The sequence below is a fragment of the Furipterus horrens genome, unplaced genomic scaffold (assembly GCF_987537825.1).
Source record: "Furipterus horrens unplaced genomic scaffold, mFurHor1.1.pri manual_scaffold_2, whole genome shotgun sequence".
Lineage (NCBI taxonomy): Eukaryota > Metazoa > Chordata > Mammalia > Chiroptera > Furipteridae > Furipterus > Furipterus horrens.
In genome coordinates, this window is record NW_028327172.1 from 6,955,187 (window position 1) to 7,077,082 (window position 121,896).

Below are 121,896 nucleotides of genomic sequence, written 5' to 3' on the forward strand. Positions count from 1 at the left end.
GACCCCAGTAGCCATGAAACACTGGTCTCCCCTTACACTGGACTCAAAGGTGAGGGCAACCAGCAGTCCCTCTGCAGCACCCTTGAGGTGCCCACTTGGGGCTTGGCGCCTGCCCGTGTTCTGCAGAGCCATGGAGAAGCACACGTGTGTTTCATTATGATGACATAATCAGAGAAGACTTTGAAAACGGGAGGTACAAGTAGGAGCGGAATATGAGCACCGCTCCTCCGCTCACATTGTCTACCTTCCGTAATGGGCTGGGTGATCATGGAGGTCAGCCCTCCGCAGGGACCCAGCCTGCTACCCTGCCAGCAGTGGTGGGGACCCATTCAGTGTGTCCTGACCCCAATATAGTGGCTGCCCCCTTTTCCTCCCTGGCACTTAAATGGGACTTTGGGTCCTTGGAACCTCTTCTACAAAAGGACTCCCTGCCTGTTTTCCCAGCTTCCAGCACAGGGACAAAGCAAAGCCGCTGGGTAATGGCGGAGACCCCTTCTGCCCAGTGTCCCTCTCGGCCACCGGGCAAGGCCAGGACTGGGAGCTGGATGTCACTCCCCAGAGTGGGAACCCTGCGCAGGCCACCCCTTAGTGCAGCCTCTGCCCCCACTTCCCTTCCTTCTCTTCACCTCCCCCCCCTCCCTCTTCTCCTGCATCCTCCATTCCCTTCCCCTCCTCCTGCTAACCTCTCCTTTTTCTTTTTCCTAGTTCCTGCAGTTTAGATCTTTTAAGTTGCTTAACGTTTTGCATAGGAAATAGATTAACGTAATTTAGCTATTTTTTGACTATTGAAAGGTATACAGTGAAAAGTCTTCATCCCAGAAAAATAGCAAATTCCCAGATTGAGCACAGTCTATAAAATGCCTGACCAGTCCTCAAAACAGTCCAGATCATCCAAACAAGGAAAGCCTTAGAAACTGTCACAGCAGAGGGAGCCCAGGGAGACGTGGCCGCCCCGTGTGACGTGGACCCTGGAGCACGAAAAGGGCATCTGGGGAACACTAAGGAAATCTGAATCAAGACGGACTTCAGGCAATAACCTATCAAAGCCGGTTCATTACCTGTAACAGGTTCGGGACTCACCTGAGATGTGGATAATAAGGGGAACGGGGGGAGGGCTTTGTGGGAACTCTATCTCTGCCATTTCTCTATAACTCTGTTAAGATAATAAAGATTATTTTAAAAATTCAGAAAAACCCATGTCTTTACTGTGCCCTGGAAGTGCTCGGGAGAACACCCGCGATGACCTCCTGTCACCAGTCTGAAGGCTGGCTGGGCTGCTCTGCTCTGTCTGACACTGACCTGGCCTCTTCCTCCGCTGGCCCGGCACCCATCCCTCACTCCCAACCCCAGGATTCCGTTCTCTTCTGCTCTTCCTTCCTTGAGGGTCCCTCTCCCACTGTCTGTCCTGTAAAGGTTGCCAGTCCTCAGGCTCCAGGATTCTCACCCCGCACTGTCACCAAGACATCATTCACACTCACAGCGGCAGCCCCACCTCCACCCCCAGGGGTCTGAGGTCCCCCCACTCCCGGGCTGGCTTCCTCACCCTCAGGCACAAGAGCCCCTAACCCCAGCTCATGTGCATGGAGCCCATTGCCTGCCTTACCGCCCACAGCTGCTTCTCCTCCTGCCCCCCACTCAGCTCGATGGCCCCAGCCTGCTCCCCACTCACCCACTAGAGACTCAGGTCACCACACACCTCCCTGTCCCTCCCACAGTCCATCCCTCATGGGTCACCATGAAATCCAGGAGCTGCTTCCCTTGAACCATCGCACCAAGCAGACCCTCCTCTCCAACCCCACAGCCTCTGAGATCCCTGGGCTCTTGCAAAGGCTCCCTGCCCCAGTCCCGGCCACCCTGAGCTCTTCCTGCGCAGCAGCAGGGCCCCACGGAGCTCTCTGGCACTCAGCCCGGACCCTGTCCCTCCCTCCCAAGCCCCTCTCGGGCGGTTCCCCACCAGCGACAGCAGGGTCCCTTTCTCATCCTCATCTGACCCCTCATATAGATTCGGGTGTCCTGTCCCAAGCTTCTGATACACAACAGCCAGGAGAAAAATCAGTTCTCTAAACGTTGTCCTCTGGCACAACAAAGCAAGTTCGGGATACACTGATGGATGAGTCCCCAAATGCTGTGAGACTCATTTTGCAAAGCTGGTTAAATAAGACTCCCAGGCTCAGCCCTTTGGAGGTTCCGATCCAGTGCATGTTGGATGGGGGAGACTTTCTCAGGCAATCTGAACAGGAAGCTCGGGAACCACACAGGAGCCAAGGGGGGCCAACCTGAGCCTGCTGTCATCGGCCTTTGCCCTTGGGCATCTGCTTGGCTCTCCACACTCCCACACTGTCCCCAGTGTGCTTCATGGTCCCTCACACTCATCGTGATTCCCAGCTGAGCGGCTGGCTCTACATAGTGTCCCTCTCCCCGGAGGCCCTGTCCTCTCAGTGCATCACAAAAATGCCTGCTGGTGCCCCAGTGAAGTTGCAGTCACAAGCTACCCGGATCTCTCCCGCTTTGAACTCTCCTCTGTCCCCCAGGGCCGGGCTCCCAGTTGCCCACACCCTTGAGCTCACACCTGCTACCACTCCCAGTCAGTGAAGCCCGCAACTGCAGGGCAGGGGCAGCATTTTAGTCCCTTTTGTCCCCCACAGGGTAGCACACTGCCTGGCACTGGAAGGATGATTCACGCCCAATGTCAGTCCCTTCCTGGACCCATAGGCAGGCAAGTGGCCAGGGGCCCTGGGGAAAGACCGAGTCCAGTGGCACTGGGAGCTTGACCACCGGCCTAAGCCCTCTGTCCCCAGTGGCAGCCCCACTGGTGTCCGGGAGGGTCCCTTGACTACTCTGGGCCTCAGCCTCCTCCTGGACCACTTACAGGAGAAACAAAAGTGAAAGTCTCATTAAGCCAGTTTTCCACGGTGGCCTTCAGCTTAAAATGCCAAGCTCTTGGTCCCTTAGAGACTGGAAACTATGAGAGGGGAGCGTCCGGACCCCAGAATGCAGACAGAGAACAGCCCCAGGAACGGAGCAGGCGCTCAGAAACCGTGGAGGAGCCACAGCGCTCTGCCCCCACCTGCTGCGGGGGCCCCGGCTCTCAGCTCAGGCTGCCCTGGGGAGCGGCACTCTGGCCAATCACCTTCCTCCTCTTAACATTGGGGTCAGAATTCTCCCTTCACAGGGAAGTAGGGGGCCAAGGACTCAGCTTCTGTGACTGCAGGCGGCCTGGTCCCCTTCCGTCTTTGCGAGGGAGGGAGGGCCCTGCACGGAGCAGCCCTTACGCGTTTCAGAGGCCTTGCGGGCGGGTGCCCCACGTGTCCCCCCAGCACGAGGGCCAGGCCCCACCTGGAGCCCACCTGCCTTCCCGGAACATTGGAGGAGCTTCATTTAATTTTTCCTTTTTTCCTCTTCTATTTTAAACACAAACATGCGGGAACGGTTCCTGTTCAATGTGCACCGTCTCCGTTCGGCTCTGCAGAAAAGCTCTGGAGGTCGGTGGTGATGGCTGGACAACAGTGTCATGTGCTTAATGCCGCCGTCCGTGCAGCTGAAGGTGCTTAAAGGGGTAAATTTCCTTACGTATTTCACACTGGTTTCTCTTTTAGGTAAAAGCCCACGGTTCATGGCAATGCTCACGTCATGACAACACCGTGACACACGCACGGGTCGGAGGGGAGGCCAGGAGGCAGAGGAGAGAGGGCGGGCTGGAGCTGGGGCCCTGGGACAGACCTCGAGGGGAGAAGAATGTGGGAGCCTCGGGAAGAGGGGCCTGGATTGGACAGAGGCCTGAAGGGGGAGGACAAGGGAGTTCCTGGCAGCGGGGAGCTGAGGCCAGCCGGCCGCCGCGCGTCCTCGGGGTCTGCGCCGGAGCGCCCACATCACAGGCTGACGGCCCTGGGGCGCAGAGGCAGGGCCCGGCAGACCAGACAGCAAACGCGGCCTGGGCCTCAGTGGGATTTCCTCCTCATGCAGGACACCCTCAGAGGCCCCGGCCCAGCCCACGGAACTAGTGCTCTCTTCCCTGAGAAACCTGGGAGGGCCGCCCGGCGAGCCCAGGCCTCATGGTGTCAGAGGGTCCCACGGCTCCCCGGGCATCGCCCAGAGAAACACATGCGCCAACCCCGCCGCTGCCACGCTAGGGAGTCTCCTGGGCAGCAGGGCGGCAGGGGCAGCCATCCTCATCCCCCTCCCTGCCGGACAGACAGCCAGGGAGCCTGTCCCAGTGCGCCACTACTCAGAACCTCCAACTGCCACCCCGTTCCCTCTGCCCCCGTGTGCAGTGAGAGCGTCCTCTCTGCGGAAGTCTGGCTTTGACCCTCAACCAATGGGAGGTGCTCTCCAGGACCCTGGAATGTCCTGAGCTGTAGGGGTGCCTTTGTCAGTATGGGCACTTCAGACGTCAGTCTAACAATGTGGTCTATGATGATGGCCCTGGGGTGTGCCATCTCTGGGGAAAGGTTACTAAAGGTCAGCCATGGGCCCATATGTGATTAAGCCCAAGACACGCTCTGCACACCAAAGGCTGGGGGAGCTTCCCTGCTGGGCCACAGTCCTATACACCAGGAGGCTGGTGTTCAGAACCCCACGGGGACCGGGTCGTCTGTCAGAGGCTTCGTGTTTGGATTCCGCCCTTGTCATCCCATCCTTCCTTCAGTTCACACGCGTATCCTTTCGCTGTAAGAAAACTAATGTCAGTGATTTCCTGAGTCGTTCGAGCAGTGACCCACGGAGGACAGTCATGAGCTGGTGTCTGAGTGAGGGCAGTCAGGGGGGCACCACGCCCGCACTGTGCAGGGTATCACTCTGTGCACCTGCTGTGACATTTACTATGCTCCTCACCACCTGCCACCCCTTGCCAACCACACCCCATGCCTTGCCGCTGTCCACCTCCTGCCTCAGGGTCACAGTCCCACCCCGGACACTGCAGAGCTCCTCCTCCTCCCTCCGCCTAGTTAACGCCCTCCCCTATTTCCAGGCTTTTGCTCAAAGGCCTCCTAGGTGAGGCCTCTGCTAGCCCCCACCCCAAAATCCCTTCACCCCCAAACACCCACCTCTTCTGCTTTACTTTTCCCTCTTTGACTGCTATCACCGTGTCCACCACACTCTCAAGTTTATTCCTCTCATTCCTAATCCATCTCCAACCAGAATATAAAAGCCCCAACAAGATAGGGATTTAAAATGTTTTTTTTTAGATTATCCATTTTATTGACAGGGAAAAGTTTTAGTACAAAACTAGGCACATGGATTTTCATGTGCTAAACACTATCAGCTGGTGTGTAATAATACTTACACAGGGCGAATACTAGGGAAAAGCAAGAAAGAAAACCAAGAGGCTGACAGATGCCTTATTTCCATAGTTAGGGCCTGAGCAGGGTTGATCCTGAGAACAGCGGGGAGCCATAGAGGGTTACTGAACAGGAGAGGGTCATTGTCACTTTGGTGGCTAGTGTCACAGAAGAAAAATTGTGCAACTCCTGGTTAACCCTTAAACCCCAGCCCCTCGGTCCCTGAGGTTCATGGCCCCCGGGCAGTGTTCGCTATCCTTAGGCTGTCAGGCCAGAGGGGGCACCGGGTATCCAAAGATAGAAGCTCAGAGGGAGAAGAGGTCCTGCCCCCTTCCGTCCCCAGCCCGCATCATCCTCATCTTCACCCATCTCTGGACAGATCCCCTTCCTAGTCTCTGGCAGCAGGCAGTAACGTAGCTCATGAGGTATTTGTGCCACAGGTGGCATTTCACAGCAAGTGCAACGAGGAGAGAAAGGACCACAGAGCTGAGCACAACCCCCGCCAGCACAGGCCATGCCTGGGCCCTGGTGCCCGGCCCAGGGGACATGGCTGATGCTCTGGGGGGCTCCGAGGCCCCACAGTGGTTTGGTTTGTCCCACCCATGGAGTGGCTAGAAGATACCTGAGAGCCTCGGCCTTCACCAGAAGGGCCCTGGCTCCAAGGAGATTCCCAGGCACCAGGCAGCCCTGGGGCACAGATCCTGTTGGAGGACCAGCTACAGCTGCAGAGTATCTGCAGGAGCAGTACCTGAATCGGAGGAGTATCTGGTGAGGACTATCCAGGGTAAGAGAGAAGCTGGGGGCGCAGCCAGTGGGGCTGAAGCTGCAGGTCATGGGCAGAGGGCTGGGCAGCAGGCAACATCGCCAAAGGCAGAATTAACTCTACACTTTGCCCCGGGATTTAACTTTGATCCCTTCTCTAAAACCAGCACCGTGATGGCTGTGGGGAAGCTCCAGGTGGGAAGAGAAAACAGGGAGAGAAATTCCTGCCAGAACAGAGGGCTGGAGGGAGACAAGACCTCACCAGACGGTGTTGACTTTTAAGCAAGAAATCACCCCCATGGGGGTTCCTCTGTAACCTGCTACAGTAAAAAAAAACGAGAGAGAGAGAAAGCAGTCCCCAAAAGCCTGGGGAGTGGAGGGGAAGCCCTGGGGGTCCCGCTCAGGCCACGCAGGGGAAGTGCAGCAGCAGCCCCTCGTGGGGCTTCAGGCTCAGATGCCCCAGCTCCACAGGGGCGCCCGCCTCCCTGCCTGGCTGAGTGCTGAGCAGCAGGTGCGCCCTGGCAGGCAGGCCGATGCTGCCAGGCAGGCCGGAGGCCCCCAACCTGGCGGGCTGGCCCACGTCACCGAAGTTGAGCACGACCAGGAAACGCTTGTTCTGGTCCCACTGGCGCACGTAGGAGAAGAGGTCAGGCCCCGAGAACAGGACGTGGAAGTCTCCGTGCAGCAGGGCGCGCTCCTTACCCCGATGATCACTCAGCAGCCGGAACAGGGTGAGGAGGGAGTCAGGATCTGCACTCTGGCCCTGCCAACGATGAAGTCCCAGCAGGAAGGGATGAGAACTCCCCAGGGTGCAAACACCCACAACCCACCTGGCCACAATCCGCTGGTCACGCCGCCTTGTAAAACCCGTACCTTCACGGTCATGTCGGGGCTCACAGGTCCTGAGGTGTTCGTGGAGCTGGATTCATCCCACAGCATGACCGGCGCCTCCATCGGCTGAAGAGCAGGGAACACAGGACGTGGGAAAGGTCTGCCCGCCCCGCACACCCCTCCTCCTGTGGCCTCGCCCACGGATGCACACCCTCTGCACTCACACCCAACCTCCACGGGACAGGCAGCAGGGTGCCCGGGGCCTCGCACACACTGTCCCCTAGCCTAGAGGGCTCCTCTCCCAGACAGCCACGGCCACCCTCCTCCCTTCCCTCCCGTCCTGCTCGGTGGTCTCATAGGGCTTTCTGTGCCCACACATACAGTGTAACCCCAGCCCCTATTACCTAGGCCCTCACCGCACTGCCTTTGCATAGTGCTCATCAGCACCTGGCATCTAGATGACACCTGCTGATTCTCTAGTGTCACCACGTCCAGTCTGTCAGGGCATTGCTCTATCCTCCGCGTGTGACACATAGCAATTTATTCAGTAAAACTCGGTGGGATCAATGAGTGACTGGTTCAATAAGTATCAGCTCGGGTGTGACCTCCACCCTGTGACTACGGCCCAGTGAGTGCCCCAGGGCCCTCCTCCCGTCACAGCACCACTGACACCTCCTTTTCTCACCATGGGGACGCCCACGAAACTAGGAGCTCCTGCAGGGCTCAGAGTCCCCGCCGTGCAATGAATGATGAACGAATGAGAGAGAGAGTGGGTGACGGGCCCCATACTGCACCCCTACCAGGGACCACACACTGTCATGTAAAGTAAGCCACCAGGTAACCCTAACTGCCCTACAGGAAATGCAGTATCACGGAGAGATGACAGGCCATGTGAAATGGCTCACAAGGCCACACAGCTACCAACTAGGTGAGTGACTAGGAAGCAAACGTAGTCCCACCCCAAGGTCCGTGCCTGTCCGCCTTCACCCACACAGCCATCCTGTCGGGTAAACGCAACCCCCCCCCCACCCCCCGCAGGACGGGAAGGCAGCACCAAATACCTGCCCAGGAAGCACCGCTGCCTTCAGGCCGATCTCATCCCCGGAGCTGAACACCGGGGTCCCCGGCAGGGTGAACAGCAGCAGATGGTAGAGTCGGAGGAGGTGAGCAGGCACAAAGGACCCCAGCAGCCCCGCCTGAGACAACTGTAGGAAGGAGCGCACTCGTGAGCCCCAAAGCCCACGCTGTCCCTGCCTCCCAACACCCCTTTCCTCCAAACACAACCTGCCCCCTCCCCACCACTGTGGTACTCACACCCCAGCTGCACCAGCGATTCTCAGTGACATTCAGATACTCGGTGACCAGGAATTTCATCTCATTCCCAGTGAAACTGGAGGCTGACAGGTATGAGCTGGTCAACAACAGGTCCCCGCTCGGACTGAGCAGGCTCAGGATCTCATGAAGGCTGGAGGACTCGGTCCCTGCAATCAGGAGCCTGCAGAGAGCACAGCAGGGGTCAAGGTTGGTACCCAACAAAATCGGAAGAATGGACAAGGGAGTCCTCCCTTCTCAAGGACTAGCACTCCACTGAGGGGTTCCCATAATGGAGCAAAGTTGGGGACAACAGGTCTGGCACTCACCTGTCTTTGCCGCAGGTCTCAGTGACGTTGTGCCACTCAGCCAAGTATGAACGCGCATCCTAGAAGACAAAAAGCAGAGTCACGACCACCACGCCAGGCGGTTCTCATCCAGGCTCTGCCTCGCACAGGCAAAGGGAACTTACCGCCAGCCTCTCCACGTCCCGAATCTGGAACCCATCCACACCAGCCTCCAGCCAGAACTTCAGAGCATCCTAGAGCGAGGAGGGGACAAAGAACAGAGGGAAGATATAAGCACTGTGATGCAGGGGCTCTGAAAATTCCAGCCCACACTAAGCCGTGCCCGCCATGCTCTCCCCCTTGACCTTGGGAGGGTCACTTACGAGAGAGCCTTGAGTGGTCTCATTTTCCCACCTGCATTATAAAGGCTGAGCCCTTGGTCCGCAGCCACTCTAACCATCACCCATCCTTAGTGATACAGCGTTTCTCTCTCTACACCTCCCCATTACAGATTATAAGGCTTTGCCTTTGACAACCACAGAACAGCCCAAGAGAGAAAGTATATAAGTAAACATCAATTCATTTAACACTCGGCATGTGTGAAATGCTGGTATACCCATTTTTGTGATGGCTGAACAGTCTCACACAAGCAGGGAGGCCTGCCCACGGCACAAACAGAGAGCAGCAGAAAGGACTCAATTGCTAGTCAAGATCCCAAGACTAACGTACTGCCTCCTCTCCCAATGTACTGACGCCTGGGGCTGCGGTAAAAACAAGTCGGGGCAAAGCCAAGAAGAAAGAGTGAAATTTAAAGCAGTTAAATGAAGATTTGAAGAGCCAGCTCTGCAGAACCAGCCCAGGCCTGAGCCCTGGCGTTTGTAGGGCAGACCCAGCCCCGTTCCCACGGCCCGTTTTCCCTTTTCTTTCGGCTCCACATGCTCTTCTCTCCTCTCGTCTCCATTTTCATCCATCAGCGGCCACCATTCTTCATTCATATCATTACATCTAAAAACGTCCCTTATCAATAACTCTCAAAAGGTCTTCTAGCAATGAGCTAACTCATAAAATGGATGACCCAGGGGCCCTACGGAAATGCTGGGAGTGCAGAATTCTTCCCCAGAAACGGGGCAGCCCGCAATATGTCCATTTGCCTCCGCTTTGTTCCACCCGCTCTGATCCGGTCAGCGTTCTAGAAGCCAGGATTCAGGAGCCTGGCGACTCCCAGCCTGCAGGATAGAGAGCTGGAGCCTCTGCCCTCAGGGAAGTCGGATTGCAGCAATAAGGCTGCTTGGACCTCAATTCCCACACACACGGAGCCCTCTGAACCTCATTTACAGTTTGGGGTAATGATAGGGCCCTTGTTAGGTAAACAGCGGGTAAGGAACATACAAATACTTGGCATAGTCTCAGACACACAGGAAGACCCCAGTGCTTACAATTTCAGACTGGGCTACACCCCAGAAACCACATCCCACAGAAACTGGGAAACAAGCAGGACAGATTCCCACTGAGCAAGGGGTCCTCTCCCAAACGGAAGAAAAATCAAATCCAGGTTAACATCTCAGTCGCTCCCATCCTGCCACGGTCACCATCAGAGTCAAAGAAGGGGAAAAATGAGCGGTCAAAAAAAAACAAGCAAAAGCAGGGGTGCGCTGCGGGAGCGCGCCTGCTGGGCTCCAAGAAGCAACGCCCCGGCAGAGGGGGCGGGGCCGGGTATACAGGGCTCGCTGTGCAAGGACACACACGGCCCCAGCACCCCCTTCCACCTGCCATCAGCACCGGCACACTCACCTTCATCTTGGTGGCCACAGCGCTACTCTCAGTGCGGAGGAACCACGAGCTCTGGCCCCTGTAGTTGGGAGTGAGGTCCAGAATGACCTTAATGCCTAGAACAGTGGAGGCAGAGGAAGCTGTGAGAAAGACTTTGAGGTGCGGAGAAAGCAGGAAATCACATACAAGTCAAGACCACTTCCTTTGCATTACTTGGTACAAAAGCTTAGGTTTAAACCCTGTCGAAGATCATTCCTTTGAAATGGAACAAGGAAGGGCCTTCATCTATAGGCAGAAGGTTAACAGTGTTTATAAAGAAGGCTGAGCTATGGATCTGTGGGCACCGCACCCCCAAAGTGAATCCTTTTAAAGTAAGACAAGATTTTATCTCAACTTTTCCCCTCAAAGGATCCACTCTTTTCCAGTTTGAAAACCGCCGATTTAGTACAGCCTACATTTTTAAAATAAGGGCGCTGAAGCTCACAGTGAAATGACTGCACAACCGAGTAGAAAGTCCCTGAACCACGGGACAAATGTGTTTCAGTCTGAAGCCTAACCGACCTCCTTTGCGCCTGCCCTTGGGAAACTCAGAGCCAGGCAGGCGCCACCAGACAATAGCCCTGTCCTGCCTTCCTCGGTCCACAAGGCCAAGCCCTTCCTAGGGGCTTCCTGCCCGGCTACAGGACACCCACCCTTTTTCTTGGCCGATTGCAGGAGGCTGTCAAAATCGTCCTTGGAGCCAAAAGTGGGGTCGATCTCTTCCAAGTTGGTCCGATCCACGTCATCTTTCTGGTTCTTGTGAATTGGGCCCAGCACAACGCCCTTCACCTTGAGGCTGCTCAGGTAATGGAGATGCTCCTTCAGGCCTGAAATGGGGAAGAAGGTTCGAGTGAGTAGGTCCGAGAGGCGCTGATCTCCTCGCCCCCGGACTGCGTGTGGAGGATGAGGCTGGATCAGGGGACTCAGAGGAGCTGTTGAAAGGAGCTTAGCAGGAAGAAGGCGAGGGAGGGAGAAATTATTCAAAAAACAGGACAAGGATTTACGTCCTGGCCTGGCGGCCACCGCTACTACACATAAATGGAGACCTGTCCAAGTCTATCAGAAACAGGGTCGGAGTCGGTGACCAGTTAAACCAGGGACGCAGGGGATCCGGGATGGGATGCACAGCGCTCACCCGCTAGGTCGCCGTTGTCGCAGCCCTGGAATGACTTCAGGTTGTTGATGCGGTAAAGGGGGCCCATGTGCCACCAGCTCTGGCTCGGTAGAGGGCGACAGCAAGGCGCGCGCACGATGATGACCACCGCGGCCACCAGCATGCCGAGCCAGCCCACCCAGAAGAGCAGATGCAGTGTCCAGCGGGTGCGCACCCAGCCGGGGCTGCCCGCCACCTTCAGCAGCTCTTCCTTAGACAGGCCCGTGAACTTGGCCCTCGCAGCCTTCGCTTCGTTCTGAGCCCCCTTGATCTTCACGAGACCGTTCTTCTCGGGGCCGCCCGCCATGACCGCTGACACGGCCGCCCCCGACGCCGCGTTTATCGGCTGCTCCTCGGGTTACGTTCGTTCTGCTCCACTTCCTTGACGTCCACCGCGGCGTCCTAGCTACTCAGGACTGCGGATGCCGTGACGTGCGCCCTCTGATCGGGTGGGTGCTGGACGCCCGTCTGCTTCTCGCCGCCCAGAACGGTCTCCCAGATGTTTTTAGTTCCCAGTCCTCGGGACAGCGCGCTTGAAATTGAACCGAAAGCCCCGCCCAGCCCGGCCCCCTCCTCCGCCTTCCCCCGCGGGCGCTGTAAAGTGGAACCTTCGTGATTGTTCCTTCGGAAACCCAATGAAGTGGCTGAAGATTAACAGTCAGGAACAGACCTCCGGCTGTTGCGGGGTCCATTTCCTCATCTTGACCCCGTCTACCCCTAAGGTGCCTTCGAGCCCGACACTAAGAAGCAGCCTTAGCGCGGAGCCACCTTTAGGTGGGCAGAGTCCGTGATTCCCCACCACCACCATCAGGGTCCCCGCAGGTCACTCCAGCCCATTGAAGATTGACTTAGAAATGGGACATTCAGCTCCACGGGGATCCCGAGGCCCCTCTTCACAGCCTCGCACCGAAGGCTGACGACCACCGGGACACTATCACCATATTTCCCCCTGTTCCGGTCTCAGCGCCCCGCCTGCCAGGTCCTCCCAACTGCGCGAGGCCAGGTGTGCCTCGGACCCAGGCAAACTCAGCTTCTGCGCTGGCCCCACAAGCCTTGTCTCCTTAGGCCTCTGAGACGGGCCAGGCCTCCACTTCCCCACGGGGCTGACTCCACTCCTTCGAGACTCATCTTGAACTTAGTTCAGTTAATTCATTAGGCAGCAGTTATTTATGGGACGCCCACTACAATACTTTGGTTTATTAACTGTATTGAATTAACTCTAAGGGAATGCTGGAGGGACAGAGCTTAAGGGGACTACATGGTAATGAAAAAAATACAATAAAGGTTTGTTTTTTTTTTTAAGAATTAACTCGAACCCAGTCTTCTCCAAGATGTTTCATGATGACCGTGTTTGCTTGGAAAGTTGCTGACACTCCCATTCTTACCCTACCCGCTCCCCCAGTTTCTGGCGCCAGCATGTCAGGGCAGCTAGCAATTCGACATCCAGAAGAGACTGATAGGCAGCCTCCGGGTATAGCAAACATTCCAGGCCTGGGGCTCACTCAAAGGCATCCACATTTTTCCTACAACAGATAAGATGCCATGGTCAGTCTTCCCCACCTGGCCGGTCCTTCCACATTTTATCCCAGTCTCCCTGGGGTGCTGGAATTCCTCCCTCCCCATCAACTCACCATGTTTGGAGGCCGCTGGTTCTGCAGAGGCCTTGAAGACCACCCAACGTTCTTCCATGGAGGTCCTTGAATTGAGGGCAAGTGGGGTAAAGTCAAGGGTCACATCAACACCATGAGGTGTCAGCCCTCTCAGGAACTTGTTGCCCTGAGCAGTGCCAGCTGGGTTATTGTCAGAGAGGAGCTGAAGGAACGAAGTCTTTCTCCCTCTGTCCTGGGCTGGGAGCCAAGACGGCTGTGCACTGGGAGGAAAGCAGAAGCCGCGATCTAAAGAAACAGCACGCACACTGTCGTCAGTCCCCACCGGCACCAGGCTCCCGCACCTCTGCCAGGCCCTGTCCTTTTGTCTCCATCTTTCAGCCCCTCCTCTGCCATGGCTCTTCCTTCCCTGAGAAGCCAGACTAGGCAATCCTTCGTCCTCACCACACACGCCCACAGCCCCCTGGCCCCTTGCATTCACTGCACAGTCACTGCCCTGGATCAACCATCCATCCCCCTCCCTGGTCCTACTCATGGGTGGTCAAGCGCTGCGGAGGCGAGGGGACCCCGGCTACCTCGTAGACCGGCTCCGGAACAGACGCAGGGTCCCTGACCTCAGCCAACAGGTCTCAAGCTACCCACGTCACTCTGCTTGTACCCGTGCTCCATCACCTCCCTGCCTCTTTCCCAATGGGATTCTCAACTATCACCTCTGCCCTCATGCCCCCTACCCTCCACCTCACAACAGCTGCCCTTGCTCCTGTGGGTTCATTTAAGTGAGACAGGACTCTCAAGCTCTTTGTTTTAGAAAGCTTGCCCTCCTGAGCTCAGTTTACCTCCCGCTCTGGGAGAAGAGAGATGTGCCAAAGCTTACCTTCTGGCATAATAAAGAAGCACAGGTATTTTACCTTCTAGAAAACAGAGATGTGAATTTATATAGTACTGCTAGGGCAAGGCATTATGAAGGAAGAGAAGCATTAAAATCACAAGCATTTTTAAATTTAAAGGTTACTTTCACAGGTCAAAGTGTTATCAGAGAAACCCTGGTTCTTTTTATAGACGCAGTAAAGAATTACAGATCAGCGAGCCTATTAGGGTGCACGCCACATTTATTAGTGACTGGGAGAGCAATGGCAGGGGTGGCAGCTTGCCCTAGGGAGGCCAGAGGCCTAATGGCCAGAAGGCCAAGAGCCAAGAGAGAGAGTCCTTTGCTCTGAGGACTTACGTAGCTGGTGGATGGGGGTGAAGAAGTTACATATTGACTGATGGATAAAGCTGGAACCAGGTTTTCTCTGGGGAAACCTGACTACCTTACCTTAGATTTGTGCAGGAGGGGGAGGGGTCTGTTAGCCCGATTCCTCATCTTGGTTGAGACTCTATTTGTTCATCTTGATGTAAAACACATAAGTGTCGGAGGCAGTTAATTAAAGTCTGGGCAGTTATCCAAAGTCATTTATGGCTCTTTCACTAAGCTTAGGGACACCCTCCTAAAACAGATAGCCATAGCGACCAGAGGTAGGCAACTAACCAAAGTTGGTTTATGGGCTTTTTCTTTGGGCACCGTGGACCCTCTCCCGTCTTTCTGGCCTTGAGAGGCCAGCACACCGTCACAGGCCTTCCTCGCAGATAGTGGGGACTGATACATAGACTTTCAGAGCTGCCCTCCCCTGGGCTGGCATGGTTTTCCTGCGATGTGGGAACACCTGGCAGTATTACCGGACCGGGCTCAGGGCTGCTGAGTCAGTGGGGGAGACGTGCCTTCCCTGCTGCTCATTCTACTGTAACAAAAGCAACAGCCTCTTCAATGTAACTGTCTTGACAAGACACCTTTGTTTGAAATAACATTTGCAATGATGACTTTGTCATGCAGAAAAGAATCTGTTTTTGTTGTGTTTTTTTTTTTAATGTGGCTTCTGGAAATGAAGAAACACTTTCCCCTTATCACACTGAGATTTGTGGGGGATGGAGGTCCAACCCTAGTTATAGGAATCTATAGTTATCAGGGTCAAGCACTGAAATTCCATTACTTCCCTCCAGGAGAAGCAAAAGCAGATCTGGCGCCGGCTGGTCATACTGCCTGTCAATCAATCTACCTTTCCCTCCACCAGTGTGGCTCCACTGCTCTCCCCCATCAGGGCTGGGCCCGCGTGAGTGTGCACAGGAGTCACCTGGGATCTAACATCAGACTCAGGTCCTGGCTGGGTGGCTCAGTTGGTTGCAGTGTCATCTCATGCACCAAAAGGATGCGGGTGCGACTCCCAGTCAGGACACAGACCTCGGTTACGGATTGGATCCCTGGATTGGGTGTGCATAACAGGAAACCAATCGAAGTTTCTTCCTCTCTCTCCCTCCCTCCCTCTCTCTAAAATAAATACATTTTTTTAATTAAAAACTAAAATTACGTAGCAGTATTTTCACTGATACATCTCCTAAGGCAAGGGAAATAAAGGAAAGAATAAACAAATGGGACTACATCAAACTAAAGAGTTTCTTCTCAGCCTAAGAAAACATCAGCAAGATGGAAAGGGAACTAACCGTTTGGGAAAATATATTTGCCATTGATACCTCAGACAGGGATTGATCTCCAAAATAGATAAAGAACTTACATGTCTCAACACCAAGAAGACAGACAACCCAATTAAAAAATGGACAAAGGACCTGAACAAACACTTCTCCAAGGAGGACGTAAAGAGGGCCCATAGGCATATGAAAGGATGCTCAACTGAATCATTAGCCATCAGAGAGATGCAAATAAAAACCACAATGAGATACCACCTCACACCGGTCAGAATGCCCATCATCAACAAATCAACAGACAAGTGCTGGCGAGAATGTAGAGAAATGGGAACCCTACTGCACTGTTGGTGGGAACGCAGACTGGTGCAGCCTCTATGGAAAACAATATGGAATTTCCTCAAAAAACTAAAAATGGAACTGCCTTTTGAACCAGGATTTCCACTGCTAGGATTATACCCAAAGAATCCTGAAACCCCAATTCAAAAGAACTTATGCACCCCTATGTTCATAGCAGCGCTGTTTACAATATCCAAGTGCTGGAAAGAGCCTAAGTGCCCATCTGTGGATAAGTGGATTAAGAAACTGTGGTACATTTACACAATGGAATACTATGCAGCAGGGAGAAAGGAGGAACTCCCACAATATGAATGGAACCAGAGAGAATTATGCTTAGCGAAATAAGCCAGGTGTTGAAAGACAAATACCATATGCTATCACCTAATACAGGAGACTAAGGAACAACACAAACAAATGAACAAAATTGAACAAGAGGCATGTAAAGAAGGAGCAGAGTAACAGTTACGGGGGAGGGGGTGAGAAGGGGGATAAGTAGGGGAAGGGTTTAGTAAAGGAACTGGTATAAATGACCCATGGACATGGACAATGAGGTGGGGGGTGCCTGTGGGAGAAGGGGTGGGCTGGGTGCAGGGGGGGGCAATGGGGGCAAAACAGGGACAACTGCAATAAAAAAAACAATTAAAATAATAATTAAAAAAAAAGCACTAAAATCAGACTCAGGTTCTGATTCAATAGGTTGGGGCAGGCCTCAGCTTCTAATAAGCAGGGGTCTGCCTACTACTTGCTTCCAAAGAGACACTGTGGAGAGGAAGGTCCCGGCTGTTCCTTCACATACCTTCCCCCTTCTCTAAGATCCAACACTTTTGAGACCCCAGTCCTCACTCTCAGATGATGACCTTGCTTCCTGTCCCACCCAGAAAATAAAATCTCTCAGTGGGCGGAATTCCTCAAACTCCCACCAGGTCTGAGCACCCCCTCTCTGCTAACAAACTGCACCTTCTCAGTGACCAGCTCCCAGGAAGGTCCGACCTCCACCGCCGACCAACACCCACCACCCTAGATCCCACCCCCTCTCCCTACCTCAAAGGAATCTTGCCCGGCAAGTCTCCTTTCTTCAGCATTTTCCCCACAATTGGAGCAAATATGCTGTTATCGGGGCCATCTCAAAACAAGAACAGGCCTTGAACTGCATTTTTGAAAGGGGCTGAGAGCGTAGATCTTACAAGCTCTCATCTCAGAAACATAAATTCTGTACTTAGTATGATGATCACATTGTATAATATATAAATGTCAAATCACTATATTGTTCACCTGAAAGTAATATAATACTGTACACCAACTACGCTTCAATTAAACAATTAAATTACATGGAGAGTTGGGGAATGTCGGCAGCCGTCCGTCTCGAGAGACGATGGTGTAGCTTCTTAAGAGTCTATCTGCACCGCCGAGAATGGCTGTGCAGTCCGACTCGGGAGTGACATGGTATCTGTCTCCTCCCATGTTGAATCGACATCTTGTGATGACGCTGAAGCTACAGAGCCTGGGCAGGGTAAACAATTAAAATAATGTTTTTTAAACATCCTGTAAACTGTACGGTGATGGATGTGAACGAGACTTACTGGGGCGATTACTCAGCAATACACACAAACATCAAATCACTAAGCTGTACACCTGAAACAGATACGACGTATGTAAGTAACACCGCAATTAAAAATATACTTAAAAGTAAATAGTGGACACAAGAATAATAGCCTTTCACTCCATTTGTCCCCCAACGATTGGCTCATTTCTCCTCTCCCTTCCTTAACAGCAACGCTGTGTGTGGTCCCTGACTCCAGACTCTCTGCTCTGACCTCCTGAACCCCTTCAGTTGGCTCTGTCCCCAGCCTCAACCAACACTGCTCGTGTCCCGGTCCCCAAAGACCTCCATGCTGATGGTCCCCCAGCCCAGCCTGTGTCCTCCTGCTCGGCCACCAGCAGCAGCATGTGACGCAATGGACCCTTTTCACTCTGCTTGACTCCAGGGCACCCCCTACTGACCCCTCTGTCCCTCTTTCCCAGGCTCTGTTGCTGGCTCCTCATCGCTCCCACCACTGAAGGGCAAGGCGTCCACGATCCTTGGGCCTCTCCTCTTCCTTGGCCACACTGACCCCTGTGCTCCTCTCCGGGCATCTCACGCTCATACCTGCCAGCTGTCTGCATGACGCCCAGATCCGCAGCTCCAGCCCAGGGCTCCTCACCAATGCCAACCAATATGCCAGGCGTCATCCTGACAGTTCCACCTGGGGCCTCCTGGTTCTCTAAGGTACCAGCCCCAAACTCGGCTGCTCACTTCTGCTTGTAAAGCCCGCCCCCCCCCGCTGTCTTCCCCACATCAGTAAATGGCGAAACCAATCGTTCAGCTCCCTGGCCGAAACCCTTAAAAACATCCTCGACTCTGCTCTGTGGCACCACCTCCGACAACTGGCCCGGTTGTGTGAAGTAGATAGGGCACCCCACAGTGAGGGCCACAGGGCTTGGACGGGAAACCGGACTCGGTCCATCGGGGCCCTTGCACGGGGTCAGGTTTCAGCATCACTCACGCCCACCCCAGCAACCAAAGGTTTTGTGCCCAAACAAACACGCGCATTGGCCCTGTGTCCCCAGGACACCTCCCAGGCTGTTCCAGGGAAAAGACAATTCCACTTCCTGCTGCTCGGTGTTTGCTTCCTAAATATTTCTGCAAATACAGCCACCCTGGGCCTGATGGAGGACACACGTATTAGAAAAAGTTTAGTTTCAGTACTTGCTAAAAAGCTTAGTAATCAAGGTACGTAAAAAGCTGTTGTTCCATAAACTGAAGGTATGACCCACCAGGACTCCAGGAGGCCATAAGCTGTCCCCCCTCTGTGCCTCAGGAGGACTGCAAGCAATCAGGATAGTATCTGAGCCCCTTAACACCACCACCCAAGAGACAAAGATCACTGCCCAGGACACAGATGAAAGAATGCTGCAGCTTTTATCTGATTAACCTTTTCCCTGGATTCCAAACCCTTTACACACACTTTTATTGTCCTTATAAAAAGAGTCAGTTTTAAATGGAATTTAAAACCATCTATCAGGGTAGAAACCCGCTGTCTTCTCAGGTCGCCCACCATCTGAACCAAGCGCCCATAAAGATTCAATCCCTGTCTCTGCTCATTGGGTCTGGGAGGTGACAGGCAGCACGAACAACGAATACCATCTTTTCCAGTTTCACTCCTGGAAGTTCCTGATGACCAACCAATGAATTCTTTGGCTGCTTCAGAAAGCCAAGCACTCCAACTCATGCTATCTAGAAACTTCTACAAATCCCTCCCACTCTTAAAATCAGAAAAAGCCTCTTTGACCCGGCACAGGAAGTCAGGGAAGAGATTCCGGTCACCAAACCCGAGCCTGGCTCCCTCACCCATATCAACGCTCTACGGAAACTACCATGGAACAACCTTCGTTCAGAACCACCTGAAATCTAGCTGCATGGAAATCCAGCAACTAGAGATTTAAAGAAGAAGCCACATCGAGACAGGTAGGGGGGGCAGAGATGAGGACCAGCTGGTCCCACACCCCCGTGAGGTTGATAAAAATTGGCGTGGGGGATATCCCGGCAACAGCGGTCCCGCAGCAGGAGCAAGCGGTCCCATCCCCCACCAGGACCCCATAACTTGCAGCCATAGGATCCAGCGGGACCTGAGGCTGCGTGAGACCGAAAGGAAAGGCGGCTGGAGTCTCAGGCAGTCCCTCGAAAGGGCCGGCGCTCGGACCCCATTGGACTCACCTGCTCTGGGTAGCCGCACTGAGACCGCAGCTCACAGGGCACCTGGGACGTAAGGGGAGGAACTGAGGTGTCCCGCAGCAGCACGAGAGCGGGGGCCGGTTGGCTTTCTCCCAGATAAAACTGCGGCAGGAGCCACTGTCTTTGATGGGCCCTTCCTCCACAGCGCTGCCTGGTGGGCGCCACACTTGAGTCACGGCCCCACCCAATTTCAGCCCCTCCAAGCTGCTACCGGTGGCTTTTCCATAATACTGGCCCCGGTTAACTCCCACTTCTGACTTTCCTAAACTCTCCCCAACAGGCAGCATCTGGCCTCCTCGGGCCTCCTACCTCCTGCTAAGCGGCTCCCGCTGTGGTTCCCAGCTTGATGTCTCCCGGCGCCTCCCAGCCCAGCACAGACAGCAGCCACCTGCACGCTGCTCTGTGGCTCTAGCCCGGTGCCCTGGAGCAGAACACAGGCAGCGACTGACCTTGGCCTACACCTCCCGGAGGCCCCACAGCCAGTGCACCCAGTGGGCAGCTTCGGACCACGTCAGAGCACCACGCAACCCCCTCCACAGGGGACGCGCTCAACGGGTGAACTCAGTGGGAAACAAAGAAACATGGCCGAAAAGAAAGAACTGAACAAAACTCCGGAAGAACAGCTCAACGAAATGGAGGCAAGCAATCTACAGGATGCAGCCGACTGGAAAATGCTGCTTATAAATATGCTCAGTGAACTTAGGGGAAGAATAGATGAACTTACAGAGAAATTCAACACCTTAATAAAGAAAATGGAAACCATGCAAAAGACTCAGAACATGGTGGCCGATGGGCGGGGCCTCGCCCCCCCTGTGCAGCCTGGGGCACAGCCCACAAAGGACACAGTGGCCCAAGAAGGGGCGAGTGGCCCTTCTCCAGCCCAGCAAGGGGCCTCGGCCCTGGCTGAGCAGCCATCCACCTCCAGCAAAGTCGTGGCCTGGAACGGGGCCCTCGAGTGGCACAAGAACAGCAATCCTGCCTTGTCGAATGCCAGCGCCCCGCAGCTGCAGTCACTGCCATGCCAGGTCTACATGAGGCACGGCGACAGCTTGAAAATAGACCAATGGCCCCAGAAGCTACACGTGGATCTCTTCCCCCAGCACCTGCTGACCACGCTGGTCCCTCTGTTCCGGCAGGCAAGGATGATTCAGTTCCATTTCACCGAGGAGGACCTGGAGTCCCACGGAGACCTCAACCGCGCCCTGCGCAGCTGCTTCGTGGGCTGCGTGCAGTTCCCCCGCACGGCCCCCTGGGAATTGCGTGTGCTTATTCTTCACTACTTGTCCAGGGAGCAGATCTTCGTGGGCTTCATCCCCTGCGACCAGATGGTTTTCATCGCTGCTCTCTCTCGGGTCATGCTCCGCTACCAGCAGGAGCAGCAGCAGAAGCTGGAGCAGCAGAGCAACATGGGGGCATAGCCGGCTCCCCTCCCCTTTGGACCCTTCTGGGCCCCTGCCTTGGGTCGGTCCATTCTAGAAGACCAGACCAGGACCTCCCAGAATCTTCTCCAGCTCTGCCCGAAGCAGCCTGAGCCTCGGGACGCGGTGCGGGCCTCTGGGGCGGCAGGGCAGCCTCAGCCCCCGGGTCCCGCTCAGGCACTGCCCAAGGGCCTCCTGTACCACCTCCCAAACCGTCCCCTCCTGAACCTATCCCTCCTCCCCACAACCCTGGGGCCTACCACCAACTGCAGCGCCTCCTCTTTAACCCGCTGCTGCCCCCACCCACGGTGCCCCCATGCAGGCTTCCCCGCACCATCTCCAGCCACCAGGGCCTCTGCACCGCGGCCCTCACCGCACCACGGCCTGCTGCACCCGGAGGAAGTCAGCCTGAGTGGGCCCCAGACCACCGACTGCAGTCGCATCTGTCAGATCTGGTGAGAGTGAGAGGAGAAACGACAGAAAAACAGGCAATGGAAGTCCAGGATTTATTGGACCACCTGCGACATGCAGGCTGAAACCCTAAGATGTCAGCAAAAAAAAAAAAAAAAAAAGAAAGGCAGTTTTTAAAGGAGATAAGCGGGGAGGGAGTTGAAGGGACTCTCTGTTGATGGCTTTGGGGGGGTTGGCTCTGAGAACACAGAGGCTTATCAAAACAGAAAAGTTACTAAATTCTTGCCGGGAGGCTAAGATATGTAGGAAGGACACAGGCAGTTACTGTGGGGGCAGCGGATTTAATGGGGCAGCTACAGTTACACCACATTCCCGTAACCCGGGTCTTATGCCTAAAGCCTCTGACCTTGCAGGGGAGTCCGTGCGGGACGCTGTGAAGGCCAGGACTGGGTGCGCGGCGGGTGCAGGAGGAGGAACCCAGCTACCCAGCTGGCTGGTTATCCTCTGTTTCTCAAAACTCACAGCACTGAAAACCATAGAAGGTAAAATGTACTGGGTATAAATTTTAAAAGAAACATCTATAAAATACTTTTTTAGAAAAAGAGTAGCCAATGGTGGGAAAGTATTGTCAGGTAGAGAGAAGAGCCCTTGCAAAGACATAGGGTGGGAGGTGATTATTTGGGGGGCTCCCCAAACTCCCACCAGCCTTGGGCCACCATCATTCCCTACTGGCCGGGTGTAGGGGTCATGCACTGCAGGAGCCTCTACCCCTGGGACCCTGAGGGCCATGCATCACTGATCTCACCTTACTCTGGACTTAGTGGAGGGTGCAACCAGCAATCCCTCCACAGCACCCTACGGGTGCCAATTGCGACTCTGCACCTGCCCGACTTCCGCAGAGCCATGGAGAAGCACACGTGTGTTTCAATTTATACTGGTGGGATCAGAAAAGCCTTTGGAAAAGGGGCACAAGGAGTAGGAAAACATGAGCACCGCTCCTCCGCTCACATTGTCTACCTTCTGTAACAGTCTGGGTGATCATGGAGGTCACCCCTGGGTTGGGACTCAGCTGGTGCCCTGCCAGCAGTGGTGGGGACCATTCAGTGTTTGCGGACCCGGACTAAGTGTCTGCCCCTTTAACTCCGTGGAACCTGTCCCAGGACTTCAAGCCCATGGAACCTCTTCTACCCAAAGGACTCCCTGCCTCTGTTTTCCCAGCTTCCAGCACAGGGACAAAGCAAAGCCGCTGGGTAATGGTGGAGACCCCTTCCACCCAGTGTCTCTCTCGGCCGCCGGGCAAGGCCAGGACTGGGAGCTGGATGTCACTCCCCAGAGTGGGAGCCCTGCGCAGGGCCACCCCTTAGTGCAGCCTCCGCCCCCACTTCCCTTCCTTCTCTGACCCCCCCCTCCCTCTTCTCCTCCTGCATCTTCCATTCCCTTCCCCTCCTCCTGCTAACCTCTCCTTTTTCTTTTTCCTAATTCCTGCAGTTTAGATCTTTTAAATTGCTTAACATTTTGCGTAGGAAATAGATTAGTGTACTTTAGCTTTTTTTTTTTTTTTTGACTATTGAAAGGTATACAGTGAAAAGTCTTCATCCCAGAAAAATAGCAAATTCCCAGATTGAGCACAGTCTATAAAATGCCTGACCAGTCCTCAAAACAGTCCAGATCATCCAAACAAGGAAAGCCTTAGAAACTGTCACAGCAGAGGGAGCCCAGGGAGACGTGGCCGCCCCGTGTGGCGTGGATCCTGGAGCACGAAAAGGGCATCTGGGGAACACTAAGGAAATCTGAATCAAGACGGACTTCAGGCAATAACCTATCAAAGCTGGTTCATTACTTGTAACGGGTTCGGGACTCACCTGAGATGTGGATAATAAGGGGAACTGGGGGAGGGCGTTGTGGGAACTCTATCTCTGCCATTTCTCTGTAACTCTGTTAAGATAATAAAGTTTATTTTAAAAATTCAGAAAAATCCATGTCTTTACTGTGCCCTGGAAGTGCTCGGGAGAACACCCGCGATGACCTCCTGTCACCAGTCTGAAGGCTGGCTGGGCTGCTCTGCTCTGTCTGACACTGACCTGGCCTCTTCCTCTGCCAGCCCTGCATCCCCCCTCACCCCCAACCCCAGGATTCTGTTCTCTTCTGCTCTTCCTTCCTTGAGGGTCCCTCTCCCACTGTCTGTCCTGTAAAGGTTGCCAGTCCTCAGGCTCCAGGATTCTCACCCCATACTGTCACCAAGACATCATTCACACTCACAGCGGCAGCCCCACCTCCACCCCCAGGGGTCTGAGGTCCCCCCACTCCCGGGCTGGCTTCCTCACCCTCAGGCACAAGAGCCCCTAACCCCAGCTCATGTGCATGGAGCCCATCGCCTGCCTTACCGCCCACAGCTGTTTCTCCTCCTGCCCCCAACTCAGCTCGATGGCCCCAGCCTGCTCCCCACTCACCCACTACAGACTCAGGTCACCACACACCTCCCTGTCCCTCCCACAGTCCATCCCTCATGGGTCACCATGAAATCCAGGAGCTGCTTCCCTTGAACCATCGCACCAAGCAGACCCTCCTCTCCAACCCCACAGCCTCTGAGATCCCTGGGCTCTTGCAAAGGCTCCCTGCCCCAGTCCCGGCCACCCTGAGCTCTTCCTGCGCAGCAGCAGGGCCCCACGGAGCTCTCTGGCACTCAGCCCGGACCCTGTCCCTCCCTCCCAAGCCCCTCTCGGGCGGTTCCCCACCAGCGACAGCAGGGTCCCTTTCTCATCCTCATCTGACCCCTCATATAGATTCGGGTGTCCTGTCCCAAGCTTCTGATACACAACAGCCAGGAGAAAAATCAGTTCTCTAAACGTTGTCCTCTGGCACAACAAAGCAAGTTCGGGACACACTGATGGATGAGTCCCCAAATGCTGTGAGACTCATTTTGCAAAGCTGGTTAAATAAGACTCCCAGGCTCAGCCCTTTGGAGGTTCCGATCCAGTGCATGTTGGATGGGGGAGACTTTCTCAGGCAATCTGCACATGAAGCTCGGGAACCACACAGGAGCCAAGGGGGGCCAACCTGAGCCTGCTGTCGTCGGCCTTTGCCCTTGGGCATCTGCTTGGCTCTCCACACTCCCACACTGTCCCCAGTGTGCTTCATGGTCCCTCACACTCATCGTGATTCCCAGCTGAGCGGCTGGCTCTACATAGTGTCCCTCTCCCCAGAGGCCCTGTCCTCTCAGTGCATCACAAAAATGCCTGCTGGTGCCCCAGTGAAGTTGCAGTCACAAGCTACCCGGATCTCTCCCGCTTTGAACTCTCCTCTGTCCCCCAGGGCCGGGCTCCCAGCTGCCCACACCCTTGAGCTCACACCTGCTACCACTCCCAATCAGTGAAGCCCGCAACTGCAGGGCAGGGGCAGCATTTTAGTCCCTTTTGTCCCCCACAGGGTAGCACACTGCCTGGCACTGGAAGGATGATTCACGACCAATGTCAGTCCCTTCCTGGACCCACGGGCAGGCAAGTGGCCAGGGGCCCTGGGGAAAGAGCGAGTCCAGTGGCACTGGGAGCTTGACCACCGACCTAAGCCCTCTGTCCCCAGTGGCAGCCCCACTGGTGTCCGGGAAGGTCCCTTGACTACTCTGGGCCTCAGCCTCCTCCTGGACCACTTACAGGAGAAACAAAAGTGAAAGTCTCATTAAGCCAGTTTTCCACGGTGGCCTTCAGCTTAAAATGCCAAGCTCTTGGTCCCTTAGAGACTGGAAACTATGAGAGGGGAGGGTCCGGACCCCAGAATGCAGAGAGAGAACAGCCCCAGGAACGGAGCAGGCGCTCAGAAACCGTGGAGGAGCCACAGCGCTCTGCCCCCACCTGCTGCGGGGGCCCCGGCTCTCAGCTCAGGCTGCCCTGGGGAGCGGCACTCTGGCCAATCACCTTCCTCCTCTTAACGTTGGGGTCAGAATTCTCCCTTCACAGGGAAGTAGGGGGCCAAGGACTCAGCTTCTGTGACTGCAGGCGGCCTGGTCCCCTTCCGTCTTTGCGAGGGAGGGAGGGCGCTGCACGGAGCAGCCCTTACGCGTTTCAGAGGCCTTGCGGGTGGGTGCCCCACGTGTCCTCCCAGCACGAGGGCCAGGCCCCACCTGGAGCCCACCTGCCTTCCCGGAACATTGGAGGAGCTTCATTTAATTTTTGCGTTATTCCTCTTCTATTTTAAACACAAATATGCGGGAACGGTTCCTGTTCAATGTGCACCGTCTCCGTTCGGCTCTGCAGAAAAGCTCTGGAGGTCGGTGGTGATGGCTGGACAACAGTGTCATGTGCTTAATGCCGCCGTCCGTGCAGCTGAAGGTGCTTAAAGGGGTAAATTTCCTTACGTATTTCACACTGGTTTCTCTTTTAGGTAAAAGCCCACGGTTCATGGCAATGCTGACGCCATGACAACACCGTGACACACACGCGGGTCGGAGGGGAGGCCAGGAGGCAGAGGAGAGAGGGCGGGCTGGAGCTGGGGCCCTGGGACAGGCCCCGAGGGGAGAAGAACGTGGGAGCCTCGGGAAGAGGGGCCTGGATTAGACAGAGGCCCGAAGGGGGAGGACAAGGGAGTTCCTGGCACCGGGGAGCTGAGGCCAGCCGGCCGCCGCGCGTCCTCGGGGGCTGCGCTGGAGCGCCCACATCACAGGCTGACGGCCCTCGGGCGCAGAGGCAGCGCCCGGCAGACCAGACAGCAAACACGGCCTGGGCCTCAGTGCGATTTCCTCCTCACGCAGGACACCCTCAGAGGCCCCGGCCCAGCCCGCGGAACTAGTGCTCCCTTCCCTGAGAAACCTGGGAGGGCCGCCCGGCGAGCCCAGGCCTCATGGTGTCAGAGGGTCCCACGGCTCCCCAGGCATCGCCCTGCGAAACACATGCGCCAACCCCGCCGCTGCCACACTAGGGAGTCTCCTGGGCAGCAGGGCGGCAGGGGCAGCCATCCTCATCCCCCTCCCTGCCGGACAGACAGCCAGGGAGCCTGTCCCAGTGCGCCACTGCTCAGACCTCCAACTGCCACCCGGTTCCCTCTGCCCCCGGGTGCAGTGAGAGCGTCCTCTCTGCGGAAGTCTGGCTTTGACCCTCAGCCAATGGGAGGTGCTCTCCAGGACCCTGGAGTGTCCTGAGCTGCAGGGGTGCCTTTGTCAGTATGGGCACTTCAGACGTCAGTCTGACAATGTGATCTATGATGATGGCCCTGGGGTGTGCCATCTCTGGGGAAAGATTACTAAAGGTCAGCCATGGGCCCGTATGTGATTAAGCCCAAGACATGCTCTGCACACCAAAGGCTGGGGGAGCTTCCCTGCTGGGCCACAGTGCTATACACCAGGAGGCTGGTGTTCAGAACCCCACGGGGACCGGGTCGTCTGTCAGAGGCTTCATGTTTGGATTCCACCCTTTGCACCCCGTCCTTTGGGCAGTTCAAATGTGTATCCTTTCACTATAATAAAACTAATGTTAGTGATATCCTGAGTTGTTTTTTTTTTAATTCCACATTTTTATTTACCATTTTTCTATTACAGTTGTCCCACTTTTTCCCCCATTACTCACATCCACTGCTCCTACCCCTTCTCCCAGGAAATCCCCACCCTATTGTCCATGTCCATGGGTCATTTATACTAGTTCCTTGACTATACTCTTCCTCTTCTTTCTCCCCAGTTTCCTGAGTTCTTGAGTCGTTCGAGCAGTGACCCACGGAGGACAGTCATGAGCTGGAAGCTGGTGTCTGAGTGAGGGCAGTCAGGGGGGCACCACGCCGGCACTGTGCAGGGTGTCACTCTGTGCACCTGCTGTGACATTTACTACGCTCCTCACCATCTGCCACCCCTTGCCAACCACATCCCATCCCTTGCCTCTGCCCACCTCCTGCCTCAGGGTCACAGTCCCACCCCGGACACTGCAGAGCTCCTCCTCCTCCCTCCGCCTAGTTAACGCCCTCCCCTATTCCCAGGCTTTTGCTCAAAGGCCTCCTAGGAGAGGCCTCCACTAGCCCCCACCACAAAATCCCTTCACCCCCAAACACCCACCTCTTCTGCTTTACTTTTCCCTCTTTGACTGCTATCACCGTGTCCACCACACTCTCAAGTTTATTCCTCTCATTCCTAATCCATCTCCAACCAGAATATAAACCCCATGGAGAGAAGGATTTTGAACTTTAATCCCTCCTCTCAGCTCAGGGCCTAGAGCAATTCCTGGCCAAAATTCCTATCGGGTGAAGGACCTCTCATCTCCTTTGGAAGTACCTCTTCGAAAACTCTCTCCCTGAAAGGCTAACTCTGCAAAAACAGGAACACTGAGCACAGTTGGCTGGAGACCATCGCTGAGGGAGGGAAGCGCAGTCAGACCCGAGACCCTAGGAGAGCACTCGCCCGCCTGGGGGAGGAGGCATGGGTGCTAGCCCTAGCCCTGACACCTCCTGCTTGGAGCTTGCAGGCCCCTTGCTCTCTGGGCTGGAGGAGATGTACGTATGAAACACCCGGGCCCTGATGACTGTGCGGAAGGTCCAGGCAGGAAGAGAAAACGGGGAGAGAAATTCCTGCCAGAACAGAGGGGTGGAAGGAAGACAAGACCTCACCAGGCATCACAGACCTTTATTTGAAGCAAGAAAACACCCTACTCGGGGTTCCTCTGTAACCTGTTATAATAAAAAATAAACGAGAGAGAGAGAGAAACCAGTCCCCAAAAGCCTGGGGAGTGGAGGGGAAGCCCTGGGGGTCCCGCTCAGGCCACGTAGGGGAAGTGCAGCAGCAGGCCCTCGTGGGGCTTCAGGCTCAGATGCCCCAGCTCCACAGGGGCGCCCGCCTCCCGGCCTGGCTGAGTGCTGAGCAGCAGGTGCGCCGTGGTGGGCAGGCCGATGCTGCCGGGCAGGCCGGAGGCCCCCAACCTGGCGGGCTGGCCCACGTCACCGAAGTTGAGCACGACCAGGAAACGCTTGTTCTGGTCCCACTGGCGCACGTAGGAGAAGAGGTCAGGCCCCGAGGACAGGACGTGGAAGTCTCCGTGCAGCAGGGCGCGCTCCTTACCCCGATGATCACTCAGCAGCCGGAACAGGGTGAGGAGGGAGTCAGGATCTGCACTCTGGCCCTGCCAATGATGAAGTCCCAGCAGGAAGGGATGAGAACTCCCCGGGGTGCAAACTCCCACAACCCACCTGGCCACCCTCCGCTGGTCACGCCGCCTTGTAAAACCCGTACCTTCACGGTCATGTCGGGGCTCACAGGTCCTGAGGTGTTCGCGGAGCTGGATTCATCCCACAGCATGACCGGCGCCTCCATCGGCTGAAGAGCAGGGAACACAGGACGTGGGAAAGGCCTGCCCGCCCCGCACACCCCTCCTCCTGTGGCCTCGCCCACGGATGCACACCCTCTGCACTCACACCCAACCTCCACGGGACAGGCAGCAGGGCGCCGCCCACCTCGGGACCTCGCACACACTGTCCCCTAGCCTAGAGGGCTCCTCTCCCAGACAGCCACGGCCACCCTCCTCCCTTACCTCCCGTCCTGCTCGGTGGTCTCATAGGGCTTTCTGTGCCCACACATACAGTGTAATCCCAGTCCCTATTACCTAGGCCCTCGCCGCGCTGCCTTTGCATAGTGCTCATCAGCACCTGGCATCTAGATGACACCTGCTGATTCTCTAGTGTCACCACGTCCAGTCTGTCAGGGCATTGCTCTATCCTCCGCGTGTGACACATAGCAATTTATTCAGTAAAAGTGGAATTAACTCTGGAGGGTGTGGCTCAGTGGACTGAATGCTGGCCGGGGAACCAAAGGGTTGCCAGATCCATTCCCGGTCAGGGCACATGCCTGGGTTTGGGGCCAGGGTCCCGGTTGGGGACATGTGAGAGGCAACCACACATGGATGTTTCTCTCCCTGTCTTTCTCCCTTCTTCCCCCTCTTAAAAAACATAAAAATAAAATCTTAAAACAAAAAACTTAGTGGAATCAATGAATGACCGGTTCAGTAAGTATCAGCCCGGGTGTGACCTCCACCCTGTGACTACGGCCCAGCGAGTGCCCCAGGGTCCTCCTCCCATCACAGCAACACTGACACCTCCCTCTCTCACCACGGGGCTCCCCCACAGAACTAGGAGCTCTTGCAGGGCTCAGAGATCCCGCCATGCAGTGAATGATGAACGAATGAGAGAGAGAGTGGGTGACGGGCCCCATACTGCACCCCTACCAGGGACCACACACTGTCGTGTAAAGTAAGCCACCAGGTGACCCTAACTGCCCTATAGGAAATGCGGTATCAAGGAGAGATGACAGGCCATGTGAAATGGCTCACAAGGCCACACAGCTACCAACTAGGTGAGTGACTAGGAAGCAAATGTAGTCCCACCCCAAGGTCCATGCCTGTCCGCCTTCACCCACACAGCCATCCTGTCGGGTAAACGCAACCCCCCCCCGCCCCCCGCAGGACGGGAAGGCAGCACCAAATACCTGCCCAGGAAGCACCGCTGCCTTCAGGCCGATCTCATCCCCAGAGCTGAACACCGGGGTCCCTGGCAGGGTGAACAGCAGCAGATGGTAGAGTCGGAGGAGGTGAGCAGGCACGAAGGACCCCAGCAGCCCCGCCTGAGACAACTGTAGGAAGGAGCGCACTCGTGAGCCCCAAAGCCCACGCTGTCCCTGCCTCCCAACACCCCTTTCCTCCAAACACAACCTGCCCCCTCCCCCACCACTGTGGTACTCACACTCCAGCTGCACCAGCGATTCTCAGTGACATTCAGATACTCGGTGACCAGGAATTTAATCTCATTCCCAGTGAAATTGGAGGCTGACAGGTATGAGCTGGTCAACAACAGGTCACTGCTGGGACTGAGCAGGCTCAGGATCTCTTGAAGGCTGGAAGACTTAGTCCCTGCAATCAGGAGCCTGCAGAGAGCACAGCAGGGGTCAAGGTTGGTACCCAACAAAATCAGAAAAATGGACAAGGGATTCCTCCCTTCTCAAGGACTAGCACTCCACTGAGGGGTTCCCGTAATGGAGCAAAGTTGGGGACAACAGGTCTGGCACTCACGTGTCTTTGCTCAAGGTCTCGGTGAAGTTGTGCCACTCAGCCAAGTATGAACGCGCATCCTAGAAGACAAAAAGCAGAGTCACGACCACCACGCCAGGCGGTTCTCATCCAGGCTCTGCCTCGCACAGGCAAAGGGAACTTACCGCCAGCCTCTCCACGTCCCGAATCTGGAACCCATCCACGCCAGCCTCCAGCCAGAACTTCAGAGCATCCTAGAGCGAGGAGGGGACAAAGAACAGAGGGAAGATATAAGCACTGTGATGCAGGGGCTCTGAAAATTCCAGCCCACACTAAGCCGTGCCCGCCATGCTCTCCCCCTTGACCTTGGGAGGGTCACTTACGAGAGAGCCTTGAATGGTCTCATTTTCCCACCTGCATTATAAAGGCTGAGCCCTTGGTCCGCAGCCACTCTAACCATCACCCATCCTTAGTGATACGGTGTTTCTCTCTCTACACCTCCCCATTACAGATTATAAGGCTTTGCCTTTGACAACCACAGAACAGCCCAAGAGAGAAAGAATGTAAGTAAACATAACTTCATTTAATAGTTACTGTGTGTGGAAGGATGCTATACCCATTTTTGTGATGGATATGCAGTCTCAGAGAAGCAGGGAGGCCTGCCCACGGCACAAACAGAGAGCAGCAGAGAGGACTCAATTGCTAGTCAAGATCCCAAGACTAACGTACTGCTTGCTCTCCCAATGTACTGACACCTGGGGCTGCGGTAAAAACCATCGGGGCAAAGCCAAGAAGAAAGAGTGAAATTTAAAGCAGTTAAATGAAGATTTGAAGAGCCAGCTCTGCAGAACCAGCCCGGGCCTGAACCCTGGCGTTTGTAGGGCAGACCCAGCCCCGTTCCCACGGCCCGTTTTCCCTTTTCTTTCGGTTCCACATGCTCTTCTCTCCTCTCGTCTCCATTTTCATCCATCAGCGGCCACCATTCTTCATTCATATCATTACATCTAAAAACGTCCCTTATCAATAACTCTCAAAAGGTCTTCTAGCAATGAGCTAACTCTTGAAATGGATGACCCAGGGGCCCTACGGAAATGCTGGGAGTGCAGAATTCTTCCCCAGAAACGGGGCAGCCCGCAATGTGTCCATTTGCCTCCGCTTTGTTCCACCCGCTCTGATCCGGTCAGCGTTCTAGAAGCCAGGATTCAGGAGCCTGGCGACTCCCAGCCTGCAGGATAGAGAGCTGGAGCCTCTGCCCTCAGGGAAGTCGGATTGCAGCAATAAGGCTGCTTGGACCTCAATTCCCACACACACGGAGCCCTCTGAACCTCATTTACAGTTTGGGGTAATGATAGGGTCCTTGTTAGGTAAACAGCGGGTAAGGAACATACAAATACTTGGCATAGTCTCAGACACACAGGAAGACCCCAGTGCTTACAATTTCATACTGGGCTACACTCCAGAAATCACATCCCACAGGAACTGGGAAACAAGCAAGACAGATCCCCACTGGGCAAGGGGTCCTCTCCCAAACAGAAGAAAAACCAAATCCAGATCAACATCTGAGACGCTCCCTTCCTGCCACAGTCACCATCAGAGTCAAAGAAACAGGAAAATTGAGCAGCCAGAAAAGGAACAAGCAAAAACAGGGGTGCGCTGCGGGAGCGCGCCTGCTGGGCTCCAAGAAGCAAGGCCCCGGCAGGGGGGGCGGGGCCGGGTATACAGGGCTCGCTGTGCAAGGACACACACGGCCCCAGCACCCCCTTCCACCTGCCATCAGCACCGGCACACTCACCTTCATCTTGGTGGCCACAGCACTACTATCAGTGCGGAGGAACCACGAGTTCTGGCCCCTGTAGTTGGGAGTGAGATCCAGAATGACCTTAATGCCTAGAACAGTGGAGGCAGAGGAAGCTGTGAGAAAGACTTTGAGGTGCAGAGAAAACAGGAAATCAACACATATAAGTCAGACTATTTCTTTGTATTTCTTGGTACAAAAACTTAGGTTTGAACCCTGGCAAATCTCACTCCTTTGAAACAGAACAAGGAGGGGCCTTAATCTAATAGGCAGAAGGTTAACAGTGCTTATAAAGAAGGCTGAGTTATGGAGCAGTGGGCTCCCCACCCGCAAGGTGAATCCTTCTAAAGTAAGACACGATTTTTTCTAAAAATTTTTCCCAAAAAGAATCGACTCTTTTCAACTTTAAAAGCCACTGTTGGTCCGGCATTCGAACTCAAAGGTTAGATTGGGGTTAGGCCCAGTTGGGGGAAATGCCTGGGTTATGGGCGATGTCACCAGTGGGTGGTGGTGCCTCCAAGATGTAAGAAATGGATATTTCTCACACTGATGTTTCTCTCCCTTTCCTTCTCCCTCCCTTCCCCTCTCTCAAAAAATAAAATCTTAAAAAAAAGAAAAGAAAAAGAAAACCACCGATTCAGTAAAAGCCTACATTTTAAAACTAAGGAGTAGGTGGGGGTATAAAGGTACTAAATGGTAATGTAAAAAAAAAAAAAAAAGAATTAAATCTAATAAATAAAAGTAAAAAAATAAAATAAGGGCGCTGAAGCCCACTGTGAAATACTGCACAGCCAAGTGGAATCTCTGAACCACAGGACAAACGTGTTTCAGTCTGAAGCCTAACCGACCTCCTTTGCGCCTGCCCTTGGGAAACTCAGGGCCAGGCAGGCGCCACCAGACAATAAGCCTGTCCTGCCTTCCTCGGTCCACAAGGCCAAGCCCTTCCTAGGGGCTTCCTGCCCGGCTACAGGACACCCACTCTTTTTCTTGGCCGATTGCAGGAGACTGTCAAAATCGTCCTTGGAGCCAAAAGTGGGGTCGATCTCTTCCAAGTTGGTCCGATCCACGTCATCTTTCTGGTTCTTGTGAATTGGGCCCAGCACAAAGCCCTTCACCTTGAGGCTGCTCAGGTAATGGAGATGCTCCTTCAGGCCTGAAATGGGGAAGAAGGTTCGAGTGAGTAGGTCCGAGAGGCGCTGATCTCCTCGCCCCCGGACTACGTGTGGAGGATGAGGCTGGATCAGGGGACTCAGAGGAGCTGATGCAAGGAATTTAGCACGTTGCTTCAGAAACAGGCTGTGACTGGCTGCGGGAGCCACAAGAGGAAGGGCAGATGCTGAGTCAACTAGCCGCGGGAAGGAGGCGGGGGAGGGAGAAATTTTTCTAAGAAAGGAACGAGGAGCTACATCCCGGCACGGGGCCGCCGCTACTGGGTGGGTGGAGACCTGTCCGAGTCTAACGCGGGCAGGATTGGAGTCGGTGACCAGTTAAACCAGGGACGCGGGGGGTCGGGGCTGGGGGTGCTGCGCGCTCACCCGCTAGGTCTCCCGCCTCGCGGCCCTGGAATGCCTTCAGGTCGCCGATGCGGTAGAGGGCGCCCGTGTGCCACCAGCTCTGGGTCGGCAACGGGCGGCAGCGCGGCGCGCGCACGATGATGACCACCGCGCCCGCCAGCATGCCGAGCCAGCCCACCCAGAAGAGCAGCAGCAGCGCCCAGCGGGTGCGCACCCAGCCGGGGCTGCCCGCCACCTTCAGCAGCTCTTCCTTAGACAGGCCCGTGAACTTGGCCGTCGCCGCCTCCGCTTCGTCCTGGGCCACCTTGATCTTCACGAGACCGTTCTTCTCGGGGCCGCCCGCCATGACCGCTGACACGGCCGCCCCGGACGCCGCGTTCATCGGCTGCTTCTCGGGGTCCAGCTCATTCAGCTCCATTTCCTTCATGTCCACCTCGGTGTCCTGGCTCATGGTGCCTGCGGAACCGGCGACAGGACGCAGTCTGTGATCAGGTGTTGGCTGGTCACTTGTGCCGATCTCGCGGCCACAGAACGGCCTCCTATCTCTGTAGCTCCTAGACCTGGTCTGCCGCGGGGCGGTGCGACTTGGAGTAATTGGACCAGGAGCCCCGCCCCAGCCCGCCCCCGTCTTCCCCTTAAAGTGAAACCTATAGGATTGCTCTCTCTGGGACCGTTGGGGTGAGGCGGTGGGAGGTTAACAGTCAGGAACCGACCTCCACCTGCTGCGGGGTCCAATTCCTCATCTCGACCCCGTCTACCCCCAAGGTGCCTTCGAGCCCGACGCTAAGAAGCAGCCTTAGCGCGGAGCCACCTTTAGGTGGGCAGAGTCCGTGATTCTCTCCCCCCGCCCCCAGCTCTGGGTCCTCACCGGTCACTCCAGCCCCTGGAAGGTAGGCTTGGAAAGAGGACATCCGGCACCTCCTGGGTCCCGAGGCCCCTCCTCAAAACCCGCACCGAAGGCTGACGACCACCGGGACACTATCACCATATTTCCCCCTGTTCCGGTCTCAGCCCCGCGCCTGCCAGGTCCTCCCAACTGCGCGAGGCCAGGTGTGCCTCGGACCCAGGCAAACTCAGCTTCTGCGCTGGCCCCACGGGCCTTGTCTTCTTAGGCCTCTGAGACGGGCCAGGCCTCCGCTTCCCCACGGGGCTGACTCCACTCCTTCGAGACTCATCTTGAACTTAGTTCAGTTAATTCATTAGGCAGCAGTTATTTATGGGACGCCCACTACAATACTTTGGTTTATTAACTATTGAATTAACTCTAAGGGAATGCTGGAGGGACAGAGCTTAAGGGGACTACATGGTAATGAAAAAAATACAATAAAGGTTTGTTTTTTTTTAAAGAATTAACTCGAACCCAGTCTTTTCCAAGATGTTTCATGATGACCGTGTTTGCTTGGAAAGTTGCTGACACTCCCATTCTTACCCTACCCGCTCCCCCAGTTTCTGGCGCCAGCATGTCAGGGCAGCTAGCAATTCAACATCCAGAAGAGACTGATAGGCAGCCTCCGGGTATAGCAAACATTCCAGGCCTGGGGTTCACTCAAAGGCATCCACATTTTTCCTACAACAGATAAGATGCCATGGTCAGTCTTCCCCACCTGGCCGGTCCTTCCACATTTTATCCAAGTCTCCCTGGGGTGCTGGAATTCCTCTCTCCCCATCCCCTCACCATGTTTGGAGGCCGCTGGTTCTGCAGAGGCCTTGAAGACCACCCAACGTTCTTCCATGGAGGTCCTTGAATTGAGGGCAAGTGGGGTAATCAAGGGTCACATCAACACCATGAGGTGCCAGCCCTCTCAGGAACTTGTTGCCCTGAGCAGTGCCAGCTGGGTTATTGTCAGAGAGGAGCTGAAGGAACGAAGTCTTTCTCCCTCTGTCCTGGGCTGGGAGCCAAGACGGCTGTGCATTGGGAGGAAAGCAGAAGCCCTGGTCTGAAGAAACAGCACGCAAATGGGCTGCCAAAAGGTGTGAAGGGCTCATCCTCTGCCATCCCCTTCTTTGTCCCAAAGCCCTTACCCCACACCCACCCTGGGAAAGCTGGAATGACTTCCTAAAAGGAGGCAGGCAAGTGGGTAGAGGTCAGAGTTCAGGCCAGTGTTCAATGATGATAAGAAGTCCAAGGTGCCCGGAACATGCAGTGTAAGTGCCAACCAGGTGATCTGCACAGACTTTATCCCCGGCATGAAAGCTCAAGGTTGAAAGGTGTGGGGTTAGAAACTCTCCTTCAGACAGTCCAGCGTAACAGCCCAGGAGCACAGTATCTCACGCCCAGTCCCAGTGGCTCCAGACAGACAAAGCCGATCCCTTTTGCACGGGATAAAGAAGCGAACAACTTATGTCCCCGTTTTGCCACCCACCACACCAGCCACATCAGCCTTCAAACACCTGCCAGCCTCACAACTCCCTTGACTTTTTCAGGCCTCCGCATGCTTGTTCATGCCATTTCTTCTGTGTGTTTGCCCTTCCTCTTCTCCACTCTGCTGCACAAGACTTAGCTCAAATGACAGCTTTTCTCAACTCTCCCAAAAGAATCACTTTCCATCCACTGTGTACCTACCTCTGCTACAATTTATGTCCCACTTATTACATTTCCTTGTCTGTTTGCACTTTAAGACAAGTAGCAGGGACCTGGTGCTCTTTGTCAACAGACCCGCCTGTTCAGAGGCAGCATAGAGCAGACACTTGTTTGATAAGTGAGTGGATGACCTATGTCTATCAAACCCAAATAATTCCCTTTTTAAACTCAATTTAACAAAAGTAGCATTGAAGATAAAGAGGTAAAAGTGACAAGAAATTTAAACAACACTGTACCTTATATAGATGAAGCTGCATGCAGGAAACAACAAGATTTGTAACTGTTCACCAAAATAAAACATATGACTAAATCTGGGGGCCGGGAAAGACAGAAAAGCAACTCTGTAGAAAGAGGGCAGAAGGCAACTAGGGAGCCTCAGATCCCACAATGTATTTTGATAGATATAAATTTTAATATTTAACAGAGGAATGCAAAGTATATAATTGGTCAAAAAGAATGGAGTCTTCAAGAGAAGCTGAGACAAAGCAAAGAAAAAAAGCAGTTCAAGGACCACAGGCGGTCACAGGCCCTCAATCCTTCACCCGCAGGCTGGCAGGCGGGGGTGGGGCCCTGAAATGCAGAGGGGGCCCATTGTACAGAGAAAGTTCTTTCTGATCCCGTGTTGCAAAAATTCATGTCACATGTTTCCCCAACAGATAAGGATTATCTTGGCCAAAAGATAAGGACATTATTTTTCCCCCCAAAGGGTAAAAAAAGATTTCCAAAGAGAGAGCAAAGATGGGAAGGATAGCTAGAAACCTGGGAAACTGTCTCTGTCCGACAGACTCTGCAACTCTGCCAAAGCCCAGGGCATTATTCCAAAGATCCAGAAAAAAAGCATTCAGGCTCTGCCTCTAAAATACCCATTAGCCTTGAGCCGGTTAGCCATTTGAATCTTTTTTATGTTGGCTACATAAAAGAGTGGCCAGTGAATTCTTGAAAGATTACATAACCACATTAGTACTCAGGAAAATGTAAATTAAAATAATAAGAAAATATAATTTCATGTCCATCACATTGGCAATATTAAAACACCTGACTGACCCTGACCAGCTAGCTCAGTTGATTAGAGCATTGTCCCTATATGCCAAGGCTGACAGGTTCAATCCCGGGTCAAGACACATACACGAAGCAACTGGTAAATGCGTAAATAAGTGGAACAACAAATCGATGTCTTTCTCTCACTCAAAATCAATTTTTAAAAATCTGGGGAGGCAAAGGGAGGAAAATCAGGACAACTGTACTGTAATAACATAATCAATAAACTATAATTTTAACTGTTTTTTATTTTTTAATCTGACTAAACCAAGTGATGACAAGGGTATGAAAATGTATAACTAGCAACATTAATTGAAACAACCACTCCAGGTGAGCTACATGCAGTAGCCGGTAGCATTGAAAATACAGCCCTGGCTGGTGTGGCTCAGTGGATTGAGCGCCAGCCTGCGAACTGAAGGGTCATTGGTTCGATTCCTAGTCAGGGCACAGGCCTGGGTTGCAGGCCAGGTCTCCAGTTGGGGGGATGTGAGAGGCAACCAAATGATGTCCCCCTCCCTTTCTCTCTCTTCCTCGCTCTAAAATTAAATAAAAATAAAATCTTTTTAAAAAGAAAAGAAAATACAGCCATTACCCAGCAATGTCACTCCTAGATTCCTACTCTCCTACTCCAGAGAAACTCTCACACAGAGGCACAAAGCAACAGTCAAAAGATTTCACTGCAGCACTGCTTATGGTAGTAAAAATGGAAGTCTGAAAAAGGGCCTGTCACTAGAGGACAAAATAATCTGTAGAAAATGTCTAGCCCTGGCTGGGGTGGCTCAGTGGATTGAATGTTGGCCTGCAAACCAAAAGGTCACCAGTTCCAGTCCCCATCAGGGCACAGGCCTGGGTTGCGGGCCAGGTTCCCAGTTGGGGGCACACGAGAGGCAACCACACACTGATGTTTCTCTCCCTTTCTTTCTCCCTCCCTTACCCTCTCTTTAAAAATAAATAAATAAAATCTTTTAAAAAAAGAAAATTTCTAAAGAGAACACTGTAAATGACTAAATCTTAAAGACAAGCAAAACATGTCAAAAATATAGCGCTAATGAAAAGGGGGAAACAGCAGGTTCCTCTTACAAATTTTCCCCCAAAACTGAAGGGTACAGTGGAATGCCAACCGTCTGCACTTTAACTGGCTTCCATCCCAAAGGGGAGACCCGCTCCTGGAGGTCTTGCAATATCAGGTTGATTTGTAGAATGGAGGGAGAAGTCTCTTTTTAATCTCCCTGTGCCAAAAACCCACTTGGTAAAGGATAATGTATTAGATGTTAAACTGTAAGAACAGATACCATTCTTGATCTTGGGCCAAAAACCAAAGAGACAACCTACAATTAAGATTCGTAGTAGGTCTTGCTTCCATAAATTGTACTCAAGGCTACAAAAGCAGCCTGAAAGCGGTGCCTTTATAAAATTCCATTTTCAGTTCCCCCCTCCCCCAGTCACCTAATCCTTCCCTTGGAGAGCTTCCCCATGGCATATTCTGTTCTGAAATTTAACTTTTGCTACCTTTTAATGTTCGCCGCAGAGGTGAACGGCCCGCTCCCAGCCCCCAGCACGGCACCGACCATCGGCATATTCGCCTCCTGTCCCAATGCACGCACTGCTTCTTGCTGCCAGGAGGGGGCAGAGGATTCCCTGAGGAAAATGCCTGAAAGCAGCTGGCATCCCGAAGACAGCCATTTTCAAACTTTTTCATCTCATGGTGCACATAAATTAATCTCTAAAATTGTGCGACACACACAGAGATATTTTGTTGCTGATTTGACCAAAAAAAAAAAAGCAGCTTTAATTTTGACTTAGTCACGCCGGATGGCTATTGTGTTGACTGTTGTCATTTTCTTATTTGACAATCCAAGGGAAAAGAGGTCAGTGCCCCTGACTACATAGTCAGGTATTGCATGTTTTATTTATTTTTATTTTGTCAAAGATTTTATTTATTTATTTTTAGAGAGAGGGGAAGGGAGGGAGAGGAACATCAATGCATGCATGAGAGACACATCAACTGGTTACCTCTTGCACGCCCCAAACTGGGCACCTGGCCCAAAACCCAGGCATGTGCCCTGAAAGGACATGAACTGGTGACCTTTTGGTTCGCAGGATGGCACTCAATCCACTGAGCCACAGGTATTGCATGTTTTAAAAATTCTTGCAGCACACCAGTTGACAATCGCTGTTACGGAGGTATAAAATACCCAGATCAACAGTAAATACAGCCCTGACGAGTGTGGCTCAGTGGTTTGAGCCTCACCCACAAACAGAAAGTTAGTTGCCAGTATGATTCCCAGTCAGGATACATGCCTGGATTGCGGGTCAGGTCCCTGGTTGGGGGCGCGCAGGAAGCAGCTGATTGATGTTTCTCGCACATTGACGTTTCTCTCCCTCTCTCCTCCCTCCCTTTCCCTCTCTAAAAATAAATAAATCTTTTTAACAAATGTACATAGGAGTCAAACAAAGATATGCACCCCTAAAAAATCAGATAATCCCCAGCTTGGGTGCGCCTGCTTTACAGCAAAAGGACACCTTGTAATCACTTGTGCCTACCTCCAAATTTTTTGTATAATTTTTCTTAACAAGATCAAAAGTAGAGACTGAATTTATAAAGCTCTTCCACACTGGTTATGTGTCCTTGGGTAAGTAACTTAATCTGATACTCAGTTTTCTCATCTGTAAAATGAGGATAGTAACAATAAAAACCACTATTTTTTAAAACTGAGGTAATACAGCAGTCCCTCTCTATATCGTGGTTCACTTATCGTGGCCTCACTGTATCGCGGGATTTTTAAAAATATTATATTTAATTATTTATCGCAGGTTTTTCTCTATATCGCGGGATTTTGTGGTACTGTTTATGTATGTTGTTAAAGTAACGTAGGTTTAAGAGTGTAGAATATGTTTAAGAACATAAGTAGTGTTTATAAAAGTGGGGAAAAGGTTAATAAGGGAGTGGGAAAGGTTAATAAGGGGCTGGGAGCGGTATATAAGTGTGGGAAGGGTTTATAAAGGCTTAAAATATATATAAATACTAAAATAAATGTAAGGCTCCTACCTCGCGGATTTTCACCCACCGCGGGGGGTCTAGAACGCAATGCCCGCGATAGGTGAGGGAAGACTGTACATATAAAGCACTTAGTACAGCGCCTGGAACGCGCCATGGAAAACACTTAACAGATGTTAATATATTAACATTCAACACCCTCCGCCCACTGTTTCACCTTGTTTTTCTCATTGCTCATTACTTGACACCCCAGCCTTTTTGTACCAATCAAGCAAATATATTTACACACACATACAGACACTTCACTTTACTTGACTCTAGTCATGCGCCATTTAACAACGGGAATACGTGCTAAGTAATGCGTTCTTAGGCAATCTGGTCCTGGTGCGCACATCGCTGAGAGCGCTTCCGCGGACTCAGATGGTACAGCCTACTACACTCCTAGCCTGCATGGTCTAGCCTATTCCTCGACAGGGGAAGAAAAATAATTTTCCCTCTCCTCTTCTTGGCTCTTGACTGAGACATTCCTGTAATCAAAGACAGATTAACAGGAGAAAAAGAAAAAGTTTTATGACGTGTATACATAAATGGGAGAAACCCAGGAAAACTGAGTAACTCACTAAAATGGCTGAAGACACCACCTTAAATAGCATTTCAGCTCAAGACAAAAAAAAAAAAGACTTTGGGGTGGGAGAAGTCTGTCATGGGAAGTTACCAGGAAGAGCACAGTGAACACGGGTGAGGTTGTTACACCGATTTCAGTCCTTGTCTTCTGCATTGGTAAGAGTATCTAAAAGTCGTCCCCACCCTCCTGGTTCAGTGATGGAGACACACTTACAAATGGAAATGTCTTACAAAGAGTAATTTCTACCTGGTTTTCAGAGCATGTCCCATGTGTGCTGTTTCTTAAACATCCTAAATAATCGTTATGCCAAATACACATATTTGGGGATGACAAATTCTGTTCCCCTACAGCTCCTAGGCTACAAACCTGTCCAGCATGTTACTGTACTCAATACCGCAGGCAACTGTAACACAAGGCTGCTACGATGTTCTTAGGCCATAGGAATTTTTTAGATCCATTATAATCTTCAAGGACTGGTATATATACTCGTATACGTGATTTATCATTGACCAAAACGTCAGTTATGCAGCACAGGACTGTATTACATTCTTCATTTGTGGAGCATGCCCTTTCTATCTTATTCATATTTAAAGATTTTATTTTTTATTATTTAGTTTTAGAGAGAGGGGAAGGGAAGGAGGAAGAGAGGGAGAGAAACATCAGTGTGCTACATCCGTTAGTGGCCTCTCGCACACCCACAATCGAGGACCTGGCCTGAAACCCAGGCATGTGCCCTGAACGCCATTGGAACCAGCGACCTTTTGGCTCGCAGGCCAGCGCTGAATCCACTGAGCCACACCAGCCAGGGCTCCCTCTATCTTATACAAAGAAGAAAATGTTCCACATTTACTTATTGGATGGATAATGAAACTCGCCTTTCAGCCAAACTTAAATCTCTCCTTGACATGTATAAAATGTCCTCAGGTTTGTTTTAAAAATCCTAACCACAACCTGTGCCTTTACCTGCAACTCAGCAAGCACAGAACACTCGCGTCCTTGCACCTGAAGCACTCTCCCCCACAGGGCTCATCCTTATCAGAGAAGCCCTCTCCATCCGAGTGAAATAAGTACTGCCTTCTGCCGCAGCACTCCCTCTCCCTACCTGCTTAGTTTTTACCATAGCATTTAATTCCACTTGACATGTTATTTGTTTGTTTCTCTATCCACCAGAATATAAACTCCATGGTGGGAATGCAAACTGGTGCAGCCACTATGGAAAACAGTATGGAATTTACTCAAAAAACTAAAAATAGAACTGCCTTTTGATCCAACAATTCTATTGCTAAGATTATACCCAAAGAATCCTGAAACCCCAATTCAAAAGAACCTATGCACCCCTATGCTCATAGCAGCGCTGTTTACAATAGCCAAGTGCTGGAAACAGCCTAAGTGCCATCTGTGGATGAGCGGATCGAAAACTGTGGTACATTTACACAATGGAGTACTAGGCAGCAGAAAGAAAGAAGGAACTCCTACCATTTGCAACAACATGGATGGAACTAGAGAGAATTATGCTTAGTGAAGTAAGCCAGGCAAAGAAAGAAAAATACCATATGATATCGCCTGATACAGGAGACTAAGGAACAACACAAACAAATTAGCAAAATTGAAACAGAGGTACGTAAACAAGGAGCAGAGTAACAGTTATGGGGGGTGGGGGGGGCAAGTAGGGGAAGGGTTTAGTAAAGGAACTGGTATAAATGACCCACGGACATGGACAACGAGGTGGGGATGGACTGTGGGAGAGGGGTGGGCTGGGTTGGGGGGAGAAATAGGGGGAAAAGTGGGACAACTGTAATAGAAAAACAATAAATAAATCAAAAATTAAAAATAAATAAATAAACTCCAAGAGAGCATAAAGGGACTGTCTGCTCTGTTCCCTGGTGTATCTCCTGTGCTTAGCAGGTGCTCCACAAATAAATATTGGTAGAAAAAATTTTAATGAAAGTCACCTATAATCTCCAACTGCCAAGAACACATTTTTGTTTTTGTTTCATTTTGTTTTTGGCACTTATCAACCCTTCAACTCCTTTATAGCTTCCAAAAGGAGCATCCCGTTTTTGACATTCCCCTTTTCTCGTGGATTCTATGTCACTACACAAGAGGTCACGACCACCTTTGGCATTTTTTTGATTGGCTCACAGAATATGCTTAAAATTTGAAGTTGTTAGAAGCCAACACTTAAAATGGACAAATTAATGTACAATTTTGGACTTCTGGAATATCTTGGTCAGATCTTCTTACAGAGACAATATTCTAGCAAGGCGACAATCAGCTGGAGCTGAGAAAGCGCTGCCTGGGTTCTCCAGAGTCCTGTCCGCCCCACACCCCCAGTTCACATCACTTATTGGCATAACTCTACATTTTTGTAGGTATGTGAGGGGAGGGAGACCCCTGACTTAAATCCTCTCCTTTCCATTTCCACTTGTTAGTACAGAAGCCACTTACCTGTAGCCTAAACTGCAACAATCTAACTAAGGTCCTGTCTCCATCTTATTCCTCGATTTCTTATCATCATCCTGCTCAAAAACTTTCACTGGCTTTTTTCCCCCTACCTGCAAGTCCAGGCTCTCCTCCTCTGGCCCTCCCCAGGAAATCCTTCCCAGTTGCCTATTCTACTATTCCCTTCAGCCCACCTTTCATGAATTATATTCATACACTTCCTTCCTTTTCCAGCTCCAAGCCTGTGTTCAAATGGTTTCTTTAACTGAAATTTCCTGCCCGGATCTGTTTATCTACCCTTCAAGGCTTGACGTTCCATCAAGAGGTCCCAATTCCTATCCCCACAGACAACCTCCCCAGCCCTGTCTGCCTGCGCTGGGTCTTCTGGATTTTCCATAGTTTATCTGCTCTGTTTCCTATACATTTTGTCACAGCCTTTCAATCGTGTACTTGAACAAACACTTAATAGTTACTGAGCCAATGAATGCATTCCAATCCGTAATAACTTAGTTCAAACTGAAATTCTCTCAATATTTATCACTTGTCAGGCTACCCTGGGACGCATGGGGACCACACTGCCCCCAAAGGAGTGAAAACTGGTTCTTGGTAGAGGAAGGGGAGGCAGGAAAATCTTATTTTTGAAAAAGATTTCTGGTCAGTACATGCGCAGATAATATCAGTGATGTTAACATTTCATGGTGGGGGGGAAATTCAAGAGAAATGTCTTTCTTTTTTTTTTTTCCTTTGGGGAAATTTTTTTTTGAGGCTTCTGTGGAGAGACAATAGTGAAAAAATATTGGGCAACAGTAGCAGGGGATCGTTTCATTTGCTCCCGGTGCATGTGATTGCTCCGCGACTACCTGAGGACAGGGTGTGACTGCGGCAGGAAAGCAGAGCGGTCAAAGGGCAGGCTCCGCAATCACCCTGCCGGGATTTGCGCCTTGGCTCTTCTATTTCTTAGCTGGGTAACACCAAGCAAGTTACCTAACCCCTCTAGGTCTCAGGTTCCTCACCTGTAACATGACCTTAATGCCTTCCTCCTAGGGTTGTATATTACGTGAGGGCGTACAGAACAGCACAAAGAGCTTTGTGAATGTTTATAGGACGAGCATGCACGTTAGGTTGTTTACTACAAACGACTGATGATCTCCCGCTGGTAGGTCTCGGTACGGAGAGTCCAGGTGACTGGAACCATCTTGGTGATCAGGCGGGAACTGCAGGCAGCTGTGCAAAAGCTCGCGCCTACGGCTCCCTCCGCTAGAAAAGGGGCGCAGGTATTGCACCTAGTTCTCGGGATTTGGGAGGACTAATCAGTGCATGCAGAGTGCTTAAAACGGTGTTCCTAATGTCAGCCCTACTGCAAGCCGAGATCTTGGCAAAATCGGAGCAGACAGGAGGACGCTGGGGGCCAATCAGGAAAAACCAAAACCTTGTCATTAAGACTCAAGTGGAGCGCCTACGGCCCCTTCCCCAAATGGCTCCATGCACGGGTCCGCCACCTGAGCCTGGCCCAGCCCGGGGCTAAGTACCTGAGGCGCCTCCCGCGCTGGCACCCTGAGCCGCAGGCCCGGATTGCGCGCCGGGCGGCTGGTGCGAAACCGAGATGACACCGGTCGAGAGTTCAGGAGGTTCGGGATCCATGGAGGCGGGTGCTGCCCACGAGTTTAGGGTGTGTGGGGGCAAGGGGAGCTCAGGGAAGGGTGAAGGGGTAGGCGGCTGTGAGCCAGACATAGCACCAGTCCAGCCTGCGGAAGCTGCCCTAGGCCTCAGTGCTCCAGTCCCACAGGGCGCCGATGGTGGGCACCTCCCCGCAGCGCCAAAGGCTTGCCTGCGCACTGCCCTAAGGCGCATGCGCGCCTTTTTCGCGCCGCTGGAGACGCGCACTCACCCGCCTCCTCTGGAAATCTCTACCCACAATTCCCCAGGATTGCACGCGGTCTCCTCTTGCGCGTGCGCCCGCCATAGCCCCGCCCTCAGGTCCCGTGGGCCTCTGCGAGACGGTATTTAAGTGTCTCGCTGGGCAGTTTTGGTCTCGTTTTTCTGCGGTTCTCGGTAGGTGTGCTCTGTGTCCGCGAAGCCGTTGGCCGCGTGCTCGTGGCCGTCCTCTATGTTGCACATGAGTGCTGGGAAGTGGGGCGACTTGAACATGGCTTCCAGGCCTCTAGCGGTTCCTGGGCTTTGTGAAGGACAAAATGGCGGTGCCGGCAGCCCTCTCTGTGATGAGCCCTTTTTCACAGACCTGTACTGAAATCCGTGAGGATAAGGAACTCTGAGACTGGCCTTGCACAGCCGGTGCAGCCATCGTTCCGGAAAACAAAGCGTTGGCGGATTACTCCAGTGCTAACTTAATGTCTTGTCTGCAGGGTTCGGGCGCGGGTCTGAAGGCTCTGGAACCTGAAACATTCCTCCTGTTAGAGTAAGTGTTTAAGGCTGGTCCTGACGACTGTTATCCTTTGAGTGTGGGGCAGTCCCACGGGATGTGCTACGGGGATGATAAAAATTGAACTCTCTCTTTCTGATAGATTAGTGGAGAACTATTAAGTTCTGAGTAGCACCATCCGCTGCAGATGTTTGTTGTATTTGGCCCTTTTTAGCTCTGAAGTGTTAAGGCTCCAGCACGGGACAGGCTCCAAGGTATAAAACTAAGTGAAGGGTGCTCTTCGTTTTTTACAGATATGATTCAGTTAGAGCTTACAGGCTGGAGGATGGAGCAAGACCTGTCCCTGTGCAAATCAGTCATTGTGGCGATGGTCCAGGTGAGTGTGCAGTGGTTACGCAATTACAGGTCGGGGGACACTGTCTAGACAACCTTCCCATTGGGTTGGCCACTCCATGATGAACATAAAATGACAAGCATATGACTGAACTTAAAAGTGATGTCATCTTACTACTGAGAAGTGGGCTGCGGGTAGTCACGAGTTTTGGAATGGCTCTTCCTGGGTACATGTGATGCCTCCTTTTTCTGTTCCTAGCATCTCATCACCAATCCCGAGGAATTCAGCTGCTTCCCAAGGTGATTGCAGGTAATTGTTCAGATGGGGGGGTTGGGGTGTCTTGTCATCTCTCCAGTGTTCCCCGCAGCCAGGAGAGCAAATGGTCAGTGGAGCACCGTTGCCTTTTTGCTCCTTCCAGCTTGTTTCTCTTGGAATGATCTTCTCCGGGAGGGAGAGAACAACCCAGTAGTTCAGTTGGTTCTTGAGGGTGTAATTTTCCCCTCACCCGTGTCACTGTCAGATGATTTGAATTGTTGTGCTGATACTCTGTGAGGTGTGACAGGTAATAGCATGTTAGAGTTCTGATGGCAGTTTCTGTTAAGTGAAGAAATCTTATTCCGTTGTAATATTTTAAGTAATTATTTGCTCTTCATTTACAGGTTGTCCTGATTTTATATTCCTCTACCTTAATGGTAAGTAGCTCTCCCAATACTGTGGTAAATTAATATATGTGAACCCATTATGCAAAGGATAACTTAGCAACATGTTTTTTTTTGTTAACCAGAGCCCTGATTAATCCAGAAGGCTTTCTGGTTTCTCTCGTTCTTGCCTTGAATGTTCTTGATCTCTTGCCTCCTAGATGCCCACCGATCTGCCCAGAGTTGAACTCTTGGACAGAGTAGGAAGTGGTGAGGATCTGTAACTCGGTTGTAGCTTGCTCCAGAGTCAGTGCCAGTGAGGAGAGCAAGCATCCTGTGTTACCCCTTCTAGCCCCAGAGCCAGTAATGGTGAACCCACTGGGGCAAAGTGGGCCAGAGGACGAGAACTCGTTCCATAAGGAGCTGTCTGAGGTACAACAAACACCTGTAGATAGCATTTGCTTAGTTTTTGTTTGTTTTGGTCTATCCATTAACCATGGCTATGAATAGTTTTGGCTGTTTTAGATGTTTTACTAATTACATGATCTCATAGGAGGAGCTGGGTCCTGTATGCTACAGAAGAGCCTCCAGAGTTAAAAGGTTAGTTGATTCCTGTCAGGCTTGTGCCACCAAGTAGTCTGTTTCTATGATGAATCAAACTAGCTCACTATGATTTACACAATGAAAACATTTGAACACCTGAGAAACTGGAGAAGACATCGGTGGAGGGGGTACCGGGTTGAGGATTTTTGACTGACCACAGCTTTCTCTTTCCCTAGGCACTGTTACCAGTAACCTACTTATCTACTCAAAGGTGAGTGATTCCCATTGTTGGTGCAAGCAGCATGCTGGGTAGAAAAATGCCTTTTTTTAGGCTTATATATGTGATGACTTACATGGAATCTCGTTCGGCTGATGACTTGCTGTTGAGACTTGGAAATCTGATTTTCTAGGAACTGGCTGAGGTGGGAACGACTTTCAGTGCAGGACGTTACACATTGCTAACTCAGTCTTGTTTGTTTCAGGTCCTGCACCTTCTCTGGAGCCAAAGAATGATTGGAGGTAAATCTCTTTGCAACACTTTCAGTCTGTGGCTGATATATAAAATTTGCCAGTTTTGGGTGTCGCACTTTGAGTCACTCACCAGTGATGAGTTCAATACCGCCCCAGTCTGAACACTGTGACTGAAAGGTATTTCTGAGCTGTGAGCTTGCCTTGAAAAGTGAAAAGTGACAATGGGAAGTTAAATTGAGTAGTCTGTACAGCCAATGGGATTTTTATTTACTTTATTTATTTATAGCTTTTATCAAAGATTTTATTTATTTTTAGAAAGAGGAAGGGAGAAAGAGAGGGAGAGAAACATCAGTATGTGGTTGTCTCTCACACGCCCCCAACTGGGGACCTGGCCTGCAACCCAGGCATGTGCCCTGACTGGGAATTGAACTGGCAACACTTGGGTTCTCAGGCTGGTGCTTAATCCACTGAGCCACACCAGCTGGCCAGGGCCAATAGGAAATTCTTGAGAGGACTGCCTAGTTCCTGTAAAATGTGTTGAAACCTTATGTATATCCTATACAGGTGTGTCTTTCCCCCAAACAACGGGTTCCTAGGGCTGGTTGAGAGACTTATTTCCCAATCATTCTTTTGCAGGGAAAGTGTAAGCCATATTTCTGCTCAACCTCATCCTGAAGTTAAGAGGTGAGTAAATTCGGGTGCAAAGTGTGGGCCAAGCTACAATTTCCCAGTGATGAAACATTCACACGTCTTACCTCCTGTCCTAGTCCCAGAGCCTGTAAAGGTGAACCCACTGGGGCTGGCTGGGGGAGAAGAGGAAAGTTTGTTCCAGAAGGAACTGTCTGAGGGTTCGCAAAGATTTCTAAACATGGGAAAGGGGAGAAAAAATCACTTGTTGAAAATTGTTCTGTTTTTCCAGGTCTAAAGAAAGAATAAGCTTATTAATGGTAAGTATCTGCTCATGTATTGATGATTAGTATTTAAAGTACTGACATAAGTTAATAAACAGAAAAGTTCTTAGAATTGTAAATTCGTTTAAACGTTAGCTCCTCGTAAACCCATATAGTCCATATTCTTTCCCATCCAACTCAATTTCCTTTTTCTCTACAGGATGCCAACTCTTCCAAAACATCAAAAAAGGAATCTTCAAGCAATTTCTTATATACTGTAGCTGCTCACATTTGCCTGTAATCATTTCAGTCTTTATAAATAAAAGATTTTTAAACCTTCACAGTGATTGGTGTGTTTGAGTTAATCTAGTTTTTTACCTAAATAGGGTGCAACTTAGGGAATCTGGTAGGGGTGTTCAGGTGAACATTTGTTCAGTGAATAATGCAGTTGGCATTGAACATCCATCTTGATCTCTGTAAACAGTTACATCTGAGCATATGCACATGGTTGCGTGAGAAATATAGGTTGCCTGTCCACACATAATTGATGCTTTTAAATCTTTTCTCTTTAATTTTAACTTATTTTTCTTTAGAGGGGAAGGGAGGGAGAAAAACATTGGTTAGTTGTGTCTTGCACGTGCACTGAATAGGGACCAAACCCGCAACCTAGGCATGTACTTTGACCAGGAATCAAACCAGTGACCTTCCACTTTGATGCCAAACCAACCGAACTACATTGGTCTGGGCATTTCTCATTCTTTGGTCCTGGGCAAGCTGGCTTTGGCTTTGGGGATGAAGTAAGGGCAGAGGCACACAGCATGGGTGGGGATAGTACGGGTGTATATGTGTAATTAGGTCAGTGATCCTCAATGCTGAAACCAGCTAATGTTTTCAAAACCTGGAGGCTCAGATCGGCATGGTTAACACACACTGGCCCCCACCTCACCTGGCAATTCTGGTAGTTGTCAGATAAGGACCATCCTTAAATTTCTCAATACTTGACAGAATGGATACCAAATAATGAGTTAGGGAATTCCTTTCTGTTTTACATTTGCATCTAAATTTTAGGATACAGTCATCTCGATCCTGGGGTGTTGGTTCCAGGCTCCCCATAGATATCAATATCCAAGGATGGCCAATACCCTTATCTAAAATATATTTGCATATGACCTATGCACAACCGTATGGTTCAAGTCATCTACATCACTTACTATCCAATATAATGTAAATGCTATGTAAGTAGTTACACTTTTTTAGAGGATGACAAGAACGTTCTGTCCAGTACAGATGCAATACTCATAGACCTAATTACATAGTACATGTCAGCAATGATGAAGCTTTTAAAAAGTTTCCATCTCAGGTTCAACTGAAGCATCAGCCTACTCCACCCAGAGATGCACACTGAACCAATGAAAATGATCCAGAACTGCTGGACCCCTACTCTAGGGATTCACGACATAAGTAAAATAAAAGACCTGTACTGGTTTTTAAAAAATAGCTTTCATCTGCAATTGGTTTAGTCTGTGTATGCGGAACCTGCAGATACAGAAATCCAAATATGCATTCCATATCAGCAATGTAAGAAGGCAGCTGAAGGAAAATATTTTTTGTTCATTAAGTAGTAGTCACACATTTGAAAGCTGTCAATAGTAAAACAGCCACGAGAATGGGAGGGTTTGTCCTGAGTAGATGTAATAAGAAAGGACCCAAGCCAGGACCTGGGATTGAGGGACGATGGGCGGGGAACAGCAGAGAAGAAACGGAAGAAATTGTAGAGGACCTGCAGGCAGTGGGGAGACTCACAGAGCACTGATCTGGTAACCAGGGAAGAGCACCTATAGGCACACGTGATGGCGTGTCAAAGCTGCAAAGAGATCGAAACAGACTGGAAATGACTATAAGCAGGTATACTTAGCTTTAGCTACAGACCAGTCACTATGTGCATTAATTACCTCATCTCAACCTCTCACCAGCCATGGGTGGCAGGTGCCAGAAACATCCTTGGATAGAGGACATGAAGGCAAGGAACAGATAAGACAATTGCCCATTGTCACAGAATAGCAGGGGAGGAGAGGGTCAGCTGTCAAAGGCCCAGGGATATAACTATCAGACTGGGCTATTAGCTCTAGGAGTCTGGAGGCTACTGTTACTCTACCCGAGATCTGGGAAATGCAGCAAGGAGGCGATGGAACCAAAGCTAGACAGATCTGATTTTGTTCAGCGTCGTACAGCGCCTCCTCAATAAGTATAAACAAATGGCCCAACAGCCTCCCAGGGAGCACGTGTATTGTTAGCCTCCTGTACCCCTGTGGGACACGGCGGGTGGGGGGCAGTAGAATGAGATTGAAGGAGCCGCTCCCCACTTGCCTTTCCCGCAAAGGTGGAACAGGGCTACTGCTGACTGTGAATACCCAGCTGGAGGTCTGCCCACCCAGAGATCTGTGCCCTGGGCCGCTCACACTCGCTGTAGCCAGGCCAGCAGGATAGAAGCCTGCTCCACTCAGGAGGCTGTGGCTTGCCCCAGGTTGGGTCTTGCAGAATTTGGAGAAAGTTGGGATTGAAAGAAACTGAATTTTGCTTTTGTCCTTGTATTAGTTTTTTTTTATTGCCGGTGTAACAAATTACCATAAACTCAGTAGCTTAAAACAAAACAGATGGATTGTACATGGCTGAAGGCCAGAAATCCAAAATGGGACTCAATGGGCTAAAATCAAACTGTGTCAGCAGGACCGTGTTCCCTTCGGGAGGCTCTAAGGAAAAATCACTTCCTTGGCTTTTCCAGCTTCTAGAGGCCACCAGGCATGACCCTGTGTCATCTTCAGAGTTAGCAAGGGCTCGTCAAATCTTTCTCATACTGCATCACTCTGATATTGAGTCTGAAGCCTCCTATTCCTTAGAGCCTTTGTGATGATACCAGTGGGTCCACCAGACAATCCAGGATAATCTTTCTCAAAAGCCTTAACCATGTCTGAAAAGTACCTTTTTCCATGTAAGGTAACACATTAAGAGGTTCTAAGAATTAGAACAGACACTTTTGTCGGGGATCATTATTCTGCAGACCACACCCCCTTTAATTTAGCACCTCCATGGAGGTTCTAGGTTTTATCGCTTCTGGTTTATCAGAAACCTGGCTAGTTGAAGTTACATTAGTGAGAATGGAATGAGTTACTCTTGCCTGAAGGTTCTCAGCCATGCCTGTATCTTTGACACAGAGCCCAGGCCTCTACTTTCAGCCCAGCTAGCTGCAGCGCCCCAGTTAAGGAGGTTTCCAACAGCGCATACCACATTTATAGGCATACAGTTTCCAAGGAAACAGGACTTCAAGTCCCTTCTCAGACAGGGTCTGATATATAATCCCTTTCATACAGCCGGGCGTTGCTTTGAGCCTATAAACTGTTCATTTGAATTTGACCTACATTGGCCTCACCTCTGCCTCTCTCCCACCGCTGAATCCTGGGTTTAAGAATCAGAAACTGCTGAAACGTCTCTCTCAGGGCATGTTTTCCCCTCTGTGAAGGGTCTACAGCAAGATGTCAGTGGGAGTGAGGGTGGATGTGACAACTCAGAAGGGAAGGGCACAGAAAAGAGCCGGGATGCGAGAAGTCAGTCCCTAAAGGCCAACCTTCACTGTGTGTCCTCGCTTCTCACAAACACCCACTAAGCACGTTAGGATTTCCCCATTTAACAGAGGAGGAGACAGGAGGCTACGCAACGTAGGAGTCAGGAGCTGGCGAGGAGGGATCCCGACTCAGCAATTTGTACTGCAGAGCCTGTGCTCCCGGACCGCGGCCTCTCCAAACGTGCCCCGTAGGGGGAACACCGCCACCCGCCGCACCTTCAACCCACTGATGGAGACCACCGCCTGGCCGCCTCCAGAGGCGTTAAAGAGCTCTCAGGACGTGAGACCGAAGCCACAGTCTAGGAGAAAAAGAGACCACGTGGGCACTGAACTCAGGACATACGTGAACCAATCCCAAGAACGTTAAAAACCGGAAGGGAGGGTTTATGCAAAACACACCGAGCACTGCGCAGGTAGGAAAAACGGTAAAGAACTCTATTTTAAAGTCTGTTTCCCAAAACCTGATATTATTGCGAAGTAAGACTTGTAAAAAATTGAGATTAAGAAAAGTTACAAGTTAAAAACATCCAAACGCTAGGACATAAAAATCACCACAACCTTAAAAGCTGCAATAATAGTAAGCCTGGCCCAGAGACCAGCTCTATGGTATCGCTTCTCGGCCTTTTGGCTAAGATCAAGTGTAGTATCTGTTCTTATCAGTTTAATATCTGATACGTCCTCTATCCGAGGACAATATATTAAATGGATTTTTGAAACTGGGAGTTGGAATAGGGGCTTGCTCCGTCCACTCCACGCATCGACCTGGTATTGCAGTACTTCCAGGAACGGTGCACTTTCCCATTTGGGGAAAATTAAAACTGTTATAAAGTAAGGTTTGTTTTAAGGTTTTATTGAGTTTCTCGCGGAAGAGAGTTAGTGACTTTTTTTTGTCATCGTACAACTATGATAACTGCCGTTTTTCTTTAGTATCTATGATTGTTGTATGTTAAGTGACACGATTTACGGGCTCCCTAACCAAATTAAGTCTAAAGTACTGGATAAACTGGTTTACGACGATGAGAGAAAAGGTGGAACCCTATACGATAGTGTTTGCAGAGATTGGAGACAGCAGGATTTGTGCAAAGACATCGACGTCAAATCCGAACTGTGAAAACTGAAGCTTCCAACAGTCTTTGACTTCGGAAAACAATATTTTTCAGTGAGAAGTTAATCGCTCAGTGGCTTGAGTGCCAGCCTGTGAACCAAAAGGTCGCTGGCATATACCTGACTTGGGTATATCGATGTTTCTCTCCGTCTCTTCCTCCCTCCCTTTCCATCTCTCTAGAAATAAATGAAGTCATTTTTTCTTTTTTAGATAATCATTCAAAAGAGGGAGCCTTATGGCATCTTAAAGTTGCAGCCTATCCTGGGGAGAAATATTGTTTTTGTTAATTAACTTTGCAGGTTTTTACTTAGGTTGAGCTAGTTTTTACCGTTACCAAACCTCAATGTGAGGAAATAAAAGTGAAACCCTACCACCACCTTCCAAAACAGAGATGTTTTAAGATCGTCGGTTTCATTTTCCCCGTCTTTCTTTGTTCTGTGTCTTTTATTCTAGAGTTTGAAGTCATACGCTACAGTAGTGATCTGAATCGTTTCTTAAGTGGACTCTTGTTTCGTACAAGAAAAAAAAAGAAAAACAGGCCATGATACTTTGGAGCAGGCATCGCGGTCCACTTAGGATGAGTTTCACTCCAAGTGAAAATTGGTCAAGTTACTCTTCAGATTCCTCCAAATGCGTCTACATTTCGTTTTCTTATTGTAAAAACAGCAGGAGCAGGCATGCAGGCTGCGTTCCAGCGCCTTAAACTCCCAGAACCGGCGTTGGCTCGGATCCCACTCGGCGCGCGCTGGTGACGTAACTGCTGCGCCGGAAGTGCGGCTGTAGGCCGCCAGGCTCCGTTATGGCAGCTGCTGGGGCGCGCTGGAACCATGTGTGGGTCGGCGCCGAGACTGGGATACTTAAAGGTGAGTGGCAGGATCGGGCGTCGGGAAGTGGAGAGGTCGCCCGCTCGCGACTCCGATGCGACTGACGCTCGCGTCCCGCAGGGGTGAATCTTCAGCGCAAGCAGGCAGTGAACTTCACGGCGGCGGGAGAGCCGCGGCGCGAGGAGGCGGTGAGCGCCCTGTGCTGGGGCGCGGGTGGGGAGACACAGGTGAGCAGTGAGCAGCCCCTGGCCGGGCTGGAGCTGGGGGCAGGAGGGGAGGCGGCAGTCTCGTCCTCCCCCCAATCCTGCCCTCCTCTGCCCTCAGATCCTGGTGGGCTGTGCCGACAGGACAGTGAAGCACTTCAGCACCGAGGAGGGCAGATTCCAGGGCCAGAGGGAGTGCCCCGGCGGGGAAGGCACATTTCGAGGCCTCGCCCAGGTAGACGGGTAAGACCGAGCCCCTCGCTGAAGGCTTAGGGCGACCGTTGAGGCTGACGCAGGACGGCCGAATAATGGAGACCAACCCTTAGGGGGACACGGGCCTGGGCTGGGTGAGAGGGATCTGAGCCTTGTCTTCCGTTCATTCCTATAACAAGAACTTATTGAACACCTACTGAGTTACATGCATCCGGCGAAATGCAAGGGCTGCAGGTTAACCAGACACACAGCACCTACCCTCATAGAGTTTGCATCCTCAAGGAATTTCCTCCTGGTTCTGTAACCTTTTGAGTGACCCTGAGCAAGTCATTTAATAGTTTAGAGGATGTTCTTAAATGGGAACTGACAAACACCAACAAGGCGGTGAAGCTCCCAAAGGAAAGGATAGGAGGAAAGTGCCAGTGGTTCGATTACTGGCATAGCTTTCTTCCGCAGATGAAAAGAGGACGTTGTGAATAGGCTGTGTAGGTTTGGGGGTGATAGCTCTGATAGGTGAGGTCTAGGAACTTCTTTGGGGTGGGAGGTAAGACATTTGAAATAGGCCTTGAAGAATTGTTAGAATTTTGACAGGTGGAGAAAGGCAAGGGCACTCTAGAAAGAGGCTGCTGCCTGGGCAGAGGCCAAGGGTTGGTGTCAGGCTACAGGGTACCTTTCAGGGAAGATAAGTAGCATTTTGGAGTTGACACCGAGGAAGCACTTTCCTACAAGATGGGCAAGGGAGGTTGGGATTAATTGTAAAGGGCTCTAAGTGCCAGGTTGAGAGATCTGCACTTTTGTTTTGTAGGTGCTGGGGAGTTACTGGTTTTTGAGGGGGCAGTTCTGAGGTCAGAGGTGTGAGCCTGTGGGAATGTGGAGGATGAATTGGAGAAAGAGCAGTTGGAAGATTTGTCACAGCTGAGGCAAGTGAAACAGATGCTGAACCGAGGTGCGGAGGGCGGGCAAATGTGAGAAAGAGCACAGGCTCAGGCTGTACAGCCCCTGGGGAGACACTTGTTTGGGCTTCTTGGGAGGGGTTCTTTGAGGGAGAGATTGACATTGAGTGCCTAGAACCCAGAATGGGAAACTCAAGACTGGAAGCTGGTGTTTGACTTTGGCCAGACCCTAAATCCAGACCGTTTCAGTCCTTTCAGAGTTACTGATCCTGAGCCCTGGTGATTGATTTAAGATTCAAAAATGCCTGCAGGGCCAGATGTAGATGTAGAATACAAAGTCACTCTGCTTTGGAGTATCACACACTGGATTTTTATTTCTGACATTTGCTGAGTGGGCAAATAGTTTAATTGCTTAGAGCTTCAGTTTCTTCACTTATAAAACTGGTAAACTCTCACTCTGTTGAAGAAATTAAGTAGCCCTGGCTGCTGTGGCTCAGTGGATTGAGTGTCGGCCTGTGAGCCAAGTGTCGCTGGTTTGATTCCCAGTCAGGGCACATGATTAGGTTGCATGTCAGGTCCCCAGTTGGGGGCGCAAGTGAGAGGCAACCACACAGTGATGTTTCTCTCCCTCTCTCCTTTCCCCTCTCTCTAACAATAAATAAATAAATAAACAAAACAAATAAAAAATTTTTTTAAAGAAATTAAGTAATAGGTTCTGGCCCTGTCTGGCGTAGCTCAGTGGATTGAGCACCAGCCTGTGAAACCAAAAGGTTGCTGGTTCAATTCCCAGTCAGGGCACATTTCTGAGTTGTGGGCCAGGTCCCCAGGTGGGGGTATGAAAGAGACACAGGTGTATGATTGGCCACGGGGGGAAGGAGAATGCTTTAAAGGTGTAGGACCTGCAGGGGTCTGAGGAGCCTGTGTTCAGAGCCAATCACTGTTTCTCTTGCACATCATGTTTCTTTCCCTTTCTCTTTCCTTTCCCCTCGCTCTAAAAATAAATAAATAATAGGCTCTGGCTAGGTAGCTTGATTGGTTATAGCATCGTCCTGATATGCCAAGGTTGCGGGTTTGATCCCTGGTCAAAATACATACAAGAATCAACCAATGAATGCATAAATAAGCGGAACAACAAATTGACGTCTCTCATCTCTCTCCCTGTCGCTCCCTTCCCTTTTCTCTCTAAAAATCAATAAATAAAAATTTTAAAAACAAATAATAGACACTGAAGCCAGAAACTGTCAGGCCTTGCCCAGACTCAATTTACCTGGAGGCTTTCTTAGGAAGAGGGCTGGTAGGAGTCCAGTTAATTTGGGGGTAGTTGACTGGGGCTTAGAGAACACTTTTCACTTTTTTTCTTTTTCTTTTTTTTTTTTTTAGCCTAATTATTCTATGCTTCCTCTGCCTACAGCACTCTCATCACATGTGTGGATTCTGGGGTTCTCCGAGTCTGGCGTGACAATGACAAGGAGACATCTTCTGACCCAGTGAGACTCCCCTACCCTGATCTTGATGGTTGAGGAAGGAGGGAGCCAGGGCAGGATTTGAATGAGGGCATTGGGCAAGGAGGGTTAGGGACTGTGGAACTGACTCTCATTTCCCATCTCACCTCATTCTTTTCAGCTCCTGGAACTGAGGGTGGGCCCTGGGGTGTGTAGGATGCGCCAAGACCCAGTGCACCCCCACATAGTTGCCACGGGGGGGAAGGAGAATGCTTTAAAGGTGTGGGACCTGCAGGGGTCTGAGGAGCCTGTGTTCAGAGCCAAGAACGTGAGTGACGGGTAGGGAGGGGCTGGGTGTGAGGTCCAGGAAGGCTGGGGCCACTGACCCTGAGTCAGAGACCTGGTGGAATTTAGGGGATGATGACTGAGGTTGGAGGAGGGGGCACACCGAGCTCCCTAGAGCCCTGTATGGACCCACCCCACCAGGTACGGAACGACTGGCTCGACCTGCGAGTTCCCATCTGGGACCAGGACATACAGTTCCTCCCTGAGTCACAGAAGCTTGTCACCTGTACAGGGTACCACCAGGTGAGAGACCTCCCTCCTAACTGGGCTCAAGCAGCCTCCTAGGGAAACAGACTCCTTGTGTAGGCCCCGCCCCCATCCTTTGTCTCAGGGGCCCCCCTCGCTATCCTTCTATCCCTGAACTCTCAAGAGGAGGGAGCACCCCATCCATTCCAGCCCTGTAACCTTCTCCTACTGCATTCTAGTATGGAGTTTCCTAAACCATGACTCTTCCTTTTCCTCCCAACTAGAAGAGAGGAAGGAGAGGAGAAGGGAATGTTCCCTTCACAATAGAATTTCAGGGCGCAAATGTCACAAAAGGACACTGGGCTCCATATCCAGAGAACTGGGTTTCTGGTCCTGATGAAGCCTCTGATTTGCTTCAGGACTGACGCTTGATTCCTCTCTGGCCTCAGCTCCTCTGCTTTATAGAAAGGGCCCAGCTAGGGATATTGACAGACCTGACCGTGGCAGGACTGGGCCACTGTATCTGCAGTTTCCTTTGCTCCTGCATGTTGAAGTCTGATCTTGGTGATATGCTTCTGCTCAAAAGACACATGAGGGCTTAATCTCTCCTCCCTTGTTAAGGCTAAACCTCTTTGCTTGAAATTCAGCACCCTCTGACAATTGGACTGACCTGCTTTTCCATCCCAAGATGGGAGTATGGGGGTAGTATGAAATGGTCACATATGCAGACCATGGGAATGCTGCCACTTCTTAACCTGGGGGGGCCTCTCCCCTCAGCCCTGTTCATTTTTGCTTCTAAGATGCTCTTCCCCCAACTGCTAACACTCAGAGAAGAAGGGTACATTTCAAATGAGAGTTTTTCTGAGAGTGGCTCATAAACAGGAAAGCAGTATACAAAGGAGGGGGTGAAGATGTGAGGAAGCCATAGTGGGGGGCTGTGTAGGGTGAGGGTATTCTCATGATACCTCAGTCTTCCTCCAGGTCCGTGTCTATGATCCAGCCTCCCCACAGCGTCGGCCAGTCCTAGAGGCCACCTATGGGGAGTACCCACTGACAGCTATGACTCTCACTCCTGGGAACAAGTGAGTGTTTACAGGGCAAAGAGTGGGGTCAGGAAGTACTCCCCGAGGCCCCTGCTGACCTCACCTGCCTCTGGTCTTCTCCTCAGTTCAGTGATTGTGGGGAACACTCATGGGCAGCTGGCAGAAATTGACCTCCGGCAAGGTAGTGGACTGGGGAGCATTTGGGGAAGGGAAGGGCAGGATTTCCTCTGAGGCAGTGGTGGGGTGGTTGAACCCTCATTTAGGTGTCAGGTTGTACCTTAGTTCCTTCACCTGCAAAATGAAGATATAATGGTAACTTCTATCTCAGCGTTAGGTTGAGGATGAAATACTGAAATGTAAAGTGATTTGAACAGTAAATACTCAATACTAGCTGTTGGCTGGCCAGCTCACACTGAGGCCTCCCCACTTCTGCAGGGCGCCTCCTGAGCTGTCTGAAAGGGCTGGCAGGCAGTGTCCGAGGGTTGCAGTGCCACCCTTCCAAGCCCCTCCTGGCCTCCTGTGGCTTGGACAGAATCTTGAGGGTACACAGGATCCGGAATCCCCGGGGCCTGGAGCACAAGGTGAGAACCTGCTGCCTCCTGAGCCCCCCATTCATGTTTCTGTATATTTCAGTGCATTTGGCTCCTTAATACCACTCATCTCTTGCAGGTTTATCTCAAGTCTCAGCTGAACTGCCTTCTCCTGTCAGGCAGGGATAACTGGGAGGTAAGCGGTTGAGTCTGGGAAGGTGGAAACCAAGGGCATAAGATGTACTTATTTCCCTATGGGGAGAAAAAGGAAACAGCTGGAACACAGACCTGGAACTGTGCATCTCCCTGCCACATCACTTAATGTTGGTGAGGAGTGTTACTAGTTATAGTCCTGACAGGGTTACTTCCAAGCGTGACATAGGAACATGGTTGGGAATTGTTTCCCAGAGCAGAAAATAAAAGTGTTGGTGTTTGGAAAGATTATTTCCCAGTTCAAGCGTCCTTGCCTGTGGGTCTGTTACTGTGCCCCCGACTCCTAAGCTTTTCTCCACTCACCAGGATGAACCGCAACAGCCTCAAGAGCCTCAAGAGCCCACAAAACTATCCCCAGAAGACACGGAGGCAGATGAACTTTGGGCTTCTTTGGAAGCAGCTGCCAAGCGGAAGCGCCCCGATTTGGAGCAGACCCCAGGGACTTTCCAAACCAGACAGAAAAAGAAGTGCCCTCGCTCCACGGGCCCCTGAAAAGCCTGAGCTCGTTTTGTAAATAAACAGCCGACACCATCATGACCCTGAGCCTTTTGTGATGGGAGAGATGGAAGGGGTGGTTGCCGTCTGAGCTGGGGCTGCGGGATATCTGACGTCACAAAAGCCTGGGGGGAGCCTGGTGGGCTGCAGTGGGTGGCACGGAGCGCTGGGCCGTGTGGGCCATGGGCTGCTGCCAAGACAAGGACCTTAACACCCCCAGTGGGCAGGCCAGGGAGGCTGAATCAGAAGGAGAAGGTGCGAACATAAGATACATACAGCTGGGGTGTCCAGGGAATGGGAGAGGAGGAAGGGCCAGGAGGTTGGGGAGGGGAGGGGAGAGCGGAGCTCAGCGGCCTCATCATCCTCGCAGGGACCGGACGGTTAGATGTGGAGCCGCCGGACCGCAAGAATCCCAAGTCTAACGAAAGCCTTTTGATCACCGTGCTGTGGCGGCGGCTATCCATGTTCAGCCGTAGGGGCTCGCGGGCAAACAAGATGCAACCAGCCCATAATCAAAAGGACGGGTGTACGTTCCAGGAGAACAGCCTGGAGGGAATCCCGGAGGAGCCGGAGAAGGGGTGACCCCAACCCTGCTTTCAGACTTCCATAGCCTCCAGAGAATAAAGTTTCTAACGTGTACTTGCCGGAGCGACACTCCCTCCGCAGCTCCTCAGCCCACACTGGGCACGCGCACCAGCGGGGCGGCAGTCTCTTTAAGGCCCCTCCCTGAGGCTGACCCCGCCGGGTGGACCCGGGCTCTATTCCTAGGGGGCGGGGGTCACGGCGGCGGTCTAGCCAATGGGAGAACGGAGTCGTTCTTCTATGGGAGTGGGGGGCGTGCCTCGGCGTTGCCGGGCTCGAAAAGGCGTGGCACCGCCCTCTAGTCACTAGGGGTGGGGCTATGAGTGGGTGACGTGGCGGCCTCTAGCCTTTGGTCGAGTTTCCGAGGCTTCCGCGCGGGGGAAAGAGGCGGTGCCGACCCAGAAGACTGTGGCGGCGACGGGCAGGCGGCAGGCGGCAGGCGGCGGAAAGGAGGTAGGACTTGTTCTGAGAGCGGTCTGGCCGCCCCGTCAGCTCCCGGCAGCAGCTTTCCTGAGGCGGCCAAGGGAGGGGGGAAGGGAACTAGAACCGAGTGGACAAGTCCTGCTGCCCGGCTGCGGGTGAGCGAATACCTCGGTGTCCAATCAGGAAAGCCTCTATCGAGAAAGATGTCGGTATTAGCTAGTCAGTAGTTACAGTCCCGTAGAAGGCGGGGCTTGGGGAGGTGGGACTTCCTGTTTCAAATAAACACCCAGAGATTTTTTTTTCCCCACCTCCGCCCACCGAAGTGTGTTCCCCTCAGAAGGTCCGTTACCATTTCTCCCTGAGGAGTTGAAGGAGCCCGTGGATCCAAAAGGACCTAGTTACGGCCTGGGGCAGTCGCACCGGCCGGGCTGGAGCCTCAGGACCACAGGACCGGCCTTTGGCCCAGTCTCTGCTTCAGGGCCCCGACCCTAGCTCTGGCTGCCCGAGCCAAGTTGGAAGAAGAATGAGGGGGGGAATGGCTTAGGCCGGAAAGGAAGCTGGGCCCTGCCTGTTGCCGTCCGGCCCTAGGATCTGCGGGTGGCTTTGGGGCCCAAGAATTTGCTGGTTGGGGGGGAATTTGTGGGGAAAAGGCCTGGGGAATGACACTCTCCCCTCCACAACAGCCGGAGGTTATGCGTCTCAATGATCCCGCGGAAACGCTACGGGTCTAAAAACACGGATCAGGGTGTCTACCTGGGTCTCTCAAAGACACAAGTCCTGTCCCCCGCAACTGCTGGCAGTAGCAGCAGCGACATCGCCCCGGTGCCCACCCCAGTGGCCCTGGTCCCTCCCCTTCCCGACACCATGTCTTGCCGGGATCGGACCCAGGAGTTCCTGTCTGCCTGCAAATCCCTGCAGAGCCGTCAGGTAAGGACCGGGAGTGGGAGAGGCAGGGGTGAGCTTTGCTCAGATCTGGGAGAGGCTGTGTGTCCCCCAGCGCTGTTGACTGAAATTCCTTGCGGGAACCTGACAGAGCGGATCAGGCTTGGAGGGTGCGCGCGGTAGGCTCTAACAGGTGCGCAAGCTACCCAGAGGCAAGCGTACTTTTTGGGTGTGAGGCATCCCCTGGAAAGTAGGGTTGCTGTTTCTAAAGGATTATCTCAGGCTGAGAGGCGGCTGCGATGTATTTGGTTTGGGAATATAAGGTCCAAGAAAGAGCCCTTAACCTAGAGAAGGCACTTTGAGTTTTAGTTCTGGTGTGGTTCTGCCACAAGTTTTCTCTGTGACCACGGGGGAGGTAGTTGGGCCTCAGTTTTTATACCTGTACAAGGAAGGGAGTTTTCAGCCGTACATAACTAATTCCTATCAAAATCAATTTGAAGGGTTTTTTAAAAAAATTGTATTCCCTCGTCATGATCCAGACTTCCTGAATCTAGGTAGGACCTGAGAGACTGTAATTTTAAGTATTTCTACTGCTCAGCTCTCGTTAACAACTGCTCTTCTATATGATCTCCAAGAGCTTTCCAGCTATCTTTGATCCCCTGATCAGAAGACTGGAATGGTAATGGGAGCTACCATTTCTTCAGTGTTCACAGTGTGCCAGCGTTTTGGCTAAAATACTCTCTAGTCCTTATGTTTTTTAATCTTACCAACAACAGTAGGAGGTGTGTGGATTGTCTTCATTTTATAGACGAGGAGGTAGATTCCGAGTGCTTTAAGTAACTTGCCCCAAACTCCCCAGCTAGTAAGTGACGGAGTCAAGATTTGAACCCAGGTCTACTTGTCTTCAAATTTCGCCTCTAAACTACTGTTACTACTGCTACTGCTACCACTACTGGTCCTACAATTAGACCGTCTGGGGGAGGACACCATCAGCACTAGAAAGAGTTTAGTGGACACCTGAGATGAGTGAAAGCGGGTAATGGGGAGGGGGAGCTGAAGTTTCACCTCCTGACGTTGCTTTTCAGAATGGAATACAGACGAACAAACCGGCTCTGCATGCTGTTCGGCAGCGCAGCGAATTCACTCTCATGGCCAAGTGAGTTGGAGAGGTTATGTGGTGGGCTGATACAGGGCCTGAGGAGAAGTAGGCTTGCCTTTGGTGACCTTGGCTGTGAGGGCTGGGGTTTGTTGTGCTGGAGCTAACGTGGGAATACACCCTCCACTGCCCTCACCCACAGCGTTGTCCCTCATGCTTGCTTGCAGGCGCATTGGGAAAGACCTCAGCAACACATTTGCCAAGCTGGAGAAGCTGACCATCTGTGAGTGCCCTTGGGGTGTTTCGGAGGTGGAGCAGTGAACCAGCAAGGGTGGAGGATCCGTACTCCCTGAGCCTTGTCTTGGATGTCACCCGTCATGGCTTCTTGTTTATCTCTGCAGTGGCAAAGCGAAAGTCCCTCTTTGACGATAAAGCAGTGGAAATTGAGGAGCTAACTTATATCATCAAACAGGTGAGCTACCAGCTATGGAGAGAGCCCAGATCTTCAGTCAGATCACTTCCATCATTTCCATTCCCGCAGCGGCCCAGAGCAAGTTTCTAGAGGGAGCCTCAGACATCTGGTTCATCCACTGGCTTAGCCGATACTTACTGATCACCTGTTTTGTACAAGGCACTGTGCTAGGCACTTGTCTCACAGACATGAGGCGAGACTCCGCCTTCAAGGATTTTGTCTTATAAACTCAGACTTACTTGAGTAGGAGGTGAGGGTACAGGAAAGATTTTACAAAAAGATGAATAAGCTAGTCCGGGAACACTAGAAAAGATTTTATAGAGAAGGTCCAATCTGACCTGGTTTCAGGGCCTGTTTAGAGGCAGATTTATTAAAAAAGAGAAAACTGTGTGCAGAGAGATGGCTTATAAAAAGGAAAGTGGAAGTCTTTGCTCAGATGTTGCCTGCCCAGGGAGGCCCACCCTGATTGTGCTGCTTAATAATCCAGCAACCAAAACTCTGATCTCCCTTGCCTTGCTCTGTTCTTCTTTTACAGCACTTCATACATTCTGACATTCTCTATAATGAACTTACTATGCTTATCGCTTGCTTCCATTCCCACCCACCTACCTCATTCTCCCTCAAAAAAAAAAAAAAAATAATAATAATGTAAGTGCCACAAGGGCAGGGATTTGTTTCTTCCTGCTTGTTCCCAGATGTATCCCAAATGCCTACAACAGTGTCTGGTATTTGGCAGGTACTCAGTTTTTGTTGACTGAGTGAGTACTTGGCAGATGAGGCTGTAAAGGTAGATTGGTGGCGAGGTGTGAAGGTCACTGCGGATCTTGCTAAAGAGTGTGGAGTCACTCTGAATGCCATGGGATGCAAAGATGATTAGGGCCTGGATGTCAGTTCTGTCTCAAAGACGCTGGTAAAGCACAGGTCTATAGTGGTGGTTCCTCTCTTTCCCATCGCAATACAGTAAGGATAGAACATGAGGCCCTGGCAGGTGCAGCCCAGCGGATTGAGCGCTGGCCTATGAACCAAAGAGCCGCTGGTCTGATTCCCGGTCAGGGCACATGCCTGGGTTGCAGGCCAGGTACCCCATTGAGGGCATGTGAGAGGCAACCACACATTGATGCTTCTCTCCCTCCCTTTCTCCCTCCCTTCCCTTCTCTCTAAAGATAAATAAATAAAATCTTTTTTAAAAAAAAGGTAACTCCGCGTAGGGGCCTACTTTATTTTTATTTTTAATTTTTTTATTTAAAAAATTCTTTCTGATTTATTTGAAAGAGAGAGAGACAGACATCAACTTGTTGTTCCTCTTAGTTATGCATTCATCGGTCACTTCTTGTATGTGCCCTGACGGGATCGAACCCGCAATCTTAGCATATTGGGACCATGCTCTAACCAACTGAGCCACACCAGGTAGGGAGTGGTGCCATTTCCTAAGCTGGAACCTGGGAGAGGGGGTATTATGTGGAAAAAACCTGAACTGCAGCTTTGGACGTATAGGTCTGAGGAGGCTGTAACTTTCCAAAGTGACAGACCAGGCAGCAGTGGGAAGCATCCAAGAGTCTTAAGAGAATGGTTAGGGATGGGATACAAATTGGGGAGACCATTGGAGTGACTCTAGGCGTTTCCTGATCTAGTTTTTCATCTAGACTTTTTCTTGAACTCACTGTTCTAGTCCTCTTTCCCCTCCCCCTTTTCCTCTTCCTCTAATTCCTCCCTGGCTGGCTGCCCTGGACCAAGCTTTCTCTGCCATTCTCTGGTGGCCTCCCATGTGGCCCTTGGCAGGGTGGGGTGGGGAGTGGGCCTGGTGTAGAAAGCCTGGCTGTGCTACTCATTGTGTGTGACCTTGAACAAGTCACAGCTTTCGTTCTTGCAGTGATAATTTTTAACAGGAATTCTGTATATAGAAATTGTTTCACTGATGCTTTTGGAAAACCATGTTGCCTTTGACTCTTCTTCTTTCTTTTTCTTTTTTTGACTCTTCTTTTCTCCTGAGTATTACACAGGTGCTTTGTTGGTCATATTTATTTATTTTAGAAAGAGGAGAAAAGAGGGAGAAAGAGAGGGAGAGAAACACTGATGTGTGAGAGAAGCATTGATCAGTTGCCTTTTGCAAGCACCCCAACGGGTGACCAGGCCTGCAACCCAGGTGTGTACCCTGACCAGGAATCGAACCAGTGACCTATGGCTTGAGGGGATGACACTCAACCCACTGAGCCATGCCACCCAGGGCAAGATTCCGACCCTTTGGTATATGTGCTGCCGAAGCGAGCACAAGATTCTGACCCTTTAAAGTGGTTCTGTGACCATGAGTTTGGCCTATGGTCTGGAGTAGGGCAGTAGGATAGAGAGGGTAAACAAGTCATTTATGTATGAATGGATGAGGCCACATTTCACCTTTTGGCTCTCTGCAGGGAATGAACCTGAGAAAACTGCAAAATTGCAAAATCCCAGTAGGCCCTTTGGTCTGACTAGCAACAGTTGCTAGGAACTCCCATTCTGGCCTCCCTGCCAGAAGAATTGGGTGGGAGAGACACTGGCTGAGGACTCCTTGGCTGATACTGTTTTTCTGTTGGCTCTTTCACCAGGACATCAACAGCCTCAACAAACAAATCGCCCAGCTTCAGGATTTCGTGAGGGCCAAGGGCAGCCAGAGCGGCCGGCACCTGCAAACCCATTCCAACACCATTGTGGTTTCCCTGCAGGTGGGACCTGGGGGCAGGGGACAGGGAGACAAAAGGGAAGAAGGTATTTCTTCCTTTGGCTGACCCTCTCTCTCTTTCTTCTAGTCAAAGTTGGCCTCCATGTCCAATGACTTCAAATCTGTTTTAGAAGTGAGGACAGAGGTGAGAAGGATCTGTGTAGGAGGGATAGGAAGCGGGGGGCAAGGGTCCAAGAGGGAAATGGGAAAGAGACAGGAACAAGGGCAACTGGGTCCTGGGCCGACAGGAGGGACCTCTAACACGCCTGCTTTCCAGAGGCCTCAGGACCTTTGCATTTCTTCCCCAACCCCAGAACCTGAAGCAGCAGAGGAGCCGGCGGGAGCAGTTCTCCCGAGCACCTGTGTCAGCCCTGCCCCTTGCCCCCAACCACCTGGGTAAGTCACAGGCAGTATGGGGAGTCCTGAGGGCTAAGACTTGTTACTCCCGTTGTGATGGCGCCTTCTAAGGGCAGTGGCTGGGTGGGGGAATAGAGGGGCAAGGAAGTGGCTAGGCTTTATCTCTTGGGGGTCAAATCTGATTGCTGGCATTCATGATCCATACTTAGTCTCCCACATTCTCGCTGTTGGGGATGAATTCAGTCATGTTCAGAAGAATGACAGTTACTAATATCTTTTGTATACTCACTTATTCACATTCTCTAATTTTAATTTTCACAACCACCCTTTGAGAAAGCAACTATCATTATTCCCCATTTTACAGGTGAGGAAACTGAGGCTCAGAGGGGTTAAATAACTTGCCCAGGGTCACAAGGCTAGGAAGTGCCAGAGCTGGGATTCAAATCCAGAGCATGTGGGCTTTGCAACTGCTTTTAACCAATAAAAAGTGCCATGTCTTCTTTCTTCCTCCAGGGGGAGGTGCTGTGGTTTTGGGGGCAGAGTCTCGTGCCTCTGGGGATGTGGCCATTGACATGGTGGACTCTCGGACCAGCCAGCAGCTACAGCTCATTGACGAGCAGGTACCCAGGCTCACAGCTGGGGAGGAGGAGTGTCCCCTCTGTGCTCTGTGGGCCACAAGCGAGGGTTGGGAATGTGCTGTGGGTGAAGCGGCAAGCTGGGAGGGTCCTAAAGAGGCAGGCCCTGCCCTGGAGAAGACCCCCGTGCTCATGTGCATGCTCTCTCCTCTGAAGGATTCCTACATTCAGAGCCGGGCAGACACCATGCAGAACATCGAGTCCACAATCGTAGAGCTGGGCTCCATCTTTCAGCAGCTGGCGCACATGGTTAAGGAGCAGGAAGAAACCATTCAGAGGTGAGACTCCTGCTCTCTCTCACCCCAGACAGAGGAGCCTTCTCCTGCTTGTGGGTCGGCAGCCCAGGAGCAGCCCTTCGGGGGAGCAGAGCGAATGCTGCCCACCCACAGGGCCCAGTTCACCTGCCTCCATCTAGTCAGCAAGTGTTTATTGAGCACCTGTTCCGTGTCAGGCACTGTTCTAGGTGCTGAGCGCACAGCAGTGAGTTGAACAGCGAAGTCTCTATTTCATGGAGTTTAACTTTCGTAGTGCGTGTGTGGAATTCAGCAGGGCAGGTGAGGACAGCTGTTAAAAAGAACTGACAAGAAGTTTTCAGGTGGTGAAAGGACTATACCGAGAGTTAGAGCAGGATGATATGTCAAGAAAGTGACTACCCAGGTGTATCGGATTGGGTGGGAGGGAGGGCTGTTCGGAAGGAGACAAGCGGATGATGACTGAAGCAGACACCTGGATGACAGGAGGGATCCAGCCACGCACAGAAAAGAGAGCGAGTATTCTAGGCAGTGCGGACAGCCAGTGCGCAGGCCCTGTGATGGCGCATTCTTGCTGTACTCGAGAATCAAGGAGACCAGTGTGGCTAGAAGGTAGTGAGCAGGTACAGACAGGTACAAGATGAGGCCGAGGGGGATGGGCAGAGCTCTGCCTCTGCTCCTCTGGCGCCACCTGCTGTGTAAGACGCCTCATCCGCTTCTGTCCTCTGTCACTTAGCATTCATTCCGCAATTTTCAAGTGGTGAGCCACAAAAATTTTTTAAACATGCAGTACCTGACTATTTAGTCAGGGATACTGACCTCTTTTCCCCTAGATTGTCAAATAAAAAAAATGATGACAGCCAACACAACAATAACTGTTCAGTGTGAATGAATCAAATTATATCTATAGTTTTAGTCAGATTGGCAAAAAATATATTTTTTGGTGTGCTGCAGAATTTTAGTAATTAATTTATGTGTGCCATAAGATGAAAAAGGTTGATAATCGCTTGGTTATAGAGATACAGATACAGCCTTGGACAAAGAAAAGAATCCATGCCCTTGTAGAACTTACAGCCTGGTAGGAGAGATCAGTTATTAAAAATACACATAATAACCCTGGCTGGTGTGGCTCAGTGGATTGAGTGCTGGCCTGTGAACCAAAAGGTCGCCGGTTTGATTTGCAGTCAGGGCACTTGCCTGGGTTTCGGCCCAGGTCCCTGTTGGGGGCACACGAGAAGCAACAGATTGATGCATCTCTTGCACTTCAGTGCTTCTCTCCCTCCCTCCCTTCCCCCTCTCTAAAAACAAATAAAAATATCATTTAAAAATACACATAATAAGTAAGTGGTCCAGTATGTTTTTTCCCAGTGAAAAATGCTATAAGTAAAATTAGAGTAAGCTAAATTAAACCAGAAAGCTAGTTTTGGAGAGGCAAGTTGTAAATTTTTTTTTTTTTTAGAGTTAGAGGAAGGGGGGTACAGAGAGAGAGAAACATTGGTGCATTCATTCATTGTTCTTATATTTCTTGTATGGGCCCTGACTGGGGATCGAACCCACAACCTTGGTGTATTGGGACAATGCTCTGACCAATGGAGCTACCTGGCCAGGCACAAGCTGTAATCTTAAATAGGACGATTAAGGGTGACCCTATTAAGAAGGTGACATTTAATCTAGATTTGGGAGAATGTAAGGGAGTTTGCCAGGTAGGTATCTGGGGAGGTACTGTATACCAGGCTGAGGGAAGAACCAGCGTGAAGGCCTTCGCACAGGAGTATGTGTGGTGAGTTAAAAGACAACACAGAGGCCACCGCAGCTGGGACAATGAGAAGGAAAGTAGTACAGGTAAGGTCAGAGGAGAAATGAGAGGCCAGGTCATGTGGCGCCTTTTAAAGCCATGTGAGGCTTTGGCTTTCACTCTGAATGACATAAGGAGCCATTGCAGGGTTTAGACTAAACGTTACATTATCTGACTTATATTTTAAAAGGATCATTCAGTTGCTATAGTCAGAACAGACTGTAGGGGCCTAGGATAGGAGCAGGGATTTAGGTGACAAGGCCTTTGCAGTAATCTAGGCAAGAGGTGACAATGGCTGGGACCAAGGTGGTGAGTAGCTGGAGCCTGATGTATTTTGAAGATAGAATCAACAGGACCAATTACCTGATAAACTAAATGTTGTGTGAGAGAAAAAGAGGTTTATGATGATAACTTCAGGCTTTTGATAGAAGCAACTGAAGAGATTCATGGCCTTCACTAGAAATAGAGCTGGTCTTAGCTGGTGTGGCTCAGTGGATTGAATGCCAGCTTGTGAACTGAGAGGTCGCCTGTTCGATTCCCAGTCAGGGCACATGCCTGGGTTGTAGGCCAGGTCCCCAGTTGGGGACCTATGAGAAGCAACCAGTTGATGTTTCTCTCTCACATCAATGTTTCTCTCCCTCTCTTTCTCCTTCTCTTCCCCTCTCTAAAATTGAATAAAAATAGCCCTGGCTGGTATGGCTCAGTGGACTGATTGCCAGCCTGCAAACCGAAAGGTCGTCAGTTCGAGTCCCGTTCAGGGCACATGCCTAAGTTGCGGGTCAGGTCCCCAGTTGGGGGTGTGCAACAGGCAGCCAATTGATGTATCTATCACACATCAATGTTTCTCTCTCTCTCTCTCTCCCTTTTCTAAAAAAAATTTTTTTCATAAAAACCTCTAAAAAAAAAAAAGAAATAGGACTTTACTTGAAGGCTTAGGCAGAAAACAACTTCACTGTTGGACATGTCTAATCAGAAGTGGACAGTTAGACATCTCAGTGGTGACAGTGAGCAGGCAGGTGGAGATAAGGGGTTTATGAGACAGGTCTGGTTCAAGAGCAGGCAGAACTGGACTTTGAAACTGGGTAAGGGGTGTCTGTAAAGAGGATTAAGCACTGAGTGCTTCCCCAAACTCCACTGCGGGGAGACGGAACAGGAGGACAGCTGATGAGGTAGGAAGAAAACATAATTGAGTGTGGAGTCCTAGGAGCCCGGAAAGGAAAACGAGTTGAAATAAGACTGATCAGCTGTGACAGATTTTGCTTTTAGGCCAAGCAAAGATGGGAGCCACAGATTTAATTGAGGTGTTTAGTTCGTTAACATTTAATGTAACTTTTGTTAAGGTTGGATTTCGGCTTACCATGTTCATATTTGCTATTTTTGCTTTTTGTTATTTATTCCTCTGTTCCTTCTTTCCTGCCTTCCTTTGAACAATTCAGTTTTTTTTTAGAATTCCACAGATTTGATTGGTATTTTAGCTATGTATCTTTGCTTTTGTTGTCGGGATTACAACATGCATCATTAACTTCCCAGTCAGCTTCAGATAAAATGTAAGAACTGTGCAGCCCTCTCCTCCATCCATTATGCTCATGTCATATTTGTTGCACCGATGTACTTCATAAATCCCACAATATGATATTCTATTTTTTGTTTTAAAGTTGAAAGGAATTAAGAGGAGAAAATGGCCTTTATATTTACTCATGTTTTTACCGTTTGCAGTACTCGTCATTCCTTTCTTCGTACCCAGTTTCCATCTGGTATCACTGCCCTTGAATCTGAAGAGCTTCAGCGTTTCCTATATGGCATATCTGCGGGCAAAAAGTTCTTCTACTTTCCTTTCAACTAAAAATACCTCTATTTCACCTTCATTCTTTAAAAAAAATTTTTTTTTCAATTGCAGTTTACATTCAGTATTATTTTGTATTAGTTTCAGGTGTACAGTTCAGTAGTCCCTTCATTTGTGAAGGATATTTTCCTTGGGTACGGAATTTTGGGTTTACAGTTTTATTCTTTAAGCATTATGCATATATCACTCTACTGTCTTTTGGTTTCTTGATCCTAATGAGAAGCCAGTGGTCATTTTAATTGTATGTAATGTGTTTCCTTTTTCTGAGATTTTATTTATTTACTTTTAGAGAGGGCAACACAGGGAAAGAGAGGGAGAGAAACATCAGTGTGCAAGATACATCAATCTGTTGCCTCTTGCATACTCCAAACCCAGGCATGTGCCCTGACTGGGAATCGAACCAGCGATGTTTCGATTTGCAGCCCAGCACTCAAGCCACTGAGCCACACCAGCTGGGGCTTTGTGTTTTTCTCTGGCTGCTTCATTTTTTTTTTTTTCTTATCTCTAATTTTCAGCAGTTAACTATTTATGTGTCTTTTTTATTTTGAAGATTTTATTTATTTATTTTTAGAGAGAAGGGAAGGGACAGAGAAAGAGGGAAACATCAATGTGTGAGAGAAACATCAATTGGTTGCCTCTTACACACCCCCAACCAGGGACCTGGCCCACAGTGCAGACATGTGCCCCGACCTGGAATTGAACTGGTGACCTTTTGGTTTGTAGGATGACACCCAACCCATCCTGCCACACTAGCCAGGGTTATTGATGTGTCTTGATGCAATTGTCTTTGAATTTATCCTGCTTAGGGTTCTCTGGGCTTCTTGAATATGTAAATTTATGTCTATCACAAATTTAGGGAATGTCTGGCTATTATTTCTTCAAATATTTTTTTTCCTCTTTTTGTTCTCTTTTTCTGGGAATATATTCAATATACGTATCAAATTTCATGTCATTAGGGACATTTAATGTCAGATTGCCCCTATATCAATGAAAATAAATATGATCACTTGATTAAGATAATGACAGATAGTTTCCTTTTAAAAGAACACTTCCTTTTTTGCAGTCAGCAAGTCATTTAGGGCACTCTGTGACGCCCTGTCCCATAAAAATCTACCTAATGTCTCTAGCACCCATTTATGATGCTTGTCTGAATCAGTGTATCTCATTGGGATACATTATTTAGTGTAAAGAAGAGCTTTCCTTTATTAATGACAGCTGAAGTTTCTCTTAATTAAGCTAGACAAAAACCATAATTATTTTCTTCTTTTCAGAGTAAGCAGTTGAGGTAGCATTTGCTGCAAGTAGTGACCACAGTGTTTTTGTTTTGTCTTCTGAGCATCATTATGGGCTTAAGGTTTTTATTTTTTGGATTGCAGTCAGTTAGGATAATGATTATTTTCAGTGCTCAGACTATTCCCAGTTTGCCCAGTGGGAGCCAAGAGGTCTTTTTTTGTTTTTTTTTTTTTTTTTTTTTTTTTTTTTAAGGATGGGAGAAAATCAAAGTGTGTGTGTGTGTGTGTGTGTGTGCTAGGGGGGATGATCCAACAGAAAAATAAAAATTGATGATACAGGAGCAAGGGGATTGAATTCTTGAAATTATGTTCTGAGAAGGTAAGAAGAAGTGGCTGCAGTGCATACGTGGTGGGCTTGGCTTTAAGAAGAGCTGGTGATGGGGAGCTCCTTTCTACTTGCTAGGTGGGATGCTGCAAGAGCCATGAAATGTTGAATAAAGCCGATTAGATCTCCAAAATTAAAAAAAAAAAAAAACTAGTGATAGGTGGGAAAGTGGAATATGTTTCACAGATGTTGGGGGGGTGGTCGGTCTCAGGCTACTTTAGTCTTCCAGTTCAGTAAGAAGAAAAGGCCGTTAGTGGAGAGAATGGGAAAGAGGAGGCCTGGGACCTTTGAGGAACCCGCGGATGCACACATTCCTGTCTGCCTGGCCTTATGCCTTTGGCAGCATCCAGTCCTGGTTGGATTGTATTCCCCACAGCACCTAGCAGAGTGCCTTTTTTTTTTTTTTTTTTAATTAATTTATTTTTAGAGAGAGGGGAGGGAGGGAGGGAGATAGAGAGGGAGAGAAACATCGACTGGTTGCCTCCTGCATGCCCCTGACTGGGGACCTGGCCTGCAACTCAGGTATGTGCCCTGACCGGTAATTGAACCAGCAACCTTTTAGTTCATGGCTGACACCCAGTCCACTGAGCCACACCAGCCAGGGCTAGCAGAGCACTTAAAAAAAAAAAAAAAAAAAAAAAAAATCCTCATCCAAAGATATGTTTATTGATTTTATTTATTTTTAAAGATTTTATTTATTTATTCTTAGAGGGGAACGGAGGGAGAAAGGGAGAGAAACATCCGTATGAAAGAGAAACATCGATTGTGACCGTACATGCAGCCCAGGCATGTGCCCTGACTGGGGATCAAACTAGTGACCCTTCACTTTTGGGGATGACACCCAGCCAACTGAGCCACACCCAGTCAGGGCTGTTTATTGATTTTAGAGAGAGGGAGGGAGAGACAAGCATCAATCTGTTGCCTCCACTACGCCCTGACCAGGGATGAACCCTGAAGCTAGGTATGTGCCCTAACTGGAATCCAGCCCGCAGCCTTTCGGTGCACAGGATGACGCGCCAGCCAGTCGGGCCACCCAGCCAGGGCCTAGCAGTAGAGCACTTTTACCCTGTGTTGTTGATCATGTGAAACTGGGTAAACACATTAGTATGAGCAGGTTCCCCAACACTGACACATTAGCAGCCTCATTTACTTAATCAGGCCTGGTGTGGAGAATAGGATCCTGGCCTCACACTTGGGAGATTCAGACTCGTGGTTGTGAGTGGAATGCCATTGGGAAAAGGAAGCGTGAGGCAAGGACCCTAAGGTGTTGCTTAGACCGAGGGCTGGATTGATCAGTGCCATCACTGTGACCTCAGTGGCTCAGAAGGAATTTTACAGTAGCAGAAAGAATAAAAGGTAGCCCTGGCCAGGCGGCTCAGTGAGTTGGAGCGTCATCCCGTACACCAGAGGCGGTGGGTTCCATTCTCAGGCAGGGCACATGCCTAGGTTGCGGGCAGTCAGGGTGTGTATGGGAGGCAGGCAGTCGATGTCTCGTTCACATTGAGGTCTCTCTTCCTCTCTCAAAAATCAATAAACATAATCTTGGGTGAGCATTTAAAAAAAATAAAATTTTTGAAAAGATAATTCAAAAAACAGCTATAGACATTCTTATGTTTGCTTTCTGGATGCCAGTGGATCTGGATTTGTGCACCCTCTCTGGTAACCACTGATTAGAGCCCAAAGTTCTATAGGATGTAGATTTCCTTGGCTCCACCCTAAAATCTCCGGAGGTGAGACCTAAGAATTTGCATTTTTGAGACAGGTGATTCTTTTTCTAAGATATACAAATTTTTGATATAATGTTACTCAGTCATTGCCCTCCACCCCAATTTGTAAATTAAAGTTTTCAAACTACAGAAGGGTTGGGAGGAAAAAACAGGAGGCACTTCCCACAGGCCCTTCTGGGTGACTGGGAGTCTCCACGCCTCTCCCCCTCTCCCCTTTGCCCCCTCTCCCTGCCTTCCCTTGCTCCTACGGGCCCTCCAGGAGTTTTTCTCTTACCTCGCACCCCTTTCCCTCCCTTCCCTCAATAAAGAAAAAAAAAAAAAAAAAAAGAGTTGGAGGAGAGCACAAGGAACCACCTATATTCCTGTCACCTGGATTCACCAGCTGTTAGCATTTTATCACCTTTGTGTCCTCTTGTTCTCTTTTGGTTTTCTCTGAGTCATTTGAGAGTAAGTGTAAACATCGTGACATTTTATCGGCAAATTCTAAAACATGCATCCTCCTAGGACAGGTGTTCCCCTGAACAGTTCAATACCATATCGTACCGGAGCAAATGAACAATCCTCCAGCACTATTTAGTCCTCAGTCCGTATTTAAATTTACCCAACTGTTTTAAAAAATGCTTTTAGCTTTTTTTCTTTCCTTCCATTAAAGACCCGGGCAACATTCACACATTGCATTTATGTCCCTTCAGTCTGCCTTCTGTTTTGTGTTTCATGACATGACTTTTTTTTAAGAGGCGAGTGCCTCATATAGAAAGTCCTGCACGTGTACCTGTTTAGTGCATCCTCGTGATTAGATTTAGGTTAAATATTTTTGGCTGGCTGCATAGGCGGTCGTGTCAGTGAGCACTTGATGAGGTTATCCATTTATTGGTTATGACAGGTTTGGTCACTTGTTTAAGATGATGACAAGCAGGCTAAGTCATCTGTCGGGTGATAGTTTGAGTCCGTGTGAATGTCCAGCTTCTCAGCCCCATGATGTTCCTTGACTGACTCATGTGATATTGTGTGTATAGCAAAATGGTAATTTTCTAATTCTCTGAGTCCTCCGTTTATTATCTGGCATTCTTCTGGAGAGAAGGAGCTCTCTGCCTTTAAAATTCCTATGGAGCCCTGGCCTGTGTGGCTCGATGGATTGAGTGCCAGCCTGCGAACCAAAGTGTCGCCAGTTCAATTCCCAGTTGAGGGCACGCAAGAGGCAACCACACATTGATGTTTCTCTCCTCCTCTTTCTTCCTCTCTTCCTCTCTTTCTAAAAATAAAATCTTTAAAAAAATTACTATGGAATAATAGTTTTTTTCTTTTTAATCAGTGTATTATAATCCATTACCATCATTCTTTTTCTTTAATTTTTTATTGTTTTATCCTCTCTGAGGACATTTTTTAATTCCTTTTAGGGAGAGTGGAAGAAGGGAGCGAGAGAGAGAAACATTGATTGTTTGCCTTCTCGAACATGCCCTGACTGGGGATCAAACGTGCAAGCTGGGCTTGTGCCCTCACTGGGCACCGAACCCACAACCTTTCAGTTTATGGGATGATGCTGCCACCAACTGGGCCACACTGGCCAGGGCACTCACCATCATTGTTCTTAATTACAGTACTAAGTTTGGCCATATGGAGCTATATCCAGACAGTTTCTATATCCTCTTGAACATAACTCAGTTATTCTCAGTCATTGTCAAGTTTGGGGGAAACTGAAACTCAAAACTCAGAAATCTAGTCATGGTCTTACAATGTTTTCAGTTCTTGGGCTCACTGTCCTTTTTGGTTCAACCTTCCTTTTTTTGGTTTCCAACTTATACTCACTTTCTAGCCCTCTGGTTTTCCATGCCTCTCACAACAATTTCATGACTTACCCTTTCTGTTCAGCGAGACTCCAGCCTCTAACGCTTGATTTCTTCCCTCTATAGTTTTCCTCTCACTGTAAGACATTTTTTTGTCCTCCACCCCGTGTACACTTTTTCCCTTTCCGTTTTCCTCAGCCCCGTCCTTCCCAGGCCCTGACTTTCTGCCCCATTCATTTCCATTATCTAGTTCCCCTGCTCTTTCCTCTCAGTATCCCATCGATTCATCATTTTTTCACCACCAGGGTTCCCTTCTTTTACTTTCATTCATGGACTCCCACTTTAAGTCTTTCATGTGCCAGATTGCACTTACTGTTTTTCCGTTTTTGTTCAGCAAAGCCAGTGTGAGCTTTATTGGATTTGAGATGACAAATGGACCCACACTAAGAAATGTAATTGTAGCCGAAAGCCATGAGAGATTAGCTCAAAGCCCTCCTGACCCAGGACCTTGGGCTTGCAGCCACTGGCCCAGCCTCTCTCACTTTCCAGCTGGATTTCCAGGCTCCGCCAACTTTTCTATCCTCACACCTTGTGAGAGTCCCAGGGACTCCCTTTGCAAAGAGCAGGGTTTGTATGGTTTTTTTTAGATTACATATGCAGCTTGACTGGGAAATATTTTCTTTTTCTCAGCAGTCTCTCAAGAGATTGCCCTTCCTCTGAGGACCTCTATACCCTGGAGAGAAGTGTTCTCCTAATGTAGAACTTTTCTTATTCCCTGACTTCCTGTTCCCATGACTAAGTTTCTCTTCCTGTCTCTCTCAGAACCAGGATTTCCTGACTGGAATGGCCTATGAATTTGTCCCTGCCCATTACAAATGCCTGTTTATAAGACAAATCAGTAAATACTGAGAGACTTGACTTTGGATGGTGGACACAATACAATATACAGATGATGTGTTATAGAATTGTGCACTTGAAACATATGATTTTATTAACCAGTGTCACCCTGATAGAGTCAAACCTCAGTTCTCAAACATCCCCCATCTCGAACAATTCAGTTCTCAACCAGGTTGTTCATGGAGAAAATGTCTCAGTCGTTGAACAAGACTTCAATTTTCGACCCAATGATACTTTCATGCTAATACTGTATTTTTTTTTCTTTTTTAAAAGAAACTTTTGTTTACTTATTTTTAGAGAGAGGGGAAGGGAGGGAGAAAGAGAGGGAGAGAGACATCAGCGTGTGAGAGATATATTGATCAGTTGCTTCTTGCACAGCCTCAACTGGGGACCTGGCCCGCATGTGGCCTGAATGGCAATCGAACCGGCAACTTTTTGGTTCACAGGCCAGTGCTCAATCCACTGAGCCACACCAGGGAGAGCTAATACTGTATTTCTAATCGGAAAAAAATGATTTCGCTTTTTGAACAAACCGCTTCACAAACAGCCTTCCAGAATGAATTAAGTTTGAGAACCAAAGTTTCACTGTAAATTCAATAAAAAATTTAAAAAACAAATACTGATGAGCAAAAAATTATAATAGCTGACGTTTGGGGAGGCTCTTAGTATGAGTTGGGCACTTGATCTTTATTAACTCAAGAGTGGCAACCAGAGAGGTAGATTTTGTGTGTTACCTTCATTTTTCTTTCCTTTTCATTTGAGGAAAATGAGATTTGAGGTTAAATGAGTGGAGCTGATTTTCAAATCATAGTCAAGACTTGTTTATATTACCCTTCTAGAGTTTTTTTATATACCCAAGTACGTATACACAAAAATGGGATCACATTGTATATAAACACTTTGTTTCCAATTAATAAGGGAAAGTTTATTTAGAAAATTACAGAGGTGTTGAAGTGAGGGAGCTGGGGTGCAGTAGACTCCAGGAAACAAGTTACAGAAGCAAAAGAAGGGTCTTTGGATCTTAGGAGAGGGAAAGGCAAACGTAACGCACCTGCGGGAGGGAAAGGGGGAAGGGAAGGGCGCAGACTTGCTCCAGAGTGAGCGCACCCAACCATTTCTTAGTCCCACATACTGTGACCATCTTCCTATGTCAGTAAATGTGCTTCAGTAGCAAGCTTTTTAATCCAGTGTCCTGTTCCCTCTCCTCCCTGCCCATCCCCAGGATCGACGAGAATGTGATGGGAGCCCAGCTGGATGTTGAGTCCGCCCATTCAGAGATCCTCAAGTACTTTCAGTCGGTTACCTCCAACCGGTGGCTCATGGTCAAAATCTTCCTCATCCTCATCGTCTTCTTCATCATCTTTGTGGTCTTCCTTGCCTGAGCCCTCTCCACTTGAGGCACTCCATGGGGGGTTGGAACCTACCTGGAAGGGCAGGTGGCCAGTGCTGTCACTGAACCTGTGCAGGGTGCTTGGGAGAAAGGCCCTGCCCTCCTGGAACTGCTAAGAATGGCCACTGCCCCTGAGTTCCCCCCACCCCTTGCCTCTGGCTGGCCACCCTGTCCTCCCTCACCACCATCAGGCCCACAAAACACGGTTCTGGATTTGGACTCTGCTGTGAAGTGACTGGAAGGGAGCAGAGGCCAGCTGAGGGAGTCAGTGGGGGAGGCTGTGTCTCCACCAGGAGATTTTTATAAACCCTCCCCAGCCTGTCCCAAAGAAAACTGGCAGCGAGGGGAGGTCATGCCCTTCCTCCCATCCTGAGAGTGAGGAGAGGGAGTGAAACTGCCCCAGGGACCAACTTTCCCATCTGGGTTAGAATTTGACCTCTCTCTTCCTCTCCTCTCCACCATGTGAGGCAGGAGGCCCCGAGCACCTTGGCTGCCTGCACAACCCCAACTTTGGCTGCTGGTGACTCAGTCTGCTAAGAGCACTGCAGCCCATTTTCTCCCAATTACAGCAAGACTGTCAGCCTCACTAGCCATGTCGTCATTTCTGGGTGGGAGCGTCGGAGGGCCTAGGCCACAAGTGGAGTGAGCCTGCTGCCCAGTTCCTGAACTGAAAGGGTTGGGCCAATGGCTGTGAAGGGCCAGGCTTCGGGCTCTGTGCACAGGGGCCTCCAGGCAGGAAAACCAAGTGCAACAGCACTTCGTCAGCATGGCAACTTCCCTTCCAAGGGGGAAGCAGGTCCCTGATTGGTGGCAGCTTCCAGGACCATCTTCAGCAGTATTTGGATCTGTTTCATCTGCATCCTCTGGTTGGCTTCAGTTTTTCCTTAAGCTGGATGGATGTAGGAGCTTTGCTGCCAGGAGTGAAAAGTGAAGAATTTGTTCCCAGCTCCAGCTGAGGCTCTTGGCCCCCTCCAAGCCCCTCACCAACTCCAAGCCAGTCACAGGAGAATGGGAGACCTGCCTGCAATACCTACCCTCCAGGGAGGTGACCCGCAATCACATCATTATGAGGTTACTGGAGACCTCCCATGTCATACATCACAAAGGAAGCTCAGGCTATAGAGACAGTAGTCACCGTACCCCGGCTTGGCTCTAGTACTTTGGGGCAAGGGGCTCCAGGAGAACCTGTGTCTTTCCTAGACCTGGCGTTTTTTTAAAAATTTTTTTTAAGACTTTATTTTATTTTTGGAGATGGGGGGAAAGGAGGGAGCAAGAGAGGGAGAGAAACCTCAATGTGTGGTTGCCGCTCGTGTGCCCCCCGTTGGGGACCCAGCCCGCAACCCAGGTGTGTGCCCTGACAAGGAATCGAACCAGTGACCCCTTGGTTTGCAGGCCAGCACTCAGTCTGCTGAGCCACACCACCCGGGGACAGCCCTGGCATTTTACTATTTCCTCTCCCCTTGGCCTCTTTTTAGCAGGTGGTCTGGCTAGAATTTTCATCACCTGGTTGACAAACCACGTGGAGCCTAGCACAGCACATCTGTGGGCGGGGGGGTGGGGGGCGGGCGGGGGAATGTGAAGACAATTGCTCACTAAAAGCCTGACAAATCAGCTTCTCATTTGACTGCAAAGCTTCCTGGTGGCGGTGGGGGGTGTGCATAGGTCAGAAATTGAATTTCACAACTAGTTTCTGTTTTGTTATTTATTTCTTAGCGCGGAAGGGAGGAAGGGAGAAAGAGGGAGAGACATAAATGTGTGGTTGCCTCTCCCGCGCCCCCACTGGGGACCCGGTCCACAGCGTAGGCATGTGCCCTGACTGGGAATTGAACCGGCTCCCCTTCTAACGGCCTGCGCTCGCTCAATCCACGGAGCCACACTGGCCAGGCCCGTAAATAGTTTGAGTTCCTGCTGTGTGCCAAGCACGGTGCTGAGCCCGAGGCTAAAGAGAGCCATGAATTAGTCCAGGCCCCTGCTCTCCCGGAGCTTACGTTTACAATCCATCTTATAGGCGAGAAAAGCGAAGCATAAATCTGCAGAGGGCAGATCTAGACAAACACTGGCTGGATTCCTCTAGGGGGGCTCTGTGAGCGTCCCATTCGTCGGGAGTCCCTCGTGTGACCCCCATTCTCCGTTCTTTTAGGAGCCCTGGGCTTCAGCAGCCTGCCCTTCAACGATAACAGTGGAGGAGCCGGCGTAGAGGCGGGGGGATGAAACAGGTGGAGCTGCGAATCAGCCCCAGCCCGCCGCTTGGCAACCTGGTGTCTTGGGTGGGGCGTGCAACCGTGGAACCCCGCCCCACAGCGCGATTGCTCGCCCAGTGCGCACGCGCAGCAGTCAGGCACTCTTGGCGGCACCACCCACCACCTGGGGACGTCGACGCCGAGCCGCGCGTTTGGGCGCATAAATGCGGTGGCTCCAGGCGTAGGAGCTCTTCGACCTGGGGTACCTGGGCGTTTGGACGTTTGGTGGCGTTTCGGCCTGCGCCTGAGCCCGACCGCTTCTCCCTGTGACATGGCGGAAGGGGGGAAGTCATACAACGGTAAGTGCTGGCCCCGGGGTGGGGGAAGCGGGGCGATCTGGGGCCCGGGTGGGCGGCGCCAGCGTAGGCCGCAGCCCCGGGGCGCGAGGCCGCGAGGGGCCATCGGGGAACGGTGGCGGCGCGGGCGGGGGGCGAGGCTACCCGGAGAGGCCTGGCTGGACTCGAGGGAGGGCGCCCGTGTTATTGACTCCGGAATTCTGACCTTACGAGGAGCTGCGGCTCAGCTGGTTGCTCGGCGTTGGGGTGACGAGATTCCTTTGAACTTCGTGGGTGGTGGATCCCTGTCATTTCAGTTTGGCGGCCAGACTCTTTTTAATGTGAGTCAGTGCCCTGCTCATGGGCTACCTGTGCTCTTTTATCTGTCGGGTCCAGTCGGTCTTGCCCCACTTCCTGCGGTTTTGACATCGGCTTCATATTTTCGGCTACACAGCAGCTCGATGGTAGAACAAACAGTACACTAGGGCCAGGGTAGTGATTTGGGGCACGACAGCGCGGTTTCAATCCTGAGCCAGCCCCAGCAAGCCAGAGTGAGTTACAGTCTCAGGCCTCGTTCCCACCCCTTTGATGCAGGTGGAAACAGTATCCACCTTCTAAGTTTGTATCCATGCGTCTGTTAAGATCATTCGTAGTAAGTACCATAGCGCCTGGCACTGGAGAGTTTTCAGTGAATGTTAGCTGTGCCTTCTGTTTGTTTATTCTTTTTTTCTAGAGTCATTTCTGAAGTTTATTGTTTGCAGAGTACTGCATTAGACAGACCTTTTGGGGCAATCATGGGGGATTTTTTTAATAAGCCATTCCTAGACACCGAGGTTCAGAGGGTCATATTCCTGGAGAGTATTTTGAGTACCCTTGGTTAAACACCCTAGCTGCCACTGGAACCTACATCTAGGATTTTTCTAACGAGTTAAGAGACGTTTCTGGCTAAGGAAATGAAGCGCTCACTCCCAAAACTTCAGAGTGGCAGTTTGAGAACAAGCCTTTTAAAGAAGTCCTTAAATTGGTCATAATTGTAACTGACCTTTGTACTGTACAGATAAAAAGAAGCCATTGTTTACTGAAAGTGGTTGTATTAATTGTGATTGATTGGTTGAAGGGGATGAAAGAGAAGCCATTATCCAAATACTGAGTGAATTTAGTAGATTTGGGAGACTGAGTGAAAACAGGTTTCAGGTGACTTCCAGAGGGTCTGAGCTGTGTCGGTTTCCACTTTTGGGTCACTCCCACTTCCACATTCTGTTTCTCCTCTCTGTGGTTCAGTTTCTGCTTCATCTTTCAAAAGCCCTGGCGTTTCCCAATGATTTTTCCTTGATGCTGCCAGCCGGCAGAGGGGGTTCTTTCTCTGGGCAGGCACAGGAGTGTGCAGGGAGGGTGGCCGCTCTCGTTAGTGTGTATGTCATCCAGCTGGGTGCTGGGTGGAGACTCGCGGTTGTGGCAGTCTAGACCAGTGACATGTCTTCTAATTTTTGTTCTGTTTCCAACTCTAGAGCACGATGATCGCGTCAGTTTCCCTCAAAGAAGAAAGAAAGGCCAAGGTCCTTTCCGGTGGAAGTGTGGCGAGGGGAACCGTAGGCCTGGAAGAGGAGGTGCTGGCCTTCGGTCTTCCCGCCTTGATGAGGACGACAGAGATGTGGCAATGAGTGATGCCCAGGATGTTCCTCGCGTAAGATAGTAAGTAACCAGTTGTTCTGGTTTGACTTCGGGACATGTTTGTGTATGTAGCCCTCTGACTGCATGATATTTCCCTTCCTACTACCAAGGTGAGACACGCCAGGACCAGCTTAGTGGTTGAACAGTCCTTGCTGTCGCCCTGAAAACGGTGCAGCAAGGTCTTTAAGAGGACATTCTCTTACTCTCTGCTTCCCCACAGCAACCCCTACATTGTGCGACCCAATCGCCGGGGCGATAACTGGCATGATCGAGACCGCATTCACGTCACTGTGCGGAGAGACAGAGTTCCTCCACAGAGAGGAGGGGCCGGCACCGGCCAGGACGGGACCTCGAAGAACTGGTTTAAGATTACGGTGAGCAGCTGGGAAGTAGGTGGTGCGGGGGCAGCGGGGGCTGGGCCCAGAGGGGAGGTTTTTACTCTTCACATCACAAAATCAGTCTTCTTGGCCATTTACTCCACAGTCAGGTATCCGTCCTTTCTCCTAACCATCAATATCTTAGAGCACCTGAGGGTAGGATGAGGAGTAGAAGGGACTGGCAGGATTGGGAGGAAAGGAGAGGCCATCTAAAGGGAAACGAGGGAACTGGTTGGAAGGTAGGATAACTGCTCTGGAGGTCTCCATTGGGCTCAAGCCAAGTTGTGAGGTTGGGGCCCCTTGACTTCTCTGAGGAGCAGGTACGAGATAAATAATATCTTGGAACTTTTAGAATCAAACAATCTGATTCTTTGGGTGAATAGCAAGTATAAATAGATAGGGAGGTTAGAGAGTCCATGTCTGGCTTGAGTAGAAAACCTTTAGTGTGTTTTTTTTCTTCTTTTTTGTTTAAGATTTAATTTATTTATTTTTAGTGAGAGGGAAAAGGAGAGAAACATTGATGTGTGAGATAAACATTGCCTCTTGCTCACCCCAGCCAGGGGTGTGCCCTGACTGGGAATTGAACCAGTGGCCTTTTGTGCTGCAGCACAATGCCCAGCCGCCTGAGCCATGCCGGTCAGGGCAACTAGTGTTTTCTTTCAAAAATCTTTTAAAGCTTGACAAACTATAAAGGAGCGCTAGATTGGATCTGCTGTTCAGCCTTAGTTACATATTGTTCCCTTCTCTCTCTCTCTCTCTCTCTCTCATGTAGATTCCTTATGGCAGGAAATATGACAAGTCATGGCTCCTGAGTATGATTCAGAGCAAGTGCAGTGTCCCTTTCACCCCCATTGAGGTAAGTTAAGGCCTGAGTGGCCGGCTGAGCGCCAAGGAAAGCGGAGGGGCCAGGTGGGCCAGGGACTCTGGGCTCCAAGTCTATTGCTCTCGTCTTCTCTTGCAGTTTCACTATGAAAACACACGGGCCCAGTTCTTTGTTGAGGATGCTAGTACCGCCTCTGCATTGAAGGCTGTCAACTATAAGATCTTGGATCAGGAGAACCGAAGGGTGTGTATGAAGGGCCTGGCTTGGCTGGAGGTGGGGATTGTGCTGAGGGCACTGGGTCTTGGTCCTGGGGCTTAAGCTTCTGTAGAGTTCACCCTGCCCTTCATGTTTTGCCTGTAGATATCTATCATCATCAACTCCTCTCCTCCGCCGCTTACTGTACAGAATGAACTGAAGCCAGAGCAGGTGGAGCAGCTAAAGGTGAGGCAGGCTCAAGTCCTGTGTGTTTCTACCCCCATCCCAGCAGTTCTCATATCCCTGTGCCACCCCCATCCCCAAATACACTACCCCAGTGACCACTGAAACCTCTTTTTCCCTCTGTAGCTGATCATGAGCAAACGATACGATGGCTCCCAAAAAGCGCTTGATCTCAAAGGCCTCCGTTCAGACCCAGGTATTATTGTTGGTAGCAGTTCTCAGATAGGCGGAGACTGGGGGATCTGTTAGGCAGGGAAGGACAGAGAACGGTTTCATGCTGACGCTGGCCTAGGCAGACCTCCTCACACTTCCCTTTTCTTCCTGAAGATCTTGTGGCCCAGAACATTGATGTTGTCCTGAATCGGAGAAGCTGTATGGCAGCCACCCTGCAAATCATTGGGGAAAACATCCCTGAGGTGAGGCCTTTGCCCCCGTTACTAGGCAGGAGGAAGCAGGGTGGGATAGATCGGATGGGGCTGGGAGGCAGGTTTGTCTCTGATGCCCTCCCTGGTGATGCTTCCTCTAAATGCTCCTCTCCCCACAGCTGTTGTCCTTGAACTTGACTAATAACAAGCTGTATAGGCTGGATGACATGTCCAGCATTGTGCAGAAAGCACCCAACCTGAAGATCCTAAACCTCTCCGGAAATGAGGTGAGAACTGAGATCTGCGTGTGTTCTGGTTGGGGTGAGCAGAGAGTAAAGAGGACTTGCCTGCTGGTGGCAAGAGCAAAGGAAGGGATTTAAGAGATGAGGGTGGGGTTGAGGTGTGGGCCTCAAGCTGGCTCTCTTTACCAGAGTCTCTCTCCTGCCTTTTCTCCCCGTCCTTTGCAGTTGAAATCTGAGCGGGAACTGGACAAGGTAAAAGGGCTGAAGCTAGAAGAACTGTGGCTCGTAGGAAACCCCCTGAGCGACGCCTTCCGTGATCAGTCCGCCTACGTCAGGTTAGTTGTAGCCTCTGTTTCCCCTCCTAGGGACCTCACCCCCTGGGAGGCTGGGTTACCGCACCCTGACCAGTGCCCACCTACAGAGGCTCAGCCCTGAGCCGGAACCACCTGTGCACAGGGAGGATCACGTGCTCCTCCTGTTCGTCTGTCCATATCACCCAGCTTCGCCCATGTCTCCTTTCCTTGTCTTTTTCAACCTGACTGCTTGTTTGCTGGTTCTGTGGCCTTTCTCCTTCCTTCTTGACCACAGCCTTTTCTAGAATCTCCCTGCCCTGTTGTTCCAGGAAGGGCACCTCCCCTTTTCTACCGTGACTGGGGGTGTCTGGTGTATATATGCCCCATACCTGGAGTTGTCTTGTGCAAAGAGCCTTGGCATCCCTGGGCTGAGAAAGCCCTCCCTGTGGGACTGCCTGCCGACGGACCATTCTTCCTTTGCCCTGTACTGGCCCCTCTTGTCCTTTTGCCAAGAGGGACCCTCTTCTCGGATCCCGTTTGCCCACACCTGTTGCCTGGGCTTTCTGCTCATGCTGAGGTTGAAGCTGCCTGGTGGCTGGTACCATGGATCTGTCTCTCGCCCAGGGGTGTGAGCTGGGCCCTCCCTGGAGAAGAAACCTGGGTTTCCCAAGACATGTGACCAGAGCCGGGGCCCCGCCAGCAGGCGAGGGAGTCCCAAGGCAGGTGCTGGGCGTGGAGGCCATGGGGGCACAGGCTACCAAGGAGACACGAACGACCCTGTTGGCAGGGGTGCTGCCTCTCCCCTCCTCACACACCTCACATCGCCCTGCTTGGCCCCGCAGGATGGCTGGTTAGCCAGAGACGGGTAAGATTCCTCAGGGAAGGAACAACCTAAGACAGGCACAGTCGCAGAGGGGCCATCAGGAGAGAACTTGGGGGCCAACAGAGGTGGGGCACAGACCCTCACCCCCCCAACTTTGCAGAGGCCTGAACCCTCACCCCTTCTGAGGGAGGTCTCCTTCCCCCATGGCTGCTTCGCTTCCCACGCCCAGCTCAGATCGGGACCCAGGTGGCCGACAGAGACCTAGCTGACATCAACTGCCCTCTCCCCGCAGCAAGGCTTTGTTTCCCGTTTCTACCTTGGACCACAGGGCACAGGGCAGCTGACAGAAAGGGCTGTGTCAGGGTGTCACCTTCTTCCCTCTGGTCTTCTCTCCATGCTAAATGCTTCCTTGCCTTGTAGTTTCTCTCTCTCTCTCTCTCTCTCTCTCTCTCTCTCTCTCTCTCTCTCTCTCTCTCTCTCTCTCTCTCTCTCTCCCCTTTTTCTCTCTACTTCTTTGTCTTCCTCCCTTCTCTCCCTTGCCCCTGCCTCGTCCTGCTGTTCTCTTTCTCTTCTTTTCTTTCCCTTGCTCCTTCCTTGGCCTTCCCTCTTCCTGATCCCGGCCTCGCTCGTCTCCCTGCCCCACACCCTGTGCCTCCCTGTGGTGTGTTCTGGTCTCGGCCACGGCCAGACCTGGCAGAACTGATGGATACCCGTTGAGGCAGCGGAGCCCCTGGGCTCCCACCCCACTCCCTCCTCCCGGGGCTGCACAGGTGAGTAGGTAGAAGGTAAGGGGGGCAGGGAGGGAAAGAAAGGCCTGGGCTAAAAGCCTGGGCCGCCAGTGCTGCTCCTGTGGCACTTGGGGTCAGAGAGAAGAGAGTCAGCCTTCAAGTCATTTCTGGGTGCCCCAGGTGAGGTGGGGAGTGGGACCATTTTCTTTGGAGCTCAGAGGCTGGGGAGGAGGGAGAGAAGGAGCAAGATGGGATGGGCTGTCCGTCGGGTGTTGGTGTATTTGCTCCTAGAGCAGCCCAGGAGGCACCGTGGCTCTGAAGCGTCACTCACTTCTGTCCCGTTCTTGACAGCGCCATTCGTGAACGCTTTCCCAAATTATTACGCCTGGTAAGTCCATAACTTCTCTTTTTCAGATTTTATTTATTTACTTTTAGAAAGAGGAGGAGGGCGGGAGGGCTCAAGCATAGCAGCTGTCCCTTCCTTTCCGCAGGATGGCCATGAGTTGCCCCCACCAATTGCCTTTGACGTTGAAGCCCCCACGACGTTACCGCCCTGCAAGGTGAGCAGGGAGGACAGAGTTAGAACTTGTTTGGGGAGGAGAGTATTGGTTACATGGTCCCATATACATCTGTTTGATTCCAGGGAAGCTATTTTGGAACAGAGACCCTGAAGAATCTGGTCCTGCACTTCTTGCAGCAGTAAGTGTCCCAGACCCCCTGAGGCGGGGGAGAGGGGGCTAGCCCCAGCGCAACTCACTTTTGGGCGCTCTCGGGTCCCTTTGTGGATTCAGACTGTGAAGTGCAGACCTTCCCTCTGTCTCCCCCACAGGTACTATGCAATTTATGACTCTGGAAACCGGCAGCGGCTCCTGGACGCCTACCATGATGGGGCCTGCTGCTCCCTGAGCATCCCTTTCACCCCCCAGAACCCTTCCCGGTGAGCATCCCGCCCAGGACCGGCCTGCACCTGTTAGCACCCACACTGCTCTGACCACCATCTCCTTTTCCTCTTCTTCCCCAGAAGCAACTTGGGCGAGTACTTCAAGGATAGCAGGAATGTGAAGAAACTTAAAGACCCGAGTAAGTGGGTGATGTGAGCGAACGGGATGGGAGAGGAGGGTGGGGAGGCATCAGTCATGGGGCTCAGGAGTGCAGGGCAGCTGCTACCCTTGGCTTCTGCACCCCACAGCCCTGCGGTTTCGGCTGCTGAAGCACACAAGGCTCAACGTCGTTGCCTTCCTCAATGAGTTGCCCAAAACTCAGCATGACGTCAATTCCTTTGTGGTAGACATAAGCGCCCAAACCGTAAGCACTTATTTCTGCCCTAACAGCCTGGGATTGGGGAAGGGGCGGTTCAGAGGTGAGGGGGCCTTAGGCTCTGGCTAGGAGCCTGCATGCTAGCGATGTTTCTTCTCTTTCAGAACACATTGCTGTGTTTTTCTGTCAATGGGGTCTTCAAGGAAGGTAAGCATCTTGGGAGTTCTGTTCACGGAGCGGTCCTTCCCCTGGATAGTCTTTCTCAGCACTTAGCTTCTCAGCTACCTTCTTTTTCCTCTTCCCTGGCCTTCTGCTCTTCTGCCCCCAAACCATCTTCATTTGGTCTCCCCTCTCTACCAGTCTTTCCTGTCTGGGACATTATGTGAGAAGCCTGAGGATTAATTAGGAAGACACAGACTTGGGAGTCAGACAGGTCCGAGCTTCTATCCCAATCTTGCTCCTGCGTCCCTGTGGGCAAGTTACATTACTTCTGGGCCTCAGATTCTCTATATGTAAAAAAGGTTTATTAATAGCCATCCCATAGCGGCGCTGTGGGGTGACTTACAGAGTGCTTGACGCAGGCTTGGCGCACACAGACTCCGTCAGCGGGAGGGTAGTGGTTTTCACTGTCCTTTTGACCTGACACTCCTCCCCACCTCTGCACCCCTGCACACACACAGTCATCCCCATCTGCCCCACTGAGGGTTCTTTGTGTCAAATAACTTACTTGAGAAGCCGTTTGTAAGCAAAGTGTGAGCGACTCTCAGGGGTCATCACCATTGTTATCGTTGCAGTGGATGGAAAGTCTCGGGACTCTTTGCGAGCCTTCACGCGGACGTTCGTCGCTGTTCCAGCCAGCAATTCAGGGTAAGCTAGGAACTGTGTGTGGTTTGGGGCAGAATGTGACATTTGGGCGTGCCTGGTGCATGACCTGATCGTGGAGTCCTTGACAAGTCCATATCAATAAAATGATAAAAGGTAATAGCTGAAAGGGGAGGGGGAGGACCTTGTAGTATTTTAGAATCTGAGTGTGAAATGTCAGTGAGCATAGGAATGATGTTGCGAGGATGAGGTTCTATCTTATGTTCTGTTCCCAAGGCTGTGCATTGTAAACGACGAGCTGTTTGTGCGGAACGCCAGCTCCGATGAGATCCAAAGAGCTTTCGCCATGCCTGCGCCCACGCCCTCCTCCAGCCCGGTGCCCACCCTCTCCCCGGAGCAGCAGGAAATGCTGCAGGCCTTCTCCACACAGTCCGGCATGAACCTCGAGTGGTCCCAGAAGTGAGTGCTGGGCGTCCGTACAAACAGGGGTAAACTGAAGTGGGGCTAGCAGTGACTAGTGAGTACTCCTGAAATTTTAACAGCCAAAATGTTTTTATTGCTTAAAAAACGTCCATAAAAGTTTCCATGCGTACACACACACACAGTTCTGCAGCAAATTGTTCCTCACCCCGTGAACACCTTCCCCTAGCCATATAAAAATCACCTTAGTCTTCTCGACAGCTGTTTAATATTCCTTTGTGTTCAACAGACCATCAATATACATTTGGATTTCTACTAAACCTTTCATGTGTGTAAATTGTGCACGAATAATTTGGCAAGTGGGATTCTGAAGTGGCATTTAGTGATCATGGTGACTGCACTTTGATTCTAACGGAGGTGCCGGTTCTCCCGCCCCAGGTGCCTTCAGGACAACAACTGGGACTACACCAGATCCGCCCAGGCCTTCACTCATCTCAAGGTAAAGTTTGGGAACACAGTGTTTTGGAAAAAGGCAGGTCCCTGGGCCTTGCAGAGGGTCGCGTCATCGGGGGTGGGGGCGTCTGGCTCTACTGACCGTTCGCTTTGCTCCCAGGCCAAGGGTGAAATTCCAGAGGTGGCGTTCATGAAGTGATCCCTAGTCCCAGAAAAAGCCCCCTGTAAGTAGTCCTTGGATACTGATGTCGCCTTGTCGAGGTTGCCGTCTCCTCTCTGCCCTGCCCGAGGCCGCCCTGTGACTGAGAGACCAGGAGGGAGGGTTGCCGGCCCCCTCGCCTCACCTCCTTCTGGAAGACTCTGGAAGACCGGAAGACTTTCAGATACCGAGCCTCACCGGTGCCAGGAAGCCAAAGGTTACTTTGTAGAACTGACACTAAACTACCCGAAGGACTGAGGTGCTTTGCGTACTTAACCCCAGAACCCCCCAGTCCCCACGGACCCCGACTTTTTAAGATAAAGAGTGATATTGTATTCCGTGCCTTGGGTGCCGCATTGTTTTGCGCCGCGCCCGTGGTTAAGGGGGAAGTGGGGCGGGGCCCACCGGCAGGAAGTCCCGCCCCGGATGTGGCGCTGCGGCCATGGCGGCGCCTGGGAGAAGGTGGCTAGTGCGGCTGCTGGTCGCGGTGCGGGGCCTTCCCACGCGCCGGACCCTGCATGAGGCGACCCCGCCGCGGGATGTGCTGCTCTTCGAGCACGAGCGGGGCCGCTTTTTCACGGTCCTCGGGCTGTTCTGCGCCGGCCAGGGCATCTTCTGGGCCTCCCTGGCTGCGGCAGCTTTGGCCCGACCCCCGGTCCCCGTGCGGCCCCCGGCAGCGGAGCTCCCAGACCGCGGCCGCTTGGACGTGCGCGCCGCTCTCTGGCGCTACGGTCTGGCCATCGGCTGCGGCGCCATCGGTAAGGTGTGGGCTGGCTTCCCACCAGGAGCGCGCGCGGTGCCGGGCGTGACCCTCTGTGCTTCGGCTGGGTGTGCGAGGGTGGGGGTGCCCGCCCCTCTACGAGAGCAGGATGGGTGGGCAGGCCACTCCCCCACAGGAGTGTGGGACGCTGGACACGGCGTCCCCGAGCACCAAGCCTCTCGCTCTGCGACCCTAAGGAAATTACTTAAGCTCTGGACCTGTTTTCTTACTAAAACAGGGTTGAACATCTGTTAAGGTTGTTGGGAGGAATGAGTAACACGGGGATCTGGGGTGTAAGAGGAGTTCAATAAATGTTACTTTCGTCACAGCCATTTCTCTTATTCATGGGCACTGGAAGGAGTGCTGCCTGGCTTTCCAGTGAAAACCCCTCACCCCATCTGCTCTTCCTGCAGGTACCCTGGTACTTGCTGCTGGTCTTCTCTTCTCCCTCCGCTCTGTGCGCTCGGTGACGCTGCGGGCTGGAGGGAAGCAGGTGATCCTCACCACGCATGCCCCCTTTGGCTTGGTTGCTCATTTCACTGTTCCCTTGAACCAAGTGTCCTGCATGGCCCACCGGGGTGAAGTCCCTGCCATGTTGCCTCTAAAGGTCAAAGGTCGACGCTTCTACTTCCTCTTGGACAAAGCTGGACATTTCCCCAACACGAAACTCTTTGACAACACTGTGGGTGCCTACCGTAGCTTGTGAGAAAACTTCAGGACACTCACCCCTCCCGGAAGGGATTAAAAAATGAACCTAGGCGTGGGGTGACAACCAGAGTAACACAAGGGGCCCCAAGATGCATGAACAGCAAATAAAGGCAGTCACCCCCAACGGCCGGTACCTGAATGTACCTGTTAAGTTTGGATCTGTCCGTGTAGTCTTTACTCTTTCCTCCCATCAACCTACCTCCAGTGCTTTAACGCTAAGAACTCATTGTCAAGATGAAGGAAAAAAGTAATAATAATATTTTGGTACACAAATAGCTGTTAGAGGTGGAAGGGGCCTAGCATCATGTTTCCCTCTTGGAGGGAAAACAGGCTCCCAGCATAAACTGGGCAGGTGGGGGCAGGAGGATTGCAGGCACTCGGGCACGTTACACTTGGCTGCCAGAGGCACTCTGGTTACTCTTCAGGAATGGGAATGGCGTGGGCCAACCAGAACATCAGTTTCAGAGCTCCACTCAAGGTCCCCCCTCTCGAGAGGCCGGAATGGGGTGGTTTCAGACTTCAACTGCACGACCTGGAGCACCAAGACCACACACCACAATACCAGATTCACCCAAGAAGCATTCTGTGGGAGATGGGAACAGGAGTGTGAGGAGTGGGTCATCTCCGTTCCAGCCCCACCCACTCCACTCTTAACTGCTGTCAGGCTGGCAAGCCCTTCGGCGCCTCTCAGCTTCTCACTGGTGGGCACCCATGCAATTAGATGTTTCTAGGACTGTGTATCCCTGGGTCTCCACCCAGTCTTTCATATCCCAGGACCTTACTTCAGCATTGTGTAGATTGGAGTAAAAATGCAGAGCAGTTCCAGGGGGTGTCCATGGAGTTTTCTGGGCCTCTGAGCAGCTGTGAGGTCAAAAAGACAGCTGTGAGGAAGGCAGGATGGGGCCCAAATACTCTTGTACCCTGGTGTCCTTGGAGAACAACTGGTGGGGACTTAAAGGGGGTTATAGGCTCCCCTCTGCAGAGGGAAGGTAGCCCCGTGGGGCCAGCCCCCGCCCCCCATTACCTAATGGTAGTGTTCTGAGAGGTGATGGAATTGCAGAGGGCGCTGGTACCAAACCGAAGGACACAGGCAGACACTAAGACCAGGAAGACAGCTGTGGCTGAGACGGCCAATGCAATGCGGAGCCCTATCCGGCCTCTATGAGGGGGGAGAGAACAAGCCTTACGGTTGAGGTGGGACTCCCCCCACGTCAGCCCCTGGCCCTCGGAGTGGAGCAGTCACCTTTGGGAGTCCTCGATGCAGCTGCTGTAGAACCAGAAGAGCAGAAGCAGGAGGCAGTAGAGGGCCAGGAGGCCAGAGGCCCCAGCCACAAAGTAGCAGAGGGAGGGGGCTGAGCCTCGGGTTAAGGCCAGGGAGGAATGATTCAGGGCCGCCACACCATACAGGGGACAGCTGCCACTGAAGGAGCCCTGCAGAGAGAAGTTGCTGGGTCCTAGGGTTCAGTTAGCCCTCTCCACGCAGGCCCGTGGCAGGCATTAGGGATTAAACCTAGGCCGGGACCACACTAGAAGCTACTTGCAGTCACTTCCTGTTTTCTGGGCCGGTAGAGGGCCTGCTGGGGAAAACCCCGCCGCGGGCATACAGCACGTTGCGCTTCAGTAAGCTCGCAGGTTCTGGTCTCCCGTCGGCAGAAACCCGAGTAAAACCAGAACTTGCGCGACCTAAGAACTCCGATATTTTCTAACTAGGGCCTGCGTTATGGGGATTACACGAGCCTTTATTAACAAGATTTCCTGGCAAGGGTAAACAAGGGAAACCATGGGCTTGTTTTACATAAGCCTTTTCTGCATGGCTGTTGTTTGTCGTTTATCACCCTGTCTGCAGTCATGCGCTAGCTCGGTCATCTGCACTGCGCTAGGCGTTATTTCTTGGCGTAGCCCAGCACAACTTGTCGGATTTGAGGATGAAGGCGTGACCGCGCCCACAGAGCCTCTAGGCGGGGCTGTGTCCGGTACTGCTTACACTCCTGGAGGACCGTCCCTTTAGCGACTGAATGACTGGGCGGGCGGAGTAGCAGAGGCCACTTAGTCGCCGACCGCCCGCGGCCCGCCAGGCCCACCGGCTCGGCCCCGCGGAGCCAGCAGCACCCGGGCCTGACCGCAGAGGCGTCGCCGAGTCAGGCTTGGACACCCCCACCCCGCGTCCCGACCCCACTGCCGGCGCCGCCCCGCAGCCGCACCTGAGTCTGGGTTAGCGTCACGGCCGCCAAGGCCCCGCACAGGAAGGCGGCGGCAAAGAGCGCGAGCTCGACGCGCTGCAGGCGGTGGAGCGCCATGGCTCCCTCGTCCCCCGGAAGCGCGGCCGGGAGCAACCGCCCAGCCCCGCCTCCTGCGGCGCAACCCACGAGCGCGGACACGGCACTTCCGGGCGCGGGTTTATTGCGGCCGCCTCACAGCGGCAGGTACAGCGAGTAGTCCGAGAGCACCCAGCGGCGCGCCGGGCGGCCGGTGCGGCCGATCATGGGCAGCTTCTGCACGTAGCGGGAGGCCGGGCTGGGCCCGTACGGCGCGGGGAAGGCCGTCTGGAAGAGGCGCCCACGGCACCGCCTCCCGGCCTGCCGCCCCGCGATGATGAAACGGAAGTGGGGGGCGCCGCGCGGGGCGAAACGGCTCTTCTGGAAGACGTCGCGGGTGCCGGCGCCGGGGCCCTGCTGCCGGGGCGCCCCCCGCGCCCTGTGCACGCGCGGCAGCGGCCTGTTGTCAGAGGCAGGGAGCGCAGAGGCCGACGGGAGGCCGCTGCCCCGGGGGCTCTCGTCGCCCTGCGGGCTGACCATGGCGCTGGCCGTCAGCTGCGGCATCTTCCGCACCGAGTCGGGGGCTGCCGCCGGCTCCTTCTTGTCCCCGGGCGGCCGAGGGGCCGCGGGCGCAGGCTGACCCGTGCCGAAGCGGGTGGCCAAGCTGTCACCGAAGAAAGCATAGAGCTCCCGGTAGATGTCCGCCAGAGTCACCGACGGGGAAGGCTCCTCCGGCCCCGCGCCTCCTGGTGGCAGCGGGAGGCCAGCCCCGAAGCCGGGCTCTGCGCTGCCCCCGGAAGGCGACTCCTGCAGGAGAAGGCTGTCCCAGGGCAGGTCATCCGAGCGCCGGCACCCCCTGCCACGGGGGCCACTCTTGCTGGGGTCCGCCGCCTGGGCCTTCATCTTTAGCAGCCGCTCCACAGCCACCTGTAAGAGCAGAGGGATTAGGAGGTCGAAGAGGTCTAGGAGGCACCCGGGCCCATCCAGTATTGCAACGACGTAGGCCGGCTGAGTTCGTGCGTGGAAGGGGCTGGCACTCACCAGGATGGCTCCGTAGACTTTGTGCCCATCTGCTTTAACCTGGGCATTGGATACTGAGTAGTCATCAAGCACAGCTTGCAGATTTGTCCAGTAAGTGGACAGGTGTGGGTAGAGGACTCGTTCTACTGCCTGGAAGGGAGAGAAAGGGATCCAGTGAGGGCCTCTTCGTTGCTTATTGCCTGGCGGTCCAGTGCCCTTTCCAAATGAAAGACCTACTTTTCTGTCTGATACTGGACAGGGCTCAGTCCTCCTAAATTCCCTGCCTGGCATACTCATCCGACATTCATTTGGAACCTACGGCATGCCCAAGCCTTCACTAAGCACTGGAAGTAAAGGTCGGGTACAAAGACAAACAATATAAAGTGACCCACTATAATCGACATGTGCCCTATCACTGATGTAAGGGCTAAAAGGGGGAATTAGTTTGCCAACCCCTACCTTAATACAATCAATAGGCAAGTACTGTCCTTGCTCAGATATAAACTGGGTCTCGGGTTATTTTCATTGGGCTTTGATGGATAAGAGTCTGGTTAGTCATCCACAGCCTAAGGATTTGAAAATGCTGACAAAATTGACACGTTTCTAGAAAAATATATCTTGCTACAGACTTGAGATAAGTGAAAGTTTAAATAATTCTATAACTATAGTAATTTAAAATCTAACCACAAAGATGAATTCTAAACTTCACAAGGGCAAATTTGTAAGAACTTCCAAATAAAGCTGATGATGATAAATAATAAAGTATAAAACCTAAACTTGTTTAAAAATATACTATAAAAATATATATATACTATAAATCTACTGTTGTTAAATGAGTGGTATGTAAAAATATTGCAGCTACATTAGAGCTAAAGTTGTATCTTAACACATTAAATGGTCATAGAAGTGAAAAAAATAATCTAACCACAAAGAAAACAGCATGCCAAATTTTACAGTCTACAGACATTCAAGGGGAAAGAGCATCTCAATCTTACTGAAACAAATATAAAAAAGAAACACTCCCTACCTCATTCTGTAAGGCCAATATAACCCTGACCCTAAAACCAAACAAGGACAGTAGATGAAAGGACACATGATTAAGTTAAATCATGAGTATAAATAAATCCTTTAAAATTTTAGTAAACGCAGCAGCTTTTAGAAAATGCATTCTATTGCCATAAAGTTTTAGATCTTCTGAAAGACTATACCATGACCAAACTGAATTTATCTTAGAAACGTAAAGATGGTTTACTATTAGAAAATCTCAGCCTCTGCCTGGTACTCTGTGGCAGCCACTGAGCAGACGGGACTCCGCTGGTTAGGGCACCTCATTCCACTTCCTCTGCAGCCATGTCTGACAAACCAATTTGGCTGAGATTGAGAAATATGATGTCAAAACTGAAGAAGACAAACACAAGAGGAAATTCCACTGCCTTCAAAAGGAAAGAACTACTGACAATGAAGGCTGCACCTGCCTGTCATCAACCTGTCTGGCTAGGAGGGAAGGGAAAGAAAGAACCTGCATGTTGTTGAAGGAATGAGCTGGATGGGACAGTGAAATTTAGAGTCAAAACCACGCTGGTCCAAGGTGTCCTGCAGGCACTAAAATGCAGTTTAATCAGAGTGCCTTTTTTGTTGTTGTTGTCCGGATGATTTGTTATTGGAATGCATGATTTTTTAAATATGCAAATAAGTTTTAAAAGCAGGGGGTGAAATCTAGACAATTATCACATTAACAGATAAAGCAGAAAATTTGATTCATTTCAAAAGGTATAGAAAAAGTACTTGATAAAAGTTCAACATAAATTAGTGACAAAACTAAGAACATAATTTTCTTAATCTAAGAAAGGTTATCTCTAAACACACAAAGTAAACAACCTTAATGGGAAAGGTTATTAGCACTTTTTAAAAATTGGAAATGAGACAAAGTTGCCCATATCTTATGTAAAATGGTATTAGTGGTCCGAGCATGAAATAATAAAAAGAAATTAAAGGCATTAAGGTTAGAAGAAGTGAAATATCATTGTTTGTACATGATATGCTTGATCTACATTAAAAACCCCAAAGAATCTACAGACAAATGATAGTTTAGTGAAGTAGCTGAATCAATACACAAGTCAATTGTTTCTACACCGACAAAGGTTAAAGATAGAGAATCTTAAAAGCAGCAAGAGAAGAGAGTTACCGACAAAGGGATGCCTATAAGACTATAAGCTGATTTCTCAAAAGAAACTTCGCAGGCAAGAAGGGAATGACAAGAAGTATTCAATGTGATGAAAAGCAAGGACCTACAACCAAGATTACTCTAGCCAGCAAAGCTATCATTTAGAATGGAAGGGCAGAGGAAGTGCTTCCCAGACAAGGTAAAACTAAAGGAGTTCATCATCACCAAGCCATTATTTTTTTTTTTAATTAATTTGTTTATTTATTTATTTTTAGAGAGAGGGGAAAGGAGAAAGGGAGAGAAACATCACTGTGTGGTTGCCTCTCACTTGCACCCCCAACTGGGGACCTGACGTGCAACCTAGTCATGTGCCCTGACTGGGAATTGAACCAGCGACACTTGGTTTGCAGGCCGACGCTCAATCCACTGAGCCACAGCAGCCAGGGCTTCACCAAGCCATTATTATATGAAATGTTAAAGGGACTTATTAAGAAAAAGGTCAAAGTTATGAACATTAAAATGAAAACAAACTCACAATGATCAACAACTGAATCTAAAAAATAACAAAATCCAACTAAGCAAACCAGAATAGGAACAATCATAGGTATGGGGGTCATTTGGAGGGCTATCAGCTGGGAGGGGGGGGGAGAAATGGGGAAATGGTGCAGGGACTAAGAAGCATAATTGGTTGGTACTAAATAGACAGGAGGAAGTTAAGAATAATATAGGAAAGGGTGAAGCCAAAGAACTTATATGCACGACCCATGGACATGAACTAAGAGGGGTGGGATTGCTGGAAGGAACAGGGGTACTGGGCAGAGGGGAACAAAGGGAAAACAACTATAATAGCATAAGCAATAAAATATACTGTAAAGCAATAAAATTTTTCAAAGACGGATATGACATATTTGTGGATAAAAAGAATTAATGATGTCACTTCTCTCACAAACTGATCTAATAGATTCAGTGTGATTCCAATAAAAATCTCAATAGCAGCAAACAGAACTTATTCCAGGTAGGCAAGAGTGGTTCAGCAGAAAAATCCATTCATAAAACCTGTCAAATTAGCCCTGGCTGGTGTGGCTCAGTGGACAGAGTGCCAGCCTGCAAACCAGAGGGTCGCCAGTTTGACTCTCAGTCCGGGCACATGCCTGGGTTATGGGCCAGGTCCCTGGTTGTGGGTGCACAAGAGGCAACCACACAGTGATGTTTCTCTCCTTGTCTTTCTCCCTCCCTTCTCCTCTCTTCGAAAATAAATAAAAACCAAACCTGTCAAATTATCAGAACTAAGGTAAATAATCATTGGATAGTCTCTACAGATGCTAAAAGGTATTGACAAGCTCAATTATCTATTCCCGTTTAAAATATACTCAGTACAAGAGGAAGTGAGGGGTAGTTCCTTAACATGATAAAGTAGAACAGGCAGGAATTTATGAAATGCTGTGTTAATATCTGCCATGCAGGACTTTTGAAAGGATAAGATGATTATATACAGAAAGTCAGTTAACCAATGTCACTCCACTAAATTCAATAAAAATAAGCAAATAAGTACACAGAAAAAATAGAAGTATCTAATTAACTTGGACATAAGCATTAAAAAAGAATGAAAGAAAGGCTGTCAGTGAGGCTGGCCTAAGGCAAGAACTCAGTACACAGCAGCAGCAAGCACATACCGTTTCATGATAAAAGACACACAAGTACTATGCTTCCCATCACAAGTGGGAGCGCCAGGGCTCTGTGAGAGAGGCCAGGGTCCTCACCTTCCAGCCCAGGGCATGGAGCCCCACCACAGCCCCGTAGTGGGAGCAAAGGGGCCGCACAGGGTCTGCCAGGACCTTCTGAAGCGACAGCAGGATCTGCTGGTACAGCCCGCTCACGAGGTCCCCGTGCGTCCTGCGGGAGCAACGTTCAGTGAGCGCGGGTGAGGTCACAGCACACAGAGGAGGCAGCACTTGTACGGCACCCTGGGGCAAGCGAACGAGGTGGCTAGGGGTGACGTGCAGGACCTGACAGCTGGAGGGCCGAACCCCTGGCATATGTGTCGCCCACGGGCAGAATCCCAGGGCGCCACGGCACGGTGATTGGGCAGCTCTAAGGGGAGAGGCTCTGACCTCTGAACACAGGGCCTCAGAGCCGCCTCCCGCTCCCGCCACGCAGCTCTGCGGCTGCCCCCCCATTCACTGCCGGCCCAGAAGCTACCAGAAGATGTGGCTCAGAAGGAGGGCAGCACCGTCCCGCAGAGTCCAGTGGTCATTCAGGGGGTTGATGGAGGCAGCCAGCGGCTCCAGGACGCAGTAGAGGACGCTGCCCACCAGGGAGCGGACGTAGGGCCCCAGGCAGAGGTGTGGGTTCCGAACCAGGCTCCGCGCCACTTGCAGGAGCCGGTGCAGCTGCTCCAAATCGTGGCTCACGGATTTCACCTGCGGGTGGAAGAGAGTCGCTCAGGGGGACGGAGGGCCCACAGCAGCCCGCCGTTCTGCTGGCCCCTTGCCTGAGCCCTAAGTGCTGCTGGGTCACCTCCTCCCCTGCCCAGCCTGGCCACTTACCCCGCTGACCACATAAACAAAGTAAGGCAGGAGCGCCGCGATCTTGGAGTTGGTCTGCAGGTCCTGGAGAGCAATCTGGAAAGGAAGGGGCCAGACTCCATTGGATGCACCAGCCCCAGGTAGGAACTGACATTTTTTTTAAAAGGTCAGTTTAGCACGTATGTACCACATTTTAAATGTTTATACTCTGATTCAGCAATTCTGCTTCTATAAAGTTAACGCAATAGAAAAGAAACCCACTCACACACCCACACACAGCACTGTCTGTAATAAAAAACTGAACACAACCTAAATACTACCATTTTTTCATCTTTTTTAAAAATTAAATGTATTCGGTTAGCATTGGTTAATAAAATTATATACGTTTCAAGTGTACAATTCTACAATATATCACCTGTATATCGCATTGTGTGCCCACCGCCCAGTCAAATCTTCTTCTGTCACCACCAATATTTTTTTAAACCCTCACTCAATGGTATGTTTTATTGTTTTTAGAGAGAGAGGAAGGGGGAGAGAGAGAGAGAGAACGAGCAAGAAACATCGACTGGCTGCCTCCCATATGTGTCCCGACTGGGGATCAAACCTGCAGCCTCCGTATGTGCCCTGACCGGGAAAGGAAGCCACCACCGTTTGGTGATACAGGACAACACTCCAGCCAACTCAGCCATCCAGCCAGGGCACCACCAACATATTTTTAACTGAGAAAAGCAGCTGTTCTAAAACTAGATGTTTTGATAACCCCACTTGGCTTATGCTAGAGTAATCACTGCTTACACACAGGAAAAATGGTGAGGGTGGTTCTGTAGGAGACTTTCACTTCCCACTCTGTGTGTTTTTCTATTACAGTACTTCTAGAATAAACATGCTGGCACTGCTTTTATAAACAGAGAAAACAGTGAGTTAAACTATTTTAGCCCCAAACCTCCACCCGCTGTGCCCTCCAAGCTCCCCCGGATCAAGCCCCAAAGCTGAAGCTCTGTGAAAGCAGACAACAGGCTCGTGAGGAAGGAGCGCAGTGCCCAGGGTCCCCACGCAGCCCCTGCCCTGCGCCTGGAGAACAGCGGCCAAGCTTCCAAGGCAGAAATGTATGGTAGCAACATTCCAAATTTCCCAGGGAAAAACAGCAGCCAGACAGACATGTGAAGACACGGAGGATGTAAAGCCCTGAACAGAGGCCACATGGTTGGGGAGACCACCCAACTAGCGCTCATCTGATGCTGGACAGAAGGGGACTGACCAGCAGGGCCTGTGCAGCCCCAGAGGCTGAAGCAGCAGGGGCTGGCGCGAGGCCCGGGGACTAAGGACCGAAGAGCAGGCCCGGCCGGCAGTGTGGAGGCCGCACCTAGCCCCAGGGCAGCAGACACTCGAGAGTGGGCTCCGGACTTAAGGACACCGATACCTGAGCCCCCAAAGGGCCCTGCTGAGCTGCCCATTTCCCTAAGGGACAGGGTAGCTCCCAGAGGAGGAAGGAGAGTCAGTCCTGCAGGAGAACCAGTCTCAGGGCACCAACCCCCACCCCCTCGCCCCCATGCAGAGCGGCTTCCCCACACGTCAGGCAGTGTGGAGAGAACAGGACGCAGGCATTGAAAGAATTGTGTGACAATTCGAAAGCTGGACTTTGTGTCCCAAATTGGGGCCCACTCGCTCACCTTCATCAGCTGTGGATCGTCCCCCAGTACAGCCCGAGTCACTTGCTGGTAGTACTTGAGAAGGTCATCAGTCAGTGAAGACACAGCACTGGGCACTGCAGGACGACAGGCAGGAGGGGGTCAGGGTAGAGAGTCCAGCCCTCTCTCGGCCTCCCTCGCCTGCCATCCCCCCACCCCCACTCTCCCACGGCCCCCCCACAAGGAACCTGTTCAGACAGGACTCCCAGCGCACAGAGCCACTGGCAGTCCCTCGCAGCAGCCTGACCTTACGAGCTCTCCCCGCCTCTGTGCCCTGTACGCTACCTCCCACCCGTTCCTTGCCAGGCAAATTCCCACTCAGTCCTTAAGCCCCAGGCTCTGCTCAGCAGACTCTGGAAGTGAGGCACATCCCCTCAGGGACCCCAGCATGCCACCCAGACTTGTGTGCTAGCACCCAACATGTAGCATCATGATTGGTTACAGGTCTGTGCTCCTGTCTCCAGCTCTGAGCCCTCTGGAGGGACCAGTGCCCACTCAGGACAGGGTGTCACTTGTGAGATAAAGACTCAGCACCCTCACCTCCGAAGGGAGGAAGATTCCACCAGAGGGCCCGTTTCCCATAGGACGCCTTACCCGATCCTTGAGGTGCCAGGTTCCCTTTGCCATCGAGGTAGGAGACATGGACTAGAACCAGAGCAGAGAGACGGCTCAGCCTGGGGTCCCACCCCCTGTGGCACCACACACCCTCTGAGTTGTGCACCCTATCTGCCAGCCAGCCCGTCACGACTCCTCTGACAACCCAGCCCTCGTTCCCACCCCAGGAAGGACCCTGGCGGTCACCTCTCACAGCCGTCTCGGCACAGCCTTTGGGGATGTTGGTGGCCAGGGCCAGCTCCACCAGGTTCACCTCTCGGTCTTCAGGGAAGTAGAGCTCACCCTCCCTGGCGGGGCGCAGGGGCAGCACCTCCTGCGATCCGTAACCACACACCGCCTGAGCAAGGAGAGGGTGGGAGAGCAGGCTGAATCCAGGGAGGAAAGAGGCGCTCTCCCAACCAGGGCAGGGGCCTCATTTGAGGGAAGTCCAGAAATCCTGAAGGGGGGGGGGGGGGGCTCCGGCCCATCTCTGGAACTCGGCTGATGTATCCGGAGTTCACCGGGTCCAGAGGCAGAACGTGGTTCATCCTCCCAGATCCACAGGGGCTCTGAGTCCCACCCCCCAGGCTACTGGTCCTCTCCCTCACACTCACCCAACTGTGCAAACACCACTCTCTTCTAAACACGACCTTCCTCCCTCGGCTCTGCCCAGAACCACTATGCAGGACACGCTAACACCCACGCTGCCCGGGCCCCGCCCTCCCCCCACCCCCCCGGCCTGTCTCAGCCCACGCTCCCGTGAAGGGCCAGCCCCAGTCCCATCTCTTCCGAAGCCTTCGCTAACCTCCTCTCCCCCTCTTCTGAACGCACAGTCCTCAGGGGCCTGAGCGCAGCACCCAGCCTGCGGCTGCTCTGAGCTTTCCTCGTGGGTGCATTTGGTCTCCGTGTCTCACGGCGCTGCCAGCCCTGAGCCTGGCACGCAGGGGGGCACACGCCAGCTGAGCCCGCTGCCACCCGTGCCCCGCTCACCTCCACGCTGCTCCACCTGAGGGCCCTGTTGAAATCTTCCACGGTCAGCTTCCGTCGTTTGGTGTGCTTCATGAATTGAGAGCTATTCTGGGAGGGGAGGGACAGAGTCAGGCGACAGGGGGCAGGGATGCGGGGCCCCGAGTGCAGACGGGCAGCCTGGGGAGGAGGCCCAGACGGTACCAGACCGGCGATCAGAAAGCCTGGGCCCCAGCCCCGCTCTCACACAGATGCCCCCAGTGTCACGGTCCCTGTCTGGGCCTCAGTGTCTCACATGCAGAGTGTGGCTACGAACTAGACTGCCCCCCGGGGCTCTCGCCAAGAGCCCACGAGACGACGCCCAGCGAGTGCTGTCTGCGGGAAGCCCGGGGCAGGCAGGCCTATGTCCGCTGCCTTCTCCCAGAGCACGGAGGAGGGGCCCGATGTGGCTAGCGGATAAACCCCCGTGGGAGGGGTAGCCAGGGAGAGCTGGGGGCGCGGGGCGCGGGGTGCGTACCTGGGTGGCCTCTCGGAGACGGTAGCACACATCCTCTGCCAGCAGGGCCGCCACCTCGTCGCTCAGCTCCAGGCCCGTGCTCTCTGCCATGAGTCGCACGGACTCCCGAGGGATCTCCACAAACCGCCGCTCTTCCCGTTCTGACATGGCCCCTGCGGAGCTGGGGGGGGGGGGGGAGTCTGAAAAGCCACCCCGCCACAATCCCTGCCCTCCGAACTCACGGGGCTGCTACGAGAACAGAATGAGACGGTGGATGAGAAAGTCACGGGCCGATCCACTACACAAACGGAAGACGTTACCACTGCTCGTTATAAACAGAAACTTCACGCCCTCCTCCTTCTGATTCTTGCTACAACCACTAGCTACTAAATCTTGATGAAAACACTACTTTACCTGGCATTCCCTTGTTCAAAAATCTTCAATACTTCCCCACTGATTATGAAAGGACAGTCCAGCCCTGGCTGGTGTGGCTCAGTGGTTTGAGCACCGGCCTGCAAACCAGAGGATCGCTGGTTCAATTCCAGGTCGGGGCACGTGCCTGGGTTTTGGGCCAGGTCCCCAGTTGGGGGAGCATGAGAGGCAACCACACATTGATGTTTCTCTCCCTCTCTTTCTCCCTCCCTTCCTCTCTCTAAAAATAAATAAAGTATTTTTAAAAAGAAAGAAAGAAAAAGAAAAGGACAGCCCTAACACCCCAGTATGGCATTCTGTGTTTGGCCCCCAATCCCCAGTAGGTCAGGCGCGGTGTCTTCGGCCTGCCTGTGCCCCGCCGCCCAGTGCTCAGGCTGGCCTGCTGCCCTCTCTGCTCCGAAGCCCCCACCCCCTCCTCACGGCTCCTTTGAGGTCTGCCTGCCTGACCCATATGCCATCTGCGACTGTCAAGCTTTTAATCGCTGGGCTTTTGCCTGTGTCGGGCCTTCCCCAGTTTGGCTGCAAGGCCTAAAAGCAGGAAACTGCTCTTCAGTTTATAGGATATGGCAGAATAAGAACTTAATGCAAAACTGCGCTGTGACAGACTCCAAAAGACACCCAACACAATTCGAAGACAGGTCCCCGTGGGCACCAGCCCCGCGGGAAGCAAGGCTGGGTTCCACAGTGACCCACCCAGGCACTGCCCCACTTCTCCTCTCTGGCAGGACTCACCAGGTCACCAGTGACCTCCAGGTCCCTAAACCCAGTGGGCATCCTACTGGCGTCCCTGCAGTCTTTCTCCCAATGGTCCCCACTGCCTTTGGGATAAAGAACAAACCTGTGCCATGGCTCCAAGGCCTTGCACGTGTGCCTGCCTCTGCTACACCTCTTCCCACGCTCTCTTGTGTTCTGCATTCCTGCCCAAGGCCTCTTCACTTCCTCAAAAACACCTTATTTTAGAACGACCATACGTTCTGTCTCCTCCACTAGAAACGCTCTCCTTCACCCCCTGATGCCTCGGTCTAGTGAATGCCTATTGACTTCTTCAGATCTCTGTTCAAATGTCACCTGCTCAGGGAAGTCTTCTCAGACCCCCCCATGATGTCCCCATACTTCGCCTTCAAAGCAATTATCAGTTTGTAATTATATATTTGTGTAACTCTTCAAAAAGGATTTTGTTTATTTTTAGAGAGAGGGGAAGGGAGGGAGAAACATGGATTTGTTGCCTCTCGCACGCTGCCAACTGGGGACCGGCAGCAACCCAGGAACATGCTGGGACCAGGAATGAAGCCGTGACCAGCGCACTGAGCCACACCAGCCAGGGCGTGTAACTCTCCGATCAACACCTACCTCCCCACTAGTTTGTAAACTCCATGCCAGCAAGGATCGCACCGGTTGGCTCACCTTTGCATCCCTAGCAGCGTCAGACACAGCGTCGGCACATAATACGCCCTCAATAAACACGTGCTGAAAAAAATGAATAAAGAAAAGCTCTTTTTCTAAGCACTGAGCTAAGTGCTGATACCTCATTTTACCCTCAGGAACAACGAGACGGGTATGTAAGCATTGTGTCTATTTCATAGCCAAGGAAATCAAACCTCAGATGGGGAAAATGTTAACTGACTTCCCCAAGATCACCCAACAAGCACCAAGTAGGGCGCAGGGGCTCGAAACTCTTGTTCTTAACCATCGGGAGTGGCGGGCTGTGTGGGAAACAAGGCCTGAAGTCCCAGCGCAAAGACCTGGCGCCGCAGACCCGCCGATGGATCGCTGTCAAGCCTCTGTTTCCCCATCTGTAAAATGGGAGCAGGAGTCCTGCCCCGAGAAGGCCGCGGAGGGAGTGTCCCTATGTTGTGCCCCCATTAAGACCCACAAAGTCCGGCCTCGGACCAAGATCTCCCGCTGCTCGCCTCCCCTCGGCATCCTCAGCCACTAGCCACACTGGTAAGGAAGCGTGGGGACTGACCTCTACCAGCCTCGGTGCTGGGCATCCTCCCACCCCGCTTCACTCATCCAAGATCCTGAGGTGGTGGGGTGAGGTGCAGGAGGTCAAGGGTTACCGAACTTGGGTCACGTGGTCAGCGAAGGGGGCGGGCACCCGGCGGAGCGGGCTCTAATGCGGGTCGGAGTGCACAGCCCGCAGCAGGACAGGGAGTCCTTGGGCCTGAGAGGCCCTGCTCACCTGAGGGCTCTAGCGAGCGAAGGTGGCTACCGAGGCGGCGGCGACAGCGGCAGTTGTAGCGGCAGTGGCTGCTCCCTCTCAGCTAGTTCGCACTAATTCCCTCTCGCACCGCTCAGGCCCCGCATCCAGAAGCGCAGCCAATCGGCGAGCACCTTGCGAAGTGCCCGCCCCCCCAGGGGGCTTCCAGCCACGCGATTGGTCATTGTGAAGGTGCTGCGAAAGAGCCTGGCGCTTGGGGGTCACGTGATGCTGGAGTCGTACTTCTTAAAGCTATAGTTCTTGGGAGTTTCGGGAGTAGGTGTGTATGGTTTGGTGTAATGACCATGTTTTCAAGGAAAGCGTCCCCATTCCCTTGGTCTTGTCTGCTCCTTCGTTTCCGAGCACTTGCATTTATGCAACTGCAGCAAAGCTTTAGACTTTGGTGTCTGGCTTACTTTTCCTCCTGTTTAGGAGAGCTCAACTCACCTCTCCGACATCACTTGCCACTTACCATTCCGAAAGGGTAGGTGTTCTCTTGGGGCCGAAGGGTCTTCTGACTGGGCTAAATCCACGTGCAAGCTTCAGACTCCAGGGCTTTGCTCATCCGGGCACCTTCCCTTGTATCTCCCCCATCCTCGTCCAATAAGCCAAATACAGTATAAGCCCTCACCTACCTCGTTTTCTTGACGGTTTTACACGCATACATTTCCCCAAATTTGGGCAATTCTCGATTGAGAAGCAAGTGGGCTTATTGAGTAAAGGACTTACGAAGTCAGACCAACCGGATTCAAATTCTAACACTTCTTCGGGGCAAATTACCTAACCACATTCCCCTCCCCCATCTACAAATTGAGTAATGATACCTACCTACCTCACAGGTACTGTAGATTGAGATGTCTGTGAAAGCACTTTACAGAGTTGGTGGTTGAACTTTCTCTCACTCATGCATCACGAGGCAGAATAGATTAATTCCTTTATGTTCACCCAAGACGCCAAGATGGGGTAGTTTGCATGGGCTATTGTTTATAGAAGGGAGCTTTCTGTAGGGGAGTGAGCATGGATGTAATAACCTCACTCTTTCTCTCTCTCAGGGCAGATGCTCTGCCTCCAGAAAAGATCCTCTGAGACCAGAGCTGGGAAAGCCAGATGGATGTGATTGGAGTTGCCATGGCAACACAACCTAGGGAGACTGAGACTGTGACCCTGCTAAGTATCTTCTAGTCATATTCAGAAAGGCATTGGGAAATATTAGTACTGTGCTTCAACACTGGGGTGTCTGTCCCCCTGTGCATGAAGGGAAGGACTGAGATCCTGCCCCTAAGATCAGCTCAGTAGAATCTGGGCTGCTGGTAGATCCTGCTACAACATTACTGATCTGGACAGCCTTTGGCAACTTGGAGGCAGGAGACAATCAAGCGAGTAAGTACCAGAGGCTTGTGGAATGTTGTGAAACTGTATCAAAACTGGGGCTCAACCTGAGTGGAGGCAGGGGCCAGCCGTTACAGGAAGCCTGGCCACAAATGGGAGAAAGGTGGTGCCCACTCACTCCCCAGCCACCCATGCCTGACAGGAGCTGTGATGACTTTGGAGTCAGACTGACAGGTAAAAAATAAATACATAAATAAAAGCTCCACTTCTCACTAGCTATGTGACCCTAGGCAGGTTAGTTCATTTCCCTGACCTGTTCTTATCAACTGCAAGGTGGGATAACAACACCTATTTCGTGGTTGTAAAAATTCAGTAATGTGTGCAAAGATGTATAAAGGCTTTAGCATGTTTTACCTGGCAGGTGCTCCGTTACTGTTGGCCTGTGATCTTGCTAAGACCTCTTTAACTGCCCAGTATCAAACCGCAAAAGATCGGAAGGGTCCTGGAGACCATCGCCAGGACACCCCTACTCAGTCCCTTCCCTACACAGTGCCAGCCTTCTTGGTGGGTGCCACCCTCCACATCCTCAGCAGCACCCATCTGCTTCTGTTTCATGAGCTGCTTCTCTGCCCACGACTCTCTCACTTCTAGGCCTGATATTACATCCAGGTTATACCTGACACAATTAACACACAGGTGGATCTGTTTGCAACCTTGGGAAGAATTTTATTCTCAGTGAGACACGGGGTGTTTAGGGTCTAGAAAAGATCCCTACAACCATGTAACCAACTCACAGTATAGTGAGGTGGCATCACAACTTTAACACCGTTTCCACTAGAAAATTCATTATAAATCCAGCACAATTACCTCCCTGGATTTAACAAACTTGGAAAGCTGCCACAGTACTGAGAGCTAGAGGTACAAAAGTGAAAGGGAAGCATGTGACTCTATAATTATCTCAATAAAATAACTGAAACTTTTAATTATTAAAAAATGAAAAGGGAGCTCTGGCTGATGTGGCTCAGTGCACTGAGTGCCGCCCTGCAAACCAAAAGTTCAATTCCCACTCAGCACGTGCCTGGGTTGCGGGCCAGGTCCCCAGTTGGGGGTGTGTGGGAGGCAACTGATCAATGTATCTCACACATCGATGTTTCTCTCCCTCCTTTCCCCTCTCTAAAAACAAATAAATTTATTTTTATTTTTTATTTTAAAAAAATTTATTTTTTTTTAATGAAAAGGAAAACAATAACAAAATAATGTTTTCTGACCTACTACAGCGAAATGACTGGAACAGCTTCTAGTAGTCCAGGAGCTGAGAAGGCGAGGGGACCAGAACCTCGTTCTTACCATGTTCCGGGCCCTATTCTAGATGCTTCCTGTAAGGGTTTCTGGAACTGGCACAACTAACATTTGAGGCCAGTTCTTTATTGTGGAGGACTGCCCAATAGCCATGGGATGTCTAACAGCATCCTTGGCCTCTACCCACTGCAAGGCAGGAACACCCCCCCACTGGTGACATCCAAAAATGTCATTGCCAAACATGCCCTGGGGGCCCAAATCACCTCAGATAATAGCCACTGCTTTATATGCACTGTATAATGGTAATTATGATTAAGTTGAATGCCTGTCATGGACCAGGCTCTACACCAGCCACCTGCATTACAGGACGTCCCCGCTGAACGCCAGCGATAGGTTCTGAGACTTCAAGTAAAATGACAAATAAGGAAACCAATGTTATGACAGACTAATTGGCATAAACAAGAGTCAGGCTGCTAAGGAATCTCATCAGTGTTACAGTGAAACAGTGCTGAACAAAACGATGCTGAAAGGAAGGACATTATTCAAGGACCTGCTGCCTGATCTCTGACGTAGCAGCAGCCATCCACAGACGGTGGCCTGCCCAGTGCACAACGAGGCAAGATACAAGGCCCAGGCAGGCTGGAAGCCAGCTGTTCGGTGTCAACCCAAATACCACGCTTTCCGCTGCATCGCCCTGCTCCCCGAGGAAGTCAAGGGAGGCTGCAAATACCAAGAAAGGGCTGACCGAGATTTGCTAGATTAGTAGGCAGCAAGCAGACAGGCGAGGAAAAGGCACCCCAAGGTGGACAAATAGCATAGCAAAGGCAGAGTGTGCGCTAGCGTGGTGTGTTTAATTTTGTAGCCATTTCAGGTCTTTTTCTAGCTTTATCTTAAGGATATTATGAGCCATTTCACACCTTCAGCTGAGTTTAGTATAGTGATTGCTCAGCACACCAAGGCCTCTGGTGTTTATGTACTATCCTCTTGTTCCCCTCTCCCCAGCTATACTCTTGGTTATTTTTAAGGGTGAGGGAAGGGAAAATACGAGGAAACTATAGACTGGCACTTGGAGTGGCTCTAACGACAGTATCATCTGCTGGAAGCCAGACATGCAACGTTAGTGCCTTCTCTTCAATGACCTTGGCCTAAGGGTTAGTCAGAACTCCTGAGTGGCTGAGGCATCAGGCCAAGAAAAGAGGGTCTAGAAAGCAATTGCACCCCAGCCTTTTTAAAAAAGAACTGTTTTTACCAAAGAAAGAAGACAATAGTTCCACAAGAACCAAGGACTTTTTATGGTTAGAACACACATTCAAAATCTGGGAGTGGCTGCCAAGCTGCAAGAAGAGCCAGGTGCCTTCTGGGACAAGGAGCCCTCCTTGCCTCCTGCACAGCAGCCAGACTGGACCTCTGAACAACAGGGGAAGTGCGACAATCGCACCTCTTATATAAGGACCAAACAAGGTAGGAGGTGCCAGTGTTCAGCTCACAAGCCCTAGAAGAAGAAACGCACACGAGTTAGACCCAGAGCTTGGGGCAGCTGAAACAGTGCACTTCCCTCCCACGGGGCACATGTCCTGGATCTTCCGAGCAAACAGCATGAGTTTCCTTCATCTGTGACTCAAGCATTAAATCTCATCTCTACCCCTGCCCCCACCCCACCCCTTCCCCAGGCAACCACCCTGGCATGCAGGATCAGGCACTTACCCAAGTAATCATCCATCAAGGAGCCAATAGCAAACTGGAGGAGGGAAGATAAAAAGGAAACGAAGCCTCAGCAAGCACAGAACTATCCACTAACCCTCCCAGGCCCAGGCTTTCTGCCCGCCCATCCCCTCTTCACGGCAGAAGAGAACAAAATCCCCCTGATGTCTAGGTGGTAAGAAATCAATAGCTCCTGGCTATTGCCTGGTACAGGAAGGGAGGCAGGCAAGAGACTCACAATGTCATTCTTATCCACACGGGTCCCCACAATCTTCAGGCGGATCTCGTCATCCTGCTGAATCACAATGTCCTAGAGAGAAGCAAACAGTATACTCAGACACACCCCTGCCCCAGCCAATACTCTCCCTCAGAGTGGCTCATTCCCTCCTTTCTCTCACTGATGTCTTCCGACCCACTCACCTCATCCATTGTCTTGTAACAGGGTGGGTTGGAGTTAGGATCGAACTCCATCTCTGATGGGATGGACTGAAAAGAAAGTGAGTCTGGGTCAGCACTTTAAACAGATGCTCCAGCAAATGGCCATGAATGGGTGTCTCTCCTTAGCCCCACCTCGCGTGCCCCCGGGCTTACATGTCGGGAGATGAAGCAGGACATGGGTCCAATTTCCGTGAAGAGTCCAACCTAGAAGGAAAATGAGTGACTCTTACTTTTTTTGTCTCCAAAAGGCTTCTAAGCTTCCCATCTTTATCTGATTCCTAACAAATTCTCCATGTTTGGAACCCACTCAGAATTGTAGCATTTGTTTTCATTTCTCCCTTTTGAAGGTTTCATTTTAAGTTAAGCAAATATAGTAGAGCTGAGGCCTGGAACCTGTCTGTCCAGGATTTGAACACTTGGTGACATGACCTTGGCCACTAGACTTAAATTCTCTAAGCTTGAGCTTCTATAAAAAGGGAAAAAACCACTCACCTCCCTGAGTCACTGCAAGGATTTTCCCATTGCCTGACCCACAGCAACTACTCAGTGGAGGCTACTATCGTTATGACTATTAATATTAACTTACATGGCCCTGAGTGAGGCAGGGCAAGACCATATCACTTGACAGGTGAGAAAACTGAAGCACAAGGAAGTGACTTGGCCAAGGACACACACTTAGCAAGTGGAATTGGGACCCAAACCACATCTTCTGAGGGGCCATCCCACTGCTTCCCCTAGGTATGCTCTCACCTTGTTGACCTGAGTGACAACAGCATCCACGACTTCCCCTTTAAAGGGCCGGAAAACAATGGCCTTGTACTTAACTGGATAAAGGACAAAGCCCCGGCCTGGCTGGATCACACCAGCACCAATGTTGTCAATGGTAGTGACAGCAATTACAAAGCCATACCTGCAAGGAAAATGACAAAGAGAAAGGCCCTGTGTGTGGAAGAGCCTCTCAACCATCTGCAACAAGTCAGTGAGCCCGGGGGTAGGAGACAGCACGAAGGGGAAGTAAATGGCAACCCTGCTCCCACAAAGCTTAATGGCCAAGAAAGAAGATAGGACACTGATCAGGATCTGTAACGCCAAACACTGCTCTCATAATTTCACAAAAAATGTCCAAGAAGGCTGCAGTCCTTGAGCCAAGAGACCCTCAGAATCCCCTAGGACTTATTAAAACGTAGATTCCCGGGCATGTTGCTAGAGACTCAAATTCTGTGGCGATAGGATGAGGCTCGGGAACCTGCATGTTCAGGAAACACCCCAGGTTATTCTAATGATGGAAGCCCAGGTCCTCCATCGCTCCCCCACTCATCCCAGCTCATGCACATCACCATGTGACAGTCCTCTCCATGCAGAGCCCAGAGACGTGCCATGTCAGGTCCCTGGGCACGGGGGACAGAGAAAACCGGCAGAATCACGGAGGAGAGCAGACACAAGAACAGTGACCAGACGGTGAGCTCCACGAGGTCTGGCCCCGTTCTCTCGTCCACTGCATTGCTCCCAGCCACCAACACAGGACCTGACACACAGCTGGGGCTTTAGCAACGTTTGCGGAGTAAACGATGGCCAATCTCAGCTGATGGAAGAAAGTCCTGTGACCCAGCTTTGCAGAGGGCGCCCTGGGAACCCAAAGCAGGAAGCAACCGACTGCCTGGGACGCCTAGGAGCGCGTGAGAGGGTTCCGCAGAGCAGGTGTCAGGGCCTCGCAGAAAAAGCAGGAGTCAGGGAGGGGCTGCAGGTGTAGGGCCCCGTGTGCTTATCCAGCAGGCGACACAGAGAGCGCGGCACTCACTTGCCGGTGCAGGTCCCCTCCACCTCAGTGAAGAGCTTCTGCTTCACTGTGTTGAGCAGGTTGGGGCCGAAGTAACGCGGGTGCAGCAGGATCTCGTGCTCCAGGGAGATCTGCGGAGAAAGCGGAATGGAGACCTGGCAAGGCACAGCAGGAGGATGGGGCACGAAGCGACCCCTCGTCCCGGCGCTGCACCTCTCTCCTCCTCCTGACCCTTGCCCTCGCCGCCACCCGTGCCCTGCTCACGTGGTAGAACATCTTCCCAAAGGAGTTAAGAAGCAACGGAGCAGACACCTTGGCGGGAAGCGGCGCCTCCGGCTCGACCGGAAACACACGCAGCCGCCCCCAACCGGCTTCCGGGCCTCGGCGGGGCTGATTGGGCCTCGCTGTCATGGGCGGAGACTCCACGAAGCTCCGCCCCTCCCCTCTGACCAGCAATCCCATCGCCGCATTTCTTAAATTAACTGTACCCAGAATAGATGCTCATTAAATACTTTAAAACGTAATTAGTTAGTGTAAGATGGCATAAATAAATCACTCTGGATGAATGCATTCATTTAAAACTCCAAGTAGATGGTATCAGAATTGAAGTAAATTGCAGGGCACCGAGCTGGTGTCAAAATTGCTTGGATGTGTGTGCAGGGGAGGAGGGAAAACATTGTAACTGGAGTAAAAAGCATTAATAATAAGTACTTAAAACTTATCACTTCCTAATCATTTCACCACAGTGTACTGCCTGACAACTCTTGAGAGTAGTTACACCTGCTTTGTGGGGTGTAAATATTATATAATTTTATGTGTAGGTATAAGCGTTCGGGTTGCTGTGGTACCTCACCAGCACTTGCTATTGTCAGCAGGGTTTGCTTGTTTTGTTTAGCCATTTTAATGTCTGTGTGGTAGTATCTCATTGTGGTTTTAATTTTCATTTTCCTAATGACTAATGATGTTGAACATCTCTTATGTGCATATTTGCCAAGAGTGATCTTTTCAAAACTGAAGTCAAACCATGTCACTGCCCTATTAAAACTCAATGGCTTCCCTAGGCACTAAAATAAAATAATCACCGTGGCCTACCAGGCAGAGGCCAGATCCAGCCAACTCCACTTTCTGCCTCTCTTCCTTTTGCTTTCTCCACTCCAGTCACATTGGCCTCCTCTCCCACCTCGGGACCTATGCTGTTGCTATTTTCCCTGCTTAAAATGCTCTTAGCTCTGATCTTCACCTGGTGCGGGGGCGGGGGTGGGGGTGGGGTCCTTCTCATCCTTCAAGTATAAGTTCAATATCCCTGCTGTTAAAAGGCCTCCCATGACTACCCTGGCTCAAACAGCCACATCCTAGTCATCCGTCTATTGTTTTGCCTTGTTTTATTTTCTTCCTATTTTGGAATCATCTTATTCATTTATATATGTGCGTATTACCTGTTTCCCCTCAAGAAGGGCAGGGATTCTCCTCTGTTGTGTTGCTCTATATCCTCAATGCCTAAAACAACACCTGGCACACAATATGTGCTCAGTATCTATTTGCATCACTGAGTGAATCTCTGTCACCTCACATAGCTCTGGGCAAATAACAGACTTTAACAAATGTGGATTGGTTGAGCGTTATTCTCATAATGGATCTATTATCATCTCTTTGAGTTCCCCAGGCGTGGGTTGGCCATCACAAACTCTCCCCAAACCCTAATCCCCTTGCTTCCAAAGCTTCAGGAACAGAGACAAGCTAGAACCGAAGGAGAAAATAGCAATGGAGAACAATCAGCTGGATTGAGATTTGGAGTACAAAGAAAGTTTATTGGAGAATTGTTTTAGTTATCTTTTGCTGCATAATAAATCACCCAAAAACTTGGAGGCTTAAAAAAACCACAATGATTTATTTAACTCACAAATCTACAATTTGGGCAAGGCTCAGTGTGGAAGGCTTACTCCTGATCCATGCAACATCAGCTGAGGCAGTTCAACTAGGACCTGGTAGATCTACTTCCAAGATAGCTTAATCACATGGCTGGAAATTGAACCTGGCTGTTAGTTGGAAGCCTAGCTGTGGCTATGGGTGACACTTACATATGGCCTCTTTATGTGGTCTGGGCTTCTTCACAGCACTGTGGCCTGATTCTAAGAGCAATTATCCCAAGAGGGCCAAGCAGAAGCTGTATCCCCCTTTATAACTTAGCCTCGAAGTTACATAGCATCACATCCCCCTAGAGCTTGCAATCGCTCCCAGGCTCAGGTGAGAGACCTTAACAGATGGGAGGAGCATCAGTGTTGCATTGTATGATGAGTATGTGGGAGGGAACAACTTGTCAAGGCCATCTTGGAAAATATAATCTTCTGTAAGAATAGTCTCATCAGCCTAGATAGCAGCGAGAAGCCCTTGTAGTGATGTCTGTCATCACCTGCCTACCAAAGATTCACATGCAAGCAGCAGGTCCAGCCCCTGGAAGGCAGTCTTTGAGCAAGGATCATCCATCTGCCCCTCTTCCTGGTCCTAGAATAATCCTGCCTCCAACTGTGAGAAATGCTCACAATAAGACACTGGGACACAGGACTTCAGCAGCAAAGCGAGGCGTTTGTTTATTCACGAGTCTGCAGAGTCGGGCGCACAGCCAGCTATGGGCATGCGCTTGCGAAGCCGACAAAGAAAAATAGTTTTATACTAATGCGATTAGCTCCCCCTCCCCTCTCTTTCTCCCAGGTTTCTCCATTACTGATTAACCTGGGTTGACAATCTAATGCGATTAACTATTTAACTAAGGGTGTGATTAACTAAGGGTAATCTAGTTATAGGTCTTTAATTATCTCCTACTGGTTTGAGAGTCACTGGCTTCTTTATCCCTTACACAACTGACTCCAAATCCACTGGCCATGGGCACTAACTACAACAACTCTGAGGACCCCGCTGGGAACACTCTAGGAAGACATAGCTATAAAGTGATTAGGGGTGTGGCTACAAAGATAGGCCAAAATTCAGTTTCAGCTCTGACTGTATTCCCTGTGTGACCTTGGCCAAGTTACTTAACCAAGCGGAACAGCAGTTTCTTCTGTCTAATAGGGATAAGAAAGTCTATTATGGAATTAGAGATTATATCTTCAGCACATTGCTAGCACTTAATAAATGCTAAATAAATTGTAATATTTTTATAACTTCTACAAAGACACACTGGAGCAAAGCTTTTTAGTCTTTTTCCTTGGGGTAAAGTTACTGCTATAAGTAAGAATGTCTTTGGTTTTAGCTTTAATTTTCACATACAGTTTTTTTATGTGCTATAATCCATGTATGCTAGTTTAGTACTGCTATTCCCTAAATAAAAGCTTTTATACAAGTATATATATGTGACCCTGATTGGTATAGCTAAGTGGATTGAGCACCAGCTTGCAGACTGAAGGGTGGCCAGTTGGATTCCCAGTCAGGGCACGTGCCTGGGTTGCAGGCCAGGTCCCCAGTTGGGGGTCTGTGAGAGGCAACCAATCAATGTATCTCACGCACATCTATATTTCTCTCCCTCCCTTCCCATCTCTCTAAAATAAATAAATAAATAAAATTTAAAAAGCCTTTAAATATCTAGATTTATTGTGCATGCCAATCCCAGAGTGTGCCAAGCACACAGTTTTTGTGCCCAAACTCAATCTCATCTTCATCTGATCCCTTCTGTACCCATAGAAATACAATTGCTTTAGCTCCCCAAGGAGCCTATGTTCCTTACTGCTTAGCAAACTCCACCAGCCCTCTTCCTTATAAGGGGTTTTCCCTTCAGTCTTCAGCTTTAAATACCATCTACGTGTCAATGACACTCCCAACATTTATCTCCAGCCCCAATGTTTCCCTTGCTCTTCAGGCTCACAAAAATCTATTTGGCTAAGGGAATCTCTACATAAAGACTCAGATACAGAAATCTCAATTTTCCACCCCATTGTCCCCATCTCAGAAGATGGCTCTGTCAGCCACACCATTGCTCATGCTAAAATTCCGGCCATCCTCAACTCCTTTTTCTCTCTTGTCCCTCATCTCCTACCTTAATTTTAGCAAATTCTGTTGACTCAGCACTTCTCTTGAGCTTCACCACTACTACCCTAGTATGGCCACTATCATTTCTTCTGGGGCCATTTCCATAGCTTCCTCCCTGCTCCCACTTTGACCTCCTATGGTAATTTCTCCACAGAGTAGCCAGGATAAGCCTTTAAGAACAAGAATCCTATCAGAGCCCTGGCTGGTGTGGCTCAGTGGACTGAGTGCTGGCCTACAAACCCAAAGGGTGCCAGTTCAATTCCCAGTCAGGGCACATGCCCGGGTTGTGGGCCAGGAACTCAGTTGAGTGTGTGTGAGAGGCAACCAGTTTATTTATCTCTTGCACATAGATGTTTCTCTTCCTCTCTTCCTTCCCTTCTTTCTAAAAATAAATAAAATCTTTTTTTTTTTTTAAAGAATCTTATCAGAGCACCTCCCTGCTTAAAACCGACTAATCATCAGAGCAGGGAAGTGCTCTGATAGGATGGCCATTGAACTAAGAATAAAATACAGGAGCTTTTCTGCCTCCTCCTGAGCTGGCTCTCTCTCAGGCTCTGGCCTTGGCCCTGGTTCTGAGGCTCTCTCTTCCTCAGGATGCCTGGATGGTCATGCTGCAGCTGCCTGAATTTCCCAGAGGACAGTATTTTGGATGGTAAGGAACTCTGGCACAGCTGAGGATTGGGCTGGGCTGGCAGAGGGTGGCAGGTTTGTTCTTTTGATATTCTGGAGGGGACAGGCTCTGAGGCAGAAGGCTGCCTTTCTTCCAAAATTGCATAGGTTTGGTATCTTATATTCTTTTGGTTTGAAAACTAACCCTACAGAAATAAAATAACTAAAAACTAACAGGGGGAAATGATAGGAGAACCCAGGTGTGAGAGTTCGGACTTAATTGATAGGCTTAAGTAATTAAAGCTGTGAGCTGATAGGCTTAAGTGACTGCTTTTGAATGAAGACTGTTTTCTTTTCACACGCACACAAAAAGAATAAAATACAAACTCCTCACTGTGGCCAATAAAATCCCATGCCTACCCACCTGTGTGAGGCCAGATTTTCCTCATATAATCAAAACAGTATCTCATAACGTCTTGAAAATAGAAGCAGATATAGGAATTATGCTGTCTTCTATTAAGCCAGACATTAAATAAATTTGGAAAAATGTAAAACAATGCCACTATTTTCATTACATGGCTTTTTTTTTTGTAAAATATAGTAACTTTCCATAAAAAATAAAAATGTTACTTGTGTTAGGTTTAATTTCTATACAATAAATATTGTATGTCTTGGAAGAGTATCTTGAAGAAGTGGGGTCTCAAGCTGAGGCCAGTGTGGCCTGCATGTCTCTCGTACAAGGATGGAAGGCAGATGAACCGCCTTTAATTCTGGTTAGGTCTGATCGCGGAACGAAGTGGAAATGCTTAGCGTGGTGGGTGATGGGGTGAGTAGTGGGTTACGGGCACTGAACTAATCCTCTGGAAACTGTCAACACATTGCTTTTGTCAGAGGAGAGGCAGGTATCACTAACTTAGCTTACAGCCCTTTTCTTTGACGTCTAGGGACTCTCAAAGATTTCTTCAAAAGTATACATGCTCTTTATTCTCCTGTCCTGGCGTATTTTAGGGTCCTGAGCCCACTCCCTCCCTTCCGATCGGCACCTGCCCAGCATGCTCCAGACAGGAGAGCACTCTAATCTTTTTCATTGTACATTGACTATATAGAGTTCAGGCTAAGGACCACGACAGCATCCACGCAGCTGCTAGTTCTCTGACGCCACAGTTACTGAGTCACGAGCCCGAATCATCAGATTGAGGGGAGCGAAGCAGTAACAACCTTCAAGAGACAATTCCAGTGAGAGAGCGAGAGGGAGAGAAACACCATCGCAGTTCAGGGTGATGTTGCTACCGTCCCCGGTTATGGCAGAGCAGGGTCCAAAAACTCGGGACTCCTGAGTACCACACCAGCTTGTTGGTTCTCTTTCTCCCGGCCACCCTGCGGCGGACGCAACACAGTACTCCGCGAAGTGGAACGCGCGCGCCCGCCATGCGATCGTCGGGCTCTGCTCCCTAAAGCCGGATTCCTGCTTCAGGTAGACGGAGAATCTCAGCCAATCCAGAAGCCTCTGAAGCAAAGAAGGAGGGAAGGGGAAGAAAAGTTTAGGACAGGAACGCCGACCAATCTGGTGCCTAGCTGCCTGAGCGACGGACACCAGCACCCAGTTGGAAACGCCGCTCCAAGAGGGAGGATGGTTAGTGGACAGTGAACCAATCCGTGACAAGAGAAGGCAAACTTGAGCCCGCTGCATATGAGGTGGGAAGGGGCGGAGTTCGCCCAGTGGCTGCTCGGTGGTGGGTGAAGGATCAGCTCTCTCTTCTAGTTTCCACCCTAGGACTTCTTAGCCCCTGGAATGCGAGAGAGAGGGGCTCAGGGAATTCCCGGAGTGGGGCGTAGAGGTACCGCCCGGGAAGGTCTGGGAGCGAAGGAGATTCCTAGTTGGAGGACCTGCTGGAAGGCACCGGGTGGGATTCGAGGAAGCGGAGGCTGGTCAGGGGGCGGGACTTCCGGGGCGGGGTTTTACGTTCACAGGGAGGGGCCTGTTGCTAAGGTTGAGTGTTAGGGGGCGGGGCTAAAAGACCACTGGGTGTGACGTAGGTGAAAAGGGTAATAATTTAAGCGAGCGTCTTGGGGTCGTTTCCAGAGGTTTGTGAATGGCCAGTGATAGCTCAGGGCTGATGTTGAGGTTTCTGGGGAGGTTACCTGCCCTAACCCACTGTCCTCTCTTCCCAGGGACCCACTGGTGGGGATCTGCCTAGGGGCTTTCCCTTCGTGGGGTGCTATGGAGTTCCCAGAACACAGCCAGCAGCTGCTGCAGAGCCTCCGAGAACAGCGGTCCCAGGGTTTTCTTTGTGACTGCACCGTGATGGTGGGTAGCACCCAATTCTTGGCCCATCGGGCTGTGCTGGCCTCCTGCAGCCCATTCTTCCAGCTTTTCTACAAAGAGCGGGAGCTAGACAAGAGAGATCTGGTGTGTATCCACAACGAGATTGTCACGGCCCCAGCCTTCGGGCTTCTTCTGGACTTTATGTATGCTGGCCAGCTCGTCCTGAGGGGGGATACCCCTGTGGAAGACGTGCTGGCAGCTGCCAGCTACTTGCACATGAATGACATAGTCAAGGTGTGTAAGCGGCGGCTGCAAGCCCGGGCCCTGGCAGAGGCAGACAGTACCAAGAAGGAAGAGGAAACCAGCTCACAGCCCCCTAGTTTGGAGTTTTTGTCCAATACCTCTCGTGGCCCTCAGCCTTCCTTGGCGTCTGCTGAGACATCAGGCCATTGGGGCAAAGAGGAATGGAAAGGACCCGTGGCTCCCTCACCTACTATATGTCCTTCAGATGAGCCATCAGTGTCTGGTGGGGCTGACACTACACAGCCTGGGGTGGAGGTTGACTCACTGCATCTACGGGCACCACCTCCACCAGTGGCTGATGTCTCCCTTGCCAGCCCCAGTAGCTCCACAGAGACCATTCCTGCAAACTGCTTCTCTTCTGGCCTCCCAGCAGTTTCAATGGAGACACTGGCTCCTCTTGATGTGGGTTCTGAGAGTCTGAGGGTGGTGGAACCAAGGGGTACTGGAGTACCGTTGCAAGGCTTCTATCCCCCAGCTTCGGCCCCAGCCCCAGCCCTAGTCCCAGCCCCAGTTCCATCCCAGGCTCCAGCCCCAGTGGAAGCTGAGCTGGTCCAGGTGAAAGTAGAAGCTATTGTGATTTCTGATGAGGAGCCCGATGTGGCAGAGGAACAGCGTCAAGGGCCTGAGGGACTGTTCTCACCTGGAGGGGCAATGTATGGTGGACAGCCCCCACAGCCAGAGGCTTTTGAGGAGCCAAGGGCAACGGGCTTGGAGGAGGTGGGGCCAAATGACCACTTTCTGCCCCCAGATTCTCACCTACCCTACCATTTGCTGCCAGGTCCAGGGCCGTATCAGCGAGGATTGGTGACCCCACCCCTTCCTGCACCCCCAACCCTGCATGAGCCACTTTACCTGCCTTCTGAGTATGAAGCAACCCCAGGAACCTTTGGTGTTTTTACCGAGGATGTTCCCACTTGCAAGACATGTGGGAAGACCTTCTCATGCTCCTATACACTACGGCGACACGCCACAGTGCACACACGTGAGCGACCATATGAGTGCCGTTACTGCCTGCGTAGCTACACGCAGTCAGGGGACCTGTACCGCCACATCCGCAAGGCTCACAATGAGGACCTGGCCAAACGCAGCAAACCGGATCCAGAGGCTGGCCCCCTCCTAGGAGTGCAGCCCCTTCCTGGCTCCCCTACAGCAGACAGACAGAACTCTGGTGGCGGGCCACCCAAAGATTTTGTACTTGGTCCCAAAAACTAACATGAGCTGATGCTAGGCCTGCATCATTTCCCCTGCTTGGTGACAGAATGGATTCTGCCCAAGCTGAAGGGTCCTCTCATCCTTTTCTTTACCCAGCCAATTAGCAGGAAGTTAAAGGGCCCTGGGGATTTTCCTGGGGTGTAATCGCTTCTCACTCTTGAGTTCGGGACCATAAAGCTAGCAGTGAAAGTATCTCATTGCACTGGTGTTGGCTGGTTTCTTCCACAAACCTGCATGACTCCTGACTTTCATACCTCTCCTCTAGATCTTCTAGGAATATGACATCGGTACTTGGGGTAGGGGTGGGGTTCAGGTTGCTTGTGAGGAAAGAAGGCAGAAGGCAATGTAGACTTCGCTTAGGAAAAGTATACAAATTAGGAAATCTTACACAATTATGGTTTATTGTTGTAGTGAGCTCCTGTGTTTTGGGCTGTATTAAGGACTTCATATAAATACTCATTTAATCCTCAACAACTTAATGAGGTGTCGGCTCCCCCGTTTTTCCCACCAAGGAAACTTGAAATTCAAAAATCAAAGTTAACTTGTTCAGGGTCACAGAGCTAATTAAAGGGCAAACCAGAATTTGAACCATGGCTTGTGCCTTAAAACACCATGTTCACTCTGCTGGTTTAAAACATTAGTGAAGAGAGTTCACTGAGAACCATGAGTTGTTTCCTGTCCTTTTGACTGTTTGGCTTTGCGTCCTTACCGCTTTTCCTCTTGTTTTCCACATAGAAAGACCTTTGGTTGGTTGTTTTAAAAACATATACTGTATTGATGATTTGAAATCTTTGCCTACTTGTCGTAAATGTGAATGGAGGTCTCTGAAAATGAGAAAAGGAGAGACGGCACTGAGCTCTGTGGTGGTAGGTTTGTGGGGGGAGGGGGAGGGCTTTGGGTGTGAAAATGATGGGTGCTTGGAACACTGAAGCAAGAAAGTCTAGATGAGAGAATCATACTTAAAAAGTGTGATGACAGCTGAGAGAGGTCAAATTACTGCTCTTCAGTCCACAGATGATTATTGATTATAGAGATGGCAGAGAAATGGGAGTTCGGGGTGTTGAAGTAGGCCGGGGGCGGGGGAAGAGCTCTAGGAATATAAGAGAAGGGCCTGCCCCAGTCTGAGGACGCATGCTGCTGGAAGATGGTCCAGAGGCTCCCGACAAACCCTTCTCTCTGGCATATGAGGAACTGAGCCCCCCCAAATCAGGAACATTTAGAAAAAGGTGAAAGTATGAGTAAGTTTTCTGAATATCTTTTCTCTTTTTGGATTTGTCATATTCAGCACCGTGAGCTCTTATTAGCAAGCCACTGTTTTTTAGTTTTAAGAAGGAGAGAGGTGAGGATTGATGATTTGGCCAAAGAAATCTCCTTATCTGGGGCATTATGGGAAACAAAAGCTGATGCTTTACATGTTCGTGGCCAAAA

At 51.0% G+C, this 121,896-nt stretch overlaps 11 protein-coding genes, 1 long non-coding RNA gene, 9 other non-coding genes and 2 pseudogenes across 36 annotated transcripts; 17 read left to right on the forward strand and 6 right to left on the reverse strand.

Moving 5' to 3' along the window:
- Positions 1–5,193: 5,193 nt before the first annotated feature.
- On the reverse strand, positions 5,194–11,927 carry LOC150017604 (amino acid transporter heavy chain SLC3A2-like). The gene is made up of 9 exons (XM_090260014.1): positions 11,412–11,927; positions 10,930–11,103; positions 10,259–10,353; positions 8,653–8,721; positions 8,510–8,568; positions 8,184–8,364; positions 7,931–8,074; positions 6,912–6,995; positions 5,194–6,801 (listed from the first exon to the last, which is right to left on the reverse strand). The coding sequence occupies exons 1-9, from the start codon at positions 11,734–11,736 to the stop codon at positions 6,439–6,441; spliced, it is 1,494 nt and encodes a 497-aa protein (XP_090116140.1). The 5' UTR covers positions 11,737–11,927; the 3' UTR covers positions 5,194–6,438.
- An 8,174-nt stretch (positions 11,928–20,101) lies between these two features.
- LOC150017605 (mediator of RNA polymerase II transcription subunit 25 pseudogene) lies at positions 20,102–21,452 on the forward strand (annotated as a pseudogene).
- A 6,615-nt stretch (positions 21,453–28,067) lies between these two features.
- Positions 28,068–45,208, reverse strand: LOC150017606 (amino acid transporter heavy chain SLC3A2-like). Of its 2 annotated transcripts, XM_090260004.1 has the most exons (10): positions 44,997–45,208; positions 33,805–34,239; positions 33,249–33,422; positions 32,267–32,361; positions 30,660–30,728; positions 30,517–30,575; positions 30,191–30,371; positions 29,937–30,080; positions 28,689–28,772; positions 28,068–28,578 (listed from the first exon to the last, which is right to left on the reverse strand). In XM_090260004.1, exons 1-10 carry the CDS (start codon positions 45,196–45,198, stop codon positions 28,216–28,218), a joined length of 1,806 nt encoding a protein of 601 aa, XP_090116130.1. In that variant the 5' UTR covers positions 45,199–45,208; the 3' UTR covers positions 28,068–28,215. The 2 variants fall into 2 exon arrangements, with proteins under 2 accessions (XP_090116130.1, XP_090116123.1); XM_090259997.1 differs by lacking the exon at positions 44,997–45,208 and having other exon boundaries at positions 33,805–34,307.
- On the reverse strand, positions 38,553–38,730 carry LOC150017607 (U2 spliceosomal RNA; annotated as a pseudogene).
- A 220-nt stretch (positions 45,209–45,428) lies between the features above and the next one.
- On the forward strand, positions 45,429–49,064 carry LOC150017608 (uncharacterized). Of its 8 annotated transcripts, none has more exons than XR_016507687.1 (10): positions 45,429–45,519; positions 45,831–45,883; positions 46,141–46,223; positions 46,440–46,490; positions 46,841–46,873; positions 47,041–47,251; positions 47,373–47,881; positions 48,470–48,517; positions 48,753–48,780; positions 48,944–49,064. It is a non-coding gene; the product is annotated as an uncharacterized LOC150017608 (long non-coding RNA). The 8 variants fall into 8 exon arrangements; XR_016507682.1 differs by lacking the exon at positions 45,429–45,519 and having other exon boundaries at positions 45,529–45,883; positions 47,373–47,419; positions 47,599–47,881; XR_016507681.1 differs by lacking the exon at positions 45,429–45,519 and having other exon boundaries at positions 45,529–45,883.
- Positions 45,950–46,020, forward strand: LOC150017609 (small nucleolar RNA SNORD26). Its single transcript, XR_016509473.1, has one exon. It is a non-coding gene; the product is annotated as a small nucleolar RNA SNORD26 (small nucleolar RNA).
- Positions 46,295–46,366, forward strand: LOC150017610 (small nucleolar RNA SNORD27). Its single transcript, XR_016509464.1, has one exon. It is a non-coding gene; the product is annotated as a small nucleolar RNA SNORD27 (small nucleolar RNA).
- On the forward strand, positions 46,697–46,771 carry LOC150017611 (small nucleolar RNA SNORD28). The gene has a single exon (XR_016509477.1). It is a non-coding gene; the product is annotated as a small nucleolar RNA SNORD28 (small nucleolar RNA).
- Positions 47,131–47,255, forward strand: LOC150017612 (small nucleolar RNA SNORD22). The gene has a single exon (XR_016509466.1). It is a non-coding gene; the product is annotated as a small nucleolar RNA SNORD22 (small nucleolar RNA).
- On the forward strand, positions 47,461–47,527 carry LOC150017613 (small nucleolar RNA SNORD29). The gene has a single exon (XR_016509476.1). It is a non-coding gene; the product is annotated as a small nucleolar RNA SNORD29 (small nucleolar RNA).
- On the forward strand, positions 47,700–47,769 carry LOC150017614 (small nucleolar RNA SNORD30). Its single transcript, XR_016509472.1, has one exon. It is a non-coding gene; the product is annotated as a small nucleolar RNA SNORD30 (small nucleolar RNA).
- On the forward strand, positions 47,959–48,026 carry LOC150017615 (small nucleolar RNA SNORD31). The gene has a single exon (XR_016509458.1). It is a non-coding gene; the product is annotated as a small nucleolar RNA SNORD31 (small nucleolar RNA).
- Positions 48,559–48,684, forward strand: LOC150017616 (small nucleolar RNA SNORD22). Its single transcript, XR_016509465.1, has one exon. It is a non-coding gene; the product is annotated as a small nucleolar RNA SNORD22 (small nucleolar RNA).
- A 3,886-nt stretch (positions 49,065–52,950) lies between the features above and the next one.
- On the forward strand, positions 52,951–53,141 carry LOC150017617 (U2 spliceosomal RNA). Its single transcript, XR_016509450.1, has one exon. It is a non-coding gene; the product is annotated as a U2 spliceosomal RNA (small nuclear RNA).
- A 1,064-nt stretch (positions 53,142–54,205) lies between these two features.
- Positions 54,206–59,876, forward strand: WDR74 (WD repeat domain 74). 3 transcript variants are annotated; one of them, XM_090260068.1, is made up of 11 exons: positions 54,211–54,310; positions 54,392–54,498; positions 54,596–54,717; positions 56,992–57,067; positions 57,204–57,350; positions 57,509–57,610; positions 58,535–58,635; positions 58,722–58,777; positions 59,032–59,177; positions 59,266–59,322; positions 59,646–59,876. In XM_090260068.1, the coding sequence occupies exons 1-11, from the start codon at positions 54,247–54,249 to the stop codon at positions 59,829–59,831; spliced, it is 1,164 nt and encodes a 387-aa protein (XP_090116194.1). In that variant the 5' UTR covers positions 54,211–54,246; the 3' UTR covers positions 59,832–59,876. The 3 variants fall into 3 exon arrangements, with proteins under 3 accessions (XP_090116185.1, XP_090116194.1, XP_090116199.1); XM_090260059.1 differs by lacking the exon at positions 57,204–57,350 and having other exon boundaries at positions 54,206–54,310; XM_090260073.1 differs by lacking the exons at positions 54,211–54,310; positions 54,392–54,498; positions 54,596–54,717 and adding an exon at positions 55,549–55,607.
- A 140-nt stretch (positions 59,877–60,016) lies between these two features.
- TEX54 (testis expressed 54) lies at positions 60,017–60,416 on the forward strand. The gene is made up of 2 exons (XM_090267458.1): positions 60,017–60,089; positions 60,205–60,416. Exons 1-2 carry the CDS (start codon positions 60,017–60,019, stop codon positions 60,414–60,416), a joined length of 285 nt encoding a protein of 94 aa, XP_090123584.1.
- Positions 60,417–60,721: 305 nt separating this feature from the next.
- STX5 (syntaxin 5) lies at positions 60,722–78,866 on the forward strand. 2 transcript variants are annotated; one of them, XM_090260084.1, is made up of 11 exons: positions 60,722–60,869; positions 61,523–61,766; positions 62,807–62,877; positions 63,045–63,100; positions 63,219–63,289; positions 65,872–65,988; positions 66,073–66,129; positions 66,299–66,380; positions 66,855–66,961; positions 67,133–67,254; positions 78,113–78,866. In XM_090260084.1, the coding sequence occupies exons 2-11, from the start codon at positions 61,542–61,544 to the stop codon at positions 78,270–78,272; spliced, it is 1,068 nt and encodes a 355-aa protein (XP_090116210.1). In that variant the 5' UTR covers positions 60,722–60,869; positions 61,523–61,541; the 3' UTR covers positions 78,273–78,866. The 2 variants fall into 2 exon arrangements, with proteins under 2 accessions (XP_090116210.1, XP_090116218.1); XM_090260092.1 differs by lacking the exon at positions 60,722–60,869 and adding an exon at positions 61,127–61,179.
- Positions 78,867–80,615: 1,749 nt separating this feature from the next.
- Positions 80,616–89,870, forward strand: NXF1 (nuclear RNA export factor 1). Its single transcript, XM_090260102.1, has 21 exons — positions 80,616–80,819; positions 82,304–82,487; positions 82,687–82,840; positions 83,616–83,699; positions 83,805–83,909; positions 84,027–84,107; positions 84,231–84,300; positions 84,432–84,520; positions 84,649–84,756; positions 84,937–85,046; positions 86,907–86,943; positions 87,047–87,115; positions 87,199–87,254; positions 87,385–87,492; positions 87,577–87,635; positions 87,745–87,860; positions 87,977–88,019; positions 88,607–88,679; positions 88,911–89,093; positions 89,493–89,553; positions 89,668–89,870. Exons 1-21 carry the CDS (start codon positions 80,792–80,794, stop codon positions 89,704–89,706), a joined length of 1,857 nt encoding a protein of 618 aa, XP_090116228.1. The 5' UTR covers positions 80,616–80,791; the 3' UTR covers positions 89,707–89,870.
- Positions 89,871–90,083: 213 nt separating this feature from the next.
- On the forward strand, positions 90,084–91,330 carry TMEM223 (transmembrane protein 223). Its single transcript, XM_090260110.1, has 2 exons — positions 90,084–90,464; positions 90,880–91,330. Exons 1-2 carry the CDS (start codon positions 90,149–90,151, stop codon positions 91,170–91,172), a joined length of 609 nt encoding a protein of 202 aa, XP_090116236.1. The 5' UTR covers positions 90,084–90,148; the 3' UTR covers positions 91,173–91,330.
- Positions 91,331–91,436: 106 nt separating this feature from the next.
- TMEM179B (transmembrane protein 179B) lies at positions 91,437–93,506 on the reverse strand. The gene is made up of 5 exons (XM_090260151.1): positions 93,376–93,506; positions 92,418–92,605; positions 92,199–92,333; positions 91,957–92,035; positions 91,437–91,757 (listed from the first exon to the last, which is right to left on the reverse strand). The coding sequence occupies exons 1-5, from the start codon at positions 93,469–93,471 to the stop codon at positions 91,596–91,598; spliced, it is 660 nt and encodes a 219-aa protein (XP_090116277.1). The 5' UTR covers positions 93,472–93,506; the 3' UTR covers positions 91,437–91,595.
- A 51-nt stretch (positions 93,507–93,557) lies between these two features.
- TAF6L (TATA-box binding protein associated factor 6 like) lies at positions 93,558–105,629 on the reverse strand. 3 transcript variants are annotated; one of them, XM_090260123.1, is made up of 12 exons: positions 105,281–105,629; positions 104,719–104,781; positions 102,904–103,063; positions 102,411–102,497; positions 101,628–101,778; positions 101,421–101,471; positions 100,809–100,903; positions 99,160–99,234; positions 98,813–99,033; positions 98,374–98,506; positions 94,471–94,599; positions 93,558–94,356 (listed from the first exon to the last, which is right to left on the reverse strand). In XM_090260123.1, exons 2-12 carry the CDS (start codon positions 104,724–104,726, stop codon positions 93,586–93,588), a joined length of 1,881 nt encoding a protein of 626 aa, XP_090116249.1. In that variant the 5' UTR covers positions 104,727–104,781; positions 105,281–105,629; the 3' UTR covers positions 93,558–93,585. The 3 variants fall into 3 exon arrangements, with proteins under 3 accessions (XP_090116249.1, XP_090116264.1, XP_090116258.1); XM_090260138.1 differs by lacking the exon at positions 105,281–105,629 and adding an exon at positions 103,297–103,394 and having other exon boundaries at positions 104,719–104,779; XM_090260132.1 differs by lacking the exons at positions 104,719–104,781; positions 105,281–105,629 and adding an exon at positions 104,665–104,714.
- A 3,781-nt stretch (positions 105,630–109,410) lies between these two features.
- POLR2G (RNA polymerase II subunit G) lies at positions 109,411–112,429 on the reverse strand. The gene is made up of 8 exons (XM_090260162.1): positions 112,323–112,429; positions 112,080–112,189; positions 111,032–111,191; positions 110,435–110,485; positions 110,264–110,329; positions 110,082–110,153; positions 109,847–109,880; positions 109,411–109,634 (listed from the first exon to the last, which is right to left on the reverse strand). The coding sequence occupies exons 1-8, from the start codon at positions 112,332–112,334 to the stop codon at positions 109,621–109,623; spliced, it is 519 nt and encodes a 172-aa protein (XP_090116288.1). The 5' UTR covers positions 112,335–112,429; the 3' UTR covers positions 109,411–109,620.
- A 5,967-nt stretch (positions 112,430–118,396) lies between these two features.
- Positions 118,397–120,665, forward strand: ZBTB3 (zinc finger and BTB domain containing 3). Of its 3 annotated transcripts, none has more exons than XM_090267460.1 (2): positions 118,397–118,420; positions 118,860–120,665. In XM_090267460.1, the coding sequence occupies exon 2, from the start codon at positions 118,909–118,911 to the stop codon at positions 120,466–120,468; it is 1,560 nt and encodes a 519-aa protein (XP_090123586.1). In that variant the 5' UTR covers positions 118,397–118,420; positions 118,860–118,908; the 3' UTR covers positions 120,469–120,665. The 3 variants fall into 3 exon arrangements, with proteins under 3 accessions (XP_090123586.1, XP_090123585.1, XP_090123587.1); XM_090267459.1 differs by having other exon boundaries at positions 118,403–118,525; XM_090267461.1 differs by lacking the exon at positions 118,397–118,420 and adding an exon at positions 118,529–118,591.
- The last annotated feature ends 1,231 nt before the right edge of the window (positions 120,666–121,896 follow it).

Excerpts from the sequence above, each read along its gene's own strand:
- TMEM179B (XM_090260151.1), bottom strand. The coding sequence starts at position 93,471 with ATGGCGCTCCACCGCCTGCAGCGCGTCGAGCTCGCGCTCTTTGCCGCC. Across the intron at positions 92,606-93,375 it reads TGACGCTAACCCAGACTCAG|GGCTCCTTCAGTGGCAGCTG; the intron begins GTGCGGCTGCGG and ends TTCTCTCTGCAG. Across the intron at positions 92,036-92,198 it reads TCTCAGAACACTACCATTAG|CTGCTCAGAGGCCCAGAAAA; the intron begins GTAATGGGGGGC and ends TTGACCTCACAG.
- STX5 (XM_090260084.1), top strand. The coding sequence starts at position 61,542 with ATGATCCCGCGGAAACGCTACGGGTCTAAAAACACGGATCAGGGTGTC. Across the intron at positions 66,381-66,854 it reads CCTTGCCCCCAACCACCTGG|GGGGAGGTGCTGTGGTTTTG; the intron begins GTAAGTCACAGG and ends TTCTTCCTCCAG. Across the intron at positions 66,962-67,132 it reads TACAGCTCATTGACGAGCAG|GATTCCTACATTCAGAGCCG; the intron begins GTACCCAGGCTC and ends TCTCCTCTGAAG.
- TAF6L (XM_090260123.1), bottom strand. Across the intron at positions 102,498-102,903 it reads GTCTCCGAGAGGCCACCCAG|AATAGCTCTCAATTCATGAA; the intron begins GTACGCACCCCG and ends CTCCCCTCCCAG. Across the intron at positions 100,904-101,420 it reads CCTGGCACCTCAAGGATCGG|TGCCCAGTGCTGTGTCTTCA; the intron begins GTAAGGCGTCCT and ends GTCGTCCTGCAG.
- LOC150017604 (XM_090260014.1), bottom strand. The coding sequence starts at position 11,736 with ATGGCGGGCGGCCCCGAGAAGAACGGTCTCGTGAAGATCAAGGGGGCT. Across the intron at positions 11,104-11,411 it reads CGACAACGGCGACCTAGCGG|GCCTGAAGGAGCATCTCCAT; the intron begins GTGAGCGCTGTG and ends TCCCCATTTCAG. Across the intron at positions 6,802-6,911 it reads GCCCCGACATGACCGTGAAG|GGCCAGAGTGCAGATCCTGA; the intron begins GTACGGGTTTTA and ends CATCGTTGGCAG.
- LOC150017606 (XM_090260004.1), bottom strand. The coding sequence starts at position 45,198 with ATGTCTGGCTCACAGCCGCCTACCCCTTCACCCTTCCCTGAGCTCCCC. Across the intron at positions 30,372-30,516 it reads GAGACCTTGAGCAAAGACAC|GCTCCTGATTGCAGGGACTA; the intron begins GTGAGTGCCAGA and ends TGCTCTCTGCAG. Across the intron at positions 28,579-28,688 it reads GCCCCGACATGACCGTGAAG|GGCCAGAGTGCAGATCCTGA; the intron begins GTACGGGTTTTA and ends CATCATTGGCAG.
- POLR2G (XM_090260162.1), bottom strand. Across the intron at positions 110,154-110,263 it reads GTTACAAGACAATGGATGAG|GACATTGTGATTCAGCAGGA; the intron begins GTGAGTGGGTCG and ends GCTTCTCTCTAG. Across the intron at positions 109,881-110,081 it reads GTGTGGATAAGAATGACATT|TTTGCTATTGGCTCCTTGAT; the intron begins GTGAGTCTCTTG and ends TCCCTCCTCCAG.
- WDR74 (XM_090260068.1), top strand. The coding sequence starts at position 54,247 with ATGGCAGCTGCTGGGGCGCGCTGGAACCATGTGTGGGTCGGCGCCGAG. Across the intron at positions 57,068-57,203 it reads AGGAGACATCTTCTGACCCA|CTCCTGGAACTGAGGGTGGG; the intron begins GTGAGACTCCCC and ends CATTCTTTTCAG. Across the intron at positions 59,178-59,265 it reads CCCGGGGCCTGGAGCACAAG|GTTTATCTCAAGTCTCAGCT; the intron begins GTGAGAACCTGC and ends CATCTCTTGCAG.
- TEX54 (XM_090267458.1), top strand. The coding sequence starts at position 60,017 with ATGGGCTGCTGCCAAGACAAGGACCTTAACACCCCCAGTGGGCAGGCC. Across the intron at positions 60,090-60,204 it reads GGCTGAATCAGAAGGAGAAG|GGACCGGACGGTTAGATGTG; the intron begins GTGCGAACATAA and ends TCATCCTCGCAG.
- NXF1 (XM_090260102.1), top strand. The coding sequence starts at position 80,792 with ATGGCGGAAGGGGGGAAGTCATACAACG. Across the intron at positions 82,488-82,686 it reads GATGTTCCTCGCGTAAGATA|CAACCCCTACATTGTGCGAC; the intron begins GTAAGTAACCAG and ends GCTTCCCCACAG. Across the intron at positions 87,636-87,744 it reads GAAGAAACTTAAAGACCCGA|CCCTGCGGTTTCGGCTGCTG; the intron begins GTAAGTGGGTGA and ends TGCACCCCACAG.
- ZBTB3 (XM_090267460.1), top strand. The coding sequence starts at position 118,909 with ATGGAGTTCCCAGAACACAGCCAGCAGCTGCTGCAGAGCCTCCGAGAA.
- TMEM223 (XM_090260110.1), top strand. The coding sequence starts at position 90,149 with ATGGCGGCGCCTGGGAGAAGGTGGCTAGTGCGGCTGCTGGTCGCGGTG. Across the intron at positions 90,465-90,879 it reads CATCGGCTGCGGCGCCATCG|GTACCCTGGTACTTGCTGCT; the intron begins GTAAGGTGTGGG and ends CTCTTCCTGCAG.